General features: G+C 36.3%; 2 protein-coding genes across 4 annotated transcripts; one reads left to right on the plus strand and one right to left on the minus strand.

The window, feature by feature from the left end:
- Positions 1-12,934: 12,934 nt before the first annotated feature.
- Positions 12,935-87,659, minus strand: LOC150107936 (frequenin-2-like). Its single transcript, XM_090415463.1, has 8 exons — positions 87,560-87,659; positions 22,165-22,189; positions 18,395-18,443; positions 18,082-18,171; positions 15,494-15,572; positions 15,269-15,357; positions 14,693-14,770; positions 12,935-13,082 (listed from the first exon to the last, which is right to left on the minus strand). The coding sequence occupies exons 1-8, from the start codon at positions 87,621-87,623 to the stop codon at positions 12,990-12,992; spliced, it is 567 nt and encodes a 188-aa protein (XP_090271589.1). The 5' UTR covers positions 87,624-87,659; the 3' UTR covers positions 12,935-12,989.
- A 5,698-nt stretch (positions 87,660-93,357) lies between these two features.
- stv (BAG domain-containing protein starvin) lies at positions 93,358-138,181 on the plus strand. 3 transcript variants are annotated; one of them, XM_090415466.1, is made up of 2 exons: positions 93,358-93,473; positions 136,092-138,181. In XM_090415466.1, exon 2 carries the CDS (start codon positions 136,155-136,157, stop codon positions 137,715-137,717), a length of 1,563 nt encoding a protein of 520 aa, XP_090271592.1. In that variant the 5' UTR covers positions 93,358-93,473; positions 136,092-136,154; the 3' UTR covers positions 137,718-138,181. The 3 variants fall into 3 exon arrangements, with proteins under 3 accessions (XP_090271592.1, XP_090271591.1, XP_090271590.1); XM_090415465.1 differs by lacking the exon at positions 93,358-93,473 and adding an exon at positions 94,188-94,330; XM_090415464.1 differs by lacking the exon at positions 93,358-93,473 and adding an exon at positions 108,839-109,066.
- Positions 138,182-144,179: the final 5,998 nt, after the last annotated feature.

Consider the following 144,179-nt stretch of genomic DNA (forward strand, 5'->3'; position numbering starts at 1 on the left):
TTGCTACTTAGCACAAGGGTTGCAAATGAAGATTCTTTTGGCTGTCTTTTCAGGTATATCACAAATCTAAGGGATGGGGGCCGGTTTTGCTGCAGTCTTGCATACATGAGCACGAATCCTGCTGTGAGCTTGGATATTTGTGGAGGTCTTTAGAAGATCTTGATTAAACTTTATGCGTTTAATAATACTTCAGGCTCTCTAAGAAGATACGAAGGAGAGAAAATATTTTTTTAAACTTGTTTCCGAGATAGCCGATTCTTCTCGCTGACAAGTAGGTTTTTTTTTTTTCTTCATTTCTTATACTGTGTCGATTCTGTTGAAGCGATCGAGATGGATACTCAAAGAGTGGTCATAATGTAAAGGATGTGGCAGTATGGTTTGACGAAACGAACAGAAAAGGAACCTTAAAATTTGGTTGGATCAATAACACCCTCCATTTTAATATGCAGATTCTTCCCTCCTAAACTAGATTAGAATCCAAGTCTTTCCAGCCCTTTTTTTTCGAAACCTACTGAGATACAAAGATGTTTATGAAAATGTACAGAAATAAATATCAAACCAACAATAAATTGATCGGAAATTGCAAATAATCTTAACGAATAAGAAGAATAATCAACAGAAACTTCGTAGCGATGATGGGAAAGTGCGAATAAAAAAATAAAATAAAATTTCGAGGAACAAAAAATTAGATAAAAACTAAAAAAAAAACAACATTTTTTTAAAAAGAGAGAGAGAGAAATTCAGGTATGAAAAACGATGAAAAAAAAGATATATCAAAGAAAGAGCTGACTGAAAGAGAGTGACAACAAAAGAAAGATAAATTAAGGAATCAAAGCGGCAGACAGGAATAAAAAAGAAAGACGATAACAAAGATTTTAAGGATTCTCTGGCGGCCAACCCACTAAAAATGTCTTCTCTGTTTTGAAACTTTCGATGTGATATTCGCCATGAAACACCCACTGTAGGGTCTTAATTTTTCTGGGCAGTGGGTGGTAAATATTTAAATAGCTCGAGACTTCTAATGATCCTACGGTACGTTTAATTCGGCTGTTGGCCAAGACACTGAGATGATCAGGAAATATCATCGCATACTCGAACGTAACACTGGCGCCAACACTACTCAAGAATGAGGGCGGAACTCCATTTCTTTGTTCCTGTGTGGCTTTTAATTTTTGGCAACCGAAGACGAATTTCCTGCTCTTCTATGATTAATTTTAGTTGTATAAGAATTCTGCGTTAAAAGTGCTAACCCGTTTGAAGATGACTGAGTAGTTTGAAAGTTATAACCAAACATTAATAACGACATCGTTGCTATGACAACAATGAATCCGATTTTTCCCCTTCATTCTGTCACTGCATGTTATTATTATTATTTTATTATCATTATTGTTATTATTGCAGATGGCTCTCAGCCACGAAAGAAGGAACCTCAGAAAACTTGATAATAATAGGAGACATAAATATAAACATTAGGAACATAAATAACAACACAGAACAATATCTAGACCTTCTATCAGCATATAACATAACCCCATCCATACAGTGGTATACACGAGAAGAGATAGTCGGAAACACAACAACCTCATCCTGCATTGATCATATAAATATAAGGGCCCCTCCAAACAGTCACACAGCAGCCGTCATAACATGCAAACTGGCAGACCATTATTTCACAGCATTGCAGTTACACACTGAACCAGAACCCATAAAAATCACTGAGACTACAAAACAGTATTATAGCATTCTAAACGAAACAATAGTAAACTATGAAATCAGAATAACAGACTGGATGTAGATAGCATCTTTAGACTCTACTGAAGCTGTATATAATAATCTTAAACTTGCATTTAAAAATATATATAATAAAGCATTAATAAAAATAAAAATACGCTCCCAAACAAAACAGAATCCATGGATAACAGACAACATACTAACAGACATACAAAGACAAGATGCCCTATGGAAACAACTTAAGAAGTCGCCAAACAATATCGCTTTAAAAGCTGAATACAAAAGAAAACGGAATCTCCTAACAACCTAACAACACAGATTAGAACGGCAAAAAGAAACAAACTACTACAGCAACAAATTAACAACAGCTCAGAACGACATAAAGGAAACCTGGCACCTGATTAATGAAATGCTGGACCCCAAATCCCTCAAACAGTTGGCAAACAACTTTAATCAGCACTTCGTGAACTCTGTCCAAAAACTACAAGAAACAATCTTTCCTCACACAAACGAACATTCTCCACTAGGTCCACGAGCAACTCAGTCGATGTGGTTCCCCACAGCAACAAACGAAGAACTAACACAGGCAATTCAGCAAATTAACCCTAACAAAGGACCGGGGATAGACAGAATCAGACCAAAAGACATCAAAAAACACTCAACCAACCTACTTCCAGTTATACAAAAACTGTTAAATAAAATCTTCGAAACGGGACATATACCTGAAACACTGAAGACTGCATTAATCACACCCATACACAAACAGGGAAAAAGAAACATTATAAGTAATTACAGACCCATCGCCACGTTGTCTGTAATCAACCAAATCATGGAGCGCATCGTGCATTGCAAACTCTTCACATACGTTGAAAAATTTCAAATCATACCCAAAACACAATATGGCTTTCAAAAAATTAAAGGAACAGCAACACTCCTGGAAGATTTCACAGACCTAATAAACGCTGCATTGAATAAAAATAGAATAACATTAGTCGTATTCATTGACCTAACAAAAGCATTTGACACACTAACACATAAAACCTTGTTAACGAAACTTACCCATATCGGAATTGGAGGTCGTCTACTCCAGTGGTTTAAAGCATAGGATCAGCGTACAGCAAAGAGATACCGGTAACCTGTGGAGTACCACAAGGAGTTGTCCTATCTCCCATTCTATTTAACACACACACGCACACGCACACGCACACGCACACACACACACACACACACACACACACACACACACACACACACACACACACACACACACACACACACACACACACACACACGACATAAGTCATCTTCCCTTAAAAAGTAAAATTTTTCAGTATGCAGACGACACGGCCATAGTATCCATTCACAGCAACGCAAAAATCGCTTACACCAATATGCAACACGACATCAATCAAATCATTAACTGGTTAACCGAAAATGGCATATATATAAACCCTGGAAAAACAAAGCTAATGATATTCAAAAACCCCCAAACCCTGCCCACAGAAACTAAATATCTCACAATCAAACATTCATCCTCCTATACACGAAGTGCAGAACCTAAAATCACAACCATCACACAGGTGAAAAAACACGCTATCTCGGACTTCACTTCGATGCTGATCGAAGTTGCAATAACCATACAAACTACCTACATACCAAGCTTAGGATAATAGCAAGCAAACTATACAGATTAAAAGACATTGCCCCAACCCACATAAAAATACTAATCTATAAAGCATTATGTGAAAACATTTTAAGATAAGCAATCACATCATACGCGTTCTGCGCAGATTTCAGACTTAACAGGTTACAATGGTTGTAAGATAAAATGGTAAAACTGATATTCTGGGAACAACCCACACTTATGCAGCCAGCATGGACAGAACACAAAACATTTAAGGTGAAACACTTATGCCACTACACAGTAACGTTAAAACATTACTACAGCCCAACCTATAGAGTAACGAGAATAACATATCAGATAACAAGACCACAGTCAACCAACTACATAACATATACGTACAACAATCACTACGGCAAAGCCACCCGAAACTTCTACGTACCTGACATGATAAACAAACTGCCGTTCGACAACAGAAACCTAGGAACATACAGAGAGCTGAAACAGACGCTGTATAAATATTATAGCGAGAATGAATATTAGAGAAATTCCTCTCTCTCTCACTCTCTCCTTCACACACACACACACACACACACACACACACACACACACACACACACACACACACACACACACACACACACACACACACACACACACACACACACACACACACACACACACACACACACACACACACAACCTATGGCAAACCCCTCTCAAAAAACACCACTACAAGGACACAACCAAACACACCAATACCCGAAGAATCCAACCCTACAAATAGCAGTTGAAGCCTTCCAAGCACGTACCAACAAACAGTAAAATCAACACCTGGCTTGCGACCAGTATAGAAACATAACCACGAAACCACCGCCATCTATTATCTTACTCAGATAAGCTCTGCAAGGCTTCGAGGAAGAAATCAGAAAGGCCTCCCAAAATGCTTCCCAAACTATTATTATTATTATATTAGTTATTCACTTAAAAAAATTCTCTTTAATCATCACTGCTAATATTAGAACATGCATTGTAAATGCACAATACAGAGGCAGAGTGTTATTAAAATTTTTAACTGAAATCCAATGGAGAAAAATTTTGTTAAAGTATACTCAAGATAACTACTGTATATATATGTGTAAATATTTTAGCAATAGACAAAAAAATTATTTATTAAAAACAATAAAATAAAATAAAATATTATTATTATAATTATATACCTGTACGTACCTGTATACACATTTCTGTGTATACAGGTACGTACTAGCAGTTGATATGTGTCCCAGAATCGCCAGGAATTTCATACGTAACAAAGAGTTTGCTCCCTGACATCGTATGTAGAAAGATGAAACAAAATCAGAAAGTTGCTTGAATTTTAATATCTTAATGTCTACGCTTTTAAACGTAGGATTAAAAACGAATATTAAAACATAAATGTTGTTCAGATTTTCGTTCAGATGACGTTTCTATCCACGGTTTCGTTGAATAAATTCGCCCCTCCCTACAACAAGTACTTGTGTAGTTCACATTTCAAGTTGCAAAATTTGGAAACGACATTCAAGCGGTAAATGGTACATTAATAGCTACGGCTGAGATTTTTCATCTGTTTAAAAGACAATTAAATGAACCAACCTACCTTACCTTTTGCTTCCTCAGTAGTCATCATCGGTTGTGGACGGTTCATCAGACAAATGGTGCCATCTCGTGTTCCTAACCCTAACTGATAATTATGTGAATTCTACAGTTGATTTTTTTTTTTTAGTTGCGGGATTAAAAGCTAAACTCCTAAAAAAAAACCTGCTTGCTTGTTCCAAAAATCGACTAACTTGGAAAAGTTCCTCTGTTCGGCGACTAGAATGGAATCTATTGATCTTTCTGTTTCGAGCTATCGTCATAAAAGTTAAATGAGGAAATGTGTATCAAGAATTTTGAAGTTCTTATAGAAAATTTTCCTTCTTTCAGCTTTTGGTATTAGTTGCCTGTTCGCAGTTAAAGAAAGGGGTAAAAAACGGATCGAAATTACATAACTCCGTTCTGGTTGAATGAAATTTAGCAAGCTCCGGAAATTAGGATAAGCACAAGACAACGTCCAAGTATTTGAATTTTGGTTTAAATCGATAAAAAATAATTCAAATTTCAGATTAATAATTCCCTACTTTTTTCTAGATCTTTTTCAGCAGGTTTCGTAAGTTAGCCGATCTTTGAAACAGATGAGTAGTGTCACCCCCCCCCCCTCTGGTAAACGCTGGTTTTTAACGCCCCGACAAGAAAAATAAACTGTATAACTTTATTTCATTATTTAATTATTAACAGCTGGCCCTAGACTATTGATAATCTGAGCCAGCTGTTAATAATAGCTAAGCACTGGGATTAGCCGCCCATCAGTTTCTTCATAAAGTTATTTAGGGCTAAACTACTTCCCATAGTCCCTTTCGGGAATAAAAGGAGTTTGTGCATTTATTTATTTTATTTCATTTTCATGTAGAGGGCAGCTTGCTATAAGATTTCAGACCTAATGTATGAAATGATATTTCGCACAATTATGATTGAAAACTTATTTCTCCGGCAAAAATTAATGTGAAAAATTCTTCTTTGCTTGGGGGTCAGCGAAACATTTTTCCAAATCATTGAATTTCGTGTGTTATGTTTATCTTGAAATACTGAAAGGAATTGACATTTGGTTTATTATACACTGCTTGGAAAGAAGTCAAAGGACACCATAGGGAAAGAAACAAACAGCCATTGCACCCACCTTAATAAGATGTAGGACCTCCTTTCGCTGCGATGACTGCAGTAAATCTACGGAGCATACATTCCACAAGTGAACGATAGCGATCAATGGGAATTTTGGACCACTCTTCCTATGGGCATGTAATGAGGTCCTGGACTGTTGTGGGGGTGGACATCCCTTGACCTCACTCAACGCTCCAGTTCTTCCCACCCTGCGTTGTCTTGCTGAAAGAGACATGGTCAGTTCCGTAGAAATGCCACAAAATAGGAAGAAGTGCGTTGTCCAGAATGTTCAGATACCTCTTACAGTTCAATGCTCGTGGCGCCACAAACAGAGGTCCGAGGCCAAACCAGGAAAAACAGAACTACACCATTACACCGCCGCCTCCGAATTTCATACTTAGGGTTACTTACTGTGGTAAGAGACGTTCACCGGGCATCCGCCACACTCACACCTATCCATTGCTCGGCAGAGGGCGTAGCGTGATTCGTCGTTCCATCACACAACTTTCCAAACTTCCACGTCTCACAGTACACGCTCTGTGCAGCAATGAAAACGATGCTGCATGTTGGTTCCGGTAATGTGGGGCCTGCGTATTGCGGTCCCACCATGGAAACCCATGTTTTGAGTTTCGGTTCTGAATGGTTTTGTGTTCCAATTGATTCCCAGAACTCTGCATTCAACATCCAAGACGAATGGTAGTCTTTCATATTATTCTTCGTAGCACTCTACAGTCATGTTCGGTGAGTGTGGCGATTCTTTCACTGTGGGTTGTACTTGTAGTTGATCCCTGCGCTTCCATCTCAGTATGGTATGACTGATTATTGACCTGGGATGGCCCAGTTTGCTGAGCAAATGGGATTGCAACAAGGCATCCAACCACAACACCTCTTTTAAGCTCTGTCAGTTCCTTTCTCGTAGCAATTTCATTCTGACATAGTTGCACTGACTTGGGAGCATCATATTCCTCTAATTTATACTGCTGCAAACACGTGACTCATTACATCACACGATGCACCTTGCCTGGAGGTGTCACTTGACTTCTTTCCAAGCAGTGTACATGTTATCATAAATGATTTGCGCAAACTTCTGTTGATAGGAAATTTTTTGAATTGTGGACTTAAAGAAAGTGATGAAAGGAACATTTCTTTGTAGTTCGTCGTAAGTCGTATACACTGTAGGAAGAATAACATTTTTCAATTAGAGTGGTATCCGAATGATGGATAATTTTCCATTATTCGTTGCAAACGATTCATCAAATAGATATGTGTTTATATGAAATAAATTACAGCGACAAATCTATATTATACTCTAGAACAACAATGTACTTGTTCAAACAATGTACTTGCTCTGAACTTAAATCCAACTTACTTTGTTCCTCAGTCAGGCTCGGTCAGAAGATGTGGTTCAAATTCCGTCTATGAATCCGGAATTTTTATTATTATTATTATTATTATTATTATTATTATTATTATTATTACATGACACCTCAGGGAGTCCAAAGACTCATCGAGGGAGGACACCTACTCTACAATTCTGTCTCCACCAACTACAACGAACCACAGCTACAATCATCATCTACACCAACACCAACACCATCACCACTATTTTCGCAGACAATCACAACATCCATGGCCACGGCAGGATTCGAACCTGCAGTCTTTTGGCTGGAGAGCGGATAAGCTAACCACTCGGCCAAGCAGGCCAGCATTAAAAGGACTCTTTTTAGCTGCAAGTGAGTTATCCAGTCTCATACGGCGGTGGTTGGTTTTTTTCCCCTTTGGATATGCTCGAGTTTTTCATCCTCTTCCCAAATTGGCCTGGTTGGCTGAGTGGTTAGCGCACTCGCTCTCTAATAGGCTGTCTATTCGAATCCGCCATGGACTTAGATATTTGTTATTGTCTTTAGGTGGAGAAGAAATTCATCCTCAGTTGAGAAACCACCTCCCCCTTATTGGAGGTCTGAAGTAGTTTGAACAAGTTCTATTTGGTCTCTAGAGCAGGATTTCCTGTCTGTGGAAACATAAAGGAGAAATACAAAAGATATGAAATTGATAAAAATAGAAAAAAAATATCTGCAGTTCGCCCACTGTACAAAATGTACTATTGGTTTGCAAATAACCTCTCGTGGGTGGGAGCGACATAAAAAAAAGCCCAACCTGATGGAGAACACACCCATTACATTCACATTGCGCTGTTCTCATAGACTTATTTGCTTTAGCCTTAATTCCAGTCAAACTAAAGTGTACGCGACACTGAATAATTGGTCGCGCACTTGCTTTTCAGTGGAAGCTTGTTCTAACTCAATTTTAGCTTAAATTAATCACTGTTGACCAAAACCGAAATCTCGTGATCGATTAGATTCGAAATACGAAGTTCCATTATTAAAATCCAAGACAGGTGCACGGCAGGTACTCATGTATTCAACAGACGCACTTAATATGCGCTCAGACAAAAAAAAAAAAAAGAATTTTTAAGGAAAGTCGCAAGTGTTTCAGGTCCAACGCTCGCCCATTTGTGCATACAGATGACTTCAAAGACTCCCTCTCTCTCTCTCTCTCTGCCTCGTTGATGCTATAGTCTCGGAAGAGCGAACGAGATCATATGATGTGTTTAAATTAAGTCAGCAGTGATGTCCTCATTGAGCGCGTGACATTCATGCACATCATACTAATTAGAAGCTCGCCTTCCGATTGAGTGGTGCGGTCGCAGTAAGTCTTCTGCCAACGATACGGAAATTATGCCAAAAGGTCCGAATGCGCGTGAGCAGCCCACCGCTTTTGCGTTCGCTGCTGTGATTTAGGGACCGAATCTGTCTACGAGAATGGCTGAAGTGAAGGCCCATAGACACAATATGCACGTGGAGGAAGTGACAGGAGAATGAGCACAATCCTCAGTTCACGGCCGACTGCTGACATCGGACATAATATAATCACTGGAATTCAAAGTTGCTCCCTCTAGCGAGCAATCGTCACAACTGTAAATTTCTATCACCAAGGCTTTGTTTTATTAAGCTACTAATACATCAATTGATGACAAAAAACTACTCACTAAGTATTTCACATTGAAAGTAAATAAATAATTATATTCTTGACGTGTATTTGTACCGAACAGTCGTGAGTTCACAGTGACAAAAGTATCAAACTATTTTTTTCTCTTCTGCAACCCTGTCGTTGATTATTTATCTTGCAATAGGCAAAACCTGCTTATTTGCTGCATTCACCTTGATATAATGTCAACAAATCAGTCTCTCGAAATGTTTATTAATTAATTAATAATTAAAAACAGCGTCACCGAGTAGTGGCGCTGTTTGCATCGACCTTATGACGATATCTCTCTCCTGCACATAGAGAAGTCCAATTTGGGTTTGCAGTAGTACCTATCGATCCTAATGGGATCTGAAATCACCCCATCATGAGTCATTCAGTCCTACAAATAATATGTACGTGATTATCCTTTACAAAAACGATCCCAACTGAATATCCACAGAAAACAGCGAACGCACATATCAATGGCTCACGTATACGTTCGATTCACCAATTATAGTTATTCCATTTTTTACAGTAATGTCCCAGTAAAGGACGAAAATGTCAAAACTTGATTCCTCCAACCCTCTCAGCCATCAGCTTAATCCTCGAACAGGGTGGATCAATAGCGATGGGCGTCAGCATGGGCTGCTGTTGCTGGTTTCTTGCACGTGGTACAATCGATCATGGCTTTTCAGGCTGTAGCGCAGTAGTAGGGGTTTACTTTCCTATTGTGCACGAAGACAGGCAGCCTTAACTGGTAGAAGTGTCACTCACAACTCGCTGAGGCACATTCTGAGGCTCTCTGAACGCAATATTGCATGTGTCTTTCTTTCCTTGCTAATGCGCAAACTCGCTGGTGTTACACCTCTTTTAAGGTGCGACATTGCATTTCTCAGCTACAATTATTTTATCCTTCAGTTTCTTTTTGTTAACTTCCACTTTGTTTTAGTATCTTAATACTGCCTTTTTTTTTCTTTTTCTGTCGCTTTAATATGTTATCATCTCTTGGTTCGATATTAAGCAACTGATTACGTCGACCAAATGCTTCCCTTGGGCGTGAACTTAGCAACGTGGGCTAAACATGTGGAAATATGCAATGCAGGGCGATAAATCAGTTGAGGCAAACCAATCCTATGGAAGCAAAAGGGTGTGGCAACAATCCAAACAACCTTTTAGCAGTGAACCCCCCCCCCCTCTCGACACACACATGCACATAACATACATACATACTTAATATGCGTGACACACGAGTATATATATACGAAAAATAAAGCAAACTTCCTTGAGTCAGTGGAAGTGTATTTTAATCAGAAACGATGGGAAAGGGTTGCTTGATTTAAGGCAGCTTCACGTTGACAAATGTAGAAAGTGCGATTGTGTAATAATTCGCCGGCGAAAAGCGAAATTAATTAGCTTTGGACGTTCGATGAGTCACGAATCGCTGTCGTGTACAGAGAATGTAATTCCTGGATCGAAATCCAATGCGGATATAGGAACTATATGATCCACCTACATAAGTGCACGGTAACTTTTTACGCAGCGTGTATTTCTTCAAGAAAGATTTACCATTCTACGTGATGGAAGAACGAAAGCGATTCTTGTTAAAGTGGATTGAATTTATCGTTGTACAAATCATTTCGACGATTGACGAGAGACGAATTTTGGTTCTACAATAATAATTTATTGGTGATATTGGTGATAAGCTGCGCGCGTCCATTGTTCCGATTTTGGCACGCTTTAGCTGAGGTGCTATAAAAATTAAATAAAAAAATAAAAAGTCGAAAGGTGGTGAATATCCCGACGCACGCATAAGCGTTATGGAGTAGTGAAACGGCGTGTGACATTTACGGCAATGAGAGGCAGATGTGCGTGAGAACACTCATAATTACCTGCATGAGAGCAGACACTAAAAAAACACAAATCCTGACGATATTAAAAACAAGTGCCGTAAATGCATGCACGACTCGCACATTTTGACAGCAGTGGCTTTGATCGGCGTGGCGGCGAATTTAGCAAAATGATGCCGAGTCTTTCTAGCGGCACTGCTGACCTAATGGAAGCGTTTATTTAATTCTTCCTCTTTTTCTTTTGCGTTTCTGAATCCTCTCTCTCTCTCTCTGGTTTGAGTTTACATCAGTAATTATATGATGACCTGAAGTCTTTTTACATGACTGGAGACCGGTGACCTCACCGCCCCTCTCATTGACGCATCTTGATCAGTGTGCACCTTCCCAATAAAGACTTTTCGTAGCGCATAAAACTTTAAGGAACTTTTCTGGGTTGCTTTTTCTTTCTTTCTCGAAGGGTTTCGATGTCGTACCATTATCGCAGCGAGCCTTCTCTGTTCCATGCGAATGATGGTTCGCAGGAGCTGCTTATGGACGAAGATCAATGGCTGATAAGGTTTCCTTTGCGGCTATCTTCCTGTTCCGGAGTGCTGTGTGCTTTATCTCCATTGCTTATCACAGGGCACATTTCTCGGATGGTCCACGCGTGCCTGTGAATGCTGAACGTGACATGTAAGACACCCTCTGCCTAGTCAGATACGATGGCAAAGATAGGCATGTTTTTTCGGTCGTGTTTTGAGGCAATGTTTTTTTTTTTTTTTTTTGAAGAATTGTGTATTTAATAGTTTCAGTTCATTTTTGAAGGACGCTGTGTACTCACAAATTTCTCTCAACTTAATTTAGTTGAAAGGTCGTCGGGACTTCTTTTTTTTTTTTTTTTTTTGTCATCTCTATTAGAGATATCTTTCAGATACCGAGCGCTCCTACACAGGGTCGCTAAGAAGCACCGTAAAAATAAACGTTAAGTTGTTACAGCTGACTCTGTATTGCGTTCACTTTATTCGGAGAGAATTTTATTCTGAAGATGGACAGAAATAGTGAACTTCGATGCATCAGAATGAAAACAAAGCTGCTTGTGTTGACAACATCCCAGCAGTCATTAAGGACTGGAGCATGCGTGTTGGGAAACCGTTATCTTTATTAACTTTTATGGCATTTAAACTACAATAACCCATGTTAATCGGTAGACTTTTCTAAACGGATATTAGCCATATAATCCACATTATACACACACTAAATGTAGCAAAGATCAGTAACGCAATGACACCTAGGGCCATAGAAACTGGGAACAGTGAAATATTTTTACGCGATTCTCAAAAGCATAAACAAACTGACCATATTCTTACTGTTTACAGTTTGTACAGCAAAGTGGAAAGTACACACTGGATGTCCTCATAATTATCTTATAATAAATTCCTTTAATATATTTTTCTTAAATATACATACTGAATTGTACCATTGTTTTAATAAATATCGTTTTTTTTTCTACCGTCTGATCTTACTATTCCTTCTAAGGTTATTCCATATCCATATTGTAACCCTTGCTTTTCAAGGGGCTTTTTCTGAATACAATCAGAGGTGTTTCTTTCGAACAAGACCGATTTCTACCTAAGTTGCTTTGATATGAAGCCTTAATTTGGTGCACGTATCGGAAAATTCCATCTCCGTTCATGATAATGTTCCACACAACAAAAAATAAAAAATAAATAAATAAACAATAATAATAATAATAAACACTCAAGATTGTAGAGAAATCTTTACTTTCTCAAGAATAAGAAATTCAGATTACAGAACAAACAAATATTGGAATGTTTCAAGGAATGGACGCTTGATGGCTCCACTAGTGATGAGGTTCAGTCTGTAATGTACAGAAGGGGGTGTGCAGAAGGCAGGAAGTGCATGAGGCAGTTGGAGAATCACTCAGCGATTGGCTGACTGATAAGTAACTATGGGACAATATATAAAAAACAGATCCGACTTAATAGCCACCCCCCTTTTCACCCCATCCTTGGGTTCCATGAAGAAGGCGATTAAGGGGCATAAAGCGTGAGTGCCTGAACAATCTTAGGATCCTGTCGAGAGCCTTCTTTGAATTCTTCTAGCGACAGTTTATTGTCTTGATTCTGTGGGAGAAAAATACAACGTCAGATGTCTTGGCCATTCAACGTTCAGATTAATTATAGAATTATTAATTATTGTATAATTAGATATCACCATTTTAGCTTCTATTCAATTATTTTTGATATCTGTATTCAGTAACAAGTTTTTATTTTTTTTTTTCGCTACTCTTAAAACAATTACTTTGAGTATTTTTTTCTGGTCTTTTAGCTTTGCTAACGAAGCCACAGATTTAATAAAAACTGTCTTCGATTCCGAAGAATACTATCTCGTGAATAATTAATTAGAAGCTTTCCAATTCGAAAATGTAAAAAAAGAATTAAAAAAAACTGGATACACGCAGTGCTAGCTGTATGCTTTATCCAAATATTGCATTTTGTTTAATTAATAAAAAAAAAATCGCCTTATCGCTACTTCCCCCACCACTCTTCTCTTTCTCTCTCATGACTTCTTTAGAATAGCACGTTAAACTGAGCTCAGAAAAAAGCATACCATTTACGTCACCAAACCAAGTTAATGTTTAAAGATGGATATGACGTACATCACAGGCTAGACTAATCAGTTAAGCATTTAGGTTTAGGCATTGTTGCTGAAATCTTGCCGATGGGTTACCAAACATTTCCTCAGTACATTTAACATTACATTTCCTCTCTTAAGTCGACACACACACACACACACACACACACACACACACACACACACACACACACACACACACACACACCGTCTGTTTTTTCTTAAAACTGATATTTGATTGTTATACAGTTAACAACATGTAGAAAAATAATATTTTTTTTTAAATAATCAGTCATCAAATTAAATATTATTCACTGTTATTAGCAGGTCCTTTTTTTTGGTAATCTTAATTACACCATGTTCCAAAAGCAGCCGACACCTGAACATTAGAAGTGGTGGTTGTTGTAACTGTTGGTTTCGTTAAAGCAAATAAATCCGCGAAGTGAGCTCATTTTATGCCCTGTGTGTGTTCTCTAGCTGGTTCGTCTGTATTGATGAGGTATTACGGTATGAAGCACTATATATTCTGTGGAATCATGCATCTCTCTCTATTCACTATTTTTTTTATGCATCTATATTTGACAGATTAACTCCTATTGCAAGATTATACTGACCCAAATGTGGTGATTAAAGTTAGTACTGGAGTGTTGGATTTGTCATCAGTAGAATAAGCGTTATGCTAAGTTTTTTTTGAAAGAAATTGAAGAATACGTTAGTCAAAACATATCGTCAGTTGATGGAATTTATATCACGTAGATTTTAAGCTACCCGCAAGCCAAACGGGTGCAAAAAACACGCACTCGACCATTTACCTGGATTTCCTCGTGCGTTTAAAAACATTTTAGTAATTCGTCCTTTAGAGGATCGAACACGATTTGTTTTCTATCGAGAAAAGAGAATGATCTGAGAATACTTTGAATATTAAAATTCGGTCTGCTAGTAGTGGATCCTAATACAATAGGAGAAAACGGAAGCCATGAAATGTACGGAGTACTACAGCATCCCTTAGAGATTTAAAAGAATTCTTTGGCGCACCCTTTTCAATCCCTCATTCCCTTAATGCGCGATCGACTTGAGTCACTCGATGAATAACGTATACCTTATCTAGCTGCTCAAAAATCCTGTCTACACGCTTCCTTGGATCATCTTCCTCCTCTTGGGTCTTTTCTTGGGTACCCTGCAAGAAAAAATAATCAAGGACACTCCATAAAGGGAGACATTTGCATATTTCATTTGATATTTATGAGCATGCTCAAGTTTTATTTAACTTTGAGGTTTATTAAATTTATTATTAACGAGGTTAGAATGTTCAGAGTTTATTTATGGAAAACAGTGGAATAAATGAAGAAATGAGGAAATACTATTAATTCCTTAACGGATAGATGACTTAGGTAGAAGAGCTACCTAAGTCATCTATCCTTTGAATTCACCAAAATACACAATGTACACCGAAGTTGCAAAAAAAAATTAATTTAAATCTTATGCCACCAAAAGGACACGTGATTCATTCTGCATGAAACAGACATGTCTGTTTCAGAATGCAGAACGATTAAGTGCACACAGAGCGCCACCTGGTGTTCATCGTGTTCTAATTTTACAATATTTGTACCTTCTTTTCCTATTATTTTCTGTACCCTAATTCCCAGCAATACAGCTAACGAAACCCGATACTTACCAGCATCTCGTATATGGCATCCACTATGTTATACATTTCTTCCCTGGTGATGTATCCATCGTTATCGACGTCGTATAGTTTGAACGCCCCTGTAAAGAAAGAAGAGCTACTAGCAATAGTTCACAAAACTTATACGAATACAGTATACAGTGTTTTCTCTTCTTTCTTTCTTTCTTTCTCATTCATACCACTTACACTCATGTTTTGAGTTTATTTATTACTTACAAACAAGTTTTTCCTCTAGACTTCCTCTTGACGTGACTGAGAGGGCTCGGATGAATTCTTCAAATTCTATTGTGCCATCCTGAAGAAAAAGAATTAAAATTGATCACTTTGTTGATATGAACATTTTTTTTTTCAAATTTCATTTATATCATATAGGATAACTTTTATTGTCTGCTTCAACCTTTTATAGAGTTGACAATCACGTAGCATGTCCAAAGAAACAAAAACTCAATATGGCTGACACCAAAATTGAAACTCTTCGACAGTTTTTTTTTTAATATAGATCTTAAGCGCAAAATTTAATTCTTCCAGTTCGAGTCCTTTTGCCAAAACTGAATTATATTGGTATATACAAGTGTACATCTTAAATACAATAATTTATACAAGGTCCATTCGCTCGGAATGGATTTGTCCCTTTGTGCATTTGTGCAAATAATCTGCATTAAATAGAAATGCAGAGAGTTTAAGATATTTTATGCCTTTCAAACACAAAATCGTAATAAAATTACCAGCCAAAACAAACTAGCATATCTACTTAGTTTCTTAGGTACGAAGAAAGAAATTCGATTTTGCCAGAAGCAACTATCGCAATTGGTTTTCTTGAGCAACACAGTATGACATGGTAGAAGCCAACTGTATTATAGACCTTAATTACTCCAAGAGCCGGATTTTTCGTCCACCAGAACAGGCAAATCTGTCCCGCGAACACATACGGGTTACAGTCAGGAAACTATAATGTGTGTGTGTACCCGGACTGATTCGTCAATTATGCCAGTCCCGAGCCCGGGTGAAATTAGGGGGGGGGAGAGGATTGATATGGTGCCTACTTCCCTGTAAAAAGGGCCTCACAGCCGTTGTATCATCATACTCTAAATAATAAACTCCAAGAGCCTCCGTAGCGGAGGTGGTAAAATAGAAAAATCCAAAGAATGTTATGAATGAGAAACAATGTCGAATAAGTTATCATTTGTTTTTCAGATGCTGGCCCCTCAAGGCATAAAGTGAACAAGCGTTTATCAATAAATCAGCTGACTTAAGGTGATGCCAAGCGTGACGTACTTTAACATTTTACGATACACTTCTTTGTGATTCATGTGCTGGCTATTCAAAAAAACTGCTCACGATCTGCTATCTGATAGTAAATCATGATGCAAGAAACTCATCTTTTTTTGCAATATTTCTTGCAACTGCTCCTCCTGATGACCAATAGTGTGATAACAGTGCCTCGAACTGAGTATCTCACTCTTCATTCTTGCTATATTTTTGTGAACGGCCACCCACGAAAGGGCGTTTAAATCTATACTCTATTATTATTACTCTAAGTGGGGACAATGGTTAGCGAAGTCGAGAACTGTGATCAGAAGACAACCATAATTGTTATGCGGCTTACAAACTTTTATCCACGCTGATCGCGTGGATAAAAGCTTGTTCTATCAGTATCCTGTGTCAACATACGGGACAAATGAAAACAATGTTAATGCTTTTTCATCTTCGAAATCCATGAATGAACAGTTATTTGCATCTCATCCTTTTTTCCCTTTTTATTAGACACTAACCTGTTACGTCCAAGTACATGATTTTATAAACCATATTTTGGTAATGATAGGCAGTCGTGTATCCTATCACCATAGTTTGTAATATCTCTTAATATCAGTATGTTCTATCGCTTTTGAACAAAGGACGAAACATAAATAATGCCTTTTAGAGAGATGCGTAGTCAATCTCGATTTTTCAGGCCTTCGCTGATAGTGCGCACAAGGTATAAATGAATCAAGGCTTTTCAGGGGAGCACGCCAGACATGTTTAAATTACTGAAATGGAATTTTTAAAACAATGGACACGTCAAGCACAGATGAATGTTGTTGTCTGCAGAATTAAATGTGACTTCATTATTCATTCGCTTATCTCTAGTCTTGTAGTGATAAATCCCAGATTAAAAGGCAGAGGAATACTTCAACAATTTAGTTTTGGTTTATTGTCATGCAAAGAACTTTTCCGGCTTCTCGCATTTCCCGCAAGAAAGAATACGGCTTTGATCCGTTTCTCATTAACTAAAGATCAAAGATCACCGAGTATGTTCAAAAGAAATCGTAGAGTATTCAATCTCTAAGGGATCTCATTCATTCAAAGAAAACCTGAAGGTGACTTTCAGGAATGAAAATTAAAAAAAAAGCAAAAAAATCTTGAAGCTGTATTGAACTGGCAACAGTATTTTAAGTTCTTCCTTTTTATAGAGACCTCAGAAATAAAAACCGTGACGAAAACTTTCTCTAAGGAAACCCAATAAAGTGTTGAAAAAGGCATCGCCACTTTGTAATAATTCCAAAGAAGAAGAGTGGAGAAGCAAAGCATTTACTTTATAATCTTTCGGTTGCTAAGCAACGGCTATTTCAGCAAATGTAATGGCAACTGCTTGTGATTTCTATAAATATGTTCAGACGAGATTGGGCGTCTTCAGTGAAAGATGAAATAGTGTTTTCCATCTTAAGTAGGTGTTCGATTTGGTTTACTTCAACAGCCAGTGAATGCAACTTTTGCTACGTAATATCATCAGACATTCTCATAACTTATTTTGTAATAGTACTTACTTTATTCTCATCAAAAACCCTGAAGACCAAAGATGCAAATTTTGAGGGATCTCCTTGTGGGAAAAACTGTTTGTAGATACGAAGAAACCCCTGTTAAAGAAAAAAATATTTAAAAAATGGATTAAGAAGACGTTTTCCGTTAGCTAAAATTTTCAATTTGCTTGCGCGGCTTCGCGTTTTGATTGAATAGGTTACGATCTGGTTTTATAACGCTGTTACCATGCCAACCGGCAGCCTCTTACTAGATTATGGTATTATCTACATGTGTACGCGAACTTGTGTATAAATTATTCACGACAACATCGCCACCTACCTGCTCGGTGAGAAGACCATTTGGACAATCTTTGAGGAATCCTTTGTACCTAAAAAAGTAGAAGTTGTGTTAGGTTAGGCTTTCAAAGAAATGTTCATCATACGTTATGTGGACATGAAGAACAAAACAAAAGTGTCAATAGCGAAATCACGTGATGGATTTTTCATGCCTTTACAGAACTAGTATTACGTCTTCGTTTGCATCCGCCTCCTTCGGGACCTTTGAACTTTACTTGATAGAAGACACGCTGTCTCTCTAGGTTCTTTGTCACACAAAACACATTTTCCTGTCCAGCTGTCTCTAATAAAAGACGTGCCACTCGGAGACGGTCCATTGTCTTCCTGTAATGGGATCAACTTTCGTCCTTAGGTGACAAATGACTGGGCGAAGTAAAGAGAAAAAGGCAGACGAAGTTATAACGTTTGGAAGACCCAGCGACCGATTCAATCGATACTCCGGTGGTTTCGATTGAGAATCCTTTTCCCGTCACCAGCAAGAGCGCGCATTGGCGAGTTGATTCCATCAATCTTTCACGTCAAATATAACTCTTCTTGCTGTTCTTGACTTTGAGAACGCTTTCGATAATCCAAGTTGTGCAAGCGTGCTAGCAAAGTTCGCTTGGGAAAATTTTATGTAATCGAGACACGTGATAAATGAAGTTTCAAAGTAGCCTCGGAACTCGAAATCAAATTTTGTGCATTGATTAGTAGATTACATTCGAGAACAAATGAATCCGGTCGAGCATATGGTAGAACAAATTAACCCGAATACTGTTGAAGTGGATGTTAATTAAATATCTGATAGGGAAAAAAAAAGAATTAGTTTATTTAATTTAACTGTCGTAATAGTTTTTAATCATATGTAGTGGAATCCATATAGACACATGATACTAATATTTACATATATCATCATCATCATAACACTAATTACGGATATAGACCATATTGGTCTGTTCCGGTCTCATTATCCATCCAATATCCTTTTTTTGAGGTCTACCCTGCCTTCTCTTTCCAGTTGGTTTATATTATTTTATTATTTGTTTAGGATATCGGCTGTTGGCCATTCGGTTTACACGTTCTATCCATTTTTGTTTATAATTGTTTAGTTTTTATTCTATTGGTTTTGTTTTTAGTTCTTTTAAAATGTCCTCGTTCCTTTTTTGATCTAATCATGTGTATTTTGCAGTTCTTCTCATAAATCTCATTTCACTTGTTTTTATTCTTTGTTTATCTTGTTTGTTTATTGCCCAAATTTCACTGCCATATAATAATGTGGACATTGCTAAAGTATTGTATATTTTCAAGCGTGTTTCTTTTTTGTACTATCGATACAAAATTAATAACGGAAAACTCACGTACAAAGATTATTTAATAGGATAATTTTCGCCTGTGTGTCACAGGCATCTTCAGTACATTTTAAGCTCAAATTAAACAATAACTGACGATTCCAAAAAGCGCCACCTAAGTAGCTGGTGTAAGATAACTAAAAAGGTCAATAAATTTCCTTTAAAAATAAAAAATGTATACAATAAAAAGTTAGGAAAGATTAGCTGATTTATAAAATACTATCTCCCATAAAGGGGATAGACGTAAACCGTCGGATCTGTTTAAGTTAGGAGAATGAAGTAGAGTTTCACATGTTTCTTTATAAAGAAACATGTGAAACTAGAAGAACACCAATCTTATATTGAATACTTTAAACCTGAACAGTCTGGACTTGCAGAACATGCCATTTTCACTAGACACAGAGTTCATTGGAGAAAGACAAGAGTTCTTCACAAAAGTCGGTTCCTCATGGAACGCCTTTATAAAGAAACATGTGAAACTCTACTTCATTCTCCTAACTTAAACAGATCCGACGGCTTACGTCTATCCCCTTTATGGAAGAGAGTATTTTATAAATCAGCTAATCTTTCCTAACTTTTTATTGTATACATTTTTTTTAATTTATTGACCTTTTTAGTTATCTTACACCAGCTACTCAGGTGGCGCTTTTTGGAATTGTCAGTTATTGTTTAATTTGAGCTTAAAATGTACTGAAGATGCCTGTGACACACAGGCGAAAATTATCCTATTAAATAATCTTTGTACGTGAGTTTTCCGTTATTAATTTTGTATCGATATGTCTACTCACGGTATACCTCTTTTAAAACTTTTTGTACTATATTTGGATTGAGTGTTCTATTACAAATAGAACACTCAATCTGTAAACAAAATCGAAGTTTTTAATTTTATGTCCTTTTCTCCTTCATATGATATTTCACATCCAAAATAACTGGAAGTATTTATCTGTTCTATTATTTTATTATTAATAACTATTTTGATTCTAACTGGAATTTGTCCACAAAATGCCATTGTTTTAGTTTTATCTGTGGAAATTTTCATTCCAAACTGTTGTACTATAATGTTTAAATTATATATTGCTCTTTGTAAACTGTCTTCCTTATCTGATATTATTACCCGATCATCTGATAATAATAACGTATTTATTTTGTTATTCCGGTAAATTTCTATACCTTGATTGTTTAAGGTGTTCCACTGTATTAATATTTCATTAATGCAAATATTGAAAAGTGATGGAGACAGAGGGCATCCCTGTCTCACTCCTTGGTTTATAGATTTTTTTCAGACAACTTTTCATTTATTTTTATTTTTATTTCATTATCTTTGTATATATTCAATATTGCATGAAGTAAAATATTAGGTATATTTATTCTTCGTAATATATCAAACAGTATATATCTTTCTACTTTGTCAAATGCTTTTTCGTAATCTATAAACAAAAGGTGAGTTTCCAAATTAAATTCACTTCTTTTTTTCTATAAGTAGTTTTAAACAGAAGATCTATATTTTTTAAACTTTATCGTTATTATTATTTTTATTATTATTATCTTTATTATTTAAACAGAAGATATATATTTACATATATAATCTTGTATATTAATACTATCACATTATATATGTCAGATATGTGCATGGAACGTACTTTTTTTATGCCGTTTTTGCAGATTCGGCTCTAAATGTCTCCCTTACTCCAAGAAACATGAATTAGCTTTCTTACGTCTATTAAAAACATTCACGTGCGTGTAATCTTTCTGCCATCTACACGGACAGTTTCTAGAAAACGCTGCACAGTTCCGCATACCGGAGTGTTATTTGGGAATACTTCACTGGATAAATTTATTCCTGAACGTTTCGTGGCATTATAAAAATGATCTAGTACGGAAACGATGTTTTTAAATGAAGACAAGCTCTTTGCGTTAGCGACTCATGTTAGCAGGGAACGCACACACCATTTAAGCACACAATGTTGCTTAAATGGCGAGTTATCATGACTGGGCTCATGAACCTGCACGTGATTAGGCTATAGTTGATCGTGTAATTCATGCTGTTAGATATGTATCTAAGAACAGGAAGGGTACTCAGTATTTATAGATAAGAAACTTAGTGATAACAAAACGAAATTTATATCTTTCAATGTTCGTGGTAAAAAACTGAAACTTATGTGGATGAATAATCATATGTAGAGGTATTGATTTAACATTCAGTCATAGAGAAGTTTTACAAATATTTATAAATATAATCTTGTCTTTCAATGCCCTAATTTTGCCTATTTTAATCATATTAACTTGCTAAAGCGATCATTGCATTTTTGTTAACCGTACGAAATACCATGATCACTTTAAAAAGTTTGAATTTATAAAAATATTAATCAGTTATGTAAACATTAAATATTAATGTTAAGATGTTAAATATAAAAGCCGAACTTACCATTGCCTAACTTCTTTTTCAGAAACTGAAAAGAGAAAACATTCTATTGCAATATTACGTTTGGATTACAATAGCTAACACAGCTTATGAATTTATCTAAATTTCTCAGAAAATACTCAAGACGGACAAAATCCATGAAACGAGATGCCGCTTGTTATTCGTTTGTTGTTCTACATTTGGTAAGTAGAGATTTCATACATACACCCTCTGTCCAAAAAAAGAAACCGATCTTTTCGAAAATAGAAGAAACTAGTGGCGCCACCTGTTGTATCTTTCTGCTGTCGAAAACGGCAACCTTCATTAGTGTTGTGTCAACTGTTTATGACATTTGTTTCATTAGAAGCCGAGTTATAGTGCCAAGAGTGACTGTGTTTTGAAGAACTGTCGGTCGTCACGATATTCATGCCGTACTCGATGAATTTTCGCTATCAATCGCTTCAAAACTTCGAGATAAAACTCACCATTGACCGTTTGGCCAGGCGCAACGAATTCTTTGTGGATAATGCCCTTTGAATCGTAGAAACAAATCAGCATTGTCTTTGCTTTTGACTTCTCCAAGCGACTTTTTTTTTCGGATGCCCCTCTTCTGGTGGTCTCCGCTCAGCACTCTGGCGCTTTGTTTCGGACTAATACTCAAAACACCACGTGTCGTCACCAGCAACGATCGTTTCAAGGGAGTTTGAGTCCTTACGAGCGGTTTTAACGAGGTCCTTGCAGTGTTCATTTCGATAAATTTTTTGGTCGTCGGTCAACTTGTCTAATTTCACCTGCTGTATCTTTTTTACAAAAAAGATACAACAGGTCGTTGTATATTTTTGTAAAAAGAAACCGAAAAGTTCGGTTTCTTTCTGGACGGAGGATGGATTTAATACAGGAAATACAATGAGAAACAGAAAGAGATTCTATCATACAAAAAGCCACTTCTCTTTTTTGTGAAACGCGCGTGGAATCAAAGATGAGGTTGGAAATATTAATTACAAATTATAATTATTTATAAAGGCTAATTAATTGCGTGCATTTATTCTCCAGAGATCGTGTTTCTTAGAACTTGTGCTGCATACGCCGTGTGGCATTTTTCTGGAACGCTGAGAACACCACGATAGTCGACACCTCAGTTCATTGAGTTTAGTTGTCGTGTTGGAGTTTGGCATTTTCAAAACAGGCGACACGAGCGTTTGTGCTTTGTATTCCATCCGGAATGAATAGGAAGATCCAGTCACAGTGGAAAGAAGAAAAAAAGGGATCGTGTGTGTCTCGTGGTTAATGATGTTTAAAAGCCTTTGACGAGAAGCTTAAATTAATAATTTTAGAGCGTCTTTATTAGGTGTTTTATTTGACATATCGGTATTTCATTTGTTTTAAAACGAATTGTCACAATGCTATTTCTTATTCTTGCTCTTTTTTTTATGTTCGCTCGAACAGCCTTAATAGTTAAAAAAAAAAGCTATAACTTTGAACGTCCATCTTCGTTGGGATCGTGCCAGCAAATATTCGAAGGTATTGAACACTTCAACGCCTAACTGTACGAAAACCAACTTCCCTAACATGCACCCTCAGGGCAATATTATTTAAAATTGGTTTTATTCCAAAATGATACCAAGCTTGGTGGTGGTCGGGAGTGGAGTAATCAGAATTCCACGTTTCAAGCCTTTCCGACTAAATAGAAAATTCTGAGCGTGTTTGAATTGTAAGAAAAGGAAGTAATTCTGCTTCTCACTCCCTCTTCTAAGTTAACATTTAAAAAAAGTAAATAAATTGTGTAAAATGCGCACGAGACATCAAAGAAAGTTTAGTTCCAAGTTGAGAGTCTTTCTGGGTGACAGAAAATTCCCTGAGGTGTTTGAACTCAACTGTGATACAAAATGCACCGCAAAGCTGCCCTTGCTTCTTTAGGAATGTTCTTTTTATTCGCAGACAGTTGAATTAACTGTACTTTCTACAGGTAATACAACTTGGTTTGTTCTTTTGGTGCTAAAATTCTTGCGTATATTTTATTGCTTAAATATTGAAACACAGTATGGAAGTTTGTATTCACACGTCCGAAGTGGCAGTCTGCTTAATAGATGGATCCGACTTCTTCCATCGCATTCTCGTAAATGCTCTGTTTCTGCATTATGCCTTTTTATAGCTACTTTTATGTTGCTCTACAGACTGGCCACCATCACCTTTCCTACGCTATCCTCTAATCACGTAAGAGCACAAGCAGCCACTACTCAATAACCATACATGATTCAGTATCACACTTACCGAACCAACTTCTCATCTTTCCCTTTTATTCGTTCTGCCTCTATTCTTTAGAACAGTCTTCCCCAACGAATACAACCCCATCTCTTCAAAAAAAACGCATTATCAGATGCCTTCTTTCATTCTTACTACTTGTCCCTTCCCCCGCCACCCACCCACACACATAGCGTTGTTGTTATAGGTTTTGTGACTGCTCATTTGCGGGATTGACATAAAAAAATATAAAAAGCCTCGGTACCTACTTATTGCATCCGATACGAGGTCTTTTGTTTGAAAAGACCGGAACTAGAATCCAGTCTAGGACATTAAGAGCTTTTATATGCTTTCAGCTGAAGACGAACTATCTGATCTCATATGCAGGTGAAAAGATTTAGTTTTTTTCTTCCTAAATCTCCAGATATTTCCTTGCAAAATTCATAACTCATCGACACATCATAATAGATGGCGATGGAATGGCCACGCTGCCATTGTTCAGGCGAGGTTTATAAAAAGCCAATTTACGTGACAATAACAGGCTCTATTACATCGGAAGAATGAGATAAAAACCCTCATTTATTCCTATACAGTAAATTAGAGAATGCGTTGGAAGTTTTTTCCCTTGGTTGTACTATAAATTAAAGATACCAAGAAATTATATTCTTGGTTTAATCCTTTATTCAAGTGTAAGCAAATAAAGTTTGCGCCTGAACTATTTTCAGAACTGGGGCAGTTGGTATATAGATGCTTATGACTCAAAACACATCTCCTTGCGGACATGTAGAATGCTATGCATTATGGGAAGGGTCACTACCCAGACCGGTGTCGACCTTTATTGAGGTCTCATCAGTGGGAGCCAAATCCAGAGGTGATACTAAGACATTAACATTAAAATTACTGATTCCAAGGGCCTGAGGCTTTATATACTCCCCGCTATCTGATAGGAATACAGTGAGGGAAGAAATTTATGAGCTGTTTGATCGTCCTGAGAGGACATGGAGATTATGCATCATTACTGGAAATTAATATGGCTTTTGGTCTTTTTTCAGCTTCCTGAACTAATGACCGTAACAGGTCACTAGTTCAGGAAGGAATAGATATAAGGGATATTTGTGTCTCGATGAAGCTGCACGTCTCTGACAAATCTTGGAGCGTTTAGAATCATTCGTAAACATTTGTTTTGCACACGTTGCAATTTGAGGATGGAGGTATGGCTCCAGGCTAGAGAGGCGTAAGTGATTATAGGACGAATCATCAGCTGGTACGGTGATACTAAGGCTGAAGTATTGTAGAAGTCATATTTTCATATACGAGTTGCCAAAAGGGGTCACACCTTATTATTAAAATACTCTGGATTAGAGATAGTTGTTGGAAGTTTTTCTACTTGTTTACACTGTAAATTTGAGATACCAAGAAATTATATACTTGATTTAATCATTTATCCAAGTGTAATTATATACGAGTTACCCCAGTCCTGAAAATAATTCAGCCACAAACTTTATTTGCTTACGCTTGGATAAACGATTAAACGAAGTATATAATTCGTTAAAGATACCAAGAAATTTTATGCTTGGTTTTAATCCTTTTCCCGAGTAAGCAAAACAAAGTTTTGTGCGTGAAATATATTCACGTCAGAGCTACTTGTATATAGAGGCTCATAACTTCATATCACTTGCTTTAGTATGTATCCCATAATGCAAAGCGCACACTCCCTTTCGGGCGTGTATAATGCAATGTATAATGGGAAGAGCCACTACCCAGACCGGTTTCAACTTTATTGAGGTCTCATCAGTGAGAGCCAGACCTGGGAGAGATACCAAGGTTGAAATAATGTAGAAGTCATATATATATCTCATATACAAGTAGAAAAAGGTGCTTGACCTTATTAATAAAAATCTCTGGATGAGAGAAAGATGTAGAAAGGTTTTATCTTGGGTTTTCTTGGTATCTTTAACGTATTATAAACCCAAGGTAAAAAACTTTCTCTGGGTATATAATTTCTTGGTATCTCTAATTTAGAGAATACGCTAAATGCTGCCGGTTTGAATGATGGAGTAGATAGTTGTGGAGTTCGATTTCCATCTTGGCCATGAATGTTTGTAAATGTCTGTAGGTGGTAGAACCTTAACCATCCTGTTTACTGGAGGCGTGAAGTGATCAGAAAAACTTATATTTAATCTTCCAGATTATCTCAACAGCTATTATTTAAAGATCAGGGTTCCGTGAGTATGTAACACTTGACCAATGGAGAATACAATTTTTCGAGCATAGAATTCACATTACAAAAAAAGCCAAGAGTAACTTGCATACTTGGAATGGAGAATACGTCTAATTCATTGGCGATCCGAGAAACTATTGAGACGGAGGATCGATGGTGCAATCTAGGAGGATCGCACCATCGATCCTCCTCCCCCTGAAATACATTGGATTATTGTGGGTAAGAACACTAAGTGAAATATGCGCGTAAAAAGAATATCTTACAAACACTTCACCTTAGAATTTTCAACTAAAAACAGCTATAAATAAATCAAATATACAGGAGAAATGAGTTTTCAGAATCAAAGGGTGTCTCGCTCTTCCACAAATCAATGTAGCACGGTTCTCCTGAACTTGGCTCTACTCGATTCTGTTGAGACAGCAGAACTTCCCTTTATAAACTTGCGGTACGTTTTGTGCTACTATTTCAGGAAACAGTTTTTCCAAATTTGATTCCGTTTAGAAAGCCAAAATTATCCTCTTTGAACTGAAAGGTAGGGAAGCGGAAAGTGCAACATTCTAGAGCAAACCAGTACTGTGCAACTCATATTGCATAATTACAATGTGACGTGTATAAGTGTAGAATAGCTGCTTCTCTTTTATATTTTACGCGCGTGATGCCATTTGAAAATAATCAACTGTTGTTGATTTAGTGTCGCTTCGTATAACTATAACTGACTCATGAGTAGACGATGCAGTTTGCTTAAAAGATCAGCGTTCGAAATCCCTTTTAGAAAACTTTTATAAGGAATTTCAATTGAATGGTGAAGATCCTCCAGATTCACTCCATTCACATCCTCCATATGTGAATAGTCAGTCACATATGGAAGGTGCCTCCGCCCCCGTCTCGGATGCACGCGATTAACAGACAAAATATATTAGCCTTATAGACTTATGTTTAAGGGTGCAAATTAAACAACTAATGAGTAGATTCGTACGGAGAAGAAAAAGTAAAGATAAATCTCCAGACTGGTCCCTTACCTGTGAATGAGGAACTGATATGTTAAGAAGACGACAGAAAATCGCCTTTGTTTTCTCTTATTTCAAATTACAGCTAAGGACATGACTTAGCATATTAATATCTGGATGATAAACTGTCTCCTCCCTACAAAACTGTCCGAAACTACTGCCGAATACGGCAATAGTTTTCGCATTGCGACATACTAACCTTAAATTGTAACATGGAGTCTGACTTATTAAGCCTGCATGCATGGATCAGTGAAAACAAAATCAAAAAGAACATCCAGAATAGCAAATATTTGAACTGAAGAGTACGAGAAGCAGTCCCTCCAACTAAATATCATACTCCACTTCTTGCGACCCTAGAAGCGATGACTGCAGTTTGGGAAACCATCCAGGAGGTCCACACCTATTGTCTAGGCATACATGTAGATTAATTCATTCATTTCGTATGCTGATTCAACGGCTGTGAGCCCCTTTTACGGAGAGGTACGGCATCACTGCAACCCCCCCCCCCATTTTTTATCTGGGCTCGGGACCGGCATAACTGACAATTCAGACCTATGGCTGGAGGGATTGTCTTAAGTATTCCTGATCCGTGTATCCGTGTGTGTGTTCACGGGGCCGGTTTGCCTGCTTGCGGGATGAAAAATCCCAGATAAACTGGTGGGGAAAACCCTGCTGTCCACGCCCAAGACCGGCTAACTTGTCTATGGCTGAGGAAGATCCTTAAGCTCCTCACGTCGTGGACGAGAATCGAACCTAGGACACGCTTTCCCAGGCATATGATTGCGAAGCGCATAGCCACTCGGTTGTGGATTATAACTTAAAATGGAAACCGATATCCAAGTTGTCATAAACAAACTAAGGTACACATTATATAGAACGCAGAACATTAAACGCATAGTATCACCTAAAATTTTACAGACTTTATATTAAGTACTGCTATATTCGCGAATTCGGTATGGAATTTGTAGCTGGGGGGGGGGGGGGGGGCATGCAAAAATATCCTTCGCAAATTACACAGTCTACGCAACAGAATATTTAAAAAAACCTTCGGCTATAATCATGCTGCAGCTAATAACGCTATCCAATGAGCAGCACCGTACCTTCAGGCAAGATGGTCTACTTTTCCAGGTACCTCAGGCAAAAAAAAAAAAAAAAGTATTCTTCAGCGCCATTTCGCATTCCTGGCACCAAAAATCTAACTCTCTCAACGGAGAGCTCACCAATGAGACATTGGAAGAACCCTTTAAGGGAGGCCTAAGGCTATTTCTTGGAGCCATAAATGACGTTGCCATAAATGACGGGACCGTTACCGTTACCTAGAAAATGGAGTACGCATCACTGCCCAATATAGAATTTTGTAGTAGAAAGTTAAACGTAATCAAATATACTTAAATGTAAACATATTCTATTATTACTAAATATTATTTATTATTATCAAATGCAACATTATTAAATGTAATGTGAAAAAGTGACATGAGTAGTACGCAATTTGTGAAAAAGTAATACTCTATAAGAATTATGTAAATTTCATTGTACTTATGTAACATCGAAACGAAGATGCACATAAAATGTATGGACTTGTATTCTCGTATGTCCACATGTGTATAATGTTAACAGTGTATATGAAAAAAGTAACAAAAAAAATTTGTTGTTTATTGCGTTGGCTTATGCGAAAATTATATAAATAGATGAATACGAATCAATAACAACGTGAAAGATGAGAGAAGGGAGTGAGGATTTTAAGCAGCTCGGGTGTTTGCAATCCGTGCGGAATCAATCGCGCATCTGCGTGTGATATTTCAATTTGTATGCGGGGATGCTTCCATTATTTCGACCTCTTTCCTGCCACCTGTTATTCTCCATCTCTAGTTGAGGGTCGTGTTTCCAAAGATACTTTCCTACGTAGATTCCACTGAACGGGTTTTCACCTCTCATTCTCTGATTCCCCGTTTCTATAATTAGCTGTTGAGCATCCCGGTATTCACAAGAGGAGCAAGCGTCAGTCATAATTCAAAACTTCCCCATAAGTGAACTGATTTTCTCCCATGGAACGAGTCGTGAGAGATTTAATTTACTGCGATGTCTGTGTTAAAGCGTTAATTATCGCCACCTCCGCTGGGGAGGGGGGGGGGGGGATCGCGTTAGCGTCGTGTGCACACACACCGTCTGCTGGAGGTTCGTCCTAATGCGTCTCTACTCGGCATCACTTTATCCGCAGGCAGATACCGATAGCCTCCCTGGAGTTGCACGAGCAAGTATGTAAATGAAGGTAACACATTAACGCGAAGAAGATTTAGTAATAATCCTTGGAAACCGAAAGCACCAGAGATTGTAATTCGCCTCATATAGAATGAAGCATTGAGCTCTGCGATCAAGAAGGGCGAGATACTAAAAAAAAAAAAAAAAAAAAAGCTAAATGCAAATAACAAAGAGGGATTCAAAGATAGTTATAAATAACGGATAAAAGTAAGGGAAACAAGGTGAGAATTTAAATAAATAAATTCAAAACATAATTGCCAAATATAATCAAACAACGCAAGGCGCTCTGAGCAATGCAAGGGTTTTACTCTCCTTTAAAAGTAGCTGAGCATTAATTACATACTTAGTTGATAAGGCTTAGACGTGACCACGTTACTCTGAAACACACACGAAGATAACTAAAACCTTTTACCCGTAGCTGCTAGTTAAATTGTATTAGTTAAAATATTTAGCGTAGACACACGATACCATGATGATTCTTTGGCATATTGCCTGCAGAAAAGACAACAATGGACCAAAAAAAAAAGCATTTTTTATTGGAATTATGGATGAGTCTTCGTAGATTATTCATTATAAACAATGTCCTTCGGTTGCAGATGTCGTATAGGACACGAAAAAATTTTATCAACCTTTACTGTTGAAGGCAGAGTTAGCCAGTCTCGTACGGTGGTGGTCGGGATTTTCATTCCACAAAAAAGGAAAATCTACAGAAGAACACACGCAATTACAGACAGCAGACAATGTAGATAGGTTTAACTACTTTATCATAAGCACTAATCAAGGTTTTTAAGATGCGCGTTACTTGGCCACAACAGACCATTGAGTCTACCACGAAAAAAAAAAAAAATGGGATGGAATTCAGCAATCCAACTGTCCCACACAAAAGAAAAATGAAGTAGCGATGGGTTCATATTTCACTTATCACTAAATCCATTATGCTGTTCAAGAGATGAGCATATTATCGTTTTATCGTAATGACCACCCATCAAATAAAAGCTTTGTAAATATATAGATAGCCTGATTTGAAAGAAAAATGATGGTCTTATAATCTTTCAGATGTAGGGAAGCAATCAGCTTGTGTGCAAATAAAACTCTTATAAAATATAAAGTAAGCAGAGGTGTGTAGGAAATACGCAGTTGATGATCGACTATTTTATATTTGCTTAGTCAAAGAATAAGTTCGTTATCCGCTGGTCATTTCGTTAATCATGCTGGACATCTTTCTTGGGTTGACTGCTGGGTTCAGTCTCATCTAATGGAGTCCGTTGTTCATTTATTAATTCATCGCGTTTATTTCTTTATGAAGGTTGCAGGTGTTGTTTGCGCTCTGTGTGTGAGGTATAGAGTTTGAGTATCTGTTCCTGACTCATTGCACAACATAAACAGGAGTACTTGGGGGCGTAGCTGCTCTTTTGTGTTTTTAGCGATGGTATTATCGGCTAAGAGATTTTTTCAATCCAGCAGACACCTCTTCTTCTAAATAGCTGGTGTTTTGCCAAGTGAATAGACGACGTCTGAGTTTTTTTCTTCTTCTAAAACTATGTTTGGTTTATTTTTCAGAAATTATTCATAAGTGGAGGAACAACTAATACAAGTAACAAAAAGTTGACACAGAACACAGACAGAGAAACCTATATTGCAAGCACGTCAATAACCACCGCTTCACGTATCATATTCCGTATTCTTGTATGCACTGTTGGGACCTGCACCCACATTCTATTTCCCCCCCCCCCATGGGTATTCTGTTGGATTGAGACTGGGATTCTGTTGAAACTAATCACGTGCTTCCTCATTATTTTCCTCAAAATATGTTGCACCACGTCATACTAACAATGTAGATGGCTTGACTCTTGTCAATCTTTACACCATCGTAGTTTGTGGTATTGATTACCGCGCGCTACTTGATGTTTGACATCAAGTAGCGTAAAAAAGGTTTTAATCTTTTTTACAATCAGACAACGAGATTTCCGTACCATCCTTGTAAGCACCATTTGGTTGCTTGGTTTAATTTTTTTGTGTCTTCCAGGAAGCATTCTTGTGTCCTCCTGTGCGTTTCTTGGACGAAGTGTCACCTTGATCGTGTTACAAAACGGAGAATCAGCCTGTTGCTCTCTATGGTTGCAGAGTCAACTAATAAGCTGTTTCGGGGGTTTAGTAAGGTGAGCGTTTAGAGAGTGAGGAGGCTTCTGCCTCGAATTATCCGCAATAAGGACGTAAAATCTTAAGACAGTTGCGGCAACAACTGCACCTTGTTGTGCGATATCGCCCGAGCCGAATCGGATATGCTAGGAGGTGAAGAGATAAATTGTACCTGCCAATCGTACGATTGATTAACCCATACTAATACGGTAGACGGTAAACCTGCAGTAAGAAGAGGAATCAGGATGAAATGTATGGTAGGTCCCTTCTTAGCATATTGTTTTGGTTATGTTCGTTGAACTGAGTATATTTATGATGCGCCTCGGTGCAGTATAATGTGTGAGGATATATTGAATAATTAATTATTATATAATATATCAAAGTGTACTTGCGGGCGGTGTCGGGCGCGAGGTTAGTCTCACATAGGGACCCCAACTCTATGTGACTCTAATTTCCGGGAGAACAGGGGTTCTCCTTACACCGGTATAGGGTGGAGGCAGGCCAGGGGCTTAGTGGCTGGACCAAACCATACAAATCGGCGACTAAGTTCGCATTGGTGGCGGGCGACTGATATCTACTTAGCCATTCGCGTTGGTTGTGGGGGTGTAGACTGAGATGTAGGGATATAGGCCGCGCTAGATGTAGTATGTGGGATAGGGAGTGGACGCATTAATCGTACGTCACTGTAAGGACATTCACCCGTCTTGATTGAGACAGCCACACTAGAGGAGTCGAGAGTGGTAGGTTGCTTCCGAAAGGGAGAGCCGTAGGCATGCAATTTTTGCATGCCGCCGCACCTACGGTGGCCGTAGGGAACTCAGAGGACACGTGGCCTACAGTTGATTTTATCAATTCGTTGTTTTACCAATATCACGAATGGATAGGCCACTGATACGGTATTCTATGATTACACTTCTTTCGAAGTCTGCAATTCCTATACGTGGTAATGACTGTACAGATACAGTTAGTTGTAAGAGCATGTGTAGGGTCAGTTGTTTCCAAATTAAAGCTCAAACATTCTCATCTAGAACAAAATTGCTTTGTGAGAATAAAAAATGGTACACAATCTCGTGTTTGTGGTTAATATAAAAACGTTACACAACAGTTCCTTATATGGGCACGAAAGATATTCTTGATATTTCTGGTACATTTCTACAGAAGCTCCTCCAAGGAACAGAAGTATAGAATTAAAGAGGAGGATGAGGAGTTACTATTAATGTTTTAATTTTAAACTGAATGAGGAGTTGAGAAGTAGTTTGAAGAGAGATAAAAGGCTGCCTTTTATCTCTCTTCAAAGAGCTGACTATAGGCTTATTTCACTATACGTAGGATAGATGTGCCAGGTATGTATGAATGATTACAAAGGCGATACAGAATGGGTATTCATTTTGAAGTAAAAATTTTGAGCACAGTGAGATACCATCAGGGCTAGATGACTTGTTCGTGTCCAGGCTGTTAAGATTTTTTTTTCTGGTGAAAGAGTACAGAAGGCATGCATCGAGTGTTCTTAGTCTAGAGCAATGCTTCCCAAACTTCTGGATGTCAGGGCCCCCTTTGCAAAAATTAAAATATTTCACGGCCCCCCTCGAAAAAAAATCGTAATAGAGAGATATATTATTATAATATTTATTGTATTTATATTCAATACAAAACATACACAGCGAATATTGCAAAAATCAAATGCATATATTACTTTTTTTTTGCCTCTTACCGTTTGGTTCTGAAGACGATACGGTCTGTTCTGGTAAAATATGAAATACTGTCCTTTTTTTTTTTTTTTTTTAGTCTGTTTCTGCTTCTTCTGATTGTTCGCGGGATCTTTATTTTATTTTTTATCAACCACTTATCCATCTCAGGGTTAAATTTTTTAACGTAGAATAGATCAAATAATATCACCACTTACCGATACTGACACACCACAGACTGATAACATGAAATTAGTGAATATTACCTGAATAAGGGAATCCCCGGACCAGGAACATTTTTCACTTTTGTGACTTTTCTCCTTTTACGGTAATTAAGCCTAACGTGAAACAGACAGCAAAGGCAGTCTGTTTATTAAAACGTGCATATGATTGGTGCGGTATTAACAAAAGATCGCGCAAGCGAAAGATAAAAGCATAGCTGACAATTGAGTTGAAAGGCTAACTCTCTTCAACCGAATTCCATATGTGAAACTGCCATAACATTCATTATATATATATATATATTACTTAGTTTTAACACTTTTACGAATTTTAACGGTTGAAAACCGTTAAAATTGAATTTTATTGCTGCCTTGGGAAATCGAACTCGCACACATCTAATTAATAACAATAGTTTTTAGTTAGATGCTGTGTTTGCCCATGCAACATATGGTTTTGTTTCAGTCTATACAGCATAGTTTCTGTATGAGGGGACATGTGATTCATTAATTAGTGTGTTTTTATCCCATTTGTCTCTAATTGCACTATTTGTTGAGAAATATATTACACAGACTCCTCATACCTTATTCACTGGCATAATAAAAGTACTTGTTTTTATTGCCTCTGCAGTATAGTGGCTCTTAGGGAGGGCGTGTTGTTTACCACTGCAAGTGAGTTACTGTCTCCCCACATGAACTTGTTTAAGCTTTTTTTCATGTGTGAAGTATATGCGAAACTTTTATTGGTAACAGAAAACTAGTTCGGATGACAGTGATAATATAAAACGAGTTTTGATATGTATATAAAGTCAATATCAACAGTCCCTGATTACGAACGCGTTACGAAAGGGACAGAAAGATTTGGAACTTCCCTGGAGAACATTCGAAGTAAATACAATTAACCACTGCTTTGAAATGAAACATAGGAATAAGCAATATTTACTAATATTCGTTAAGCGCCGAAATACAGGAAGCAAAGTTTGTGAACCAACACCAATGTGTGAATTTTTCCATTAAAATATAAAAAATAACAAAAAGAAATAAGAAAAGTTAAATACGTTTCTTTTAAAATAAAAAAAATCTACTGTGTCTTAAAACATTTTAAATTTGTTTTCATTATTTCACGGCCCCCACTCAACAAAACCTACGGCCCCCAAGGGGGCCGCGGCCCACTGTTTGGGAAGCGCTGGTCTAGAGGAAGATAAAATAACAGATTAAAAGTACTGCAAAACCTAACATATTTCAGTACACTGTTTAGTTTTTAAATTAGGCTTACGTTATGCTTATAACACAGAAAATAAACCGCTTTCAATTTGATATTCTACTTATAAAAATTGCCCACTTTTTTGGATCATGCTGTTTTTAGATGTGGATATTTTTCCTGCCCAAATCCACTATCTGATAAAATATTTTGTTCCCAGAAAATTTTCGTAGTCTGCAGTGATCGAAGTTTTTCTACTGAACTTTCCAGGGAGTTGTTAGCAGTCAAATGGGTCCAAAACTCGTACAGCACGTGGGAACTGACTGCTGTTTCTGGCGCCGAATGAGAAGTTCCCATTGCTGGTTATCGATTGCGGATATAGATTACTGATGTACAGATAGTAGACGTTCGTTACAAAGAAAATTATGAGGCCTTAGTGGCTGGCAGAATTCTTTACTTTCAAATACTGCGTTGATCTCCTTCTTCAGCTATAGTTTTCTCATTGAAGTTGTCCAACCAAGTTCAGTATTATTTTAGTTTTTAATCTACATCTTTTGGATGATTATTTATTTGTATGGGCAAAATTTTGAGCTACTATTTTAGATATATTCAAATTTAAATGGCATGGTGATGACGATGTACAATAACATTTTCAAAATAAATTTAATCGGCGAATACCCAGGCATTTACTATATAAAACCATCTCTAACTACTCACTCATAGTTCCCAATAGCTATCAAAATGCGTATCTCAAGTATATTCTCAGCCACATGGCAACAGTAACATTTGAATAGACTGTGGGTCTTTAAGACGGCGCCAGATATGCGATTTATGTAAAGTGCTAATCCACGAGACAGTCAATTCTGACAAAACCATTACGAATAGTGTCTCATCCTAATGTGGATGCGAAAACTCATTCACCGATTATTTACAGTTGGAAGAACGTTTTCAAATGTTGGTCGCATGCAGAGGCAGTAGATTCTCCACTCATCTCCCCCCCCCCCCTCAGAAGAACACATAATAACACTTGCCATCGATATTCATCTTGCGTGGACGACATCCCTGTGCACCTTAAAGTATAATAGAAAAATTGTATTTCAATGTTTAATACTTCGATTAATATAGCCACAATACTTGAATATTTCATAGATTATCATGGGTGGTGAATGATGATCGACATATATATGTAGACGAAAATGACTAATGGAATGATCCAGTCACATTACACCATCGTTTACACTAAACGTTTACTGCTGTGCTACGAATAATCCGTACTGACTATCTGCTTTTAGAAACAGTAAACCCAATACGGTGTTCCCTATAACCTGACGTATTCAACCGCATCATGCAGTATAGATATTTGAGAAGGTGCTGCCATCTACACGAAATCTTCAGATTACAAAAATATATCAATGAAACTGTTCTCCGTAGGAAAGTGAATGATTATTTCAGCAACAGTTTTATTATTATTATTATTATTATTATTATTATCTAAAAATACTTTTATTTGATGAGATCCCTAAATACAGCAATTTAGTTGTGAGAGTAAAGATATTTAAATAACTAAGTTCGAAATGAATTCCCAAAGTTCGAAAACTATAATACTAGAAACTAATTTAGTTTGGGGCATAAATGAGTGGCAACATCGTTGACCTGACTGCATGGAACAAGATCATCATCATACAAAAACTTGGATACTTTTAAATTCTGCAAATTCAAAAGAAAGAAAACTTTGCCATTAGAAGTATTAGTACATCAAAAATACCCGAGACTAGAAATGTTTTGTAAGGAAACTAAAGCACGAACAAATTACTTTGAGTTATATTCAAAGTACGATTCACATGAATAGTTGCAGAGATCCATTCATTATTCATTGCAACTTTCGTTGGGCGAATGGCCCGCAGCTGTTGTGTTGAATTCCGTTGTACATCACAATGCATTGAATTGGCTTGGTTTTCAAAGTAGTTTTCAGCTTAAGGAAAAGAAAAAAGACATGAGAAAAATGTAGGGAGTAAGGCTGGAAAGGAACTACAAGACTTCGGCAGATAGATATGAAGGTGATTCATGTCTGACCTTGGAGAAGAAATTCCTGTGCACCATATTCTCTGTAGGAAAGAAAGCGATCTGCATAGACTATGACAATGGATCGAACTTGTATGGACACCTTAGAAAACTTGCAAAACATATTTCGTACGTTTTTCAGCCATCTTACCAAAAGTGTTATAAGAAATTTTAAATTGATCCATCGTAAGAAATAGAATCTTTAATACATTATCATGGGTGGTGACCACTTGCTGTAAGAGGATTCTTAAGGTAGCAGTGGACTGCTACATTTGCGGAACATGCCGCATTCTATTGCCAACAACGGTCGCTTTCTGTTGCCATGGCAACGGATGGCAGCTTGATGGCAGCGTAGTGTCAGGCGTGTTGTGTTGTCTATTATTCGAGCTAAGGAGAAGAGAGAAAGAAGTGATGTACAGCGAGACAGAAATAAAAATACGAGGAAAATAAAAATACAGAAAAATAGAGAAAACGTGGGAATGGAGGAGAATAAAAAATAGAAAGAAAAAAAATGAATGTGCATGACGGTACCTTCCAGGCAATAATTCGAAGGAATGATTTATTCCCATCACACGTGAAGTTTAACTGCCTTCGCAGACTTAATTAAGTGAAGGCCTCGCAGGCAAACTGCGAGTCAACGCAGAAGAGATAATCGATCCTAAGAAGCACATCAACACAATACAAGCAAGTGGAGAGTCCGTCTTGTGAAGACAACGCACATCTGTGCAAGTGAAAAGCTTGTAGTAAGATTTAGGATTCATGATCGAGTGTCAAAATTACTTTCTGGGCGGGAAGGACAAGGATAGCACGTGATTAAATGCAAAACACTTGCATCGCATAGTAATCACAGGGAAAGCGAGTACTGTCCTAAGAGAACACGCGTTTAAATAAATATTCCACTATTGCGATCTCTGCTCTGATATATCTTTCAGTACTCGCTTTCAAAGTGAATTTGACAAACCATCTTTAAATCTCACGCACTATTACAAATGTATTAAAGGTTAATTGGTTTCCTATGTTAATCGCACTGATCTCATAATGCGGATTTCGCTCGCTTAACATTTAAATTTAATACAAAAGGATGCTATTTTTGGCTGTTTTTTTCACAAGTCACCTTAAAAAAATATAAACATATAAATTTTGCATTTTCATCTCGAGATTTTTGATAATTTTTCTGAATTGCTACAGCAGTCTTTCTACTAATAGTTAAATAATTTTATGATTTTTAAATTAAGTTAAGATGCAGCTTGTTGATTGGTGGATGGCTCACTTTAAGAGATAATAGTCGCTTAAGAGTATGTCAGATAATAATAATAATAATAATAATAATAATAATAATAATAATAATAATAATAATAATAATAAAGCAGGCAATGGGAGGATGCTCGTCATCTTATTAATCATTGAACGAGAAAAATAAAATCTTATCTTTGCAACAGCTTTTCTCTTTTCCCATATTTTAGAAGCACCTTAGACATAATAAAGTTGACTTACACCGCTTAGAAAAAAAGTCAGCGGACAGCATAGTGTGAGGAACAGACAGCCATCGCGCCACCTTAATAAGATATAGGACCTTCTTCATCCTAACATAGTTGTACTGATTTGGGAGCATCATATTCCTCTAATTTATACCGGCTATTACTCGTTGCATAGCACGATGCACTTTGGAGACGTTCATTGACTTCTTTCCAAGCAGTGTACATAACAAAAACTAGCAAACTAAAAATATCTACGGAAGTTGGTTGGTTGCTTTGAATTTCGACAGACTCGACTAAGGCTGTGAGGCCAGTGCACTTCTGTCTGTTAATTTCGAATCCTCTGACAGATTCGTCTGTCTTAGCAGCATACATATTATAAGTTTTACATTTTTAACATTGCAGTTCATCAAATCTAAATATTATCAAAACACATGCGCGAAAAATCACAGCTTGATGTTTAAGTGATTTTCCAATCTTGAGAGTTTACTTTATGAGCTAAACTTAAGCATACATCAGCCGAAGTTGTCCGAAACATCTGCGAAGCGAAAGGCCAGAATGAAGAACAGCACTGCATTTGACTGGTTCAAAAAGGTCAAGGGCAGTGACATTACTCTTGAAGGCCAACCTTGTTTTGGCGGCTACTCTCAATCGATCTTGTCACATCGCATCGAGCCGTCGAAGTTGATTCGGCCACAAGCACTCATAGTAGACTGTGTCCAAACTCAGCACTTCATGGAAAATTCTGAAATATTATCTTCACGTCTGCAGAAAGGTAAAGAAAAGGGCCCTCAAAATATTCCACAGAAATTGAAACAGAATGGCGTCGAATTTCTCGCCAGTCCTCTAGAAGAATGTACCGCCAAATAAACTGCTATATGAGATAGAAATTAAGTTTACTTGAACAGTCGGAACCCGCAAAATCACTCCATCAGTCAAAATGAATGAAGCAGAATTGCCTATTTTGATAAGTGTCTGTTTCAAGCACACGATCTTTTGCGTTTGACGGTTTGTTTAGCCAAGTGGTTAGCTTACCCCGCTCTTCAACCAACAGGCTTCTTCTTCTTCTTCTTTGGCACTACAGTTCCATGTAGAGCCTTGACCTTGACCTCCCATTTTTGGGTTTCATAACTCACTACGAGGTGGGTTCGTTACCCCCACCCTCAACCATGTGTAATTGTCTGTGAAGTGTTGTGTTCTTAAGACCGGTTTGCCTGCTTTGCGGGAGGAAAACCCCCCCAGATAAACTGGGAAGAAAAACCCTGCAGTCCATGGTCAAGACCGGCTAATTTGGCTATGTCTGAGAAAGATTCTTTTTCTCACGTCAGCGACGAGAAGCGAACGCAGGACACTCCTTTCTCAGGAGTATCCTGCGTTGCGGAGCGCGTAACCACTCGGCTAAACCGCGCGGACTCCAACCAACAGGCTGCAGGTTCGAATACCGCGGTGGGAATGGCGGTTTGTGGTTGTCTTTAGGTGACGGATGAATTTCATTGCCCGATGTGACCACCGTCCCGCTTATTGGAGACCTGAAGTGACTTGAAAATGGCTTCATGTTTGGTCTCTAGAACAGGTTTTCTGGACTATGGAAAAATTAAATTAAAAAATATATAAAAATTAGAAAATTAGAAAAATCTTAAGCCCACTTAAGGTACAAAATATACCATAGGGTTGCAAATAATCTCTCGTGAGTGGGAGTGGCATAAAAAAAATTCGAGGGCATGGTCGCCTTTATGGAGGTTCAAGAAGGACACGTTTGAGGCTAATGAGAATTCTTAATAAGCAGAGTGAGTATGTTCTGCATGAGCAGCTTTGCAGTAGTCAATCGAGACTAGGTTCGGACAGCTTTTAGACTGCTAGGAGTAGGTCTGGAATCGCATAGAAACAAACTGCTCGCAGAAAGACAAATGAACACCATGCCTTATACACAATGATTGATATCACTACTTTTCCACTGCAATTTTATGAAGTGTTAAAAGTAAAAATGCTCGAACGATGAAAACGTTTGGATTATCGTTGTATTGGATGCTATACTGTACACTTGTTTGCAATTTCTATATTTATTGTTCTCTCTCTCTCTCTCTCTCTAAGAAGGGAAGTCAGACCCGAACCATACGTCATTAACACAGCTCTATGTTCAGTCTGGAACAGAACTAATTCCTAAATTGGTTTAATAATAATATAATCCGCTATACTAACGATCTAACTTTAATCTTTTTAATGGTTCTCGGTTTTAATTTTCACTCCAGTCGATTAGAATACTCAGTGTAATGCTTCCTAAGTACTTCACCTGTGCAACATTAAGACCCACGGGAAATTTCTAATATGGGAATGGACGATTATAAAAATGCTTCTAATCAATGCCGGTTATCGCCTAATTTGACTTGCTGAATTACAAAAACGAAACATGGTTTCAGGCAATTTTTACTAGATTCCAGTTGGATAACGTGATATGTAATATTTATTGCGTGCGTGTGTGTTCAGCGCTGTAAATGTTTTCAATGTAAGATAGAACTGGAGATACATCGCACAAAGAACACTTTTGAATACAAATATAGAAAACCATGTATTTCCAGTACTGTTTCCACTGATTTTCCATTCATCTCTACGTTATTGTTTTTTTTTTCGTTACAAAAAAAACTGTTCCCGTGCCATAAACATTAATATAGACGGAGTTTTCGAATTGTATTATATTATCCTCTCACGCTGGGTTACAACACTGAGCTAAGGGGAAGAGGATAGAAGGTAATGTCCAAACAAGTTAAAGTGGATTTATAAAATTATGAATACTTCTTGATGACGTGGGAGGCAATTTGGCTGCATTAAACACGTACTCATACGAGCACTCGCAAAGGGAAGCGGAGATCTTCACTGTATATCTTAATACTTTGAGTTCAATGTATTAATTGGTTGATTCAAAAATAAAAATGAATTCTATAACAACTTTTTCTCCCCCCAAAGGGGCAGAACAGCATTTACCACAATAGGTATTCAGAATTCATATTCCAGCAACCTTTTGTCCTTTGTTAATGTCCTTCATAGCACCGAATGGTTCGACTATCAATCCACCGTGCATATGATGCAGTTTTATGTTCTCCTGACAACATTTAATAAGATAACAAGAATGATTACCTTGAAAGATGTGTGTGAAGATATACGCGTACTCATGAGAGAGCACCTTCGCACAATGAGGGAGTGCGGCCATTAATGTGATGATCGTAAATGCCTTGCTGTCTATGGGTTCTTGATGACGTGGGAGGCAATTTGGCTGCATTAAACGAACTCATTAATTATGAATGGAACGAACAGCATCTAACTGATCCACTATATACACATATATAGGAAAATTCTTCATCAAGCATGCGCTTACAAGAGACTAGAAAAAAAATAAAGATGTCAAATAGCGAGAGAAACATCAATCCGTCGATGTTATTATGAGATCAAAAGCCTTCCGCCAGTCTCTTAAGTTTGAAGAATGGCCGATAAATATTAAGTAAAAATGATGCCCAAGGAAATTACAGAAAACAAGGCTCCGGCTTGTTTTAAAGAATTAAAATGGAACCTTCACTTTCAAGTTCGATTCTGGTCGTCAACTATCGGGTCATCTTTTTTTCTACACAATTTTTCAGCCTGTTCACGAATTCATCCTCGATTTTTTGCGTAAATAAATAGAGTTTTCCTCCAGGAAGAAGCTCGGATTAACACCACATGCAGAAAAAATAAAGCGTAAATTCATATGCAAAACATAATAACTAGTTAGGATTAGGACCGTGTGAGAGAAGCAATTTGCACCCTATTCACTACTTCCAGAAAACTCTTAGAAAATACACTCATCGTCAAAGGATGAGTGAATTTTAGTGAATCTTTAGTGCAAACAGTCTATTTTTCCTCCTGGAAACTCGAGTTTTTAAATTCACAACTCATAAAAATCGATCGTAGAACACTATTATCGAGTTTCATATACCAGTTAGGGTTTAGGAATCCGAAATAGCCATGAGCAATTGTCAAATGCTCTCTCTCTCTCTCTCTCTCTCTCTCTCTTTCTCTCCGATGTCTTCGAAATCATCGATAGCCGTGAGCTCAGCTATCGGCGACGGCTTAGGGTGAATATCGGCTGCCCATTGATTTCCAAAAGTTAGTTAAGTATAAAAAGTTCCCTTAACCCCTCTGGGGAATCAAACGCGTTGGTTGATTTTTTTATTTTTTTTTTATGTGAAGTTCAAGACCCACTTGTTTCGAGAGGAGATGTAAAAGTCTATAAGTACGAATTAAGTATCCACTTTACAGATTTATAGAGATGTTCGTTCTTTCTCTCTTTGTAGATTTTTAGTCGAAAAAAAAGAGTATGCAAGAAACAAACGCATCACTGAATGGATAGGAATATGCTCAACACCTCCATAGCGCAATAGGAAGAACGGTCTGCTGTGTCTTCTGATTGGAAACGACCTGAATTCGATTCTCGTCATGATGAGAGGAATCATTATGTAGTTGTTGTTGTTTTCAGCTGAAGGTGAGTTAACCGTTCCCCCTATAAACAAGCCAAGTTATTCGGCCGTAACAGGCTATTGAGCTTAACATGCCAGGAAAAATAAATAAATAACCGATTTTCATGGCTAATCGAATATAACAATATCATCTGTTGTCCTTACTTAAAAAACCACCAGAATAATGAAAAGAAATAGTTCCTCTAAATTGACGGAAACTTGTTTGTTGACAGCAGAAAATTGAAGCAATAAAATAGAATGTTCGTCCTTAAAACCAAGAAGATATTTACAGACACCGGAAGAGGATATAAGCCATTCCAGTGTACACATCTTTATGCATCGGGATCTAGTTGAAACGACAAGTTTTCGTCTCCATACACACAATGGATCGTTGTTGACAATAACAAAATTTATTGCTGGAGAATACTGATAATAATCCGACACCCTGCAAAGCAATTACAGAAGAGAATTTTTACTAAATGAAATTTACTTTGACAAATCACTATCGAAACCCCAAACTATTTTTTTTTCTATAATAATCCTCTCCTTTTATGTAATGGGTAGTAGCATTTTATATCCGCGAACGATGAGTCACAAATATGGATGTAATTTATGACTTTTTTGCTATTCTTTAACATGTAGCGAGCCTCGGGTGTTAAGAAAACCATTCTTCATCGTTTCACTCACTTAACAGTAACGAGATCGGTTCTCCAAGTAAGTAGAACCGACACATTCTGAAAGTGTCATAGCTATGGAAGATTTCTTATTTAAAAATATGACTCGGGAGGTCGTGCGTTGCTCTCCAAGTACATAACATCCTTTTGAGAGTATTTCAGTATTTCTTTTCATTTTATTTTTCTTCTTTCCGGCTTTCATCCGATATTTTTTTTTCTTAATTGGTTTCGTTACGTGACAAGTAAATCTTTTCACAGACGTGTCTCGCTAGATTCAATTTCTAAGCTGTCTACAGCAGAAATGATAAAACTACGTGATTCCTCTCACACTACCAAAATGAACTTTTCCGTTGCTATGGGATACGGAAGCATTATGGATATAGACGTATGTGAATCGGAACTTGAAGAAAGAGATGCAGTTTCTCTGTTTCAAAGAAAAATATTCTTTGAACAAAGCCATAAACGAATCTGAATGTAAGACAGGATTAAATGCAGACTCTTTTCCTTTTCGCCATGTTTTGTGATCGGTACAAGCGAACCTAATTACATTCCATCTTTCTAATTAAGTTTCATATTATCGCACGGGGATAGGAAACGGTTGTCAGGCACTCTTATTCGATTTCGTTCCACTGCATTAAACGGAATTAAAAATCCATCACTCGGTTTCAGAACATCGATAGCAATTTTAGTATAAAGGCTATTGATTCAATTAGCAAGCTGGAGGATGGAAAGATAGTGAAAGTTTCATTTTTGGATAAAAGAGGGAACTAAACAGACTCCTTGTAATCTATGCTCTTCAATCTATTCAGTGTTGTAGCAGCTATTGCTCGCTTTAGAATGTTTATCTGCCGGTTTCCATAACAATTAACATTCAAATAGAGTGTATTTTCCTGGTAATCAAGATACTTCAGTAGACGGCCGATGTAGTGATGATGCATGAGGACCCAACACCCAATCATTCGTTTCGTGTTTCGCTTCACGCACCATTTGGAGTGATCCCAATGTTATCATTTAAATATTTCTGAAATCATTCCGTGTAGAAAAGTAAATAGGAAACGTTTTTAAATTTATTTGAATTTTAAACTGGAATTACCTTCCTTCCAGTCAGCAAAGGAGAAAAAGTACAGGCCTTAAAATTTGATAAAATATTAGATTTGCTAGGGAAAAAAATGCAATAATAAAACAAAAAATGCTGCAAGTTAGATCCAATTATCTAAGCCTTGTAATTCGAAATGCCTAACACCGTGTCTAGGATGGAAAGAACCTTCGACAACTGATGTTAAGCTAACCGATGTGGCGTGTGTGAAGAGATTGTTTACACACGTATATCAATCCAAGTTACTTACACCTCGTCTTAATAGACATATTAAGCTAAGTACCTAGGAATGCCATTTCAGATTCAACAGTAAGTCACAACGTTCTTCGTAGAAATAGCATACTTCAGATCTTCAACAACATACACTCTCTGTCCAAAAAAGAAACCGATCCTTTCGAAAATAGAAGAAACTAGTGGCGCCACTTGTTGTATCTTTTTCTTTCGAAAGCGGCACCCTTCATTAGTGTTGTGTCAACTATTTACGAAATTTGTTTCATTAGAAGCTGAGTTATAGTGCCAAGAATGAGAGTGTGTTTGGACGAACGTTCGGAAAATGAGTTTCAAACAGACAGCTACGATTGACGTTTGTGTTAAACTTGGTAAAACTTTTACCGCCACGCATCAAATGCTTCAAAAAGCATACGGTGATGAATGCTTATTCCGTACTCAAGTTTACGAGTGGTTTAAGGTCAAAGTGGTAGGGAGACGCTTGAAGACGACTAAAAGTTAGGCTGTCCAAAAACTGGACTGAGAGAAGTTAACTTCCAAAAAGTGCATGAGTTCATCAAAGAAAACCCGAAATCGTCCATGAGATTGATTGACGATGAATTGGGGATTCCAAAATCAACTGTGCACAACATTTTGACTGAGAGTTTTGGCCTTCGTAAATTCATTCGCGATATGTTCCCCACAAGTTGACCGACGACCAAAAATGTATCGAATTGAACACTGCAAGGACCTCATTAAAACCGCTCGTAAGGACTCAAACGTCCTTGAAACGATCGTTACCGGTGACGAAACGTGGTGTTTTGAGTATGAGCCCGAAACAAAGCGCCAGAGTGCTGAGTGGAGACCACCAGTAGAGGAGCATCCGAAAAAAAATCGCTTGGAGAAGTCAAAAGTAAAGACAATGCTGATTTGTTTCTACGATTCCAAGGGCATTATCCACAACGAATTCGTTCTGCCTGGCCAAACGGTCATGGTGAGTTTTATCTTGAAGTTTCGAAGCTATTGATAGCAAGAATTCGTCGCGTACGGCATGAATATCGTGACGACCGACAGTTCGTCAAAACACACTGTCGCTTTTGGCACTATAACTCGGCTTCTAATGAAACAAATGTCATAAAGAGTTGCCACAACACTAATCAAGGTTGCCGACAGCAGAAAGATACAACAGGTGGCGCCATTAGCGTCTTCTATTTTCGAAAAGATCGGTTTCTTTTTGTTTGTTCTAAATAGTCAAAAACAACAGAACTATCTGTGAGAAACTGTAGAAGAGATTTATATACTTTTCATCATCACTTAAATAAAATACTAAAGTGGATAAACTAGAACCAATGGAAAAAATCAATGAAAATAAGAAACAAAAAGTTTAGAATTGTAATAAGGATAGTGTAGAAAGAAAGAAACAGAGGTTTCTTCCTGATGTATTAGTCAATCTAAGAGAAGACAATCAGAAATAACATAGAAGACATTTGTGGTGGAGTTTAGCTACATAATTCTTGGAGTGGTCCGGGCATTTAATTCTGATAAAAAGAAAGACCACATGCTTGTAGATCTCTAATAGTAAAAGCTTCTAGGTGATAAGGGGACTAACTGGATTTCATTATCCATTGGTTTTATCCACTGAATTATGACTGGCATCATGGAGAGTCCCCTTTTTTGTTTCGTTATGTATCTTTAAAATTGTTGCTGTTGTCTATAGTTCTACGGGCGCCTTCATGGAGTCCAAAGACTCATCATGGGAGACCCAGTCTATTCACACAATATATCATACCTCTCCTTGAACCCATTAACAGACAAAGCACTCACAACTGCCCTCGCAAATCATTCCTGTCATTCACAATTCTCCAAGCAAAAAATCTATTTCTCACATCCCTACTAACCACACTCTTACACACAACTTCCAGTTGTGGTCACTCCAGCCAAGTGAATTTCCCTTGCATCGATCCTATAAAACCCTTTAAGCAACTTAAATGTTTCTATCATATCCCTTCTATTTTCTCCTATCAACCAAATTCTTCAATTCACACACATCTTCAATCTATCGTCATAGGGAACATTCCACAGACCACTCACCAACTTGGTCACTCTCCTCTGAATCCTCTCCACAACTTTCTCATCCCCAAGAAACCCAACGGGCCAGACTTGAATACAGTAATCCAGATGTGAGCGTACCAAGGCCTTCTTTATACTCCTCTATGTTATTCCTCTTTATAGAGGAATAACAACTTCCTTATCTCTACTTATTAATGTGTTCTTCAATAGCCAAGTAATAATATGGGCTATCTTAGCAATGTGTCCTCTAAACTTTAACTCTCTGTCTACCCTCCCCCTAAATCTCTAGCTTCATCTATTTCCTGGAGTACAGTGCCATCAATGTGATACACAGTTTGTAATCTATTTATCCCAAAATGCATAACTTTACACATTAAACTGAAACCCATTATTTTTTAGCCATACTGGCAGCATATTTAAATTCATCCTGCAAGCTCTCCATATCTCTTTGATTTTGATTCATTATTACTCTAAATAATTTCTCATCATCAGAAAATAACTTAATGTTTCCTCTCAGGTTATTTCTTATATTATTTATGTGCAAATTAAACCTCAATGGTCCCAGCACTGAACCTTGTGGCACACCTGTTTTCGCTTCGATTCTGCAATTCTACTTCCATATATCACTTTTTGATATCTGTCCATCAGCCACCCTCTTATACGCCACTTAACCAGCGTCATATCCATTTCCATTTGTTCTAATTAGCGTAAGAGTGCCCTGTGGTATTCTGTCAAATGCCTTTGCAAAATCCAGCAAAATCATCGTGTAGCCATTTCCTTTATCCAACTCTACTGTTACTCTATTATAAAAATATAGTAAATGGTTGGTCACAGAGTACATTAAATCGAATCTAGTAACAACAGTTTAAAAAGTTCTCAATTGTTTACTAGACTTATTTACTTATTTACTATTTAATTATTTGCTATGTGTAGGGATGAGGGGACTTTCTTTCATTTAAAAGACTCGGCAAAGAAATTTTTACGTATTTCATCTCTCCCAGTCTGAGACAATCATGAAGACTCAAAACAATAATAATAATGTACACTGCTTGTGAGTGTGAGGAACAAAGAGCGATGGCTCCCACCTTAATCAGATGAAGGACCTCATTTCACTGTGATGACTGCAACAATCCTATGGGGACACACTTTCCACAAGCGTACGATATCAATCAGAATTTTGGACAATTCTTGCTGCAGGCATGTAATGAGGTCCTGGATTGTGGGGAGGCCGTCCCTTGACCTCACCCGATGCTCCAGTTCATCATCATCATTGGTTCGACAGCCAAACGTAGGTCCTGGCCTTCTTCAGAAACTTGCCAGCCTTCCTTATTCAATGCCAAACTCCTCCAATTTTTGACTCCTAAAATCTTTATATCTTTCGTCACTCCATCTTCCCATCTTAATTTATGTCTTAAGTCTTCCAATTTTTCTTTTTCCTTCCGGATTAGCTATTACATTACTATCCATGCGTATAATGTGTCCAGCCCAGCTATTTATTTTTATGTACTTAATAATGTCTGGCTCATTAAATAATCTGTATAGTTCATGGTTATATCTTTTCCTCCACACACCATTCTCTTGTACCGCTCCAAATATACCTGAGAACTCTTCTTTCAAACAGACCTAACAATCTCTCATCTGTCGTTGATAATCCCCAGTTTACTGAGGCATAAGTTAACACTGGTCTTACAAGCCTTTGTACATCATTATCGTTGTTTATCGTGAGATCAGATGTGACTTTAGGTGTTTTCTAAGCACAAAAGCATCTATTTGTGAAAAGAATACGTCTCTGAATCTCAATACTGATATCATTTTTACAATTAACTTCTGATCCCAAGTATACAAAACTATGTACAATTTCAAATTTATAGGAACCAATTTCAATTTGAGAAGAATTATTATCACAAATCTTTCTAGTTACTGGCATATGTTTTGTTTTTTCTTGTTTAATCTGCAAATTCATCTTCTTTGCTGCCTTTTCTAAACTGATGAAAGTTTCTTCCATTGCTTTTTGTGTCCTTTCTGTAATATCGATATCACCTACATATGCCATAATTTGTACTGACTTAAAAAAAATACTTCCCCTTATATTAATGTCAGCATCTCTGAAAACCTTTTCAAATGTTAAACTTTAAGCAAGCTAAGTCATCCCCTTATCAATCACCATTTTTATATATTATTATTATTATTTGACACCTCCAAGGAGTCCAAGGACTCATCGAGAAGGACACCTGCTCTACAACTCCGCCTCCACCATTCAATCACCAACTGACCGTCACTACACCAACGTCATCTACCGCCGACCACCACTGGTATTTCCACAGACAATCACAAACATCCATGATCACGGCGGGGTTGGAACCCGCAGCCTTTTCTCTGGAGAGCGAATACACTATCCACTCGGCCAATCAGGCCGTCATATAGTGGATGATATGGGCATATGTTGGATCAGGTAACATGTTGTGAATTTTGATCTGACAACGAGCATTTCTCATTGTAGCTTTAACTAAAGCAATAAGTTTTAGTAGAATCTGTAATTCCTCCATTGCAATAAACACGTTAGTTCTATGTATGCTATCATATGTGGCTCTAAAATCTATGAAACAGCGGTGTGTTTCAATTCCAAATTCATTACATTTTTCAAGTAATTGGCATATATTAAAAATCTGCTCATTTGCAGATCTTTCTTTCGGAATCCACATTGATAATCGCCAATAACTTTCTCTACATAGGGATAAAGTTTTAAATAGAATGTTAGAGAAAATTTTATAAGTTGTACATAGTAAATCAATTCCTCAATAGTTAGAACATATCGTTACATCGCCTTTCTTATGGATGGGGCACACGATACTCAGATTCCATTCGTCTGGAATTGTTCCATTAATCCAGATTTTGTTGATAAGCTGATACAGCTGCTTGAAGTATTCTGTACCCGCACTTTTAATTAATTCTGATTGTATCCTATTCATTCCTGGGACGTTATTGTTCTTAAGTTTCTTAATAGCTACCTCCATTTCTGCATCAGTTGGTACTGGTTCAACTGCTTCTAGATCTTGGCTCTCTCCCATGTCATCTAATTGACGAGATATATTTGAATTCAATAGTTCATGGAAATGCTCTGCCCATCTTCCTAATTTCATTTCATTCTCACTCAAAATTATACCCTCCTTATCACTACATAACGTTGTTCTTGGCTGGAAATCTTTCCGACTACTATTTAACTTTTTACAGAAAGATCTGCTTTCATTCACACTTCTGAGATGTTCCAACTCCATAAGTTCATCCTCACACTCACAGTATTTCTTCTTTCTATTCTTATGCACTCTTTTTCTTCTGTTCTAGCCAAACGATATTCCTCCACAGCCTCTACGAGTGTGGTTCTTCGCTGGATTTGTTTATATGTCTCAATTTCAAACGTTCACATTCTGCATCAAACCAATGGTTATACTTAACTCTACTAACTTTTCCTAATAATATGTCTGTTGTTGTCACTATGTCATCCCTGAGAACCCAAGCTGCATTAACACTCTCACCAATGGTTAGACCAGAGAGGTTTTGACTGATTCTCTCATCACATTTGGCTTTAACTTCTAATTCTTTCAATCTTTCCTTATTAAACGTTCTGGCATGGGACCCATATATCTTCCTTGCATTAGAGAATCTGCTTCTAATCTTTCATATAATCACATAGTGATCAGAATCAATATTTGCTCCTCTGTAGGTTCTAACATCAATCAAATTGGTGTCTTGCATCTATTAAAAGATGATCAATTTGGTTAGAGGTGTTTCCATCAGGAGACTTTTAGGTCATTTTATGAATATCTTTATGATTAAACATTGTACTACTAATGACCACATTTCCTGAAGAAGAAATGTTGATCAATCTAGTCCCATTATCATTAGTCTCATTAAACTATATTCACAATGGTCGGCCTGTGTGTGTGTATCCTCTTCGATACACAGTAAATTAATTTTACTATGTCTATCTTGGCATTTAAATCACCTATAATAATTTTTACATCCCTCTTTGGACATCTACATAAATCTTATCTAATTCATCATAAAACAACTTTTTCATCATCATTCTTATCTTCAGTTGGAGCATGTAAAACTGTAGTTAAGAACTGACCTTTAATTCGTAACATACACATTCGAGGTGAGTTTACTTTGAAGTCCATGATAAGATGTTTTATCCTCTTATTTACACTGAAACCTGTTCCAAACAAGTGATCTTTCTTTTAGCAACTATAAAAAATAATATGGTTTTTCATTTCCATAATTCCCTCTCTTTTCCATCTCATTTCTTGCATAGCCGTAACAAGTATCCTGTATTTATCCAGTTGCTCCAGCAGCATTTTTAAAGCTCCAGATCCGTAAAGAGAAAATACGTTCCATGATCCAATTTTCAAATCCTAATTAAGGTATTTGCCATTTTGTCGCCATTTGGTCCATCCAGCAGTTATTTCTTCAGATTTCGTCACAAGCTGTGTTTTTTTTTTCTCCAGGGTGCAGTCGTTAGCCCCACTCTCACCCTGGTGGACCAGGCTTCCGTATTTATGACCCCTGAGACAGGGTGATCCAGCTATACCCCCAGGCACTGAGTACCCATTTTAGTCGCTTCGTACGACATGCATGAGCTACAGTGGAGCTATTCTTATTCCCAGAATGCCACACGGGAAAGACTCTCCAGTTCATCCCACAGATGTTCAATCGTGTTGAAATCAGAGTTCTGTGGAGACCAGTCAAGTGAAGTGACACAAACCATGCAATTAAAGCAGCAGCCCATGGCATAGTGCATTGTCTTGCTGAAGGAGACGATGCTCAGTTCCGTAGAAAAGCCAGAAAGTAGAAAGCATTGCATTGTCTAGCATGTTCAAATACCTCTTGGAGTTCAATGTTCGTGGCATCATAACACAGTCTGAAGCCAAAGTAGGAAAAACAGGACCATACCATCACACTGTCACCTCCGAATTTCATCGCTGAGGTTACACACTCTGGTAAGAGACGTTCACCGAGCATCCGCCACACCCACACTCGTCCATCTACTCGGTAGAGGTTGCAGCGTGGTTTGTCGCTCCATAACACAAACGTTTAAGCTACCACGTCCCACTGTGCATGCTCTTTAAACCATTGAAGACGACGCTGCATGTTGGTTCCGGTAATGCGGGACTGTATTGCCTTCCTACATGGAAACCCATTTTTGAGCTTCGCTTCTGAATGCTTATGTGCAGACTTGTGTTCTAATCGATTTCCCTAACTCCGCATTCAACGTGTCGGCCGACGAATGACAGTTTTTACAAATTATCGTTCGTATCAAGATTACATATTATCCTTCGCAACCTACGGTCACGTTTGGTGAGTGGGTGGATCGTCCGCTCTTAGTAGCATTTGCAGCTGACTCCCTGCACTTCCATCTCACTATGGTATCACTGACTGTTGACCTGAGATGGTCCAATGTGTCAACAGTTTGCCGAATAGATTGGTCTGCAGCATGGCATCCTATCCCAACGCTTCTTTCAGACTCCGTCAGTTCCCTTCTCGCGTCCATTTCACCCGGACACAGTTGCACTGGCTTGGAAGCATCATCATATTCTTACAATTTATGTTTATACCGACTACAAACACGTGATTCGTTACATGGCACGATGCACCTTGCAGATGGGTGTGTCTGTTGACCTCTTTCCAAGCAGTATATGTCGTATTTGGATCATTCTGATGTTATGAAAACCCATGCTAAGTTCAAAATTTAAATTTAGAATTATTTTTTACAGAAAACATTTGGAAAAATCCGATAGGACTTTTTAACATACCGAATACTTCTGAGAAAGAAATCAGAAGAATCCTGACTTAACCTCATCATCATCAAATTCCTGCCATGTACCCTTAGGAGGTGTAGAGGATATAATAGTACTACCTGAAAAATGTACATCATTACTAACTTCCTATCTACAATTTTCCTCCAAATCAGACCTGTCAAGATTCCAACATTGTCAGATCTTATATTTCTGAATTCTAAGGCACTTTTTATTGTATCAAGCCCTATATCTTGGTCTTCTTCTAGGTCTTTTTTCTGCCAACCTGGCAGAGAACACTTGTTTGGTTAATCTTTCCTCTCCCATTCTGTTTAAGTGACCATACCACCTGAGATTAGCTCTGCGAATGCATTCCTGGATGCTAACAATATCAAGTTCTTTCCTAATATCCTCGTTTTTAATATGATTATTGCCACTGATGCCATCTATTGATGCCCCCTAATCTTTCTCAGGACTCTCGTATCTGCGGTCTCTAGTCTTTGGTCAAGTGTTTTACTTCTGACCCAGCTCTCAGATCTGGCTTAACCTGAATACCAAAAGCCCTTCTGGTCCTGATGGCATTTCTGCTGTGATGTGCTCTACAGTTGACTTATTCTTGTGTGTCACATTTTGTCAAGCTGGTTTAGTGGTCTTTTATCTAATAAGAAGAATTCTACAAACTCAACTTTTGCACAACCTGAAAACTCCTCAACTGGCATATGATCGGCGCGTGTGCATTTCGCTACTGCAGATCTGCAGGGAATGTTGCTGTTACGTCACCATGGAAACATACAACAGAAAACTTTGGGAATAAACGAGTTATCTTTAAAGCAACTAATCAGTTTTATCATAAATGCCATCTTATGATTTGTCTCCTGCCTTTTTGCTTATTACTAGATAGTTTTCTATCTAGTGGCACATACGACGTGTGATGAAAGGCCGATATTTGCCTCAAACTTCGCAAGTAGTGTTGCTGTGCGGTAGAACTTTGTTCTTTCACCAATTCTTTTCCTATATTTTTATATGAATCCCCCTATTAAAAGTTGTAAACCTATAGCACGTTTATGACCGCTAATGGGCTAGTTACTGGTAGACCGAAAATCTTGATCTTAAGACCAAACACGCAACCTTTTCACAACTCGTCAGCAGTCCAATAAACAGCGTAGAGGTCTCATACGGAATGATGAAATTTATTTGTCAAAGATATTCACAAGCATCAACGCCGTTGAGTTTCGAACCCACAGACAGAATTTATTGTGAAACGAATATGCCTATTGTCAATTGGTTAGCGTATCTGCTCCATAGCCAAAAGACTGTGGCTTCAAATCACTCCCTCAAAAACACACACGAACACAGAGCTTTGTAAACGTCTTTAAGTGATAGACAGGTTTCAGCGTCCACTGTGCGGCTATCACTAACCTTATTAGATACCGGACGTATCCAATAAGGTATTATTAATTCTATACAAGTCTGAAATTCACCTCAGTCCTTTATCTAGCGAGTTGCTCTGAGGAGCTTCCGAAAATTCTTGGCTCAGGGCAGAAATAGGTTATTTGCAAACTTATTGTACATCATGTACCATGGATGGGCTAAGAAGTTTTCTATTTTTATCAATTATATATATAGTGGCAAGATTAAGAAAAACGATGTAAAAGTATATCTGTATGACAATAAAAAAAGGAAGTGATTGCAAACAGTCATAAAAAAGCGATAGCATTCTTTTTTTTTTTTCGTCACATTAATCATTCCTTACGAAAACTGAACCAACCGTGGTTTTTAGGAATGCGACTCAATAAATTGTTACACTTGTTTTAGGATCAGAGAGTTGAAACGACTCAATAAATTTGCATTAGCATCCTAACCACCCTATTTCATTATATTTTGTCAAATTAGCAATAGAGAAAATGAGAGTGAGAGTAATAGAGAAACCAGCTATTAATTGATCTAATTACTTTGTTGAACAAAATTTAAAGTCGTAATGTGTCTAATTTTCTTTATTCGATAATTAAAAATTTACATAAATTTTACGAATGATTTCTTAATGAATAGAAATCAGAAAACTGACTTTTTTTTTTTTGTGGCGATATTTTTCACGTCACTGTTTTATGTACGGCTCCTTTCATGCTACGCGATAAATGTTTTGTTTTTTTTTTCAGCCGCGATGCATGAAATAAGTAGATGTCATTGTTTTCCACTTGTTGCTATCTTGAGCGACTGAGGCGCCAGCAATGCGTTGTGGAGGAAACCAATTATTTAAAAAATAGACGAACAAAAAAAAGTATATTTTGTCGTTTGTTTGTTTTTGAAAGACGGTGCTAACAGATAACAGGTTGTTAAATTTATTCTGCTATTAAAGAAATTAATAATTATTGCTTTTATTTCGATAGAAGTACGTTGTTTTACCTTTTTTCTTTTAACCAAAGGCAGTTGACTGTTAAAAAAAGAAATTGAAGTGCAATAAGTCAAGAAAGAAATTAGCTCCGGATGTTTTAACAAGGAGATAATAGATGGCATCTGCATTCAATTAACATTGATGACAGCCATGAAATGGTTCAGGGACTTACTACTTACGTAACTTACTGGTGGGAATGAAGGGGGCAGAAATAAACATAATATTTTTAAAATTGCAAAAGCAATTGAGTTTGTAATTTTTTAAAGACGTGTTTACAATATAAATTCTGTTAATTTAAAAAAAGTAGGATAATGAATGTCTCCATCATTATTTTATATACTTTTATAATTTCCAAGGCAAACAATGTAAGAAATCAAGTTTCGAAGGCAATTTCGGGTTTATGGAAATACGAACTTTCGTCTGGAGTTGTTTTAGTATTGCACTACTTAAAAGACATGACCTTTGAACAACACGGGTTTGAACTACGCGGGTCTAATTATACGCAGATTTTTTTCAATTAATATATTGAAAATATTTTTGAGATTTACAACAATTTGAATGGTTCCTATTTACCACTTATTGTATATTTGTTTGTTTTTCCTAACCCCCACACGAAGCCATTAGCGTATGTGGCGAAACTAGTAGGTTTAATTAAATAACTATTACGAACTATAAACCCAGTGTTAGTTATTTTTGTTACCATTAAATACTAATACTATTTTTTGAAATATAGTTCGAAATTTTACCTTATCGCAATCATTGTGAAGATATTACAGGCGATATCGATTTATCAAGAGAGATTTTGGGAAGGAGGAGGCACTTTCCCAAACCAGAGAAAGTATTTCGCATTCGGGTGGAACAGCTGACCTCACATGAAATTGTGTTTTCGTGTCTCACAATTTGCCCTTCATTAAGCCTGCACCCCAATACTTTATTGAGACTGCCACTTCCAGACACCGGTTCAACTTTCTTCTAGCAGAAGCTAAACCCATAGATACTGAGAGGTAACTCAATGGCGGGTGTTATATTTCCATATGCAATTATGAAAGCGGTGTATCACTATATTTTTACACTCTGAATAACGGTTTTTTTGGGGGAGGGGGCTAGTGAATATATTTTGGCACAAACTGTTATTTGTCTACGATAAGATAAACTAGAATATACATTAAACAGGAATTACATTTCATGTCAAGTATTAATACTTTCTAATCAATCCTTTTCACCTTTTTCATTCCCTAGCATCGGTCCACTCCTAGTCCTTTGATTAGGGGTTACGGCAATTTAATGCAGTCGGTATGGCACTCCTCCCTAAGGACGAGTATTTTTATGCCTGTAGGTGTGTGTATATTCACAGGGCCGGTTTGAGGAATGCAAAAACCCGAGTTTCCGGGGTAAAAAAAAAAATTAATGTCTGATTGGCTAATTCACCTTTAACCGAAAAGACCTAATAAAGATTCTTCACATCACAGACGGGACTCGAACTTGTCTTTCCAACGAAAGAGCTTCGCAGAAACCGACTAAGCTATGGAGGCTCCAATTTCTAACCTAAAGGAGAAGAAAGCTATGACAAGTAACCACTATTCTAAGTACTACAGAATTCATAAATGTGACATATTCGTGTCAGAAACTTATTTCAAAATGGAAAAACTTCTTGATCGAGAATTTGGGTCTTTACAGATACACTGGTCTCCAAAATCTAAGGACAAACTATATTTTTTACCTCTATATGAAACAATTTTCACGACTACAGTCAAATGTGAAAATAAATTTATTGCTAGCATACTAATAAATTATATTACACAAAAATGTGTTCTAAATTTCGTACAAATTAAATTGCAATGAGTTTATGGCAAAAGTTACAAATTTCCTAAGGATGTAGTTCAGGAATTAATGGACAGTTCTTATAGAAAACTATGTGGAGAGACATTTCAGTATGGAACATGTCCACCCCGATGCAATGCAACTCTCACTACTCGTACCATGCTTAGCATCAAGTGATTCAGGAGTTCTTGAGGCAAACTGGTCCACTTCTCCTTCAGAGCAAGGATAAGGCCTTGTTTGTTTTCTGGAAGGGAATTTCGAACAGCAATGCGTCTCCCTATTGCATCCCAAAGGTGTTCTATGAGATCGAGATCTGAGGAGTGTGCTGGCCACTCGATTCGATTAATATCTTTGGTCTCCAGAAGTATCTCCACTGTTCGTGTGCCATGTGGTGTGGCACTGTTATCCATAAAAATAAATTCTTCGCCTAACGTACCACAGAACATCGAATATGACGTTGAAGAACTTCGTTACAATATTGTTCGCCAGTTACAGTCCTTTTTTCCAGCACTTGTAGCTCGGTGCGTCCATTAAGCATAATACCTTCCAAAAGAAAGAAAAACTAAAACGACTCTCCTCTGTAAAGAGTACATTAGCCCATTGGTGTTTTGTCCAATGTTTATGGACATAACATCACTGAAAACATGCTCTACGATGAACTGTGATAAATGGACGCAGACTCGACGTTCGGGCGTATAGGCCTACTTGTCGCAGATGTCTTGGAACAATGTGACGAAATATCCACGGACCTATGCTTGAATGGAGCCAACTTGCAAGCTGACCTGCCGTGATGCGTCGATTGCGTTTTTATGTTATAACAAAAAATCTGTGTTTATGCTCTAGCAAACATCTGAATACATTCCATTGCCTTAAAACGCTTCCCAGAGCCTGGATACAACAGTACGTGATATTCCAGACTCTCTGGCCATATCAATAATTCTGAAGCCTTCGAGCTTTCCAATAATTCTTCCCCTCGTGAAATCGTCTAGATAATGTCTTTGAGACATTACAAGACATCAAAGGTTGTAACTTTATTTCTTTACGAAAAAAAGCTTTCTTCAACATGATTCGCTCAGAGCAGTTTTTCTGCCTTTTATCCTATTAAGTGCTACCACGTGACACCTTTGCGCATGATTCGCAAATTTGAATGTGTACCCGCTTTCTACTCGAAACCGTCAGTTATATAAATTGCCAATTCGTCTGAATTTGCTGTTGTAATCTTCAGAAATAGTGTTCCTCCTTAGGTTTTGGACAGCAGTGTATATAATCATATGGAGAGGACCTTCATTTTTGCCAAGATCTAATGGTAATTATATTTAATTCTTGAATCATTCAACTATTCAAGTTATTTCACTTTCATGTATATAAAATCAGGAAAAAAAATTAGAAAATTGTACAACAATAAATAAATATAAAAATTCAACTGATGGATTCATCTATGAACAGGATAGAGATTTTAAACAAAACGTGTCAGCTTATCGAAGTAATTTATGCTTATAAACAATGTGTAGCGCCCTCTCTATCTTAAATGATCACGACTGCTTTGAGCACATCTGAGCTTCGTGTCAGGCACTTATTAAAAAAACATGGCCTCTTTGAAATGCGAGCTGCATTAGTACAGATGGAAGTTGCAGTCTATTGCAGCAAAGTATTATTTCGATCAGTAAAGGCTCCGCGCATTATTACTTGAGGACCGGGCCCTAATGGACTATAGAGGTGACGCACAAATCTGATCGCACGTGACATTCTTTTAGGAGGCACCGTTTTTCATGTGACATTATCTTTAACGACTGGAGGACACCCTATTGCTTTTCCTAAATCTTTTCTTCGAACTAAATTGCAAAGTTGTACGATAAGTTGGGGGGGGGAATTTTTTGAACAGCGAATGCAAGCACTTTTGTAAAAGTTCAGTCAGCTAAGTGCTTTGTGTTGATGAGTCAAATGATTTTCTTGTGTTTTTTCTATTTTTGTGCCTACCAGAGGAAGAAGAAATGTGATGCTTGAGGTCATACAAAAATTATTCCACTAACTCTCAACAGACGAATTTTGATGAAATTTAGAATTTGGATGCATTGAAAATTTTGTCGAATAATATCTGCGAATAGAAATAAAAATAATATTTTCTCTTTTAAACAATTTTTTCTCTGATAACGTTACATTACAATTTTGGTTGGAAAGACACGGGTTCGACTCCCGTTTAGGACACGAATAATCCCATAAGTGCTTTACACTTGAAGATGGGTTAGCCGGTCTCATACGGAGGCAGAACAGTTTTCACTGATCCAAAAAGACACAAACACACGCAATTAACAGACACATACATAAATAACCTTCCTTATTTCGTCCGAAATTAAATTATAACAGACAATAAATTACAGTCTAGCTTTTACATCGTTTTATCCAAGCGTAAGCAAAGTAATTCTACACATATCTTCACATACGCTATTTTACATAGTGATTGTTGACTTGTCATATTGTTACGCATTTTGAAGATCGCTATCGACTTAATCAGGTCATATCATTTGAAGCTAAAACCATTAAATTCATCATCAATGAAGAACATTGCTGGTTTGATGGGTGAAGCCTTATAGTCCTTATAAGGACTGGCTTAAAGGGGCGAAGCAAGAATGCTTTTCATCTTCCCCGTTATCTGTAGAGGACAGTGTAGGGATAAGGTGTTATTGAGCTATTAAAGCTCTGATCATGGCAGGAGGGTAACAGCAATAGCCGAGCCTCAGTTAGAACTTCACTGGCTACAGCATTGTCATCCATTACCCTCCAAGGGTATTAATCAGTGCATCTCACGGTCGATCAATTCACCGCCTACCCAATGGGTGAAACGCAGGACATATATGGCGCAGTGGGTGAAGCTTGACGCTTTTCATATTTCCAGTTGTCTGTTTCGGGAGCAGTGATGGGAGAGATTTGTGAGCTATTTTAGCTCGCCCTGAGTGGGCAGAAGTGGTTATTCGTCGTTGGGTGTTAGGATGGCTTTCGGTCTTTTATGTTTCCAGTGGTCATTGCCGTCATAGTTTCCGGCTTGCTGTATTAGTTGGTTTGGTTGCGTAGATGTCTTCATAAAGAATTTTTCTGCTAGGGAGCGTAGTAGTGGAGAGATGTAGGGGATATTTATGTCCCGGTGGATCTCGGCGTTCCAGATGAACCACGGGGCGTCCAGTATCATTCGCAGGCACTTGTTCTGAAGTCTTTGTAGCTTGAGGATGTTTGTCTTGGAGGTATGGCTCCAGACCGGGGAGGCGTATATAACTGTGGGACGAATCACTGTCTTGAACAGTAGAATTTTGTTTCTTGAGCTTAGTTTGCTGTGTCTGTTGATCAAGCGGTATAGCTGGGCGATAACTTTTGAAGCTTTGGTGCATGTGCTCTTGATGTGGCTGTTGAAGCATAATCGCTTATCGAGAATTATTCCGAGGTATTTTGCTTCAGTTTTCCAGGGAATTTTGGAGTTGAACAGGGTGATATATCCTTTGGGGGATGCTCGTCTTCTTGTGAAGAGTATCGTTTTGCTTTTCTGGGGGTTTAATTGCAGTCGCCAGTCTTTAAACCATTTTTCTAGATTCAGGATGGTGTCTTGTAGTTTTTTGGTAACGAGATATGGTTAGCGAGATCTGGCTAGAATAGCTATGTCATCTGCATAAAGGGCGATGGTGGATGTGAGAGGATTTTGAGGGATGTCTGCCATATAGATGTTGAATAGGATCGGGGCTAGCAGTGATCCTTGAGGAACTCCAGCGAGGATTTTCCGTTGGGTTGAGACTGTTTCATTGATTTTGACTTGCATCCTCCTGTTGGAGAGGTATGATTTGATCAGGTGTATCATGTTTAGTGGAAGGTTAGCGATGATAAGTTTGTAGAGGAGACCTTGGTGCCAGATCTTATCAAAGGCCTTTGAGATGTCTAGGAAGACGGCTCCAGTGTGTTGATTCCAATTAAATCCTGTGGTGATGTATTCTACCAGTCTATGGATCTGTTGGGTGGTGCTGTGATTTTGATGGAAGCCAAATTGTTCTTGTAGAATGATATTTATTTGTTTGACATGATCTTGGAGTCTGATGAGGATGATTTTCTCAGCTATTTTCCCTAAATTGGATAGCAGGCTGATGGGACGGTAATTTTCAGGCAGGTGTGGGTCTTTGCCTGGTTTGTGAATTGGGATGATGTCAGCTATTTTCCATGACTGGGGGAAGTGCTGCCATTTGAGGATGGAGTTTATGATGTTTGCAATATGTGCTATGGCTTTGCGTGGTAGTGCCTTGATGACTTGGTTAGTGATGCCGTCAGGACCTGGGGCTTTTTTGATCTTGAGATGGTTGATGATGCCGATTATTTCGGTAGGTGAGGTAGGCATTATAGGGCTTGGATTGAAATCGGGACGATTTACTGTGAACCTGACTTTACGATGGATCTTGTATACATGGCTGATGTTTAGGTTCTCATATGCAGGACTGCATTGTTTCTCTAGGTTTCTTGTTATGGCTTCGGCTTCGTCAGCATCTGTGTATGCAAGGTGCTGTTCTGCTTGCAGAGGGTGGAGGGATTTGCGATTGTTCCTGAGGTTGTTTAGGAACTTCCATATGGAATGATCTGCTGTGGAGATGGAGGTGAGCTTGTTGTCCCATTGTTGGTTTCTGTGGTTCTGGAGAGCTTCTCGGACAGATTTGTTTAATCTGTTGAGGGCTGTTTTGTCCTGGGGAGCACGAGTGTTGTGATATCTTTTTCTTTGTCTGTTTTTTCCCTTATGAAGTCCATGATTTCTTCCGGGAGACGATTTTATTTGTGGGGAATCGTGAATACTGTGGCTGCTGTTATGGCTTTATTGATTTGACTGGTAAGGTTCTTTATTGCCGTGTCTATTTCTTTCTTGGCTTTTATATGGGGAACCGGACCAATGTGTTCTGGTTGCACTTTCCTAAGTTTCTCCCAGACAATGGAAGTTTGGGGGGTGGGGGGTGGAGGTGACTGGTCTTTGTTCCCTAAGTGAAGTAGGATTGGGTTGTAGTCTGATGATAATTCGTTCAGTGCTTGAATGCTCTGCTGGTATTTGATGTTGTGTAGGATGGCGATGTCTAGGATGTCGGCTGTGCCAGTTGGGCTGTGGTGGGTTGGTTCAGTGGGTCCTGTTACGACAGTGTTGTTTAATCCTGTGAAGCTGAAGAGGTTACGGCCATTTTTATTTGTGGTTCTGCTGTTCCCGGAGGGATGTTTGGAGTTTAAGTCCCCAGCGACGATGATGGATTCATTTGTGCCTAGTACAGCATCCAAGTCAGAAAATAGCAGGGTCTTACCAGGGGAGTTGTAGGCGGCGTAGATTTTAAGTCTTCCAGTTGAGTTTGTGTGGACTTCGACACCGGTGAGTTCTAGGTTGGAGGGGGGTGAGTATTCCATTGTGCCTGATGCAGTTCTGATAAATATGGCTGTACCACCACCTCTGTAGTCCAGTCGGTCATTTCTATATAGTGTGTAGCCTCTCAGTTTTGGATTGTCTGCAGGTCTTAGATGAGTTTCATTAATTAGGATTATGTCAGGGTTGTATCTGTGAGAGAATTCTTGAAGCTCCGGTGTCTTGTTTTTTAGGCCATCGGCGTTCCAAGCGGCGATCTGTAGTGAGTTTGGGAGTAATCTAGTTTTATTCATTAACAAGCATTGATAATATCGTTTGAGTTTCTTTTAGAAATCTTTTTGTGGAGTTTGGTGAAGGGTTTGACTTACTGAAGTCTTGAATCATGTTTGCCAATGAGGCTGTGATGACTGTTGTCATGTTTGGAAGATTTTGGTCCTGCTGGATATATTTGGATGAGCGGGCTACTTCGGCGTATATCCTGCTTCGACGGTGGCTTTCCAGACTGTTGATATTTTCCATTTGTGAGAGCTGGTATTTTGTTGTCTTTTGTTGGGTGTCAGGCAACTGGGCAGCCGTCAACTCTGGTGCCTGTGGGCAGGGTTGAGAGATCTGCTTCCTTTTGTTGTCTGTTATATTCTTAGGGTAGTGACTGCAGCCTCTGTGGTTTGCCGGGTGGGAGCCCCCGCAGTTCGCGCATTTGGCTGGTGAGGTCCTGGGTTTTGAGCAGGTTGCTGTAGGGTGGTTTTGCCCTACAGCAACCTGCTCAAATCACATTTGAGACATTTGTAGTCTGCTCTGCAGAGTTTCTGTGCGTGTCCGTACTTCTGTTATCTGTAGCACTGGCCCCACGAGGCTCTTTTCTTTAGTGGTTCTGTTGTGATTTTCAGACCACAGATCGTTGTTATGTTTTATATGTTCTTGTGTGTTTTGGGTATCTCAACGAGTACTAGGGGCATTGGACTCTTGTCAGCCAGTAGCATTCTGCTAACCTTGACAGGTTGGAGATCATGGAGGCAGAGGTCTTCAGTAATTTCATCTGTGCAGATGTTTTCTTTTACTCCCCTGAGTACAACTTTTAGGTTTTTCTCCGACTTCAGTGAGTAAGTATGATATTTAATATTTGACTCATCCATGGTTTTTGTGAGGAGTCTGTAGTCGCCTACTGTGGCAAGCTGGATTTTAACTCCGTCGTCTACGTTTTTTGCCCATGAATAGGCAATTTTGTGGTTTTGCATAATAGGCCGTCCAACGTTCTTTTTCCCGTAGAACAATTGGAGGAACTTTTTCGTTGTTGGGTGTGGGGAGGTCAGTGTTGGGGTTATCTTCTTCCATCCCCTCGTTTATCTGAGTCTCCGCTGTTTTACGTTTTTTCCGTGCATGGGTTTCCGTATCATGTTTTGGAGTGGGAGCAGAGATTATCAGGTTCGTCTTTCCCTGGTGTTGAGTTGTTTCCTTCTGTGGAGTCGTCTGTCGCTGAATATAGGTTTAGAAACCCTGGCCACTCTACCTTAAATTTCTTCAACAGTTTTTTGAGGAGGTCGAGTGACAGCGATTGGATAAAGTCATCGGGACTTAAATTGTTCATGTTTAAAATATTCAAATATATGCTTACCTGAGCTGGATCTCAAGGACCCGTATATCGTATAAACACAAAATACGTCACGCTAAAGGACTATCGTGAGACCGCAATCAACACTCAAATCCGACAACACACTCACACTTATAAAAATGGAACTGTAGAAATCGACTACGCGATTATAACGACGAACATGTAACCAATCCAATTCAAACAAAAGACAAACTTTGTCAAGATCGATGGCTGCAACAGGACGCAGGACGCAGGACATATATGGCGCAGAGGGTGAAGCTTGACGCTTTTCATATTCCCTGTTGTCTGTTTCGGGAGCAGTGATGGGAGAGATTTGTGAGCTATTTTAGCTCGCCCTGAGTGGGCAGAAGTGGTTATTCGTCGTTGGGTGTTAGGATGGCTTTCGGTCTTTTATGTTTCCAATAGTCATTACCATAGTTTCCGGCTTGTTGTATCAGTTGGTTTGGATGGATAGATGTCTTCATAAAGAATTTTTCTGCTAGGGAGCGTAGTAGTGGAGAGATGTAGGGGATATTTATGTCCCGGTGGATCTGGGCGTTCCTGATGAACCACGGAGCGTCCAGAATCATTCGCAGGCATTTGTTCTGTAGTCTTTGTAGCTTGAGGATGTTTGTCTTGGAGGTATGGCTCCAGGCTGGGGAGGAGTATATGACTGTGGGACGGATCACTGTCTTGTACAATAGTATTTTATTTGTTGAGCTTAGTTTGCTGTGTCTGTTGATCAAGGGGTATAGCTGGGCGATAACTTTTGAAGCTTTGGTGCATGTGCTCTTGATGTGGCTGTTGAAGCATAATCGCTTATCAAGAAGTATTCCTAGGTATTTTGCTTCAGTTTTCCAGGGAATTTTAGAGTTGAACAGGGTGATGTCTCCTTTGGGAGATGCTCGTCTTCTTGTGAAGAGTATCGTTGTACTTTTCTGGGGGTTTAATTGTAGTCGCCAGTCTTTAAACCATTTTTCTAGATTCAGGATGGTGTCTTGTAGTTTTTTGGTAACGAGATATGGTTAGCGAGATCTGGCTAGAATAGCCGTGTCATAAGCATAAAGGGCGATGGTGGATGTGAGAGGATTTTGAGGGATGTCTGCTATATAGATGTTGAATAGGATCGGGGCTAGCAGTGATCCTTGAGGAACTCCAGCGAGGATTTTCCGTTGGGTTGAGACTGTTTCATTGATTTTGACTTGCATCCTCCTGTTGGAGAGGTATGATTTGATCAGGTGTATCATGTTTAGTGGAAGGTTAGCGATGATAAGTTTGTAGAGGAGGCCTTGGTGCCAGATCTTATCGAAGGCCTTTGAGATATCTAGGAAGACGGCTCCAGTGTGTTGATTCCAATTGAATCCTGTGGTGATGTATTCTACCAGTCTATGGATTTGATGGGTGGTGCTGTGATTTTGACGGAAGCCGAATTGCTCTTCTGGAATGATATTTAATTGGTTGACATGATCTTGAAGTCTGATGAGGATGATTTTCTCAGCTATTTGATGGCTGCAACACTGATGCTTTACAACTTGTATATTTTGCATATACAAGTAATAAAATGGTGAATTGCCAAAATTATTAAAATTCCCGGAATTAGAGAAAGTTTTAGAAGATTTTAGTTGATTAGAAAATACATTATATTGGACAAGAAATTATATTCTTATTTTAATCTTTTGTCCAAGAAGCAAACAGTTTTCTGATGAAGTAACTTATGCCTGAACCATTTTGATATGTTAATACACCAATCTGTTACTACTACTTGTATATGGAATATTACAAGCTAGTCTAGCTCCCACTGACGAGGCCTCGTTAAAGATCTAAATCGGTCTGGGTTGGGATCCTTCTCATAATACACAGCAATATATACGTCTGAAAGGAAATGCGCTATGCATTATGGGATACTGAGATAATTAATGCGAAGTCAACCGTCATTATAAGTAGCCTGATATTTATTTCATCACGCGCTTGAGTAAATAATTAAAACAAGAATATAATTTCTTGTTAATAATTCACTTGATAACAAAGCGTAAAAAACTTTCACAACAACTGCAAAATTTAAATAATTTTAATTAGCATAAATGGGGAATGTTAGTATTTTTTTCTCAACCTTATTCCGAAAATAGTTGGCGAAATATACGGAAAGATCCTATCTAAAAATGCATAGAAATAAAAACATTTTATGCATTTTTGTAACACTACATTTAAAATCAGGTTTTAAAGTATAAATAAAACCACGTTCAGACTTATAATCAGTCATGGAAAATGATATGTAGGCGATTAACAGTCCTGTTATGGAATAATAAAAAGCTTAATAATGAAAATAATAATAATAAAAAGCTTCTGGAAATGTGTTGCGTCTACGAAACCATTCAAGTTAATTTGGAAGCTTAAGGACCTACTACGACGGATTCAAAGAATTCGTTAAATAGTTCCAGAAAGTGGTCGCTATCGAAGAAAACACACGAATCATTAATTTTGTTTTCATACGTGACCTAATAATGAAGGGAGGGAGAGAACAGGGGGGGGCGGGGAAGGAAGCCAAAATAGGAAATGCCCAGACAGCAAGTAACTAGATCAATGACAAATTGCCTGCTTTGTCTTGTGGGTACTGAATAAATATTTCCCGAAGTAAATTGGTGTCCAAAAGCTAAGGACGAACTATATTTTACTTGCATATGAATAAAATGTCGTGACTACAGTCAAATGTGGACATAAATTTGCTGACAGCATAATGACAAATCATATTACACGAAAATGTATAATATAAATTTCGTACAAATGAAATTACAATACGTTTTTGGCAAAAATTACAAATTTCGTAAGGACGCAGTTAAGGAATTAATGTACAGTTTTACAGAAAACTAGGCGGAGAGACATGTCAGTATGGAATATGTCCACCCCGAACTGCGATTCAGCTCTCACAACGTCGTACCATTCTTAGCACCAAGCGATTCAAGAGTTCTTGGGGAAAACCGGCCCACTCTTCCTTCAGAGCAAGAATAGGGCATTGTTTGTTTCTGGAATGAAATTTCGAGTAGCCATGCATCTCCCTACTGCGTCCCCGAACGTGTTCTATGCGGTTGAGATCTGGGGAGCGTGCTGGCCACTTGATTCGATTAAAATCCTCGATTTCCAGAGGTGTCTCCACTGTTCGTGCACGATGTGGTGTGGTGTGGTGTGGCATTGCCATCCGTAAAAATGAATTCTTCGCTTACAGCACCAAGGAACAATCGAACATGTCGTTGAACTTAGTTGCAATATTGTTCACCAGTCATGGTCCCTTTTTCCAGCACTTGTAGCTCGGTGCGTCCATTAAGCATAATGCCGCCCCACACCATGGCCCCAGCAGCAGCGTATCTATCCCTTTCAAGAACATTATCGCGAGGGAAAGCTGTACCACTTTCACGCCAGATCAAGTGTCGTCTAAAATCGGAGGAAAGACTAAAACGACTCTCATCTGTAACAAGTACATCAGCACATTGGTATCTTCTTCAATTTTTATGGATTCAACACCACTGAAAACGTGGATGAAGGGACCTAGAATATCAAGTCGGTTTGCCTCGGGCATATGGGCCTACTTGTCACAGACGTCTTGCCATAGTTTGGTTTGTTGAGACATCTGCATAACTGTGATTGAATAGAGCCGACTTGAGAGAGGACGACCTCTTAGTAAACGTCTGGAACGCATTACATTGATTTGGAACGCTGCCCAGAGCCTGAATACAAAGCTAAGTGATCTCCCTGCAGTATCGGTAATTCTGCGTCCTTCTTCATGCTTTCCGATAATTCTTACCAACATGAAATCATCAGGATGATTTCTTTCAGACATCTCAAGGCATCCAATTTTGCAACTTTATCCTTACACGAAAAGAGCTTCCTTAAAACACAATTCTCTTAGCGAAGCTTTTTGCTTTTTATCCCGATGAGTGCCACCACGTGACTCCTTTGCGTGCGATTCGAAAATTTGAATGCGTACCCACTTTCTGCTCGAAATCGTCAGTTATACAAATTGCCGCAAGCTGATTCGTCTGAATTTGGGTTGTAATCTTCAGAAATGGTGTTCGTCTTCAGGTTTTGGACACCGATGTAAGTTACGAAATATTAATATCGTTCACGAAACATAATTTGCTGAAATGAATAATAAAAATTTACATCTTTTAAGAATGTAAAATTTTGTTAAAATGGTAAGATATGGGATTGATTGATTTACAGTTTCATTTTACATTAATCGTAATAATTTCAGTTTTTATTATCTCCGTGGAGGCTCACACTAGCCAGTATTCATACAATGCCTAACGTACCTCTCCTTAAATTCATTCGCCTCCAGTAAAATCCTCATCTTGCTCACGACACTTTTACTCATCTTTTCAAGGTGACCGATTGTTTGTTCACCTCGTGTAATGGACTGAAAAATTTCTCCTTGGATCCATTTCATAGACCCCCCCCCTCCTTTAACAACTTAGTCAGTAATATCCTTTCTCTTCGGTCTATCAACCATTTTTAACCCATAAAGCTTTAATACATCCTTATACGAAGCATTTCGGAGACCTTACATTATCTTGGTCACTACATCTAAGCACAGTAATCAAGATTGAAATTATCAGTGTTTTAGAAGGAGGAATAATAACATCTTTGTCCCTACTTGTCAGTGGATTTTTCAACATCCATGTGATTACCTTTGCTATTTTGTCCACTTTAAAATTGAGATTTTAACTTTAACTCGATTTCCCTCCCAATTATTGACCTCATACGGAGTGTAGTTTTTTCATCTTCAAATGTATGACTTTATACTTTGCCCTGGTAAATTGGCAATCAGTATCCTTTGCCTCCGATGTTTGTTTATTCGAGTAGAAATCTTGCAAGATTTCAACACCACTGTTATTTACATTCATCCTCTAAATTTTGTACCGTCAACAAGCTGGATATTATCTTTCATATCACATCCATTCTCATTAATGTTCAAATTAGACAGTAGTGAGAGTACAGAACCTTGCGGTACACTGCTGTCGCCTGCCTTTACTTTGTTCTCCACATCATACACTATTCTTAAGGTCTGCCCATCAGTCACTCCCTTATCCACGTCACCAGCTTCATATCCATCTCAGTTTGCTGAAAAGTATGTAATAGTTTCGTTTAGTATCGTGTCAAATCCCTTTACAAAGTCCAGCGGTATCATGATGCAACCATTCCCTTCATCTAATCTACTATTAGAGTATAATATTCCTGTTTATCTATTCCTTAACTCTGGTCTTCACCAACTTTTTCAAAACATTAAACAAACCTCCATTAATCCATCTGTTGGAACAGCGTGGTGAGTAGGCACTGCCAGTTACTTGCACACTCTCTCAACACACGGGTTGATATTCCAATTAATGCCCTTGTTGTATTTGAATTGAGATTTTGTAATATTCTGAGTTGGTATAAATCCTAACCAACTGTTTCTATTTTAGCCATTTCCTTCGCCAGCAAAGTTGATAATATCAAATACTCCATCAGCACGCTGTTGTTCATGACGATAAGAACTATATCTTTAAAGCCATTTGATGGATACTAAACTCCTTATTAAAATCTAATCGTTAATTTCGATTTTGATCCAAACTAAACAATTTAATCTTTCACTCTACCTAGAAACTTACGTTGCATTTGTACTATTCTGTTAGCAAAACACGAGTAACTGTTGTTATGGCAACCAATGTCTCTCTCTAGAGGTTTTAATTAAAACTTATCAGTAAATATTCGTCTGCTTGCATTCCTCTAATGGTTTGGAATTTATGCAATTTATCTAAACATTATGGGAATAAATATCTCTATTTCTGAGTTAACTGATAAACAATAAATCAAATACTTTATAAAGAGAGTTTTTAGGAAACATTCAGCTTAGAAAATAAAAAGCTTATTACTTTGCAATTTTTGTATAAAGGGTTAATATGGGTCAAGAAAATTCGCGATTCTGATTTTCGCCCCAAACGTCTGCTATCTAAAATATTTAACAGCTGCTTTTATGACCTCTAATACACCATTTTGCGTGCTGCTGCTCTTCTAAGCAAACACATTAGTTACATTAATATTTAAGCAGTTACACTAACGTATACACAAGACAACATCGGAACTACGCTTTTTCGTGCAGTGGATAAGTAAAAATCATAAAATGAAATGTAGGTAGAGTGAATTTATTTACATATTTTTCATTTTATGATTTTTATGATTTTAGAAATATTGAATATACTAAATGCATTTTATAAAATAAATACTAAATTACATTTCATTACAGATCTGGGATGATACAATCAAAGAAATAATTAAAAAGAAAAAAGAAGCCTATCACAAATGGTTAAGCAGTAAAAGATTAGAAGATGAAATAGAATATAAAAGAATAAGAGCCATAGCTAAACGAGAAGTCAGAAAAAGACAGAGAATCATGGAAAAAATTTGTTTATAATTTAGAACATGATTTATATAAAATAAGACCCAATGTATATAAGATTTTGAAACACCTAAATGCAGATACCAAAGAAAACATAAAATTAAACACTGAATTAAAATTAGAAGAATTTCTAAATTACTACACAGAACTGTGGACAGACAAATATTTTAAAAAAGACAACTGGCAAACAATTAACGAAAATGAAAAGGAAATAACTGAAGAAGAATTAGAAATCAGCCTGAAAGAAGCAAGAAACGGAAAATCACCTGGAGAAGATAAGCTAGGTTCAGAACTATATAAATACGCAGGAACAAGATTCAAAGGAAGACTCTTATTATTTTTAAATAAAATTTACTCAACTGGTATCCCCCCAATAGAATGGAAAAAAAGCAATTGTGATTCCTATCTTTAAGAAAGGTAATAGAGATGACCCTAAAAACTATAGAGGTATCAGTATACTAAATTCATGTTACAAAATATATAGCAGAATCTTAAATAACAAACTAATGAAATATTCCGAAAACTTTATTCTAGAGGTACAGAATGGATTTAGAAAAGGACGATCATGTATAGATTCAGCCTTCTGCCTAAAATTAATAATAGAGAAAAGAAGAGAATATAATTTGGAAACACGTATTGCATTTATTGACTTTGAAAAAGCATTTGACAAAGTTAGAAGAAACATATTATTTAATACATTAAAAGAAAGACAAATACCAAATAATGTCCTAAAAGCTATCACAAGTATATATGAAAATAATCAAACACAAATAAGATTAAATCACGAGCTATCATATACAAGAGAGATAAACCATGGGGTCCGACAGGGATGTCCCCCTCTCAGCAACTCTTTTTAACATCTACTTAAATGAAATAATAATAAAATGGAGTAAAAATTTACACCAAGGAATTAAACTTTCACCTACAGTTAACTTAAACACTCTCCTCTTTGCAGACGACCAAATAATAATTACAAATTCTGAAGATAACTTACAGAAAGCTATTTTAAATCTAAATGAGATATCCAAAGATTATGGTATGATAATATCAACAGAAAAATCAAAAACTATGGCCTTTAAAGGACAAGATCCAGCAAGAACTAAAATAGTAATAGATAACAAGATCTTAGAACAGGTGAATTCATTTAACTACCTAGGATGTATGATCACATATGAAAATGAAAAAGATATAGACGTAAAAATTGCAAAATAACAGGTGTAATTAACTCTATATTTAAACCAAACCTAGTTCAAAAACAAACCAGGCTAAAAGTATACAATACATTAGCCTTACCGGTCTTAATGTATGGAAGCGAAATCTGGACAATAAAACAAAAAGACAAACAAAGATTAACAACAGCAGAAATGAAGTTTATGAGAAAAACTGCAAAGTATACCCTATTTGATCACAAAAGAAACAAAGAAATTATGAAAGAATTAAACCAAGAACCAGTAATAGAAAAAATTAAAAAATATAAACATAAATGGATGGAACACGTTCAAAGAATGAAAACAGAAAGATTACCAAAACAAGCCTTAAAGTACAAGCCATCAGGAAAAAGAAAACCAGGACGTCCTCTTAAACGACTTAACGGTGACTTCTAAGGCCGGAACAGGCCATGCTAGGCCTAAATCTTTGATATGCATGATGATGATGAATTACATTTCCGAGTTTTCGTTTAATATTTTATCCAATACATAAACATATCGTCCTATTTAACATTCTTCGTGTGTAATTCGCTCGCGAATGCCGTGTTCGAATCATTATTACAGAATGGCAGTGACATAAACTCCCAAGTTTAATTTATACCAGAAAAGCCTAAACACCAAAAATCAGTGGAAAAGTAAACTGGTAGCAGAGACCTACTAACTCAGTGCTGAAAGAAAGCACAACAGGTTAATATGGAATAATCACAAATTTCGCCAAGCAGATACGCGTAAGCACACACACACACACACACACACACACACACACACACACACACACACACACACACACACACACACACACACACACACACACACACACACACACACACACACACACACACACACACACACACACACACACACACACACACACACACACACCATTCCGCGCATAGGTGACATAAGTATATTCACATTTATAGCTTACCAAAACATTCAATGTATCTTTTCTGAATACCTCCATCCTCTTGACATTCATGAGTAAAGTTAGGAGCCATAATGCAATATTCGCCTGAAGCAGAGGTTCGCGTAAACGGTATCGTAACTGCCATTCTCCTACAAGTTTCCTTTAATTAGGCCTCCAATTTACTGAGCTTTACTAGTAGTCTTACCAACATAATTCATCAACTTAAAGTCTCTATTAACCAAAGTATTCAAATCCGTTTCACCATTTTAACTGTATCTAAAGCCTGTCTATTCAAGTTCTATCCATCAAATAAATCCACAAATTTCAACCTCCATAGTTCAATCGCTAAATCCTTTGTAAAGGTTTTCTTTTCAAATAAAGATGGGTTAGTCGGAGTTACGTAAATAAATAAGCACAATATACTAATCTCAGAGTTGCTTCGACCATAAACCAAGCCAACAACAACATTCCTGTCCAGTACTTGAACATCATCATACAAAAAACTTAAGTCATCCGAAGACTTCATTGCTCTCTCTCTCTTGCGTCGTTTCATCATTGCAAAGAATATATGAGCAAAGGCAGTGCTTGCTGATGGGAAGCCAATTCTAAAGATACTTTCACATATTTATATATAATTCACAGGTTATTTACATTCCTCGGGTGTGTTTAAAAATATTTCAACGGAAAGACAAACCAAATTAAATTAAACACCGTCAATACAGTTCAGTTTGACAATCGCAAACTGAACTGTAATTAATATAAATTTGTATTATATAAATATATAAGCAGTTATGCGACGTGCTTTCCCTGATATCAATGTGGCCAAGGGAATACTGTATAGACCAGGCATTTTCGCAATTAAATTAGTCCTGGATTAAAGACTGCTGTGTTCCTTTATCTTCTCGTCATAATTCCGTTTTTATCAGGGCAATTATAATATCAATTATTCGCAAAAACTGAACCTCGTTAATGTCAAACGTATGTTTACATTGCATGTACAAATTCAATTGTTTGTGATGATGATTGCTGTGATATAATTATGCAAATTTGAAACTCGCCATTTCATGGGTTTCTTCCATGATTTCATTACTTTTTTTGCTCACTAGAATGTTCTTTTTACTTTGTTCTTGGATACCGTATGCATTACAAAGGTGTTTCATTATACAACTAATAATTGCATCGTTTATAATCTGGAAGTGAAAAAACTCTTGAGATAATCTTGCACAGAGAACGGAAAATGTTATCGGCATGCATCGCAGTATCCCTTGATATCCTGGCGAGGCAGTGATAGAGAGATCGTTCCCAGTTTCCTAGTGATCTTTTACTGGTCACGTTTCGCGCTAAGTAATGACAATTAAGAGGGAGAAAGCAAGCAGAATGCGACATTCTAGCTCGATGGGTATCTGCCAGGAGAGATATGATCTCGTAAAACTCCGTGCAGCTGCCTGCCTTTGATTTCAATGCAACACTTTAAACCCACTGCTGTTACATTTTTAGTATATATTATGTATCGGACATTGGAGTATAAGCGTGGGCTATGCAATATTAAGTCCCACTGCTGATGTAGAGTCTTCTTCCAGTTTCTCACGAGCATAAAGGGACCACAATGACTTCTTTCATTTGTAATGAAATTGCCGAGAAATTTAAGGACTAGATGGGGGCGCTTTTTGACTTCTAAGGTACTCTGGTTCTTTAATTGGATTTATTGATTAGGTCCTCAACTGGATCTGACAATAACATTTTTGCAAGATATATCCTGTAGAATGTAAATGTCTGATCAATAACGTTTAACCTGTAAATAGAGTTGCCACCTTAATGATTGCCTGATTAAGAGGATGTCAGTGACTAGGAGTCTTTTCGTAGCGGTAGCGTTAGAAGGGTGATGATGATACATTGTGCGATCATTTGCTTGGAAAAGACTTGGGTTCTATTTTCATCACCTTCGGTTTCAAAAGGACTTTTAGCCACTGTCATACGAAGGATTTTCCTCCTGGACAACACGCGTTCTTCATCCCTCAAAAAACCTCAAACGAACGTCATTGCTTTTAATGGGCTCGCGATAAGTAGTTTAAATGCAAGGTGTTGCCGAAAAGGAGAAGATACAGATTCTTGCGTATGCAGCCTAATTTAGGAGATAGAATATCTGGAACTTGTCTGTGAGAAGAACAACTTGGAACGTATATTAGATATACCGTACATTGGATGAGCTCAGGACAGCAGTTGCCTAGGTAACCAATTAGGAATACGACCTAAGAACCGCTTGAAGATCTCATTCCTCTACCCAGCAGAGGTAGAATTACCAACGCGCCAAGTCAGCCACAATTCATTTCTTGTCTTAGGACTCGCTGTGTTTAGTTATGAGTTGTCGAGATGGTTTGTTTATTTGAATAAAACACAAACCTCTGGAATATAAAATCTCGCAACTTACTTCCAAGACATTTGAACTCAACCTTCGAATTACAAAAAGAAGCTTAAGGAGTTTCCTTTTGTCTTTCTATTATTTTAGCCAAAGTGAATACATTGTCCCATCTTTGTCTCAAATATTAAGTTTTAAATCTATCGTGCAATTAAACTGGGTTTTCTCTTTCACTTCTGAAATTTTAATGATTTTACTCTTTAATAAAATCTTCATTAGCGAATTTTCGTCTCGACTGCGCATGCCTTGTTTTTTGCTCTTTAATGTATCGTTGAACGCCTTTAATTAATTGCTAATTAACAACTGAATTATAAGCAGTTTTTTTTTGTTCTAAAAACCGGAATGTTTGCGACGGCATTGTTGATAGAGATTTATCCTTTAACTCTCTTAGCTCCTGCGTCAGTGTAATAAGTCAGTTTATTTTTTCTCCTTCCAACAAAGGAGAATTTTAAGAAAGGTGTTCAAAACCTAATGCTGCCTAGAGTGTAAAAATAAAACAAATATCAAGAGAGTAAACTTGAAGAAATTAAATTTTGATGGCGAAACAATAAGCACAGCGTTTGCGTTATAAAGGCAATTCAAGTGTAATAAATGTATTTAGGTAAGGGAAACCTGCGCTAGGAAAAAATAAATAAAATATGCGGATTTCACTTCTCTTTTGTATGTCGAGATGGATTCCGTTATTTTTATTAAAGGCTCGAAATTCAACAAGGCTGCTATGGAATCAAACTCAGTGCGTTGCTGTCGTAAGCCCACTTCTTTAAAACAACATCGTTAAGTAAAACCCAAATTAATGCGAACAGCGTTCAAGGATGATGCAGTGAGTTGGACAAGAGTTTTTGAGGGATTCTTTGCTTCCGCTGAAGGGTGATTTAGAAAGAAATGACAAGATTGAAACGAGTCGGAAACTGCCACCTTGCGAATAGAAAATACCTCCGGGATGCTATCCCTTCCTCCTGCCTATAAATTCCCTAATTTACCTCGGTTGCAAAAGCACTTTTATTGCGTGAAGATCCACACATTAACGACTAGAATAGAACAAAGTCTTTTCCCAAAGAGAGGTCGCATCATCCATCCGATTAAGATATTTCCTTTGCATATTCATGCCAAGGAAACGTAAATGTTAATCCTTCCAATAACAGTCATCTGAATCTCCTCTGTTTTTGTCCAATATAACTTCCATATAAGCATTGCTGTATACAACTTCTGTCGGGATATTGTCATAGTTTTCATTTCCATTTTTGTACAAGTTGTTCTTTTTTCCCCCAAACTTTCTGTCAAAATAATCTGAAATTTTGCTTATAAAACTTCCAGATGAACTGATTTCTATTTTGGTCACTGCCTTAAATATAAATACTAATACCCCAGCGTTGTATTTTGAAATCGTAAACATACCTATCAACAATAAAAATAGGCTGAATTTCTACTCTAAAAATTCAGAATTGTTCCAAGAAAATGTATTTCTCTTTCTGTGACGTGACTGTGTTCGTAACATCCTCTCTGTCAGAGAACGCCGCATTTTCCAAACCCTCTTCTCTCCCCTGGGAGTGCGACATCATTCAAGGATGATCCCCCTGTACGCATTTTAGCGACGACTGTGTTACAGAGTCGACAAAATACAACGCTGCAAGTTGATACGGGGACTTATAAGAGGTACTCGATCCTCTTACCAGAAATACGAGGCTTAAAAAAACATTAGTTTGCATGGCAGCAGAAGTATTAATGAAAAAGATAAAAATCGGTCCTTTGCAGACAAGAAGATAAGCTGATTTTGTGCATTTCTAGAAGAGATGGCAGGATGATAATCCACAAAGCGAGTTTATCCTTCTGCATGAGTTGCTTGGATGTTTGCAAAATAATCAATGGAGTCCAGTGTTCAGCCATTTATTATTGCTTTTATTGTTCCTCTAACACCAAATCCAAAACCGTTGGGTTTACTCAGAAGCTGTATCTGCATCAGTACCTCTCGTGATACTATAGAACCAGTCGTATTATTCTTCATAAAGTTCAACATTTGAACGATTCTTTAGGTGCTAATAAAATGATATTTTTACAGTCAAATATCTTTAAATAAACTCCTATTATCCTTTGGTTATCACTTTAGTATTTCAGACAAATTCTATATTTATAAATGGGATATATAAACATATATCCCATTTATATATCCCCTTTTATTGAAAGAATCAAATGAAAATAAGGGATCAAACTCCTCTCCGAAAAATGAGAATGAGAAATATAAAGTTGAAAGAAGATAATGATTGAGTGGAAAAGCAGTTTCGAGTTAACATTTTTTCCAGGAAGTAATTAAATTACAACGAATAAGACTTAATTTATTAAATGGAATTTTTGTGGTGTTATCACATGCGCGGGGGGAAGCTGCATTTTAATGTATCCAAGTTGTAATTCAGAGCGTATTCCTACAGTTCTAAATTCTTACTTCTTTGCCGTTGTGTTTCTCATTCCCATTTTTCGGAGAACAGTTTGATCCCTTATTTTCATTTGATTCTTTCAATAAAAGGGGAAACAAATGTGCCCTGACATTTTAAAGAAGCATCAAACATGGTGTGTTGTAGACGTCTAAGTATCTTTGTTAAAAAATTCTAAGATATTTCCGAATTAAGTATCAAAAATGCATTTACTATATTATTTTGCATTTGGTAAAGGATGAATTATGTATCCAATGTAATCTTTTTGCGATTAATAAAAAACTGAGTTGTAATGGCATAAAGGTTATTTTTCAGTGCATAATGATTTGGTGATTAAGTTGGATTCTCCTTCTAAGAGCAATTTTTATTCTTTTTGCGAAGTGCAAGGTTAAAAATATGAAAGAGGAGAGCAGTGTAATTTCATCCGTAAAATTATGGCAAGTTTTTTCACTCCCCAAAAGAATATCATTTGGATACTGAAAATCTACAAATCTGCCTAATTTGTGGTGATTTTAGCATATTAACAACAAATTTGGGATGCAGATCCATCGTCCATTGCACGCAGTTACAATGACTGAAGTAAAAAAGAGAAAAGGATAACAGCTTCACTAAATGTAACCTCTGAAAATCAGAAGAAAAAAATGTCGGACTTCACCTGAAAAGGACCTTGCCTTTTCATATTATTATTGAAAGATACTGTAACGTTATTCAGAAAGGAGGCATTGAGTATATTTTATTACAGACTTTTCATAGTTGGGATTGTCATAAAGACTCATCTCTTGGCTAATTGTATTTCTCGGATCACAGTTAAGGAAGAGAATGTACACAGAGCCTCTTATCCCTGAACGACTTTTATCCATTGCTGATTTCCATGTGTCTTTCATTTATTTTTATGGAAATTTTTAGCCAGTATGCTATATCAACAGCTTGTACTCACCAGTCAGTTTTTTTTTTTTTTTTGAAAAGATCTTTCTTCTGTTTCGCTCTAATTTAACTCAGCTTTGGGTGTTCCTCTCGTCCTTGACGTAATTAACTCGAGTTTTCCAATTAAGGAGACACGTGTCATTCTTTGGACGGAGCCATGAACTGGAATCTTTCATATGAAGATTTCAGCACACTAGTGATACTTCGTAGGCTATTAGCATGTACTCTATTGTATTAATTTTCAAGCTTTGTCAAGATGAACTTCACTTTAAGACATGGATGCTGTCCTTTACATATTCGAAGGCTTTTCGAAACTTGCACAATTTGTCTTTGCCATAAAGTAATTTTTCTTACCTATCAAACGATGCGTTTTCTTTCTCAAATGTCGCCAATTCATATGACCAAAAAAAAAAAATCCATAAATGTTTTGCAATCTCCGGACTTGATTTTACTCTGTCTCTCTGTAAAATCAGTAAATTACCACCTTTATTTATTTCTCATACTCTCGTATGAGAGTATGAGAAATAAATAAAGTCACTCTCGTAGAGACAAATATTACGAAAAGCTAATAGAAAAGTCGAATAATTATTAAATGGCATTTTAATTTATTTTTCTTTTGACACTCAAAATCGTAGAAAAATATGAATAAAGAAATGATGAGAAAAAATCAAAAATAGTGTTTACCATAGCATCCTTAGTGCTATTGTATAGCTGAATAGTAATACCATTTCTTATCGTAACACTTAAACATTAAACCTTTTAGGTGAATGCACTGTACACATACAGTACATTATAAAAAGCACAAACATCAAAAAAAAAAAAAAATAAAACTCGTAACAATCTGCTCAATGGTCAAAATAAATATCAAATGGAAAGTAATGTCCTTCACTTAACTGTACATAAAGCGCATAAAGTGTTTCTCAAAGCCATGTGATATTTGAAAAGAATGTTTAAAATATGGTAATGCCCGCTCATTATCTTCAATGAATTCTGTTGGTATCTCTCTTTATTTAAGCATGAGTCATTGAATAACTGGAGATACAAAAACTACCTATTCACGTAAGACAACAATGAAAAGGCCTCATTAATATTGGCGTTTTCCCCTGTAAATGTAGCCTCTCCTATATACATCCAATCAATCCAGGGAAAGTAAAGCAAAGGCGAACACAAGGGTCCATTATTTCAATGGGAATACACATCCCGCCTATTACGCTAAACACAGCCATTCGTTCCAAGACCACGAAACTGTAATCGATAAGTTCAGGTGTACAACGGCGCTTTGTTGCTACGAATGCTGTTTAACAGATTGTTTTCGGCCTCCCTAATTATCTGCTACGATTTCAAATGGCTTGATTATTCTTGCGTTAATTAAATATGAACAAAATAGCTATTCACTTCGTCTTTGACAAATAAGCGATTAAAGATTCTTAATTATAAAGAACGTACACTAAAATCACACAAATGGAAACAGAAAAAGAGGAGACCAGAATCTGTGATACATTAATCAAACCAGTTAAGTGTTAATGGCAAAGATAAAGACTGTCAACTTGTCTTTGCGAAAAAGACAGAAAAAATATTTCTGATATTTTAAATATACTGTATCCCCGGCTAAACCTTTCGCTAATTCCTTCTGTGTTTCTTGTATATGAAAATGGGTGTGGCATCTTTTTTAGTAATATTTTCATATGGTCATAAACCTGTCTAACCTTTCTCTCCGAACTCTATAAATGCATTAACCAATTCTAGAATCACTTACGGCTAAACTTATCTTTACTATTTTATCACAAAGGTCATACCTCGAAAAGAAATATTTATGTGAGTGATGGAGTACAATTTGCGTCTGCTGATCTCCCTTTATATGTTTTATAAGCGAACCATAAAGAGAGAAAAGCGAGCCATCGCTTCTCTTATGTTAATAATAACCCTAGAGGTCTCTAGGAAAAGCTGGGTTCCGACGCAGGTGTGGTATTACCGGGGAGAGATACACGGTGGACGCTCTTGCGCAATGGATTGCCATTCGCTTGAGCAAACATTAATACAACTTGCAACGTAGGTAAGGGCATCAAAGTATTGAGAACAAGATGAATAAAGTCCTTAGCAGAGTATTACCTAAAGACACAAACAAAACCTAATGATACATTGGAGTAAATAGACAGAGTTGCGCATGCTCTGTATTACTCTTTGTCGAACGTTATTTCTTCTGGATTTTCTTCTTTGTCTGGTTAGCGAGCCTTGTTAGTTCGCCCTTAAACATGCTGTGAGCGTGTGGCTTCCCCTGCCCAACCCTCATCCAATCGATTGTTTTTACCCGACTAATATGAGTGGAAGTTTGTGTCCGTCGTGACATGTAAATTACGATAGATTTTCGGAGAGAAGATAAAGAAATTGCCGTATGTTTCTTTTAAGTGTTTCATCCGCGATTTACAAGACGGGACACCTATTCGGAGGAGGAACGGTAAAGAAGATAAACTAGTCTCTTCTCATTTAGCGTTTGGTTGTTGAAGATGTTTCTAAGAGATTTGTAATCCCTGAACTCCCGAACAAATGACAATGAAAGAGTTAACTATAATTATCCAACATTAACAACGACGAATCAGGGTGTTGGCTAGCTTGAAGAACAAAGAACTTTATTATTTGTAACACAAAGTATTTGCTGATCTTTCGAAATCTTTTTGACTGAGCAGATGCCGACATAAAAAACGTTTTCTCTCATTACAGGTTCTATCGTAAACATCTCATTAAATTCATCTTCATAAAAAAAAATTAAAACAAACTAACATTCTTTTTGCACCGCGAATTGTGCCGTAACTTGCTTTATCACCACATATAATAAGAGTGAAACCTTTCTTAGTAAAGCCAATGATGTTTATTTATTCTTTGGAAGTTTCCGACTGTTTCTTTTTTCTGATTTACGCGTTTCAAAACTTATGTAAACGTGGCAGCAATTTGAGAAGCGATGAGTCAGCTTCTCTGTGATATTGTGTTGGTCGCATACAAAGGAATTCAACTAAGAAATGTAAACAAAACAAAAAAAAACTAGTTACAACTCTCTCTCTCTCTCTCTCTCTCTCTATTTGTCTGTCTGTCTGTCTGTCTGTTTATCATTCCTTTCTCGTTCTGTCCTTTTTCCTCTCTTTTTCTACTCGCTTTCCATTTTTATTCTTTCTTTCCATCTCTCCTTGCAATTTTCTTCTCTTTTCTCTCACTTCTTCTTCTCCATCTTTTTTCTCTCTCTCTCCCTTTCTCTCATTCCACTTTCGTTTCCTTTACTTATTTCTCCATGTTTGCTGTTTTCCCTTTTTCTCTCACCAGTTCTGCTTGACCTCTTTTTCCATCTCTTTTTATCTTTCCCTTTAATACGCTTCTTTATTTCTTTTTTTGCTTTCTCCATTTATCTGTCCTTCTTTTTATCTTCATTTTATTTTCTCGTTTCTTGTTTATTTATTTATTTCTCAGTTTCTCTCATTAAACCGCTCTGTCACGCTGCACTCTCAATTGCTTCTCATCACCACAGTTTATTTTCTCTCTCTCTCTCTCTGTGTGTGTGTGTGTGTGTGTGTGTGTGTGTGTGTGTGTGTGTGTGTGTGTGTGTGTGTGTGTGTGTGTGTGTGTGTGTGTGTGTGTGTGTGTGTGTGTGTGTGTGTGTGTGTGTGTGTGTGTGTGTGTGTTTCTAAACTCAATAACTATGATGAGAATTCCTCTTCAGTAATGCATAGAAAGAACATGAGAAAGAACTGAGCGAACACCAAATTTGATGCTTCCACATGATGTGCTAAGACATGATGTGCTGCAAAGGAAATCCAGTTGCGTGTCTGTAGCTATTAAAGGAATGATTATTCAGAAAGATAAAACGCACATCATTGGCGAGTCAACGACCTCTTTCGCTGGTCAGAGGGCATCCATTAAATGGTCAGTGAGTAACTACAATGTCCACAGAAAATCAGAGTTAAGAAGAAACATAAATTTTTAAATTGAAACCAAAATGGATACCGAATCCCACAAACTCACTGTTTTGGTGATCGCAGCTTCCTTTATAGGCAGGACCAGTCATTACCTCCATGTTCACTACAACGATCTCCTACCAAAACTTCGTCCTTAACGACTTCCCTGTAACATTTCTTCAGGCAGTTGCTATGGAGATCGCCATCATTGATTTTTCTCTTCTTTTTCATTTCTGCTAATCTACTGACAAAAACTTGAGGGACTAATTAGGATCTTATTAAAACTTAATAAGAGTTTGCAGAGACCAAGAGCAAAGGCCCACATCCAAAAAAGGGAGATGCTAAGAACTGCAAAAGTAAAAAATAATAATTAAATAAATAAAATGAAATAAAATTCGTTGTCACCATGATCGAGATTATATATATAGTTTCATCGGTGTTCCGACTTCTTCAGGTGAGAAAGAAATAACATAAGACTTATAAAAATAACAAAGTGAAAAACATTGGCTTTCCAGCTTAATAAAAAGAAGAAGAATAGTAACAGTCGTATTTGAATTGGTGACCGCGTGCTATTGTTAGCATGAGTTGAATGTGTGTGACAGCTAATTTTAGAGCGCCAGTGCTGGATTACTGCGCTAGGGGAATCAGGCAAATTGTAGCTTAGATTGTTGTTCAAGTGTGAAGGGTCCAGAACTATTTCTTTGGATTCTACAATTCGTCTTTCAAATTGATCCTTGCATATATATATAAATTGGTTGTTCGATCCCAATCAACTTGGTGTTGACGTTCTTCGAGGTTAGAGTTGGCGGAGGAAAGAACATGACTGGAAAGGGCGCTCGCTCCTGTTCTACTGCAGGAGATGTCACGTCTATGTTCCTCAAGACGTAGTGAAATAGATTTATCTGTCTGGCCAAAATAAGGTCGACCACAGTCGCACATGACTTTATAAACACCAGGAAAATGCAGTTGGTTGCGTTTTGGTTTTGGTCGACTCAGAAAAAAAAAATTTTTTTTCTTGGAGAACGGAGATGGGAGGAGGTAATGATAACAGTAATAATCTTTTTTCATGTAGGCAGTTGAAATTTGTACTTTGGCACGTGCATCGCATCTTCTCCGGTCTGCAGACGGCTTCACCTTTTGATCATTTCTCAGAAAGCCTTCTCAAAGAAAGAGTGATCGCTAAGATACTGACGAAAGTAATCAATAACTCAATGCAGTTACTTTAAGTGGTACGGCACACGAAAAGAATTTCACGATGTCGACCCCTCTTCACTCCCGGCGCACAAGGGTTCGTAACTTGAGGGCGTGAGACAGATGACTCACCACCAGGCAGAGATCGGCGACAGGTAATTGGTGCCTTTAATGTCGGGCGATCGGTCAGTACGCAGAACTCTGTACGATGGCTAAAGTCAGTTGCGGTTAAAGAGAGAACCACCCCCCTCTCTCTCTCTCTCGATGGAGCCAATCACCTCCCTCACAAGTCACGCACAAATGAATGATCCAGAAACTATAATGGCCTTAAAAATAAAACAGTCTTAGGAGTGCACATTATTTTCATTGGAGAAAGGGGGACTCAGCCAAATACGAGCTTCTACTTCAGTGTATTATTTTGTTCTCTCTCTCAGTCAATATTATCGATCCTATTTTCATCTGGTTATTTTTAGAATATTCATTTTGCAACTATTTACTTTTCGTATTTTTATCTAAATAAAACGATTTGAACGAAGTTTTGCCATCTTTATTATTCTTCACTGAGTACCAAAGGTATCCTGTTTGAACCTGGAATGCTTATAATATCGAAGTCTAACAACAAAAACGTTAACAATGAATTGTGAGTGAAGATCGTTGATTTGATCACAGTAAAAATATAAATAAATAGCGTTAAATTTGGAAAACCAATGGAATATTGCAAAATGGTTTGAAAATAAATAAGCGAGATATCTCTCCAAAAGCAGATATGCAGGTGCTTTTTTTCGATTCCAATTTAGTTAATAATAATAATAATAACATGACGTTTAAAACTAAATACATGAATAAAGATTTCATGTAATTCTAGTAGCAGTAATCAGGCCTATTATGACACGTAATGCAGAAACAAGACCAAACACTAGGAAAACAATACAAATGTTAAACACAGGTGACATGAATATATTAAGAAAAATAGTAAATAAAACTAGATTAGATAAAATAAAAAATACAGATATAAGAAAAAAAAATGTGAACTACAAACTATAAACAATTGGGTAGAAACCCGAAGAATAAAATCGATTGAACATGCAGAAAGAAGAAGTGAAGATAGAATAATAAAACAAGTCTATAGTTGGAAGACCTAGAAAAAGACTAAAATATACCATTGAAGAAGATGAAGTCTTGATCCCAACAGACATCACATCTAATTCGTGAAGAAGAAATTCTAGTCAGCCTGAATAAAGAACATGACAGATCATCGGTGTCCTAGATTACCAACCTCATTGATTAAATTTATTATGATACGATTTGCGTCGACAAATTTACAGTATGTGTCATAAACGAAGTACAAAGATTTATTGCAATCGTGTAAAGAGGATGCAAGACGGAAATTAGGCCAGTTGGGTACCATTAGCGTTACTTGGATTCAACCGAATCTCGTACAGTTTCTTGGAGTATCGTTTCCCAGTTCTTTAGTCTTCTTTGTTAGGTTTCCGACTTAAAATAAATCGGAAGACAGAACATTTGTCGATAGAATTCAGGTTCGTCAAGCAAGAAACACGCCCATTACTATAGAATAATAAATGTCATAGTGGCACACCTAACTAAACATTTTTTTCCCTAAAATATTCTGTATGGTGAGCTTTCTTGAAAACTAATATTTTGATACAACTGAATGAAGATTGCCTGAAAGAATGTATTAGTTGAAAGATATTGGACACTTCGATTTAGTCTACTAAGGGGACTCTATGGCAGATCAATAAGGCAGATATTTTGAGGTTAGAAGATCAAGAACGTTTGATAGGAGTGGTAAAAATAGAGTTGATAGGAATGGGTAGAAGTTTATAGAATTACTTCCTGTATTATCAGCTCGAAGAAAGTCTTTCACACAGTTGCATGGATTTGACAAGTTCTGGGGTAGCATATTCCGTAGCTCTTTTGAATTAAAAGTACTTCCCTAACAGATAAGAGAATTGCATTTTGGGGAGAAGGTCATGCAAGTCTTAATTTTATTCCATAAAATTAAGACTTGCATGACTTACTATAAGCAATAAGTCGTACGTAACTGTTCTAGTTTGGTCTTCTTAACATTTAATTAAATGAAAAATGCTATCAAATAAACACTTCATGACATCGTGCTAATCTCCAATCATGATCTTCGCTTAAAAGACGTGAATTCTACGAATGTTAGTATATACTTACTACATAAACAGACGAAAGTCTAGCATTGACTATCAGTTACGATTAATTATTAAATTATTTTATGAATTTGTGTAAAATTCTGTTGTCATCATTCACGAAAATTAAGTGGTATGAGAGATAGAGGAGTACTTCTATCTCTTTATTCCCTACTACTACCATTATGTCTTCCACAATTCGACTGTGCAGCATTAGTTTGATTTAAAGAAGAACTTGCTTTAACAAAATTGCTTCTTCCCAGCGTCCTATTTTCTCACTATAGCTTAAAACCTTTCGGTGCTTAACAGGTCAACTAATACACTTCCTCCGAATTTGACTATTCTTGGAATTTTTATTACTAAACGTACAGACAGGGAAAAAAGCTTTTGATAAAAAAAAGTGTCACAAAATTGCTTAGATCGGTTGATTTCATAGATTACTTATTATTGAGCTAATAACAATGCACGTAGTGGAAAAGTTTTTCATTGATTTGGTAATCTGAAAAGTTTTTCCGATGACCAAATGAATTCCAATGAATTTTTTCATTGGAATCAACGAATAAACACTCCATTAAACTATGAATCTCTGTTTTGGTATGATACATCGGTGGTGGGATAGTGAGATGAATTAAATTACCGATGACATCGAATCATTTCAATTAAGGCAAACAAAATGTGGCTTCCAAAGTGACAACCCACTGATCTCCTTCCAGCTGACTGTGCCTTCAATGCATTCGAACTTCATGTGTTTGCGCCAAGTTTTAACTAATTTCGCTCAGAAAATCGCAAGTCAACCCACTTGACTTTCCTTGAATAGATTATCATTCTAATCTTATTTTAATGTTGGCATCTCGTGATTTTTACTTTGCTCAAGAAATATTCTTATATTCGTCCGTTACGAGACTCGCAATCTTCTCCAATTGATTGAGTAATTGTTCTTTAGTGACATCTACTTTTGTCTCTCTTAGCAAGTATTTGGTAGTTTATTTGGAGCAGCCAATTGTTGAAAAGATATAATCACATACATTTATAGATAGAAGAAGCGGGAGTTGGTTGCGCCCAACTCCTAATAAAGTGACAGCTTGATGTATTGTCTTACACGCAAGTTTGTTCGCGCTTTTACAAAGTATTCTATAAGTATTGGCCTGTATTTCTCACATTTTGCAAAGTAATTGTGGGGATTTTGCGCATAATTCTTTGTCCTCTCGATTTGTAAATATGTCGATTCCTCACAATAACAAAAATCTGTCCACACTTTCACTCTTTCTCTTCCAATTCCAACTATTCTAATAGAAACTGATCCATATGGTTACGACCGAAGTAACTAAAGGCTATAAAGTGCCAATTTACCTGTTTTCAAAATGAAAAAAAGCCCAGTTTTCGGAAGAAAAATACTGCCACTCCCTACAAGACCGCCTATTTTCTTTCAGTTGAAGAAACTCGTATTAAAGTTCGTGTCATAGACAGAATTCGAACCCCAATCATTCCAACCAAAGGACAATTGCAATTGCGCTACAGAAGCATAGTTATAGAGGGATATACACAGAGGATGAGGGGAAGGGAGACGTCTTGTAATCATTGCTCCTTTTAACTGTCAACACGATACTGGATCTGAACAGTTTTTATTGTATGAAGAAGGATGAACACATCCTAAGCCTCTAAATTTTGGACAAGGTGACAGTTTTCTCACTTAAGATTCTTATCAAAAAATTGGATGTAGTGTTCAATAGATATTGAAATGTTGGTGTGTTTTGTGGGCGCGTGCGAAAAACAATTATTTAAAAAAAAAAAAAAAAAAAAAACGTCACTTACAGTAAGTCTCTTTGGCCAGACGGGTGACAACCTCAGCTTTCAGCTTGCTGTTCTTCTTCCCCATATGGATGACCCCCTAAAAACTCGCAACACAGACCAGACAATATAACACTTCCTCAACGGGAACGACTCGCATTCCTCTAACGATTTGAAGTCCGCGAGAAGACGCAGCTACCTCCCAAAACAACGCTTGCATGGCTTTGAGTGAGTGATCCGCATGGAGCGCCATCTATACGAAGCTTCTGTTTGGTTCATTTAGTTTTTTGTATGATCGAACAGGCATAAAAATGATGGCTTGTACTATTTGTCGTTGTCATGGATACGTTTACTCTTAGATTGTAAACACTCGGAAGAGATTATGAGAAAAAAAATGAGGTAAAACACCTGCTAATTTTCACCTCGTAGGTTCAAGAGGTGGTTTTAAATGAGGTATTCTGCCGGCTACTAAAAACACGTCTCGTAAACAATAATTAAAGTACCGGACACCAAAAAAGTCATCATTATTTGTGGCTAATTCGAAATATACGCGAATTTGCTTATTAATTAGAATATTAACTATATTTAGATCTACAAATTTGCGTCCGACTCTTCTTGTACTCGGAGGAAGATGATGCCATCTATCGGTGGTTAGACACATTTTTCTGATCGGTTGATAATAAATTATGCCCTAATTTTTAAAATCACTAAAAATATAGGCGACTGGCTGGGCGAGAAGTGTAATTAAGTATTCGTTTGTCCTGAAAATCATGGTGTTTATCAAATCCCATAATCCCATCTGCGCTTTTAGCTATGAAGTATTGCACGCATTACTATGGAGACTTAACAATCGAACACTGGTCATTCACCTAATAATGGTAGAGTAGGCTGCAAACATCGTGTGTGTGTGTGTGTGTGTGTGTGTGTGTGTGTGTGTGTGTGTGTGTGTGTGTGTGTGTGTGTGTGTGTGTGTGTGTGTGTGTGTGTGTGTGTGTGTGTGTGTGTGTGTGTGTGTGTGTGTGTGTAAAATATAAAAATTTAATCCTTTCTTTAAATCGTGGAGGGTCAGTGTTTTAAAAGGTGTTACAATCTGTGGATTTCTGTTTCTTGGTTGCGTTTCTTACTGTGGACTTCAGAATGCTCAGCAGCACGCAGAAACATTTCCTCCGAACGATATCAGACTATGAATCGCACCTGAAACATTGTTAATTCGTTCGGAGAGCAGTGTCTCGGCTTTTGGTAGGCGAGTGTATAAGTACTTCAGTAGGTCAATTTTTGCGATAGCACGAGAACGGTGCAGTCAACATTTCTATCAAGAAACAAAACTTAGGTTAAAAGCTTAGCATTGTTTGTTTCACTCATAAATCAAACCATCTCTTTCAATTTCTCTCCATAATGAAACCAAAAATAGTAATAGTAATAATAATAATAAAAGATTTAGTCACCCATCTACTCATCATACCTGACATACAGTATCTAATACTATGTGTATGAGGCGTGAACCTTAATATCAATAAGCTGTTATTAAAATTTGAATAAATCCCTGGAATTAAGGATGGCCTTTAAGGTTGTAATAATTGATATGGAGAAAGTCTGTTTAGAATAATTGAGAAGGAAGAAGATACTGAAGGAAGAAAGAAAACTGGTTTCCTGCCGTAGTGATTCGTTTGGACACTTCCATAGCGCAGTCGAAGCGATAACTCGAAAATGTAGACTGGTTCGAATACTAGTACACGAAAAACATTTATAAGAGTTTTTCAAGTGAGTTAGCAAGTCCCGTACAATTGCCACGGTGTTTTCTTCCCATAAATTCCGAACCCTATCTCTCTAACCGCAAAACGCGCTAAATGAATTGATAGCATTTTTTGGTCTTTTAGGGTTAGTCGCCTTTTTCTTAATTCTAATCAGTCCCAATATCGTGGTTCGTCTGTTTTTCTACAGGGATGCCGTATTACTTCTATAAAAGACTGCCTTACTCGTCTAGACTCTTCCTACATGTCTAAATATTTAAAAATTATAAATGAAGCTAACAAAATGTTAATTAAAATAAGTTCTATCTTCCTATCGTGTCAAATATACCTTCATAACAACAAAAATCGAAAAAATTGGTGTAAAGCGTGTAAAAGCTATGGTTTATATATGACCGAAAGTCGACAAAATATCAAAGATGGCTGAATTTAATTATTATGTGTTGATAATTCATAAATTATTATATATTCCAAAAATTATTATTATTATTTACGATTATTATTTATTCCAAAAAAAATATTTTTCCATAAGATCAATTCTGAATATTTCATTTTTTATTTCTTATTTAATAAATTTATTTTTTGTGCTTGTGATATATGAGGCCCTCTGGTTCCCAGGCAGGTGCTTCTATTTCCCGGGTAGAAGGGCTACACTGAATTCGTCCTCAGCTGAAAAGACCATATAAGTGACCATGGCCATTCTAGACGTCATTAATACACCTACATAAACCAAAGCGTTGTTCCAGATAGCTATTGAAGATATCGTCATTAAGCTGAGACAAACGGAACTAGGAGAACATTTCTTCTTTGAAATAATGCGTCCAAGAACAATACATGATGAGCATTTTTCTTCATAGGATTGCATCGAACCCACTTTTCTCACTTTTATACAATGCCACTTCCAATTCAATTTTTAACATACTTAGCTACATTTGGAGCACAAATGCTCTTTTTCTTCCTTTTTATTCTACAAATTCAGTAGACGGTACCTCCTCCTTTTTTTAATCAAACTTTTTTTTTTTTTTACAAATCGGTGGTGGCTGGCTTCGCTTTCCTCATCGCTGCAGATGAATACGTTTCCAGCTACAGTGGATAGACGGAAAAAGACGAGATTGACCGAAAAACTGCCGCCATTTTATGTTCCTAATCCTAGCTGGTGTTATTGAATGTATATTTACGTTAGACTTTCCCGATCTAAAAACACTACGAGGAACCGTACTTATCTACACCGAAATCCTTTTGTTACTGTCGAGGTATGTGCCTGTCTGTGTATCCAGCTTAAGACTGCGCAGTGTGATCATATGACCAGTACGCGTCACCATCAAAGATTTTTTCTCTTTTCATTTGCTAGAGAAAGAGAAAATTGCTACAGCGTTATGTACTATGGACTTTGACTGTCCATATACATTGACCACTCATCGGTATCTTGAGCATTTCTCTGAGTATTCGACTACTCTGGACTCAACAGTATGCTCGGTAACATGCATTCTCAGTTAACAGAGTTCACAGTCAAAGAGTAACAAGAAACATGGAATAGAATAATGAAATATTTGACTGCAAATGAGTCCAATTCATGCCCAATCCAAAGGCCTAGGAATCGACTAGATATCATCAAAAATGTGAGATGTCCTAAAAGTACCGTTTTCTCGAGTTGAGATGGTGTTACATCTGGGAGGACCAACTTTTCAAGATGTTTCATAAATGTTCTTGGTATTGCTCCTAGCGCTCCAATTACAATTGGAACTGATGCTTTCTTGCTCCAGAGTCGTTGAATTGCAGTTCTCCAGATCCCTATACTTGGTCAGTTTTTTATGCCTTTTTCTTCTACTCTACTAACCCCTGATATTGCCACATCAATAAACCGTATTCGACTACAGTGATGTCCCGCATATTATATTTCAAGATGTCTATATGACTGAATTTTAAAGTTCTATAAATCTTGGCATTTTCATTTTCAATGACTTTTTCCACTGTGTATTCTCAAGGGATGATTTTGCAAGTTTGGAACCATCTTTCCTGCACATCCTACAGTTTTTGCTATGCAATATGGCCTTGGTTTATAGTCTCTACGGGCAATCCTGATGCAAGGACTAATTAGATGGTCCACTGTCTCTTGTTTATGTCTGCACATTCGGCATTTGCGATCGTAACAGATCTTTTCAATCTTCGCCTTTACTGAATCCGTTTGAAGCGCTTGTTCTTGAGCAGCAAGTACGAGACCTTTTGTCTTCTTTCTCGATGCTGCCCTGCTGAGGCCATTGCCAAGTTAAGCGACTGTCAACTTTTCCTTCAATATCTTTTCAAATACCAACATAAAGTGCTTTATTTTCCCCACCTTCTGATCTTTTTGCCAGTTTTTTCTCCTTGTACTGCTTTTTTGAATCTACTACATTCACTACTTTTTCTCCATAAGCTGCAATTAACATCTTTTCTATGCTTTCCTTGATGTAATCATTCAACGCTTCCCTTTCTTCTTCTACTGTTTGCTTCACTTGCAAAAGACCACCTCCTCCACTTTTCCAAGTTATGTATAACCGATCCACATCACTGCGTGGGGCGCAAGGCATTATTATTATTATCATTATTACTGGACACCTCCAAGGACTCATTGCGGGAGGACACTCTACTCCACTATACACATCTCATTGCCTACTTAATTCTCCCAATACACACAACTACCATCAACGCCATCCACTCTCAATCACCACGAACAATAGCATTTTCTTCTGTAAATTGCATGTGTTCTCATGGCCGATTTGCCTGTACGCCAGATGAAAAACCCTACTGGCACCGTAACCGATTTTTTTTTTTTTTTTTACTAGTGGAATGTGGATTATTCCATATTCTATTGGAGTGATCGTATCCTCTTAGCAGTTAATTCGATCTAATGATTAATAATGTTAAAAGTATTGACGACATATTTTGATTTCTACGAAGCAAAGATGATATGGAGGGGTAACGGATGAATATTCAGCCCCCACCCCCCTTCTGTCAAGAAATCACAGCAAAATAATATTATGAATTGTAAGTTAAATAGTAAAAACAAACCTTTTTTTTTTTGGTGAATTATAATGCAAAATTTAAAATTTTGAAATATTATTAATAAAAAAAAATAGCTCATATGAGCTAATTTTTTAAAACATACTGATAAAACAAAGAACCTTAATAAGAATTTGTGGACTGCCCTTCACATAACTAAGGTATGAATGTGTCACAGTATGCAGAACAAGAAAAAATTCAACAAAACGTGTGTGTGTGTGTGTGTGTGTGTGTGTGAAATCTCACAAAGTTATGTTCCGAGGCTGATTACAGCTTGTGTGTCAGAAATATTTTGAATAGTGTGTAAAGTTGATATTCAGTTGTTTTAGATGGGGGAAAAAGTAATAATAAAATAATAAAATATAATAAATAAATAATAATTAGAAGAAAAATAATAATCAGTCTTCATACAGCTATCAAGGAACATACAGTCCTTGGTAGCACATTGCGATTAAAATTATACCACATTAAAAGACATTTTGCAAAATCCGTCCTTCGTTTAGAACTGCTGACCTGAAGTCTGTTATACCTGTTGCCTAGGAAACAGGTATAAGTGTACCTAGAAACTTCCAAACGCGATCTTGTAATTGAATATATTTCTTATGGCTTGTGCTGCCATCTATGGACTTTTAAAAACGGAAGATATACGACTTTAAAAAAAAATACCGTAATAATTCTAAAAAGTTGATATTGTTACTGTTCAAATCAGAAATATAATAAAAATAAATTATTTGTAATTAATTAATATATAATGGCATAACTATCTCTGAATTAAATTTTCGGAATAATCACCATTTTACATGGCATAATAGGCGTTTAATACTTTAAGTTTTAAACAACTTATAGCGTACTAAATATAAATAAATACCATGCAATTTTCCTATTACTATGTAGTTAATGCAAGTACTGAGCTACTCGGCCGCCATGCTTCCGATGAAGTAATATCGGTCGATTTCATCGCACAATTAACTATTCGGAAATGAGCCAACCTCTTAAAACATTTTAAAACACGTCAGGTATTAGCAGTGTTAAACGAATGTTTACAGATTAGAAAATGAGGCGAGGAAACAGACGAAGCTTTGTGACGCCACTAGTACACAAGAAGTTCCTTGCCGTACACATCGCCTGAGACAACCTTCATTCTGGCGAAAGTAAGTGTAGTGAATGTTACTGTGACAGCCTTTATAGATTTGATTATAATCTATCTTATATAAAGGAAAATTTGTTTATAACCCTGTAAACGTTGAAGACCTGTATATTATATTTCCTAATGACTGTATCCCAGTTTGTTTGTTTGTTCCAAAAAATATGGAAGATATTTCTATCTAAACAAATTTAAGAAATTATATTCAATAAAGCGAACTAAATAATATGAAAGAATCAGTGTACCAGTTTAATAAAAACTGGTTTTATTATATGCTTAAGTTAATAATAAAGCAAATTATTAATTTTTTGAAACTAAGTATTACGTAACATATTAACATAGCACATTCTTATTCTTATTATGACACCTCTCTCATCGTGTATTTTGTTAAATAACACACGTGAAGTATGTTATTTACTTCCCAACGAACTTATGAAACCATTTATCGACTTGAAATTCCACGACGATATCTAACGCATTAAAATTAATAGATATTTCTGATACAAGATGGAGCCACGTATACAACAGCGTTGTGAGTTTACGGCACTGTTGTCTTGACAATAAATGTGCACCTGCTACTATAATTACCTTAATCGGAGTACCAGGTAGTTGAAGTCAAGGCCATGAGGAACAATGATGACGTAAGCTACAGACAACCCCCGTCCTTTTAGGGATATACAAGGAAGTCAACTGATAACAGCTGGTGTTCTTGAAGTAGCCACAGAAATTGCAAGAAATTGTGAAGGTTGCTGAAGAACCGGAAAGAACGCATGCGGATATTTTCGGAACTGTTAAAGAAGCGATATTGATCAAAGGAAGCGATTCACTAGAGCTTGCAGAAACCACAGTTCACTGCAGAGACGTGTGAGTATTTGTAAATAGCTCTGGTAATATATATACTTTCGCTGAAAAACATTTTATATTTATGTATAAATGCCGCAAGGTAATAATTGAAATGCAGCGGGCATTATTGATTAAAATATACCGAATTAACCACTTTAGTTTAGCTATTATTGAAGGCTGGCAATTATATACAATGTCTGTGGAGTAAATGCTATTTTGTACTACATTAGCAAATCGTCGGGCATCTCTTTTGTGGCCTAATTTGCAAATAAAACAAATTTAATTATTATTATTATTATTATTCATTTTTAAAGTATCCATTGGTTAGGGTTGTATAACAGCTTGAAGCTTATTACAAGAGCTAATAAGTCATTTCCGGGCATATGTGCTTGTGTGTAGAATGTATCGATTCATTTGATCAAAAGGAAAATCAATATCACGTTACAAATGATAGCGGCATCGTACATGCTACAATTTTCTATGAAAAAAATTGCATTCAGTATCTTTGACAGCATTGGATTATTTATATTTCAATTACTATCAACAATAAAGCACTTACGCGCAAATAAAATTTTAAAAAAGTCATAGGTTAAGAATAATTGTGTTTTTTATGTTAAATTATCTGTTTTATAAATCACCTTAATATGAAACAGTTACAATATTTCTAATGAGGTGTACGATAATATCAGCCGCTGTTGAAAATAATAATGAACAAGATAAGCTGACAGGAAATAGAAAACCGAAAGCATTCACAGGTATGAATTTTGCAATAATGGCAGTTGTTGACAAAGAGGAAATTCTAAACGTACATTAGGATGCGCCACTGGGCAGGAAATGCACTAGGCAGTTTCGTCACATTGCATATTTTAAGAACAAAAATGGATATGTACCAATCTCCTAACGCTTCCCAAGGCTGACAAGCATACAAAGATAAAAGTTCATTGGAATGAGCTCACAATATAAACATACAAAAGGGATTCGAGTTACATGGCGAGCTACGTAAACATTAAGCGTGCAAGTTAGTTTTAGCTTTAAGCGAAATAACGAGATGTAAATATATTAGTAAATGGATATATTGAATTATAAATAAACCCGTATCTTTCGTATATGTTTATAATATCAAGAATTAAGCGAAAATTCAATTTTGAAATGTCATCCGATCGGTAACTTTTACAGGCAAAAGCAAATCTTATGGTTTGCTTTTGCCTGTGGTAACTATTGGACTACTCAAAGTGTTTGCCTAACGTGGATTGTTCTGAAGAATTATATATAATTATAATTCATATTTATTTAAAAAATGGGTAGTGTGTGAATAAAAGGGTCTTTCGCGATGAGTCATTTGACTCCATGGAAAAAAACGTATCGTAATAATAATAATAATAATAATAATAATAATAACTTCCTGTCAGAGCCTCTGCTACTAATGGCTCAGTTAAGTAAGTTTGAGTGCGGTTAGTAGTTGGAAGGGATCCATTCGTTCGATGCTGTTGGCACACTCGCCCTCGATGAGTCTTCGGACTCCCTGGAGGTGTCAAATAATAATAATAATAATAATAATAACAATAACTTTCTGTCATCGTATAATAAACTTTAGTAGTGTATAAACATGTATTATTGACGCAAAATATTGCGATTACAATGGTATGGCAAGTATTAAAAAAAAAAAAAATTAACAACGTCTACATGTGTCAGTTACATGCTATAATGTAGTATAGCAACTCTAAACACATACAGCACATGCAAGTTTTACCTGACGATATTACTTTGTGCAATTCATTATTTTTAACCGGAATTAATTACGTACTCAACAGTTTATAGTTTAGTGTAGCTGAGGAGGTTTTTCATTGCATTTTTTTGGAATTATATTCGGAGTGTTATGTCACTCCGAAGATAATTCCTGTTCCAATTAGAGTATTTAGATTACTTTTCAGTCCTTCGTGTCATTTATCCAAGAAGCATGATCTAGTGGCTGTTTGCCAGAGAATAGTCTGATGTCATTATAACTTGCCAGTTGTGCCAAAGCGTAAAGCCATTGGCCAACAAGTTGATTGTTCTAAATCTAAAGAGGAAATAATAAGCATTGTCTAGCGCGCGCGCGCACGCACACACACACATTTTTTTAGTACAGAGAATTGAATTTACGCAGTATTATGCCAATTTAATAACTTACTGGTTATTAATTAATGAGTTATTAAATTGATTGATTGTATAAATTTAAATAAAATTATTCCTTGCAGATGATATTAGATCAAAGGTAGCTTAGCGCATAGCAGTAAAAGAAAAGGTAACTCGAAAAACTCTGCAGGTAAACAATTAGTTCATTTTGCAAGCTTGAAACTGTATATCGACTTACATAGCTAGCCAATACGAGTGTCATTATCAAATACTAATTACAATATAGATCAGAAAATAACCCCGCTGATAAATTGATATAAAAAAAAAGTACTGAGTTAAATAGGTACATTTTAAATCTGGACAACAAATGTTATTCGATAGCACTTGCAATTTTAGGAAACCATGCGCTAGTTGTCATCCATGAAGGATTTTAACATTGCCCTGACATGTTTCTGCGCTTTTATAGAATCACGTTTGGATAGGGGGAAAAACGCGCAAAATATTCACCTAATTTTCGAAACTCAGCAAGATGTTGTTGCTTGACTACTTGATTACTAGAAATAATCGCCAAGGCTATGTTGTTGGGAGTTAGACCGTTGCAAATAAGGCTATGAGGCTAGTGTATTGTGTCTGTAAACTGCGATACTTCCGGCTGGTTTGCCTGCTTTGCTGAATGCAAAAACTCGAGTTTCGGAGAATAATATCGAGTATGCCTAACTAAGGAATAATTTTCTTGCATTTAGTGTGATTCTTCTGAAATATTCTGTTCCATTGATATTGAATGTTAAAATTCATCCATGGGTATCTAAATTGTGGACTGTGAACGAGAGGCGCGCTTTTTGTATTTATTATAAACGTTTGTTCCAAATTAAAGAAAAATAAATATTTAGCGCGTTGGAATAAACGAAAAGGTACTTCAATTTTTTATTTTATTTTATTAATTTTTTTTTGTCCCACTGTTGAATTCGCGTGCAGTCATCAACATGAAACCTCATTATTATTTCAATGGCTGATTTGATTTTGATTAATCAATTGTTTTGCCCACACGTATATGGGAGGTTTGGCGAGCATATACTACAAACAGCATGACAGTGATTCCATTTTTGAAAACTTAAGACAGAAAAGAGGGGTAGTGGAATCGAAGATTAGCAGACACAATGGCAACAAAGAAAGATCAGTGTCCATACCACATCAATAAGCAACAACAACACTCACAAAACCTGCTTTCTTATTCTCAATAGCTTCCTTGATCACGTCCATCATTGCAAGATGAGTTCCCACGCAACATCAAAAGTGGGTTAGCCAGTGTCATGGTGATGGACACATTTCCAATCAGAAATGCCAGTTTTCACACCAACAAACAAACGCATACAGGTGGGAGAGATAAGGGCATAACAAATTTTATAGCCTTAGATATTTTGTCATAAAGAGAAACAAACAGCCGCGATCTGAAGCTTCCAACCATCGTGAATCAAAGAAATCAGTTTAACCCTCTGAATTTTTTGTTCTTCATTCATTCGTTATTTTTTGGAACAGATGTTTGAATCCTACGTTACTATGCCCCTGGCTTTTCACAGTCGAAGGCCAAACAGCAGTCATAACATCACAGGAGATTGAGACTGTTGCTCGTGTGGGAACTTCCCATCAGTGAATTGTAAAAGTTTAGAGACGACGAAATCACCGTAAGAAGAATCTAAACATAATCAAGGGTGGTGGTCCAGCGGCATGAATGATGAGTAAGGAGCATTGTTAGACATCTCATATAGTGCCAAAGGTTAGCATCGTACAAGAAGCTAAATATGGTCTGGGAAAAATGAGTGGAATCTTACTTCCTTTTTGGTGTCCTTTTGACACGGTTTGTTATTTCTTGGTCAACCTCCTGCAGTGAGTCACTACTTCGTGTGAAGGCCTCTTGCTAGTTTTTCTATTTTTTCGATCCTCCTATTTGGGTGGCTACGATTTCTTTGAATCTTCATTGTCTTTTACTTCCTGAAACACCCGTCTAATCGATTAGAACTTGGCACCACATAGAACTCTTCCCTTTGGAACATTTAACTTCTCACCCTATAACGGTATGCCAAGATCCACTTTCTTCCTATTGTTTTATATATATATATATATATATATATATATATATATATATATATATATATATATATATATATATATATATATATGGCACTACAGGAAGTATATACATTGTATATATATTTTATTTAAAAAACGCGTATATGCTGAAGAGGCTTACAAGACAGAAAAGTTGAATGATGATAGTGGGTTGTGCTCATGGGGGTCAGGAAGAAAAGATCGAAGTGTTTGAAGAACGCTAGGGCTATTTGTATTGTGATAGACCGCTAACAATTTGTGTAAAATCATTGATGATAAGGAATAACTCAGCATCTCTACCGACTTGATCTATGTAGTTGGAAAAGAGAAGCAGCTGGAGCTCTGAAGACTGGAAATTTTAATCTTCACAACCCCAACTGGCTTTCCTTTTCCAGCTACATAATAGAGATACTAAGACATTCTCCATCATCAGTGATCGTATACAACTTCCTCCACTATTAAGGAAAGTTGGATTGGAAGGAATCAACATTTAAAGAAAAGAAATCAAATGTTCAGATGGAATTAGGAGGGCAATAGAAACAGCAAATTAATTTTGTAGTGTGAGGCAGAGAGAGATTTTGAACCAAAAAAGATAAAGATTCCAAGCTGGAAACTCTATCATACTGTACCAGGATGAACACGAGCACCAAATGATCCTTTGAGATGAAAGAATCAGAGAAGTGCATAGTTAGAATATCTGAGTTGAAATGGTTGAAGAAACTGTAAAGTTGGAGTTTTGCTTGGGTAATTTTTCGCACATGATTCAAATTATTTTTAATATTCCATATCTCTTACTGTTTTGATTGAAATTGGAAAGGACATTGAATATACAGTAACGGATTCTTTCTTAAATGGAAAATATCGAAAATTTCACCTACACACCTTCAAAAATTGTGGCTGGGAAGTACTTCCCCTTGAATATACTACTACCTGGACTCTATGGTTTCCTCCCAGATTATCTCTATTCTGCCAGAAATCTCTGACCAGCAAGATTATTCGCTAGCTAACACTTCTAAAGTGTTAAAAGTGTTTCACTAAACTTTAATCCAGTATACTTACTGTCTAGCGGCCAGTCTGTGAAATAACCATCTTAAAGTTGCAACCTCAGATACAAGAAGTGCTAGTTTCTTTTTATGATGTCTAGCATAACTCTGATACTTTTATAGCATGCTGGAAGAAATGGGGTAAAAGACAGTCTGTGAAGTTCTAACATGGTTTTCAGTCCAAGTAGTGGCATTTCACCTCATCATAATTTTTTGCGCCTAGAGATTTCCATTTTAAGATGCAAAATGATGTATAAAAAATCAGTAATGCCTTTTATTCCTGAAATCTCAGGAAAAAAAGATTCCTCGCCTACTCCCTATTCAGGAATATTGATTTTTTTTATTCCTGAACAGGGAGTAGGCGAAGCTGTTTTAGCCCCATCTAATTTTTGAAGATTGAGTGGGCAGTTTGATCTCCACTGTCAGCCAATCAGAGTTAGCTAGTCCAAGGCTATCACTAAGTTAATCGCCACGCAATGAAGAGGTGGATTACAAGTGCCGCCATCTCGTGGTCCCTAACCCTATCACAATAATTTTAATGTTTGAAAATAGTGCGAGTTCGACGGTCGATTTTCCTGAGTTTCCGAGAAAAAACCCGTTTGAAGTCAGATTGGAATCTTTGTCCATAAATAATTTGAAACCCAGTCATGTTGCCTTTTAATTTCTTTGGCGCTTGATTGGTATAAGATTCAATTCTCGTTGCCTACTAAAACTGAATCTGTGGTCTACTCATTTTTTTTTTCAGTTACTTCCTAGTTCGTTGATCTTTTGCATAAGCAAATCATATTTCCAGAAACTGTTCTTTTGAACCCACAACTCAAACATTCGACCGTGTAACACACCCTTTGGCACGATAGTATATACTTTTTATGGTACGACAAAATATGTCGTACCATAAAAAAAATTTTTTTTTTCATCTGAAGATGAGTTACCCTGTCTCATATGGTGGTGTGGTGTTTCTACTCCCAAAAAGTCGGGTGTTTTCATTCTGCAAAACTGCCAAACTGGTGAAAAGATCGAACTCAAATAACATAATAAATATAATGCACTGGCATCACAACCTCTGCTGCTCTGGCTCTAAATCTAAACAACTATCAAAAGATGGCAGCAATTATCTGCCACATCTGTTAGTCTACAAATCGTCAATAGAAATGAACTAGCAAATGTGATGTAATACGGAGACTACATCATCACATTAATCACGATGCCTTTGGTTGGAAAGATGTGGGTTTGGATCCCGTCAGTTTTTCTACAGAAGGTGGGTTAATCGATCTCAATCTATGTGACAGGGTGTTTCCTAACTGATCTCGAGCGTTTCGACTCACATTTAGAAAAACTGGCCCTGTGAATCAATAGAGACATAACACACAGAACACTCAAGAATCCAAGAGAGGAATGGTATGCAGGCTGCATTAAAATGTTTATAAACCTCTGACCAGGATTTGAACCTTTCTCAGATATAAGAGATATTTCAATGACTGTATTTCAAGCAACATGCGCTGTTTGTCTAATTACATAAATTCACATTTTTCTAAGAAAATGGGCTTCGATCCGAGTGAACGATATCACTCAATATCCCCCCCCCCACCCTTCCTTTTCACGGCATTTTATGCTTTTCAATATCTTGACAAACAATTATCCTGGAGTCAAGGGAGAAGTTTGTGTATTGAATATTGCAAAAGAAGAGTCCTGTTATTGAAAGATCTATTCTACATGCAGAATATTGGTCATAATGATTTTTAAACTCCTTCACACTCAGTATTCATTCGCAATGTTCTTGGGTAACGAATTCCATTCCACATAGAATCATCACTTCCCCATTCACAACTCCTTGCATAACTTCCAGGGATGAAGCCTAGGCAAACCTTTGCTTTGTTCCACCATTCAAAATTTTCCTTCCATATCGATTTCTAATACAACAGAAATATCTCAATCATATCAGCCCTTCCTCTTCCATCTACCGAACTCCCCAGATTGCATGAATTCAGTTTATCCTAAGAGTTAGCATTTCTCAGTCCTCAAATAATTTTGTCCACCTTTGCACCCTCTAAAAAGTCGCATTAACCACTCCATATCCTGATGACCAGTTCTAAGCATAATGGTGCAGATGTGGTCCAATCAGGCCTTGTAAAATGGGACGATTACCATTTCATCTTCTGATCACCGTCCATCTCAGCAATCTACCATCAGCACCCTTATGCAATTCTACTCCTCTTCCACTTCTTCCAATATATACTTCTACAAAGAGTGTGCAGCTTTCCATATATGATCCTGCAATTCAAAACCTTACTGGCGACATTCAACTGGTATTCATAATCATTTATCCATCTTTCAGTTTATTCGGACCCGGTTTATTGGCTGAAGAACGAGCCAATAAATCAACATTACCCCTACTAATGCTCCATAGCTTATTATCCGCAAACAGTTGAATATCTCCTTGCAGTCCAGTGAAAATATCGATAATATAAAGATTTAACAGTAATAGTCACAGTACAGAACCTAAGTGATAATTTCCTCCTCCCTGATACTGCTCTCCTATTCACGATACTAAACCACACGTTGCAACTTAAATAGCTTGTCGTGTGGCAACCTATCAAATGTTTTTGCAAAATCTAGCAATTCACAGTTTATGCATTTCTCTCATCAATTGTTCATTTCTTTATTATAAAAAGCAAATAGATTACTAAAACAAGAGCGTCCTCCTCACAACCCATGCTGAGTTCCATAGATAACTTATCCTCATCTGCCCAAGACTATATGAACTCTTACCAGTTTGTCCCAAATCTTAATTACCACAGAACTAAGACAAACTGGTCTATAGTCTGATGAGCCATTCTACCATCACCACCCTTATGCAATGGCACTATTTTACTCTGTTTCCACTCATTAGGAACTTTCCATTTACAAGGCTTTCATTAAACAACCAGGCTGGATTGTTAGTTGCTTAGCATACTCTTGAAACGCGACGAACTTTCATTCATTCACACCTTGCTGACATGCATAATACTTCATATATGCACTTCAACACCTTCCCTCTAGGAATAGAACCTACTTCACCAGGATGAAATAGCTTAAATAAAATATTTATTAAACAATTCCACTATGCCATTTGCATTGGTCAATCGAACATCTGTTGCATTCATTAACGTCTTTCACCCACACTTATTTTTACTCCTGCTGATGATTACATAAAGAAAAAATCCTTGAATTAGTGCTAGTTTTTCTAATAATCCTGTAATGTTTATTCCTTACCATACTAGTCACTCTCCTAGCTTGAACTTTATGTTCCTCGTGCAACTGTTATACTTCTTCCATAACTTTTTTTAATTAGCAGTCCTACTTGATTTCTCTAATTCTTGATTACATTCTTAATTTTTTTTTTTTTTTTTTATTCTTCTTGTCGTTGGCATGCAAATTTTCATTGCTGTTAACAAATGTTACTTAACTAGCTGCCGGCATTATTGACCACTTTACTTTGAAATTCCTCCGTTCATTTCAAAACGCTTCGAAGAATGTGCACTTCGGAGATTAACAGAAACAAAACATAAACAGAAAGTTTATGTTTTGTTTCTGTTAACAAAATCATTTCCTCAACTGAAGCCAAAAAAAAAAGACACCATTCATACTCAAATCTTCATATTCTTTGACCAAAGCCAAAATTCTTTATCTCTGCGTTTCCTTCTTGCTGTCTAAGGACATTTGTCCATCAAGTATTCCAAATATTGGATCCTCTTATTATCATATCATTATTATCAAACTTTTACCATGGTCAAAATCTCCCAATATGATCCTATATTTACCAAGACAGTTTGTCTAAACATTTCCTGCTCATCATCTTACTAGGCCTAAGGCAACTTCCTACTAAATATCTGATCCTACCTGTTCTCACCTCACACCATAAACTCGCAAGCTATCAGTGCCATTTCTCTCCTGTTCCCTACCCTGAATCGGCAGAGCTCGTTGATAATCATGCGACACTCAACTACCCGGTTCCTTCCTCCTTCCTGCCAAAAAAATTGTGTACCCTTCTACGTCTGTTCCTGTCAGGGCATATTCTGTCTGCCATGTTTGACCATGGCTGACAGAATATGCCAGAATTAACTCAGAATTAACTTACTCATTTCTTTATTTCTGATACTTTTAGTGTCATTATTATTATTATTCGTGACACCTCCAAGGAGTCCGAAGACTCATCGCGGGAGGACACTTACTATACAACTGGCTCCACCACTACACCGAATCTCTACTACCAGTCATCTCAATCAACCACCCACCACTACCACAACTAGTATTTTTTGTCTGTAAATTGCGTGTGTTCTGAAGGGGCGATTTTTCTGTATGCAGGATGAAAAACCCGAGTTCCCGGGTTTTATATTTTTATATTCCGGGAATATATATATATATATATATATGAAAAAGCTTTAATGACTGATACCGAGAGAAAAAAAGATGACATGGTATATTTGAAAAGATACTACTAGTACACTAGTTTCTTTGAATTGATCAACATCTTCAGATATCACATTCAAAGAAATATATAAAGAATTACAGAGACTTAAAATTGTAATAACAAAACAAGTATAAAAAAAAAGACAGTAGCGTGTTGGAAAACAAAAAGCGAGCTTGAGTTCCAAACAAACGTATACTACGCGCTGTCGCGAGTGCGCCAATACTGAACAGAGGCAACGTGTGCGTCAGAGAGAGATTGAAACGCAGGCTGTTATTGAAATAAGAAGAATCTAGAGAAATTTCCCTAGATTCGACAATCTTTCTCTCGAGTTCATCATAGCACACATGGATGTTAGAAGTTTGAGTTCAGTTCACAATGTGGCGGCCTTCGTCTGAGTTAACTGAAAAGAGAATGTGGCTAGAGAGAGCGCTGGCTCCTGTTATAGGAGATATCTCTACGGTGTTCATCCAAACGTAGAAGGATGGATTTAGCAGTGTGGCCATAGTACGGCTTTCCACAATCACATAAAATCTTGTACACTCCTGGAAACTGAGTTGGAAGATGTTTCTCTTTAGGTTTAATAAGTATTGAACGAAGTTTTGGGAGTATAGTGAAGCAAGTTCTGAAGTTAAACTTCTTGAGAATTTTTGCCAGTTTTGGTGAAAGAGAGCTGATGTAAGGCAAAGAAGATGAAGGCTCTGGGGGGAAGAGGGATCTTCAGAAGTAGTTGAGTGACTGGGGGAAAGAAATTTGTCAATTTTCTTAGGAGAGAAACCATTATTAATAAAAGTTATTTTAAGAAAAAGGAGTTCATTTTCAATTTCTGTTTCTTCTGTAAGTCAAGATTTTGCTCGGTGAGCTAAAAAAAAAAAATTAAGGAATTTAATATATATATATATCCACTCTATATATATATATATATAAAGATAAGTCGAAATTTGAAACGTTTTTATGTTACGTTTTTTGTCTCTTCATTGTTTTGAGCCGGGTTAAGCCGTTAAGCCGAAAATTGAAACGTTTTTATGTCAGTCACTTCATTTTTTTGAGCTGGGTTAAGCCGTTAAGCCGAAATTTGAAATGTTTCACATCTAACAATGTGTTTGCCTTCATGAGACAACGATTTGTTGGACGTTTCAAAACAATGGAGAACCGGGTAATCAGCTCGGAACTCGGGGGAGGGGGACTGTAGGCGCCACGGAGGAAGAATATTAAATTCAGTTTAATGATGCGTGCTTAATAAGGGTTATCTTGTTTTACATTTCCATTGTGTCATAGCATCATTGTCAAACACAAACACTGAAGAAGCCTAAATGGGTATAATTAATTGAGTATATACTGAAATAGAACAAATATGTCCATTACAAGAAGCAAGCATTATAAAGCTATATCAATCACAATTAACAGATAACCTAAAAGAAGCCAAAATATAGAAGAAGAATGGAAAACTTTAATAAAGATAATCTATAAAGCAGTCGCTGAAGTACTTGGAAAGAAAAATAAAACATAAACATCTGGAACACAGATGCAATAAAAGAAACAAATAGCATGCAAATCACTCCTTCAAAAACATACAATGAAAACAGAAAAAATATACAAAAACAAAAGAAATACAGCTAAACCATAGTACAGAAAGCTCACCAAGATTCTTGAGACAGATTTATTAATAAAATAGAAGAGCCATACATGGAAAGCAAAACATAGCCTACAAAATATCAATAATAACAAATAAAAGATGGAAATTACAGAGGAATACGTTTATTAAATACAGGTTGAAAATGTACACTAAAATCTTGAATAAAAGACAGAAATATTACAAGCAGTCTACTCTCAGAAGAACAAAATGGTTTCAGACATGGAAGATCATGTATATTCAATATTTATTTGCTAAAACAAATTAACGAAAAAAACAAGAATTTAATTTAGAGACTTATATGGCCTTTATAGATTACGAGAAATCTTTTGATAAAATACACAGAGAAAAACGATGGAATAATAATAATAAAATAATAATATAATGAAAAAAACAAGGATATCCATTATATTTGGTACAAGCTATACAAAGTTTATATAAAGATACAAAAATACATTTGTAGTTAGGTAATAAATTAACAGAAGAGATTGCAGTAAATCAGAGTGTCAGACATGGATGTCTTCAACTCTATTCCGTATATAGTTGAGCTGATAAGCCGAAATTTGAAATGTTTCACATCTAACAATGTGTTTGCCTTCATGAGACAACGATTTGTTGGACGTTGTCTCATGTGATCTGATCAATAATCAATATATTGATCAGATTATTAAAATATGGAAAACAACAATAAAACAAGGTATCCAGTTAACCAGTAGAATGTTATCAATACAATCCTGTATGCAGATGATCAAATTATATTACAAGAAAATGAAGATGACCTTCAAAAATCAGTTTACAAATTAAACAAAATAAGCCAACAATATAATTTAAAATTTTCACAAAAGAAAACCTAAGTCATGGCACTTAAAGGTCAGGATCATGTTAGATCAAAAAAATCGTTATAGAAAATAAAACAATAGAACAGATGACACAGTTTAATTATTTAGGCTGCATATCTAAAAGATAAAAAGGTATAGATGAAAAAATAAAATTCAGAAAATCTGTGGAAAAATTAAAAAAACACTGAATAATAATAATAAAAAAAAAAGATGAGAAACTCAGATAAAATTTTATAATGTCCACTACCACTCTATTATATGGTTTAGAAACATAGACGGTTAAAAAGAAAGAGGAAAGTAAAATACAAGCTGCAGAGATGAGATTTTTAAGAACAATTAAAGGATGCACAAAATTGGACCATATAAGAAATAAAGACATCATAAAAGAACTTGATATTTTTAACATAAATGAAAAGATCAAGGAATACAGAGAGAAATGGAAAGAACACACACACACACACACACACACACACACACACACACACACACACACACACACACACATATATACACTATATATAATTAGCGACAAAGTTAAAAGAAACATTATTTAACATATTAAAAGAAAGAAAAATACCAAATAATATCCTAAAAGCTATCACGAGTATATATGAAAATAATCAAATACAAATAAGATTAAATCACGAGCTATCATATACGAGAGAGATAAACCAATGGGTCCTCTCTCAGCAACTCTTTTTAATATCTACTTAAATGAAATAATAATAAAATGGAATAAAAATTTACATCAAGGAATTAAACTTTCTCCTAAAGTTAACTTAAACACTCTCCTCTTTGCCGACGACCAAATAATAATTACAAATTCTGAAGATAACTTACAGAAAGCTATTTTAGATCTAAATGAGATAGCCAAAGATTATGGTATGTTAATATCAACGGAAAAATCAAAAACTATGGCCTTTAAAGGACAAGATCCAGCAAGAACTAAAATAGTAATAGATAACAAGATGAACAGGTGAATTCATTTAACTACCTAGGATGTACGATCACATATGAAAATGAAAAAGATATAAACGTAAAAATTGCAAAATATTTAAAAATAACAGGTGTAATTAACTCTATATTTAAACCAAACCAGGCTAAAAGTATACAATACATTAGCCCTACCAGTCTTAATGTATGGAAGCGAAATCTGGACAATAAAACAAAAAGACAAAGATTAACAACAGCAGAAATGAAGTTTGTGAGAAAAACTGCAAAGTATACCCTATTTGATCACAAAAGAAACGAAGATATTATGAAAGAATTAAACCAAGAAGCAGTAATAGAAAAAATTAAAACATATATGGATGGAACACGTTCAAAGAATGAAAACAGAAAAATTACCAAAACAAGCCTTAAAGTACAAGCCATTAGGAAAAAGAAAACCAGGACGTCCTCTTAAACGATTCAACGACGACTTCTAAGGCCGGAACAGGCCATGCTAGGCCTAAATCCTTGATAACGCATGATGATGATGATGATATATAATTATTATTATGTGACACCTCCAGGGAGTCCAAAGACTCATCGAGGAAGAGTGTGCCAACATAATCGAACGATTAACCCCTTCCAACTACTAACCACGCTCAAACTTGGTTAACTTTTTTCATGAGCCATTAGTAGCCAGGGCCGGCTCTACCGACAGTGCAAGAAGTGCATTTGCACGGGGCCGCAAGTTTTTTTGGGAGGCAAATTTCGCATAAACTATACGAAAAATAAGGGGGAAGGGACGGCAAAATATGTACTGCACAGCGCGGCAAAATTCCTAGGGGAGACCCTGTTAGTAGCTGAGTCTCTACCAATCGACCAACATTTGCTCTACCAAAAGAGATGGATATATATAGTCCAAAGGGAAAAAGAAAGACTAGTGAAGCTGTACAGGCAAATGCCTAATCCTTGAAGATAAAAAAAAAACGATACTAGTGCTACCGATATAGTGTTATTCAACTGTGATGTTTCCTTAAATATAAAGAGCCAATAGGCTTCATTTCGGCTAAATAATTAAATAATGTGATGTTTCCATTTACTGCTGAAGTGCACAACAGATAGTTATGTAGTCATAAAAACAGAATTTCGTATATAACTGAATCAGACTGCTTCTTATATTTATTTTAGGCTATAATAGCCATTTTCTGAAGTTAACTGGAACTTCTGGCTTATGCAAACGCATGATAATCTTTTAAACAATCTGAATAATATCGTTTTATATTTTCCATGTAATCATCCACACCAGAGGGCAGGTTCTAGTTTTACTTTCAACAGTGCCAATTGGCTGGCGAGAAACGTCATTGTGTTTTCATTGGTTTGTGTGTATGACGCCACACGGCGAACCATTCCGCAATTCATTGCCTTCTGGATTGTCGTAGAACATTCTAGTTATCTCAAGTATTAAATATAACTATGAATTTCAAGCGGTCACCATTTCAGTTTGACGACGTTGATCGTGCAGAGCGAAGAGCTGATCTTTTGAAACGATTTGGAATACGGTCTGACGACGATCGAAATATGTTTTTCGAAACAACACCTCCACTGCGGCAAGAGTGGCCTGATTGGGAATCTAGGCTGCATAGGGTAAATATACAAGTATATATTATACCTACCGATTTGTGCATTTAGATATATAAATATGTATAATTATAATTTCATCTTTTTTCTACCGCAGTATCGAAATCTATTGCGTATTTTATATTCATATACTGCCAAAACTGCGTTTATTTTTATTAATTACTGGAACATATTGCTTTGAGAGTTATGTAAGAGATTGTAGACTAACATTCGCCGTGAATCGGTTAGCATGCTTTAAACGGATTCGCTGACGCATAGTTTTAAGTTAAATTATTTTAGTTAACCATATTAGTAAAGCAAGCGGTGTTAAAAACAGCTTATTTTCTGAGTTTTTCCTCTTTTTTTTTATGTAAGTTATAAGATAGACTGAAGTTTTGTGTGTTTTGCAAATAATATAAATAAAACATGCTTTCAAAAAAATACTACTACTCCAGATAAGCTTCTTAATAATATTAATGGTTTGAACTAATGTTTGTTTACACACATCTATTATTTTTAATGACTAACTGTGTGTTTACATGCACTCAGTTCAGCGTTTTTTTTTTTTTTTTTTCTTCGATGTTCAGCCAAACCGTTGAATACTCAGCTACTTCTGGAAATCTTAACATTTCCTTGGAATGGACTTTCAGTGTTTGAGTTGAAAGGCAATCTTCAACATGATCTCATTTCACATTCTTGGATTGCTGGTTATTTTTGAGCTGCTTTAAAAAAACAGCTTAACTGGATTTATTTTAATTTAAAAGTGTCTTGGAAAAGTTATCATGCACTTCTCATTATTGGGCTGTTATATGGTCATTACATATTTTATATATAGCCACTCTAAATGTATAGCAGTTTGTTAAAATCATTTTTTGCATTATATCATAATATCATATCATGAACATTGAAATATATTATATATATTATATTATCGATGTTCATGATTATATATATATATATATATATATTATATTTCTATTTATTTTATTTTTTATGTTGACGACACACATGAAAGATCACAGGTCTTATAACACTAGTGTCATGTGTGGGCAAGTGATTAATGATAAAAATGTAGCCTGTTAATGTTTCTTAAAAGAGTAGAATGTTGTACACAGTGGGAAAACTAGTATGGAGGAGACTGTTCCAAAGAATAGAGGTGGATGGAATGAAAGAAGCTGATGGGAAGTTAGTTCGGTATGTTCAAAGCTAGACAGCACATGGATGTTGCCCAATAACCACTCTAGTTCATTTATGGTTAGAGGTAGATGAATGGTAGCAGCCAGTTCAGAGGAGCAATGCCCATGAAAATACCTAGAAATACAATAGAAAAGGCAAAGTGCTGAAAGAGCACCTATGATAAAGTGACTGGAGGGAGTCTGTGTGGGAAGGACCATGTAATAAATTGATTGCCCTCTTCTGAATATCAAGAATTCTTAGAGGTCTTGGGTGCTCCATCCCCAAATGTGGGAACATTACTCCAAAGTTGGATGGATCTGAGACAGAGCTTTAGGAGTTGAGAGGAAGAGAAGTAATGTTTAGAACTGAAAATAGCAAGCTTTTTAGAGGCTATGTGAGTAATATGTTTGTGCCAGGATAAACTATATGTTATATGAGTGTGTTGTAGCTACTCAGTCCATCCCTTGTTAAGAATCTGCATTATCTCTGCAACAGATTACAGATATTTGTTTTGCTGTAATTTATTTTATTTTTAACTTGTTTTGAAATGCTATAGTATATTCTTAAAAACAATGTAAAGTTCAGTCATTTTGAAACATGTCAGTGCATAGAATAAATCTTGACATTTTTAAATTATGCTATATATAGGTTTTAATTAGGAATTTAGATACAATTTTTAGTGCAGATAGGAATTTACATAGAGAAATAGACAATAGAAGAAGCAAAGCTGGTATATAGTGGGGATTCAGTTAAATAAATTTATACGGAATAAGAAAAAAATTAGCCAAAATATTAAACTAGCATACAATGCAGTGCTGAAACAAATTATTTTTCTATTATATATCATATATAATATGATATTGAATTGAAATATATATATATATGATATATATTTCAACTCTCAGATTATCTGAGAATTGTTTAAGAAATAAAAATTGATGAAATACTAGAGATTGCAGATGTAAGTTCTGAGAAAAAGGGTAGTGAACAGCTAGCAAGTGCTGGAATCATTAAAAATTAAAATATTAGGAAGGAACTTGACATTATTATTAAGGAATGTGCAAGCAGAGCTATCTAAAGTGATATAGTTACATGAACAAAATATGAGAGAAGAAATGTTTAATGGCAGGAAAAAGATCCAAAAAAACCCAAGATCTACATGGACTATGCAGTCAGAAGATGTCCTAGATGACAAATATAAGATTGACAATATTGGAGTGCTGACAAGTGACAAAATGATTGTAGGAAAATCTTGGTCTTTTTGCACAACGCTAGTAATGTTAACTTATGTATCATCATAATATCCTTTATATCCCATGAAGAAAGTGGTAACTTCAAAAACTACTGATCTACTCCAATAACTGGGTCAGTAGCATCTTTCACCAGGAGATGAAATCTTCCATCTAAAGACAGTCACAAACATCAGTGCTCATAGCAGGATTCAAACCCACCTGGAGGCAGGTATGCTAAGATTGTCATGATGAGAGGAATATTTATTTATAGGCATTTTGAATTGAAGGTAAGTTAGCTAACCAACTCTGTATGGGGGTAGCATTGTTTTTTTTTTCCTCCTGGAAACTGAAGTTTTTCATTTAGATATACAGGAAAACTGATCAGAGAAAACACAATTAGTGTGTGGTAGATGCAATTGTGCACGTAGATGATGGATAGTGGTATACTGTGTAGAGTGGAATGCTCATGAGGAGTCCTTGAAGGTGTCACATAATAAATTTTAAATCCAAAGTACTTGTTGCTAGTCCTGATTATGTAGCTTGAAATGTAAATCAGAAAGTGATATATTTTAGAAATATTTAAAGAAAACTGCACTTTTTCTAATTCTGAGAATTAGAAAAAACAAATTAATTTAACACACGTTTCGTCAGAATGCCGACTTCTTCAGGCGTGAAAACATTAAAAGCAAACATAAAAAACACCATAAAGAAATTGTACCACTACATAACAGGATATGAACTGGAATTAAGTTTGAACTCAAGCTACAGACCGGGCTAAAGGTCTATTGTTAGACATATGCGAGCGTGTGACTTCACGAGTGCACCAGTATCCGATAGCAAAGCTATGCGAATCTGGTAAACTATAACTAAGGTAACTGTTATAGTTTACCAGAGTCTAGGATAATTTCTTTGGATTCATATGTGGTGTTCTACTTCATCGTGGCATATACGATACGAATGTTTGATTATGTATTCCAGTCTATTTCGTGTTGGCAGCCTTCATTATTTGTGTTTACTGAGAACGGGACATGGCTTGAGAGGGTGCTTGCTCTGGTTCTACTATAAGTGATGTCTCTTTGATGTGACACAGGAGGATGGACTTCTCAGTTTGGCCATAATATGGCTTTCCACAGTTACATGATTTTATATACACCTGGAAACTGAAGATGGTTGTGAGCCTGTTTTGGTTGCCTTAGAATTGATCTGAGTTTAGAAAGAGTGGAACAGCACCTTTTGATATTAAATATTTTCAAAATTCTTCTGTTTCTGGGAGAGTGAGCTGATGTACTGTAAAGAGATATGACCCTTGGGGGCTGCCCCGTGTCTCTGTTGTTTTGAGGACAGTGGTATAATTGTTTATTGATAGTTTTTGAAGAGGCCATTATTTGTGAAGGTTCTTTTGAGATGTTGTAGTTCATTTTTCAGCTCCTCCTCATGACAATACAGACCTGGCACGATGAGCCAGAGTGGAGATGATACCTAACTTCTGTGCTGGATAGTCATGTGAGGATGCATGCAGGTATCTATCTGCGTGCGTTGATTTTCTGAAGATAGATTTTTTAAGGAGTCAGACATCTTAATAAGTTTAATGTCTAAAATGGCAGAGATCCATTTTCTTCGATTTCAATGGTGGAAGTTGTTTAAGTGAAGATTATCTATACCATATTCCCTAATAAGGAATATGTCATACACGTAATGGAACCAGATTTTAGGTTTAAGTGTAGCAGTAGAGATGTCCTTTTCTTCGAAATCCTTGAAAAAAAAATGTTGGCTAGTATTGGAGATAGGGGGCTGCCCATTGCTAATCCCTTATTTTGTTTATAAATTTTTTCTTTAAGCTTAAAGTAGCCTGAATTAATACAATGTGACAACAGAGCAAGCATCATTTTTGAGATCTTGTTACTTTAAATATTGAGAACCTCTCGAGTTGGAACATTTGTAATGAGTGCCACTACATCAAAGGTCGCCATAATATCTGAATTCTTGAGCTTTATATTTTTAATTTTAGAGACAAAGTCCATTGAATTTTTAATATAAGGAGATTTTCCTGCTAAACCTTTTAAGGAGGATGCTAGATATTTTGATAACTTATATGTAGGTGAGTCAATACCATCAACAACCGGCCTTAGCGGACAATTTTCTTTATGTACCTTTGGAAGGCCATATAATCTGGGGATGAGTGGATGTAGAGATCGAAGAGAAATGCGTATATTTCTTGGAAGTTCCATAGTCTTTTTTTTTTTTAGAGGATTGTTGGTTCTATTATGTACATCTCTCATTGGGTCCCTCTCTAGCTCCGAGTATATATCAGACTCTAATAACGCTAAGATTTTATGGTAATCTGTTTTACTTAGGACGACAGTTGCGTTATCCTTGTCAGCTTGGAGGGTGATAACATCTTTGTAAGTGTTTTAATGGCTAGTCTTTTACCAGGAGAAATGTTGTCAACTGGGGATTTTGAGTTGTTGATCGCAAATATGGCTTCCATGCAAAATAAATTCACCTCTGCAGTTGGAAGTAGTGAAGTAGCTTTTTCTATCCTAGTGAGAAACAATTCTCTAGGGATTGTTTTAGGTGAAAGGCCTAAATTAAGACCTTTTGAGAGAATATGTTCTTTTTCAGGACTAAGAATATACGACGATTTGTTTATCACTAATTTTTTGAGACCTTCATGATGATTGTTAGGAACAGATAGTTCTTGTGCTGATTTCAGTGAATTAAATTTCCTAATTAGCTTACATTTATTAATGTTCTGAGATCTTGAGGCCCAATGTGTGCTTATCTCTTGAATGTAGTTCCATGACACATAATCTAAGGATGCTGCTAATTTGTTTTCTAAAGATGATTTTTTCGTAAAGAGAAAAGCTAAATTGCATTTGGTATCGTCAATTCTTTCTGATGATAAAAGTTCTAATTTTGCTTTTTTGAAAATTCTGTGCACCCTTATGACTTCCCTGAATTGTAGGAATTTCAGAATAATAGAAAAGAACTTACATTTTAAGAAGATAAGCCTGTTAATAAAAAGTCCAATGCTTCTATTGAATTTTATCGTCATTAGGGATATGATTATTATCAGCTATGTTGACTCAGTATGTAGATATGTTCATATTAATTACTGACTAAATTCCGAGAATTAGAAAAAACAAATTAATTTAATTTAACACGTTTTGTCAGAATGCCGACTTCTTCAGGGATGAGAACATTAAAAGCAAACATAAAAAACACCATAAAGACACATTGTACTACTACAATAGTGGACTATAGTAGCATCAGTAAGCATTTTGAGAGTTGAAAGGAAATAGTAAATATGCATTATATTCAAACAAGATTAAATAAATACTGATGCATAATATTTATAAATCAGTTTGCTAAGACAAAAAACAATTTTCTTGGCAATGAAACTTCCCACTATTTTGAAATGGGTATTCAGGCATTCTGAGATTGGTATTGCAAACAGTTTAAGATTCTTTGAACAAGTTTCTGTTCAAAGAACTGTAAGCTCTCCACCACTATTGGAATGACTATTCTAAGATTTTTGTTTAGCCAGTGGACTCTTAGTAGATATGACAGCTCTGCAAGGTTTGGAAAAATCCAATCAAACATTGATCTGTCTGTTTGACTCATTTAAAGGATCAGACCAATATGTGATACACTGGTTACCATTAGAGTTAATCATTATTAGCCATCCAACCAACACTGATGTGTGTACCAGTGGCATCGCATGCCATTTTGGTTGGGTGTGCTTATGCAACCAGTGCTACAAAATTCACATCAGTTCATACTTCACGCACGCAAAACAGATGAAACTCAGAAAACAAAAACAGGAACTCGTGGCAAATGACAGCGTTCAGTTGGATTGGTTGACAGAATAGCCAATCACAGCCACTTATTTCTGGATGCTATTGTCTCAGCACACCTGCCTCGCCTTCTTGATGGTTTAAAAACTACTGGAATGCTGAGAATTTGACCCACTGCATCATCTGTTCAAAGGTTTCTGTATTTGTGACTGCACACCTGGGCTATTAATGCAAATGTGATGCATCAAAGTGTTCTCTTCATGAAGCATTAGTATATTATGTTTAATTTTAGGAATCATGCAACTCTAGGAAACAATTAGGAGAGTTTTTAACAGGAATAAATGCAAAAATATATCAGTGATATTGCTGTTTCATGGGTGTGTGTGTGTGTGTGCACATCACACACCTAGCACATCCAGAATATACAGCCCTGGTGTTACACACATCAGGATTGCCATCATGGCAACCCTGCTATTAAAGTGCCTATTAAAAGTGCAGTACCATTGATATTCTATTGAATTAACATGGATACAAAGTTAACATGATTGATATATTTCCTCCACTTGACATTTGTATGATTAATCATGACAATTTGTAAAACTTATTTCATGGACTGATGACCAACGAACAGATTGTGCATAGTACGTAATTTGTACGAAAGGTTTAGATAATGCAACTTTTTTGTGTAGATTACTGGTGAGAAAGTAAGTTTGTGGTGTACAGAAAAAGTAAGTCATCTTGTTCACTAAGGAAAGGGCAGTTATATTTCTTTTATATTGGTAAACTTGGATTCATAGATTTCAGCTGTATATATGCTCAGTTGAGAGTATGATTGATTACAGAATATGGTCCTAACAACTTAATTAGGGAACTAGTATCTCTAGTCAAGTTCTTAGGCCAATAAAGCTCTAATCAACCAACCAACAAATCAATATCCCCTCTGCTCATAATGTACAGCAGTGAAGTTGTTCTGCAGGTTGGGTGCTAGACAGCATGCAAGACCAAAGCTGATGATTGTCAAGGCTTCCCATAATTAACCAGCAAGTAATCCTACCATTGCCTCTTCCAGGAGGGAGTTTGAGTATAGCTGTATGCCAGGGTGCATTATTAAGGTTGCACATGATTAGAGAAGGAATCTAATAAAGTGACTCCATCTTTGAAAAGGATGGTATGTGCACTTTTGTCACATACAAAGACAATTAGAATACTCTTGAACTGCTAATTCAAAATATCCTTACCAAACATTAATTAGCTGTCATTGCTATCTAAATATTGATAACCTTTTATCTCTAAAACTTGAATTTCTACAATCTAAATAAAAGAAAACTGCACTAATTCATCAAAGCCCATTATTTGGAGTCAGAATCAGCAATGAAGTGCCTCTTGAACCTTATGTATGGCTCTAGCAATTTTTCCAAATTTTGGGAAATTGTTTTAAGACCACTTCAGCCCAGAAACTACCTATCAATCATCTTACATCTCTAGCAAATGTCAGATATAATAGGAAAAGAAAAAATAACGTTCTATTTTGAATTGTTTCCATAGTTACATTACTGTAGTGCAAGGTTACTTTTTGGAATCTAGTGAAATATTAGCAACTTAAAATTTTATTTTTTTAATGTGGTGTTGAATCTTCTTCATATTCCTTCCCTCCTCTTTTTACCTTGTCAGATTTTTCTACACTTAACCACTACTGTATCAAGGATAAGGTGGTTAGCCCTATGCCTCCTGGTGTGTCCTATGTCTGTAGATTCCACTGTTTTGGGAACAAAAAACCCAAGTTTCTGGGTGACCCCCCCCCCCCCACCTTTGTATAAAACTGGCTAACTCACCTTTAGTTGAAAGAGACCAGATAAAGGTTCTTCACATCACTGGGAATTAGATCCAGGTCTTTCCGACCAAAGGGCTTCGTCCATACTGACCGAGTATGAGGCTCATAGTGTTGAGTCAGTACCAGTGGCAGCCCACGAAACTTAAGTGGGGATGTCGCCTATACAAAAGAATTTTTTTTTTTTTATTATTTTGTATAGGCAGCCACTGGTCAGTACCATAAAACATTGCCATCAAGGATTATTCATTAAGTCCCCTAAAGTGATAATTATATCACTGTTGCAGAATATGACATTCTTTGGCAGCAACAATTTTAAATTGTTGATAGTAATGGGTCAAGGTGAATCAAGAGTGAAGTCCTTTTCTAATGAAACGGATGTGCTGATAAGCGATTGCTGCTTTAGTATATCAAAATTTTGAAATGCTGATTTCTAAACTCTTGTTTAATGGAAGGTTTTCCCACTTACCAGAGTTATTCATCTTCATTACTAATGGAATTTAGTGCTGTAAAATGTAGTTAGCAAAACTTCCACAGAATATATAGTTTAATTTTTTAATTGTTCAAAGGTTATTAGTTTTTATGCAATGGACCTTTAAGTAACACCCATTGCAACCGTTATTACTTGTGCCCATTTATATTTCACTTTTTTTTTTTTTTTTTTTTTACATTCAAGACAAATCTTATAAGGCTCAAAGATTTATCATGCTTTATGGTTATCCAAGCTCATAGAGGATGTCATGTTAGAACATCAGTTATTTTTCAGTTACAATTTGAAAGATTCCTACAATGGTCTTGTTGAGTGCTCTATGCTTGTCACATTAGTAATTTGTGATCTGAAGATACTGGGTAGAAAACTAACAAAATATTAGTAAGTTCAATAAATTACAAATTTTTATCTTGTTTATACTGTGAAGCACTATTATCATTGTTATTGCATGACACCTCCAAGGAGTCAAAGGACTCATCGCAGAAGGGCACCCCACTCTACTTCACTACACACACATCACTGTCTCCCTTAATACTTAATTTTCCATCTACACACAGTGACAATACCACAGTCAATGGCATCTACTATCCATCACCAACAATAGTATTTTTTGTTTGTAAATTGCATGTGTTCTCATGGCTGATTTGCCTGTACGTGGGATGAAAAACCTCAGTTTCTAGAAGAAAAAACCCTGCTACCTCCATATAAGATCAGCTAACTCACTTTCAATTGAGAAAGTCTATATAAAGATTCCTCTCATCAGGACAAGAATTGAACTCAAGTCTTTTTCAATCAAATGGTGCAATGTTCTTCCAATTGTGCTATTATTTGATTGTTCTATAGTATAACATCTTTTGCAATATGCTGGTTCAAATCACTAATTATGGAATAATACATTGCTTCTTTTTACTTTTACTCTCAACTGCACTTTTATTTTCTGCCGTAGTATAGGCCAGCTTGTGTCAAATTTCTTTCATTATAAGCATGCTCATCGAGTCTTACTGTTACACATTTCTAAATCACAATAAGAAAATGAACTTAAAAATTCAGAATCTAGTTAATAACCCTGGTAAAAACAAACCTTAAAATCTTACACTAGTAATATTATTTTCCAAATTTTTCATTAATTCACATCATTGCCATCAGAATGATTGCATTGATAATGTACATTTTCCCTGTAATTTTAATTCATTAATTTATTAGAGTGGATATCTGCTTATGACTATTTTGGTCCAAATTAAAAGTCTTGGTAAGTGAATTGCACATTCAGATGGTGTGCTTTGGGTAAAGAATGTACATAAATTATTCCTGGCCTTTTGCTTTTTCAAGAAAAATTAATGCAACTGTAAATTATACATTAATAAAATAAAATTTAAATATGTAGTTTTTGCAAACCTCAGTTAACACAATTGCAACCATTTCATTTTAATGAACTTAAATTATAGCAGGAAGAAATGAATAAGTGTTAAAATCATCATGTAAAAAGCCACAAACACGTTCACTACTTTTAGTTGCTCAGATACCAAGTTTTGTATATTCAAATCTGTGACAAATCATGTTACTACTATGACAAGCACATATCACTCAACAAAATCATTGTAGAAGCACTTCAAATACTGAAAAAGAACAAATGTTCTAAAATGGCATCCACCTGGATAACCATGATTAATTTGGAGAAGCTGGTCTCATTTTCACTAGTTGTGCATTTGTTTAAAACAGATGAACTTTCATTATCAAATTCCTGATATGTAATCTAAAAAAGTATGCAGAATGCAGTTTTGCATGTAGTACTAACTTCCTGTTGACAGTCTTTCTCAGAATCAGTCATATCTCTGTGGTTCCAGTATTGTCAGATCTTATAAAAAGTTCTTTTAATAATGAAAATTGTTCAGATGTTCTAAAATCCCCAAAACACAGTCTGTATATACTGTATCAGTGCAACCTCTTGATGCATGACCATAAAATGCATTTTGTTTTCACTGTAGTGCTACTCCTCCAGTGATGCATCTTGCTAACCAACATAAGATGAGGCAAAATTTTTGAGATTTGCTCTCTTTCTATCTTGAGTCCTCAGGAGGCATACAGGATTTTATGATAGTACTACAGGTTAACATTCATTACTAACTTCCTATCAACAGTTTTCCTCCAGATCAATCTGGTAGAATTCCAGTATTGTCAGGTCATATATTTTGGTCTTTTCAGGCACTTCTTACTGTATCAATCCACTTAGCTCATGGTCTTCCTCTGGGTCTTTTTTTTTTTTTTTATTTCCAGCTTATGTGTCATCCTGGCAAAAAACTTTTGCTAACGATGTCAAGTTCTTGCCTAATATCTAATATGATTCTTCCTTTCATTCCATCTTTTCAATCCCTTGATTTTTCTTACAACTCTCATACCTGCAATCTCCATTCAAGTGTGTATTTCCTAACCCATCTCAGATATATAAGTTTGGTTTGAATGCCGTCTTATATACAGCTAATTTAGCATTTTGAATAATTTCTCTCTTATTCTATATAAATTTATTAATTATGGAAACACACAAGAGAATTTTACTATTTCTCTTGTGCATTTCCATATTTAATTTACCATCTTTACTAAAAACTGTGCCTAAACAAACAGCTGGAACATTTTACATGTTCTATAGGTTCTCCATTCAGGATGCAGTTGATGTTTTCATTGATTCTGCCTGTTTTCATAACCTTTGTCTTCTTATATTTCCAATTTTCATGCCAAATTTATTATAGCAGTTATTCAGTTTAGTCAAGGAATCCTGCAGACTTGTACCGGATTCATTTAGGAGTATAAGATCATCTACATAAAGTAAAGAGCTGAGATTAACATATCCAGTTTTGATATCAGGTTTAAATGTTACTTTCCTTTATAATATGATCCACTGTATTCAGCAATTGGATGAAATTTGGGATCTTAGGCTGATGGTTGACAATAGGATGCATTGCAAGTGTTGAAAGACTGCACATTGTATTTTGTTATGATAAGAAATACATTAACACGTAGGGATAAGGTGGTGATAGTATCTGTGTATAAGCCATTGGTTAGACCACACATGGACTATAGTGTTAAAGTTGGTCATGTACTTTTTGATATGATGTGAAAACACCAGAGACAAATAGCCAAAGTGATTTCAGAATTCTAGATTGTTGGCTATGCAGAGTCATTAGTATCTGTTCTGTGTCATGACATCATGTGTATCAGAAAATCGTGGTCAAGTACAGGGCCGCATTTATACTTTTGGAAGGCACAACATCATTTATGAGGCCTCAAAAATAAGCATTTTTTTTTAGTTTATTTAAAATAAACGTCAACATTTCCATAATAACTCATTTTAATAACACAATACAAACATTTATATATATATTTGCATTTAAAAAAAAAAGTAAAAATAAATCAGTTCAAATTTAAATAAAAAATGAATAACAAAGTTTTTTTTTTTTTTTCCTGGCTTTGGTTTTAGCAAATATATCTATAATGTCATCATAATTAATCAAGTCCATTACATCTGATTCAATGTATAATAACGACAGGTCACTTGCTTTATTTTGGTGCAAGTTGCTTCTTAAATAATTTTTTATTCATTTAAACACTGAAAATGAGCATTCAGCACTTGCATTTGAAATAGGCATCGTGAAAAATATTTTTTAAATTGTTTCTACGTTCGGAAAAGTAGACCTTAACCCATCGTTTATAAATTTGTACATATTTTTAATTGAAGAATTTTCTTCCTTTATTATTATTAAAAATTGCTTAACTTCATCAGTAAATTTTTCTGGATCAATATCAGTCCCATAAGTTTGTAAAATTTCATTAATACTAGTCTTGTACTTGTCTTGATCTATATCTTTCTTCAAAAGAAATGTCAAACATATCTAATATGTCGAAATAGCTTTTTGTTCTTTCATTAATTTCCAAAATTAATTTATCGCAAATGACATTAAAAGTGTTCACAGCGATGTAATATATTTTTAATATCTAAAATAAAACCAATTAAAGACTGTACATTTTTATATCCAAAGATAATTCTTCTAATTTTTTTTTAACACTACCTCTTCTAAATATAAGGAATTATGTTGTGTAATACTGATGAACCCAATAAATGTTTCTCCAATGTCAGAATTTGCGGCAACATATACTAAATATCATAGCCAGTAGGTCATTATGGGCAATGTCTGGCTTGAATCGAGTATTATTGCAAAATAAGCAGCTTCCTTAATTTCTGATATTAATATTTTTCTTGTTTGTTCAGCTATTAACGCTATGAATTGATCACAAGTGTGGTAAGAAAGATAATTCGATCTGCCAGAACCACAGTTAGCGTATACATTTTCATGTGATGTTTTAAAAAATCAAATTCACTTAAATAATGTAAACACGATAAATAATTTCCACAAGAATCAGAAAAAAATATCATTTGTATTTCCTCTAAATGCTAGCCCTAGTTTACTCAGTAACTTAATGGTAGCTATTATTCTTTTTAAAACCACTCTCTGATAATTTTCTTCAGATTGTCTTTGTTTGATCAATTCGACTATTTACAGAACTTGATTTTCTTTTGTGATATTTGCACATCACTCGTATATGCTCAGTAGAATGCTCATGATCACATAAGATTCATGTTATATTTCCCCAGTCAAAAACCCTTCATTAAGCTATTATTTGACTTAGAAAACAATTTACAAACAAAGTAGTAAATTGCTTTGCTGGTTTCTGAAAAAAATTAGCCACTCTCTGCTATATCGGTAGGATAAGAGAGCTTGCTTGCTAGTAAGTACAGACTCCGATTGAAAATTTTCTTCAGAACCCTCTCGATTTGTTTTATTTACTTATTTCTCTCCTAATATGTTTTCTGCATCATTTTGATGTTCTTCATTTTCAGAACGCAAGAATGACAAAATTGTCCCCTTTTGACTATTTAGCTGTTTTTCATTATCTTCCAGTCGGTTTCTTTTACTAGCTACGGATTCAAATTTTCTTAGCATCATTGTGTGTATTAATCTATCAAAAGTGAAATAAATATTTATTAAATCCAAAAGAAACAAATAAAATAAACAATTACGTTAAAAGCTAAAAAAAAATAGAAACAGTAGTATCTTGGTTTTATTAAAATAAACCGGGTAACAGTAAAATAAGAATAATTTTACTGTTATATTATATTATGTAATTAATTGAAAAATATATTCTTACTGACTGCGACAACTACCTTAATCATATAATTAGGTATATACACTTGTATACAGTATACTGCTTTACAAATACTAGCCAAATAACGGTAACTAAACCAACAGTTTAAATACCGTTATTTGGAATTTCCTTTACTGTTCTACGATATTTGACCCTTTTTGGTGCACAATTTTTATTTATTGTGTCTCTGACCAAAAGTAAAAACGAATTTCACACGTATACAATAAATATTAATGTTGTTTATTTTTAAACGGTATATATTAGAACACAGAAACTAAGTAAATAATTAACTTATTAACTCATTGCTGATATTTTACTGGTGTTATAACCAGCATCTTCAAAGCACAAAACATTGTTTGTCACAATAGGCGAGGCTATAACAACATGGTGTAATCAACAGACAGGTTAAACAAAATTGTAGCAGCAACACAAAGACTAGAGTCCTGATTTTTGGCACCCTCTATCTAAAAAAAAAAAAAGGGGGTACTAGTTTTTTCTTAAGATGACTGTCTCCCAGATTTTAGGCAAGTTAATACAGCCATATTTGTTGAGATTTGGAGTGTGTTTCAGGGCTTCTGTCGCCTCTAAGAACAATCCCTCCGACTTATAAGAGCTTCTGTGTAATACTTTTGTTTTTCCAGTTGTTCCTGTGTGCAGGGGTATCCAGAGCATGGTCTGCTAGGCCCGACTTGCCATAGTGATAATGCCTAAGAAACCCCTCCCACCATCCACCACAGAGAACTACAACAAAACAGTCACCATCCCATACATTAAAGGCACATCCTAAAAGATTTCAAGAATTCTTAATAAACAAACTACGCACTACATTCAGACCATGTAGCAAATTGGCAACCCTTATCCACTCACCCAATGACAGCATTACCCCTTTATCACATCCAGGATGTCTACCAAGTACCCTGCTCATGTAATCAAGCCTACTACAGTCAAACAGGAAGAACTGTGAACATCCGCAAACACAAAAGATACGTCCGGAATTATCACTATGGCAAGTCGGGCCTAGCAGCCCATGCTCTGGATACCCCTGCACACAGGATCAACTGGAAAAACACAAAAAGTACTACACAGAAGCTCTTACAAGTCGAAGAGATTGTTCTTAGAGGTACAGAAGCCCTGAAACACACTCCAAATCTCAACAAATATGGCTGTATTAACTTGCCTAAAATCTGGGAGACAGTCATCTTAAGAAAAAACTAGTACCTTTTTTTTTCCCTCTTTTTTTTTTTTTTTTTTCTCCAGATAGAGGGCACCAAAAATCAGGACTCTAGTCTTTGTGTTGCTGCTACAATTTTGTTTAACCTGTCCGTTGATTACACCATGTTGTTACAGCCTCGCGTATTGTGACAAACTGTGTTTTTGTGCTCTGAAGATGCTGGTTAATAACACCAGTGAAATATCAGCAATAAGTTAATAAATTAATTATTTACTTAGTTTCTGTGTTCTAATATATACTGTTAAAAAATAAACATGTCCGACGACCACATAAGTCTGTCCACATGAATAAATATTAATCTTAAAAAAAACTTGGTAATATTAAACCAGCAACGTTGTAAGTCATTATATATAAATAAATGACTAACTTATATCACTGGATTATAAATAATTATGCAACTTCTACGATACTTTATATTTAATATTAAATTTTCTAAATAGTTTAAAATCTTTTAATGTAATTCTAAATATATATATTATTTATACTTTTAAATATTCCATGTAATTGAATCATAATTAATTTAAAGAAAGATGTAATTAAAATCTTTCTGTGAAGATTTCAATTTCAGTGTTGATTTTGTTGGACAAGCATCATAGTTGGACACACACAAAATTCTGAATACCGAAAAAACATTAAAATGTATGATAATAATTTAGTATAGCGATAAAAGGTTTTTTTTTTTTTAGAATTTAAATACAATCAAATTAAGCTTGCTAATCAAGGTAAAAATAGGAACTTCAACTGTAAAGTTCAATTATTCTCACTAAAAATAAAAATTTTGAATTTACGATAATAAAAATTGTAGCCAAAATAGTCATATTTATGGAATTACATTATGGATCTAAATATAAAACGTTACAGTTTGCAGTAACATGCATAGTATGCCTTCCTGGTTGACAGAATGGTTAACGTATCTGCTTTCCAACCATCCAACTTTAGATGAAAGGTAAATTTTGTGGCCTAGTGAGAGACCACCTTACTTACTGGAGGCCTGGGATTCACATAAAAAGCATATATATATATAGAGAGAGAGAGAGAGGATTAATTCAGTTTCAACTTTATTGCACAATTATTAAGATTTATTCAACTCCAGCTTTGATTTTTTTTAAGTTGCAATAATAAGCATAATAATTCCAGTAAAGGCAATAAATAGTAATACTATGCTCACTAACATCCACTTTACTTGACATTTTACCCTAAAATAACTAGAATCTTGATGCACAAAAAAAATGAACCGAAAACTCAATTTAATTTATAAATAATAATAAACTTGAAAATCAAATGCTCGGTTTATGTGATATAGAAACTGCTCTTACTCAACTAATTAATGCAAATAGCAGCAGCACACAAAAATCCTCTGTTGTCTCAGGAACATGTTTCAAAATGATCGCAAGTTCAATACTGAGCGATCTGTTCTTTCCTAACAGGATTCTGGGAAATCGCAGGGTGAAATATTTTTAAGAATGTTATGGATTAAACTGACCATATATTTAATCTCTGGATTAAACTGCTAAGTCACTCAGTGGTTGGTCAACACAAGTCAAACATTTACTAAGAGAAAATTTCCAGAGAAGGAGATTGGAATTTAGTAATATTGATAAGAACAATAGTCTAAAAGTCCAGAAGCGAAAACCATCTGTGACAAAATGAAACTAATTTATTTAAGTAAAAACACAAAAATACAACCAATTTATTAAGTATATCTTTGTAGAGTTCATAATTAAAAGGACTCTAATAATAATAATAATAATAATAGATTTCTACAGATGTGTCTCATCTTGTTTTGGTATTATCATGTTATTCTGAAGCATTATGAATTTTGCTATTTTATTATGCCACTAATATTTCTTCAAATGCGGCACTTTTTACAACAAAACTGGCTAAGTTATGTTGAATATATCTGTTCGCAAATATACTCAAAATCCCTTTGACCTAATAAAAAGCTAGAATGCTGATTAAACTTCATAGCATTCTATCTGTTAAAATGCAATTACACCCCCCCCACCACCACCAACAGTTAACGGATTATTGTCTTTTTGTTCACTGTATTACTTGGAATTTCCTTTACTGTCCTATGATATAATAACATTTATTGAAATAAATATGACGTTTTGCTTTCTTTCCTTGCAAAATAAGATTATATGGATCGCACATTTCAATTTTAGGAACGTTTTTTTTTTTTTTTTTAATGAACAACAAATGGTGTTAAACTGCATTACTCGAGGTTTCCGGTTGCGAGTCTTTTTAATATCAAAAATTTATATCCAATGGTATTTTATCAGACTCTTCGCCTTTGTCTTAAAACTGCAACAGTACAATTACTTTGGAAAAATAACGAATTCAAACAAAAAGAAAGTGCACACATGTTATCTAGCAGTATTGTGTGTGTGGCAATAATTGTGGGGGGGGGGGTAGCCATTAAAGGCGAATTAATTCTGTTATGAAAATTTTGGAAATAAAATTTCGTTTTGACGCATGCACCTAACACATGTTTCGAAAGATAAACTGTAGGGAAAATATCGCTACTTCAAAAATGCTGCATAATATGAAAATTAGCCAAAAATACGTACATAACAGTCGACTTCATAACTGCCATTTATTTTGATTTCTAGTGATTACGGGGAAACCAAGAAAGTTGAAATGCAAAAACCTACATATTACGTTATAAAAATTATGCATTACATGATATGATTCAAGATTTACGTATGATTCTCTATAAAGCAAAATTTAAAAGTGTGAACCTTCATGCAATCTGTGAACTAACCTTTGAACTAAGATTATGAATAAAAAAGAAAAGTTAATTTGGAACAGATGGAGGCTGTAGTTATTTTTAGATTCGGATTTTCATGAATTTATAAAATAATTGTTTGACAAAAATAATTATCTTCAATCAAGTTCTGGGAGAATTTTAAAATGTATTGACGATTAAAATAATTAGCAAAAAAATTGATAGTGACATTGATCTTCCAAAATGATACAATATGAAGTGAAGAAAGTATGAAAGAATTTATTTTGCGCTGGCATTAAAAACTATAATTATATGATAAAAACAAGCAGCAAAAAATGAATATAACTCAAAGGTATTTAGTGTGATATAACTTAGATTCTGGTTACCGAGCAAACGGCATGCAACTGCGTTTCTTGCTGTAGGCAACTGAATGTAGCTACTACGTACGCCAGGTAATGTAGTTAAGTATTCTTTTCAGCGTGAAGGATTATTGCTCCTTCTAATGGACATGACAGTCAAACTGCACTTCTTATCCATGTTCTTTCAACAGGTGGACAGAATATTATCTAGGTTTGCTGGACGTGTATATACGGCCTGCAAAGAAATAGTACGCTTACATGAATTTTATGGAATACAGGAGTTCCTGTTAGTTTTATGTTCTAAGGAAAGAACAATGTATTTCAAATGGAAGCGGGAGGCTTTACAAATTTTTCAGTGGCCTCTAGTTTTTATATTATGAATTTAATATTTAAAAATAAGTATTTTATTTTGCAACTATAACTATGCTGTTTTTTATTGTTCTTTGTGAGGAGTAAGGTTTTAAAATGTGGTCCCCATAGAGAGTGAGGCCCCCAGCTTGTGCCTAATGGTAAATGCTGCCCTGGTCAAGTAGACATCACAGTAAAGTAGCGCTGCATTATGCATTAACCCAGTGTACTCTGAAAATAGTTTGCATACAAAAGGGCAAACCAATTGCTAGTATCTGAAAACACTTAACCATTTGGTTTTCTTGAATGCAGGCCTGTTGTTAGCATATTCGCTCTCCAGCCAAAAGGCCGCAGGTTCAAATCCTGCCATTGGCATGGATGATTATGATTGTCTGTGAAAATACTAGTGGTGGTGGGCAGTAGATGGCATGGGTGTAGATCAGCATTTCCCAAACTTTTCTTACAATGGAACACTTCAACAAATCCTGAATTTTAACAGAACTCATTGGTCTCATATTCAATGTAAAGCTAAGCACACAGTAGCGCTGCAGCAAGCTGTATCGCATCACAAAAACGCGACAACGCACACTTTAGGCGTGCTGGGCTGCATCACATCGACCTTGATTGTGACCACACGTTTCCTAAAATAGATACCTCCGTACTTCACTTGCACTTGGAGGTGTCGACAACTGCAGGCGGCTAAGTCAAGGCCAGCACGCACTGGCCTTAATAGCACAATCCACACGCAGAGTGAGATTGTGCTATTAATTTTCAAATAAGTTCACTCCTGATTTTCAAACATGAGTGGACTTATCACAGCATTTAAGCCATTCCAGGCTCATATCAATTTTGATAATTTTTCACAGAACACTTATTCACTTTCCACAGAACACAGTTTGGGAAACTGGTGTAGATGCAGTTCGCTGTAGTTGGTGGAGACCAAGTGTTGTAGGTGCCCTCCCTTGATGAGTCTTTGGACTCCTTGGAGGTGTTGTATAATAATAATTTACTTTTATGCTGTAAAAATTACTCCTGAATGATTATGATTAGTACTTTATGCTATTCAATACTGGATACCGAATCATTAATTACCCCAATAGTATATGGGCAGCAAGAAGAAAACAATGATTAACAATCCTAGTTAATACATAAGATGAAAACCTTTCCAAAGACCGCAAAAGAAACATTTGTTCTGTGAGTTTGGAAATGAACTGTGAAAGTGTTGAATATCTGCTGCATGTATCTTCACAGATTTAGAGGAACGGAAGAAAAATATTGCAATTCTGATGAACTGTGACCATGGAAGTATTTGTATAAATTCCAGCAACAGAAACTGAAAATTTGAAAGAGCAGAGTGAATTGGTGAGAGTGGGTCAAATAAGTCATTAATCAATGTAAATGCTATTTCAGAGTCCTGACACATTTGCTTCTGTGCACTCTTTTTTCCTTATTGCCAATATAGCCAGATGAACAGATCTGTGCACAGAAATCCAAATGAGGCCTAATTAGTGCCATATACAATGAAAGGAGGGAGGAAACTATCAGCAGCATTTTCAATGGTTTGAAGGATTTGTTTAGTTAATAGATAGATGTTCAGAGTCAAGTGACATCTTGGATGAAAGAACTTAATTTCCTAGATGACGTGATATTTGTAGCATGTTCATGTCTAGAAATATTGGAGATGAATTATCCTCAGAGGAAAGGTAATTATTCTCATAAGCAATTTCTGCACTTCTGACATCATTTTTGCTATTTGCTTCAAATCTTGTGACTAAACCCAGTACAATGGAACTACTGCCCTTTGCTCCAAGAGAGAGAGAGAGAGACCTTATATTTAGCTGTATTAAACTTACTTCCTCATTTGTGGTTATTCAGTACTTCCTAATAATGGCAGCACTATTTCTAATAATCTTCACATCACTGGCAAAGGCTGAACCCTAATGGTTGAACCTTGACCATCAACTTATCATGCAGCACTATTTGCAACATCAAGAATAATAAGAGTGTATGGTCTTCCCTCATCTACTGCTTTTGTTGCATTATTGTAAAAGGCAATCTGATTACTAAAACAAGAATATCCCCCCTCCCTTAAATAAATCCATGCTGGCCTTCATATTATCTTCATCTACCTAATTCTGTGTATTAGCTCTTACCAGTTTTTACTTGGTAATGTACCCATCTGAAATGGGTACATTACCAAGGGAACATTATTAAAATGTACTATGACTTTTTTTTTATGGAATTAAATCCCCCCCCCTTCCAATCATAGATAAAATCTCCTGAAATAGCATGTTGGTATATGCAGAATGCTAATTGAACACTTGATAAAATTGCTGAAAATTCTATATAAAAGTCCCCATTTATTACTAGTATTTTCATTTCAAGTACATTATATAAACTCAAAAAATTTTCCTGGTGTTTTGTCACATTCACCTTATGTTCAAAAGAATAGTGATGTCATTAAGCTATGTCGAGGCTTTGCAGATAAAGATGATCGCTTTAACTTGCAAAACTGTCACAAATGTTAATAGGGCTGATATTCTAATTTAAAAAAAGATAAAGCTAAAGCATTTATTGATAGCATGGTGCACTCACAAATTTGATAACAGCATTGCACAAATAACTAAATGTCATTTGAAAGTACTAGGAATTTCAACTAACAAAATGACAAGTTCTGAAAAATGTGATTTTATAATTTTTATGCCCATTCAGTAGCCTAGCATATGTTGAAACATTCATACTTAAATGTCTATGATACACATTCCTTAAGCCACAAAACAGAGCATATACCTTCTAGTCATTCTCTCTTCCCCCCCCCCCCCCCAAACTGAAAAATTTAAGTGGCCATTCTTCCTTCAGCTGACCAGTTCATAATGCACTGCTGGATGCAATAATCTGGTCACACCTGATCAAATTATGTTGTAATAACACCAGCATTATGACATGGTGCAAGAAGGATCTATTTCATGCCACAATGTAGAAAACATATTATTCATCACTTTGTTCTTCTGGAAACTGCAACTAAAGGACTGAGTCCACATTAAGAGAAACAGCTCCAATCATTACACTTCCACTACTAAACTGTTTAGTTGTGTTGTTGCATTTAAGCATAAGGTATGTTCAAGTATCCATCACATGATCATCATCAGATTAAAAAAGACAATGGGTTGTCCGAGTGGTTAGTGTATCCGCTCTCCGGCCAAAAGGCTGCGGGTTCAAATCCTGCCATGACCTGGATGTTTGTGATTGTCTGAAAATACTAGTGGTATTGGTGAGCGGTAGATGGCTTTGGTGTAGTTGTGGTTCATTGTGGGTGGTGGAAATAGTTGTAGAGTAGGAATGCCCTCCCTCGATGAGTTTTTGGACTTCCTGAGGTGTCAAATAATAAGAAGAATTTGTCCTTCCATATCACTGCCTGCTAATACTCTACAGACTGATCAGTGTTTATTATGCAGGTGGATGTTTGGCTTGTGTACAATTTTACACTTACTATTTCTACACCTACTAACAGATAATTTTTTAAAGCAGAATGTAATGGAGGGTTCTAGGGGTGGGAGAGTATTAGACCTGGTCATAGGATCAGAAAAGCTATCCATAACCAAGGTGACCAAATTGCCTGATTGGTGAAAGGGACCATGCGGTCTGGACTTGGGAGATTATAAAACATGAGGAATATTCTGTCAAGAAGGGGTATATGTGGAACTACAAGGTAGGTGATTATGACAAGCTTAGGAAGAAGGTTAAATCTGTGCTATGGCATAAAACACTGCAGGGTAAGGATGTTAGTAGTGCATGGGATATAGTTTAAGGTCATGCGGAGGAAGTAGTATTAAATTATATACCTAAGGTAAGGAGAGATTAATTAGGTGAATAAGTAATATTATTAAGCATGAGCTGCAGAAGAAGGAAATTCGTTGGCAGGTAAAGAGAAAGGTGACCAGCATGGCAAGGGAGGCAAAATCAGATTATAAGAGGAATCTAGTCAAGCAGCTTAAGGAAATCCCAAAGAGGTTTTTCATTATGTGGCAAGTAAGAGGAAGAATGGCTATGGAAGATTAACCTTAATGAGTGATGATGGTCACAAGGAGACAGAAGCAGATAAAATAGTTCAGTTACTGAGTGATCACTTTTCCTAGGATATATCATCCTAGTGAGGTTAATGCTTTAACCTATGTGATAATATGGAATTGGAGGTTCTCAGGATATTGCAGAAGCTCAATGTAAATACATCTATGGGATATCAGCTAGGGTTTTGCAAAAATGTGCAAGGGAACTGGCAATGCCTTTGACTAGGCTCTTTCATTTTTAAGTCTCTGCTCTGGTAGAGTTCCAAGGGAGTGGAAAAAATTCCCTTGCATAAGGAAGGTTCTAAGATTGCAGTAGTAAATTATAGACCAATCAGTATCTCAGGCATGGTGGTAAAAGTACTAGAAAAATTAGTCAAAAAGAGAATTCAAGAATGGGTAGATAAAAATAAAATAAAAATGTGATACTGTATGAGGATCAACATGGCTTTGTGAAGGGTCAGTCATGCCTTAGTAATTTACTAACTTTTTATGATAACATAACAGCTGAGTTGGATAAAGCAAATTGCTACATGATGATTTTGCTGGATTTTGGAAAGGCATTTGACAGAATACCACATGGAACTCTGTTACACAAATTAGAACAAATATGGATGGATATAACACTGGTTAAGTGGATAAGAAGTTGGCTGCTGGACAGATATCAAAAAAGTGGTACACGGAGGGGCAGAATCGAGGTGAAAACAGGTGACTAGTGATGTGTCACAAGGTTCAGTGCTGGGATCATTGCAGTTTAATTTGTACATAAATGATATAGGAAATATTCAGTTATTTGTTGATTATGCAAAATTAGGTAGAGTAATAGTTAATCAAGACAATGTGGAGAGCTTGCAGGATGATTTAAATAGGCTGTCAGTATGGGCAAAATGTAATGTTATGCACTGGGATAAATAGATTACAAGCCGTGTACCACATTGATGGAACTGTACTCCATGAAATAGATGAAGCTAGAGATTTGGGGAGGTGAGGGTAGACAGAGTTAAAGTTTAGAGGACATATACAAAGAGCTAGGTAGCCCATAAGATTACTTGGCTATTGAAGAACATATTAACAAGTAGAGATAAGGAAGGAAGTTGTTATTCCTCTTTATAAGACCTTGATACACCCACATCTGGATTACTGTGCTGAAGTCTGGTCCCTTGGGTTTCTTGGTGATGAGGATTCAGAGGAGTGTGGCCTGGGAATGTTCCATATGAAGATAGATTGAGGGTGCATGGATTGCAGATGATAGAAACATTTAAGTTGCTAAAAGGGCTTTTATAGGATAGCTGCAGGGGAAATGTTTCAACACTTGGCTAGAGGGAGCAGAAGAGGGTCATCCCTGGAAGTTGAATAAAGGTGTGGTTAGTAGGGTATGAGGACTAATTTTTTTGGTTGGAATGTTATGAATGAGTGGAATGGGTTGTGAGTGCTTTGTTAATGAATTCAAATCGAGGTATGATAGATTTGGTCTCTCCTGATGAGTCTTTGGACTCCATGGAGGTGTCTGTATAATAATAATAACTGAACTTCTGCATATCATCCAACTTGTACTCAGAAACACTACATGTTGTACATATGCTTGTTAATGGCAGATTAATGTTTAGCTACTTTTACAATTTATCTTTCTTTGAGTTTTCTATTTTCTTTAAAGATGCATAGTAATTTTATTTTCTCTTCAATTTTCCATTCTGAACTTTGCCTGCATCACTATATGAATAATTTTCCCATGCATGAACTCCATGCTTAGTTTGAAATGCTTTACCCATTCATTCCCTTCCTTGATCTTTATGACTTAGATAAAGATTTGTTTTTAGAAGGCCAAGCAAAATTGATTTTTTAAGGACTAATGCTATGGTAGCAGGAGAAAAAAATTTTTTTCTGAGAAAGAACCATGCTATCTCTGATAGGTAACGCAATTTCAGCTGAAATAATTGTTATTTACGAAGAGAATTCTCTACATAAACAGGGTCAAATTATATTTTTTTCAACCAAAAAGGCTTACATCATTCTTCTACCTAACATGCCAGTAATAGTAATTTTGTAGTGCCTTTGTCTCCTGTTAAGACTAATCAGTTTCTCTTCACCCCATAGTTCTTTAGAATAAAAAATAGCAGCACATGACTTATATTAATTTGGCGATTCCCCTATTTCATAAGTTATTCAAATATTCCATGTCATCATAGAGCATATTTAGTTTGAAAAAAATTATCCAGAATACAGTCTGGATGTCTAACTCTAGACTCAGTTTCTGTCAAGTTAATTTATACCTTTATGCTTCAAAAATCATGTGCCTAGGTTTTAATGCTCTACATGAGAAACAGGAACATAAATTCAAAATTCATGTATGATAAAAAACTATTGCATATAGAGTAGATCTTTCAATAATGAGTCTAGAGAGGCACTAGACTCATAGAAATTGAATAATATTAAGACTCGGTGAGTCTTTGGACTCCTGGAGGTGTCACATAATAATAATATTAATATATATATATATAATCTTGTTAAATGTGAAGACTTTATCATAGCTTTTCAACTGAAGGCTAGGTATCCACAGTCTCATACAGAGACGAGAAATTTTTCTTCCCAGAAACTGATTTTTCATCATGAAAATTGGCCAGGAGAACACACAATTTACATATAAAATATATTTATAGGATAAAGCACCTTATCATAGAATTATGGTTATGAATTCAAAGAATGCTTGGAATCTTGTCAGTTGTTAAGTGCATGTGAGAACCAATGATGATATATTTTGCTGTAAGCATCAAACTATTAAACCAAATTGTACTATATCCAAATAGATACTGCGTGTACCAGAAGGAGGTATAGACTAAACACTCTGTCAGAAGCCTCAGTTCTCCTATATGGAAGCTTCATTATGCAGTTTTGATTTCTTATCCCCCTTCCCAATGGTACTACATAAATTATAATTACAACTTCTTTTCCAGGCATGTCTATAGAACAAAAGAATAGGTTTGTTCAGTTATGCTTCTGAAAATGATTCTTCATGATAATGTGTCATTATCATCATCACATAAGCACAACACATGAGTAGTAAGAAAGTTTTGGAAAAGCGAGCAAGTGAGCAATCTGCTGAACAAAACAAATCGATAGTAGTAAGAATGATGAAAGTAATACACATTAGTGAAAGTACTGCACATGTGGTAAATGTGTATGGCAAGGTGTATTAAGTCAGAGGAAGATGCAAAAGATGGTGGAATGGTAGAAAAAACAAATGAGATAAAGAAGATAGCATGAAAAATATGAACAGGTATGAGGATATTAGAAAAGAATTGATAAAGTTGAGGAATGGTAGGGGTAAGGCACATACAGAGTGAGATGGGACAATTAGAGAAGAGATTGGTAGTTGTAAGTCTAAAAAGGAAAGTGGCAGATGAGTCAGAGATGGAATGAGATTTACCACATTGGAGGAACTTTGCTTCAGGTGGTAGAGGAAGCAAGGGATTTTGGTAGATAGGGAACTGAAGTTCAAAGGACACATCACGAATGTTGTAAGGGTTACCCAAAAAAAAAATTCACTGCTATAAAGCGAAGAACGCTGACATGCAAGGATAAGCACGTAGTAGTTCCACTCTATAAGGTGCTAATTAGGCCTCATCTGATTTCTATGCACAGATCTGGTCACCTTCTGACCACCATGTAACATTAAAAGAAATGTAGGTTAACAAGGTTTCAAATTTTTAGAATACACTATTGTATTTGAGCAACATTTGGCCAGGGCATGACATTACATATTAAGGATAATATGGATATCCATAGACATCACTATTTTCTCATGTTTAGAAAATGAATGTATAAAATTTAAACAGCACGTACAGTTTACGGTTCCCTTTGAATCTTATCCTTTAAATATCAAATGCAAAAACTTATCCTATAAAGTATTTTTTGAATAATATCATTTATATCAATAACTTTTTGATTATATGCTGTAAGTTTTTCAACCTTTCCTCCTGTTGAGGTGGGGGGGGGGCATCTTATGAGAATGAATGAGTAGCACAGTTTGTATTCTTCCTAAGCGAATACCAAATTTAGTTGGGTGTATCAATAATTGATTTCACTGTGAAGCCTTAGTCAAAATAAAGAAAAGAAACATTTAACTTAAAGGAATTCATGAATTTCTTTATACATGAAAAATGTAAATTTTTAAATACAGATCAGGTATATGAGATAGTCAGCCAAGTTTCTTCTGTCAAGATTGGAAAGATCTTGTTGCAAATCTTATTAAGCACATGAAGATTTTGTTATCCTTTTTAATTGAGGCTGTGCTATCTAGTTTCAAATTAGGATTGAAAAAAAACTCTTGGTACTTTGGCTTCTTCACATACCCTTTGAAAATTGGACAGATGTGTTTAGTTAATTCTGTATTAACTATAAGTAAGCAAAAATAATTGTAACTTTATAATAGAAGCAATTTCAGGAGAATAATTTTTATTTCTATATTGTATTGGTCAAAATTTTGTCTGTCTGAATCTTTTTTACAATGTTATGTGGAAGTGCAAGAAAACTTGTACCAAAAAGTTGGATGCTATGTTTTGTTTTTCTTAAGAGTTATGGTCTAAGTTATTTTCTTCTTTTATAGCCATCTCATTTTGAAGATCCTCATTGGAGAAGTGAACCCTCAGCATTCAGTCGTTCAGGTTCTATGCCAGGTAGTCCAAGATTTCAACACGGAATGCCCAACATGAACTGGGGTAGTGATGATGGTATTCCCATTAAGGTAGTCCATGAGCAGAGGAAGACACAAGCTGGTGATGATACCACTGATTCAGAAACATCATCCCAAGGTAGTGGCCAGAATCTCAGGAGTCAAAAGAAACCACATGAGCCAAGAGTACACCATATCCCAATAATGGTTGAACCCCGAGAGGGATCGACCAGTTCAGGATATGCTTCAGATGGTGTTGATGAGTCTCGTTCTTCTACCAGGGATGTCCCTCAGAATGGATATGGAGCTCAAGGTGGTTCAGATGCAGAATGGAATGGACCTGGTGTTCATATGAGGCGCAATTTTGAGCCTAGTAGTTGGCAGTCTCAGCAATCATATGGACATGGCACTAGCGATTCATCACAGGGAAGTGGTGAACAAAGTCAGAAATCTAAAGTTCATCGCATTCCTGTCAGTGTTGAATCAAAGAACTGGGTACCTTCATCTCCCAGGACAGATGTTAATAAAACTTCATCAGCTCATAATAATGTGACAAGGTCAGCATCAGGACCTTCAGGTGCAGCAAAGGAAAAAGTGTCTTCACCTACTGTTATGAGATCTGCCTCAGGTCCAAGTTCATCTCAGGAGAAAGGATCCCCTCAAACTACAGAGTTTACACCAAGAGCTCCACCTCGTCAAAGGAATGGAAAATCTCCCAATGGGCCATATGTTACTAAAATATCTGTTAACAAAGATAAAGAAGTGAAAAATTCACCTGGTCCTGCATCTAGTCAGCCAGAAAAGAAACCCCATGGACCACTGGAGAAAATTGCAGAAATTCAAAAGGAAGTTGCCACATTGTTGCAGACTGTGAATGGCTTTGTTGGTATTGCCCAAGATAAACAGTATCGATACTTAGATGAGATGTTGACCAGGTGTATGCTGAAACTTGATAATGTTGATACCCAAGGAAAAGATGAGATTAGAAAGGCAAGGAAAGCAGCAATTAAAGATGTTCAGTCATGCCTTGCAGTATTGGAATCAAAAGTTAATCGCCCAACAGAAACTATGCAAGAGAGCCAGTCCCAAGAAATATCTGGTGACCAGATGGAAGTAACCATGGAAGGAGGAGAAAGTTCCAAGAAGCCATCTGGGGTATGTGGAGTGCAGCAGGCAGAGGATGCAAACACAGTTGCTTCTGAAGAAAAAGAAGTCCACCCAATAACAGAAGATCAAACACAGATTTGTACTGCAGCTGTCCCAGAAGACTTGACACATATGCAAGTTGACCCAGTTCCCTCACAAGTTGAAGTAGTGGCAGCAGATTGCACTAAAGGCAATGAAGCCTTGAGTCCACCCGAGTCATCTCAGGCTAATGAAGTAATTTCTGCGGATGTGGAAATGAAAGAAGCAATAGAAAATATTGGTGACAGTGCCGAAGTAAATAAATGTGAAGGACAGCAAATGTCATTTGCAGACAATTCATCAGCCTTGCCTCAACCTGAACACCAGGCTACTATGGACATACCACAAACAGAAGATGTTCAAACAAAGCTGTGATCAAGTGAATTCTTTGCTTTCCTCTTCAGATAACTTATATTATTGTTGCAATATTTTGTTACTGGACTGAGATGTACTGATAGCTTGTAAAGAGCCCTATTAGAAAAGGACAGACAGAGGTGAAGGCCTTATTAGAAATCAATCTGGCAACCTGTTGCTCAGAAATATATTCTAACATAGCATTGCAGTTTTACTCAAAGGAGACTGAATGTTCCTGTTCCCTTAAAGCACATACACACACATAATAGTCACTGCTTCTGTCTCCTTGTACCTCCCTAACATTACAGTATTGTGGCATAACAGTTGGCCTGCAGTGAAACCAAAGGATTGTCAACTGCATCAGTGGAACGGTCAAAAACCGTGCACAGTGATTACCCACACATATTGTGTGGCTTGTATATATATATACTATGCTTATTTAATGTACACAGAAATATTATTAAACTATTTAAATTCATCTCTAACTTTGTGTTTCTTTTAAATAATTTCAGAGACACAAACCGAAAGGAGTAGGCAGATGTTTTCATTTCTATTTTTAAGACATTTTTTTAATAAATAAAACCTGTCAACTAATTCAACAGCAAATATTAACATTTAAAAAATAAATTATACTTAAATTTCCACATTAAATATTTCCAAACCAAATAGTTGTATGTAATGAAAAGTGTTTTCCTAAACCAAATCATATTTCAAAATGGGTTTGTTTACTAACGCTCTAAATTCTCGGTTTGGAAATTTTAAACATAATTCCACATATCCAAGCTCAACGAAGACAATATACACTTCCTGTTATTCTTTTAATTGCAACTGGTATTTTTTTTTGTGTAATGTAAAGACCTTATATAGTAAGGAAAAGAAATTTATTATAGCAGCATTTATTGCTTTTTTCCTCATGTACTCTCCAAATCCCTTATTCTCTGATTAGTTTTTATCGGATGTTTGAATAAAGTTGCTTTCTGATAATATTTATCATGATTCTGCCAATGTGCCATCCAAACTGTTACTCAGAATTCGTATCTGTGGTCTCATGTCTTCAAGTGTTTTATACTTTACTATAGTGCTTTGGCTAATTTCTTTCTTATCACAAATTTAATTCGCTTTTTAAAGTATACTTTAAAAGCCAAAATATCTTATTTGTTCTATGTTTACCATCAAGAATGCAATTCATCTCTTTCATACCAAATTTGTTACAGTAGTTATTCAATTTATTTAGTCCTGAAGACTTGTACTAGGTTTGAATATTTTCAGATATTACATTTAATGCTGCTTCCTTCATAATTTAATTCATATAGATTATGAATAACAGCAGGAATAGTTATGCATCCCAGCCTGCACTTGATTTTACCTCAGACTGTCTTCTTGTACTGCCAATTCTAATTTCTGATGTACAGCTCAAGTATGGGCTTGATGAAAGGTTAGCAAAATGCACGTTTCGTGAACTGAGAAAGGAAGACTGATCAAGGCAGTTTGATTTAGCTAGAAGTGTCTTTGAATACAAAATTATAAGATCTGGCATTTGTCAGGGCTCCATGATTAAGACTGATTTGGAGGAAAATTGTCAATCAACATTCAGTAATGTAAATTTATCCTGCCCTTGAGAGTGCACCCCAGGAATTTGATATTGCTTTGTATCATGTCCCATTTTGAACAGCTTTTCACTTGGCACCTTATCATATACTTCTCTAAATCTACAAAATTTAAATACAGTTTTTTTTGTTTTATTCTCATTATTTCTCAACTGCTTGTCTTTTAAAGTGAAAATCTGACTGACAACCCCTTATTTGGCTGAATCCAGCTTATTCTTATAAAAGTACATAAGAATGAAAGAACTCAATAAGAAAATTCTAATTCTCATTGCTTTATGTCCCTTTTTAAAAAATAAAAAAAAAATGGTACCCTGGCAGCTTTACTGTAATCATGTAGAAGTTGACCTTTTTATTATGAAAGCATGCAGTGTAGCCACTTCAAAACTTAATTTCCATAGTTAGGCATTTCTGGTGGAATATCATCTTCGACTGTTTCTGCATTTTAGATTTTCAACACTTTCATTATATTACATTCTTCCTGGATATATTCACATACGATACATAAAAAATAGTTTTTTTTTTGGGGGGGGGGGGGTATAATCACATTGATGACTACACATGGTTCTTATTATGCATTTAAACAGAGCTGATAACACTGGTTATTAGTTTGTTAGTCCTATCCACATGTGGTTGGTAATAAACAGTTTCCATTCAGTTTGTTCTTGAAAGGTATATAAGAACTTTAAAAGAACTAGGCTACTCTTAAATGTTTTTTGGGGATGGAAATCAAGTTTTTTTTATTTATTTATTTTCCTCCTCTTTAAAAATTACTCTTAATACTTAAAAAGCAGTTTTACTTCTAGAAGAGAAAAGGTTAATTCATATTGTTCTGGAATTATGGCTGAAGCCAGTGTGTATAATCTGTCAATATGTGTTCTCTGGCTGGTTTGACTGATGAGAACCAGTATCGGGGGGGGGGGGGGGGTGCTGCCCTTTCGGTATGAGACCAACTCATCTCAAATTGACTATCCTTTATAATGGGTCCAACATTATATCAGTTGTTAGTAATTCCCATTTTATTAATTTTAGTATTAACTTTAAAATAAACTTCTGTAGTTGAAATATTCAAAACATTCTTTAATGGCAATGCATACTTAAAATAGTAGTGGAAACTGAATGTAGGGAATTTTAGCAATTCCATTTAGAAAGTGGAAAGATTAAATTGTAGCTTATTGGTTTGCATATAATAATTCTAAAAAGGCCATCCTGATGCTCTAAATAAAAGAATACAATGAATTAACAAAGCATAAAAAATTTAGAAACAAGTGTATAGAAAAGATATCAATATTTGGAGGTTTTAGACAGACCAAATCAGGTATAATTAGTAAAATAAATAAAGAGAGAGAGAGAGATTGGTAACTTTTGGACGAATGTATTCAACTAGTTACACTTTCTAAATATTGAAAGGAAAACTTATTTTTCAATTTGTGATAAAGAAAAATCAAAAATGTGAAAAATTCAGAATCCTTCAGTGCATTTGTTTTCCTCACAATCCAAACTGTTAGCACATGCAATTGAATTGCTGTGTAAATATTGAAGAAACTTACCTCTTAAAAAACGTTAATATTATACTTTTATTTCTGGTATAAATAATGAAACATTACTCAATAACACTGTCAATATCCGTAACGGAAAATTTTTGCTTTGTTTTCCAGAGTAAATTGAGTTTTAAAAATATTATAGAAGTATACATACAAAACTCAGTGGTAACGATCTAAACTTCGATATATTACTTTTAATATATCGAAGCTTTACTTTGACATTTTTTTAAGATCAAATTTGTCAGATCTACTGATAAGTTTGTTTTCAAGTTTTGCAGAATTTGCCTTTCAGTGGTAATGAAAGGAAAGAAACGTAATGAGAAATTTAAATACACGAGTGAATTAAGGCGTTGCTATGTATGAGATTATAGCTAGCAATTGTTTTGATTAGCACACATCCACCATTTACATTTCGATAATAATAAACATTCACTCGTTATTGAGATTGTCGGGATTGTTAAGTCTGCTGCAGTTCAAAATGTACGCTACAGATGCTACAAGATTCGCCTGTCGAGTATTAAGACCTACGCAAGACATCGTTAGCCCATGGTAGCGTTTATTTATCACTTTGCCTCCGACCTTGTCCTCCTTATCGTACCTCAATTGTAGGTGAGCGCTGTGGGCTAACTACATTCATGGAATGCGGGCACCATTGGCCCCTTTTTTAGTTTAATTGCATAGTAGTAGCTCCCAATTCGGCATTGCTGAACATTACAAAGATGCCTTTTAAAGACAACTGACGGTAAATCTCGCAGTGTTCGATTAGTGAAATGTATGTCAGCGAAGACACTGGCTGTAGACAGTCTCCGCTGATTTTAGGCCTTTTTGCACTTTCGTACAAGCAAGAAGTCCTCCGATAGTTTGTTTTAGAGAATCCTTACTGCTATTTTGTAATCGCTAAGCCTTTTTCATTGAAAGCATGAGAAAGCTACTGTTCGATATCCGTAACTAGCCCATAGTTTTATAATAAACCTGTAATGACGTAAGAATACCTCATCGATGGATTTACAACTACGTACACAGAATATGCTTATTAGAATTGAAAGGAAAGAAAGGGTAAACAGCGCCAAGTATGGTCGAAGAAGAGGGGAAGATGTGTTGGGGGGGGGGGGGACTATCGGGATGAGCGGAGTTGGGAGTGATCAGAAAGAGGAAACATGCGAGCCTTAAAAGGCGTGCTGAACACCGTTAATTCCAATCGAATGTAAAAGGGTTAGTTGCAAGAGGAAAATGCATGCTGAGATGTCTGGGTATCCTGATGGGCGGCAGGGACTATGCAGTTCTACCCAGTATATTGTCCTCTTCAAGGTTGTTTTGTAACGACTCTGCCCATAAGGATCTTTGAAAGTCGTTTCCAAGGTCATATCACATGTAGTTGAAATTCAGAAAAATTTAAAAAAAAAAAAAGTGGGCTGTGGACGAATAACATAGCACGCGATTTCGTTGATAATGAAATTAAAGGCTGGAATCGGCCCACCTACCCTCATCACTAAGGGGGGGAAAGGCATTTTTTTTATTATTATTGTGCACAGAGATGGTAGCTGAATGAAGTTTTTTTTTTTTTTTTTCCTGTATAATTGATTGCGTGCGTATGCAATAGCAGTCACAGAGGCTGTTAGCACGGGTTTTCTTTTTATTCTATTCCTCACAAAGGCATGAACTATTTACTTCTTGGGACAAAAGGTGAATGATTATAAGACAACAATTTTTTTTTTTTTTTTTTTCCCGCAAACTAACTACTTAATATAAGTGTTTTAATAGCGAAGAACGTTATCGTTCTTCGTAAGCACACATCAGCAATGTTATATTCAGGAACACACAGTCAGGGCCGAGTATCTTGCTGCATAGCGATGCGAATGACATTATATATCGATTCAGTAGGCCAGCCGGCGCCGATCCATGCAGGTCGTGAGTTTCGTAAAGTCTATGCGTTTTATTAGAAATCTTTCCATCCTAGGCGATATTAAGTCAACTTAACAGCATACCTATCACTGTGAACAGTTCGACTGTGGAGTGGGAAGCATTAGCTGACCTTCTGAAAACGACATGCAAAGCAGGGGAAGTTTCTCTCGAAATCGATCGGGAACCAGTAATGTTTTGGATCGCCAAAACATTACTGGTTTTGTGCATTGAAAGAACGAAATTTTCCCCCAAATATCGGGGGGGAGAATCACCTTTTGTCCCAAGAAGAAGTAGGTAGTTCATGCCTTTGTGAGGAATAGAATAAATAGAAAACCCGTGCTTACGGCCTCTGTGTGACTGCTATTGCATGCGCACGCAATCAATTATAGAGAAAAAACCAAAAAAAAAATCCTTCATTCAGTAATTTGTGGTGGAGCACTAAAACAGCTCTAGTCGTGTTTTGAGACTACCTCTGTAAATATTTGTTCTAACTGAAAATTTGATATATAATAGTTAATGTTGTATTTCAAAACATTGAATTACTGTTTCTGAGTATATGTTCTTAAAAATGAGCAAAAACTCAAGTTCAAAATTTTACGTGAAATATTAATTTTCCTCAGTATTTTGAAAGGGGATTTTGTTCTTGTTGGCATGCATAGAGAGAAAAAACTTTTTGCAATTGAAAACTGCAATCTAAGTTTATTCTTAAGCAGACTTAGTATTTTTTTTTTCATATTTTATTCACTTACTTCATGTTTAATAACTCGATGAAGGAATTCGTTAATTATGCAATTATTTTTTGATGGCTAATAATGAACACGAAGGGGAAGACAATGTTCCAAATCTTTTACGTCATGGACCAGCTGTGCGAAACCATTAAACGAAACACGTAGGTGAGAAGAGACGCGATAACATGGTTGAGTAAACGCTTCCGCCACCACACCTCTTGCGTTCGGCCCGGACTAACCTCGTAAAAAGTGGGAGGACAGAGACGCGGGGGAAGACAATAATTGGAAAGTTGGTCGGAAGTAGGAACGAGAAATGGACTGACATGCTCGTCTAGTAGTGTTGGTTTCACAGAAAGAGATGCGGAAGTGGCACTGCCTCGCGAATGATGCTAAGCGTTATTCCACGTGTTCCGGAAATGGGTACAAAATGAAACGATAGGCCAAAATTAAATCGAGTTGTCGAAAATATTAAATTTAATTCTTCGATGTTTTTGATTGAAGAATGTAAGTCACCAATGCCTTATTGAAATAAGCTCACCCAGCGAAGTGGGTCGAGGCCGAGCATCGGGGTTGTCCGACTCAGTGAGACGTTCGTGGAGAAAGTGAAGGTTGTGGGTCCTGTCTCCATACCTTCTACGGTAATTCTTGTGCTACGATCCACACGGGAAGTTTAACAATTCACCTTGTGCGAGTCTTTGACCCCGA

The sequence above is a fragment of the Typopeltis vanoorti genome, chromosome 3 (genome assembly GCF_054136105.1).
Source record: "Typopeltis vanoorti isolate ZY-2024b chromosome 3, IOZ_Tvanoo_1.0, whole genome shotgun sequence".
In the NCBI taxonomy this organism is placed as follows: domain Eukaryota; kingdom Metazoa; phylum Arthropoda; class Arachnida; order Uropygi; family Thelyphonidae; genus Typopeltis; species Typopeltis vanoorti.

Excerpts from the sequence above, each read along its gene's own strand:
- LOC150107936 (XM_090415463.1), bottom strand. The coding sequence starts at position 87,623 with ATGGGGAAGAAGAACAGCAAGCTGAAAGCTGAGGTTGTCACCCGTCTG. Across the intron at positions 22,190-87,559 it reads TCTGGCCAAAGAGACTTACT|TTTCTGAAAAAGAAGTTAGG; the intron begins GTAAGTGACGTT and ends TTCTCTTTTCAG. Across the intron at positions 18,444-22,164 it reads GAAAAAGAAGTTAGGCAATG|GTACAAAGGATTCCTCAAAG; the intron begins GTAAGTTCGGCT and ends CTACTTTTTTAG.
- stv (XM_090415464.1), top strand. The coding sequence starts at position 108,896 with ATGAATTTCAAGCGGTCACCATTTCAGTTTGACGACGTTGATCGTGCA. Across the intron at positions 109,067-136,091 it reads GGGAATCTAGGCTGCATAGG|CCATCTCATTTTGAAGATCC; the intron begins GTAAATATACAA and ends CTTCTTTTATAG.